The 144179-nt window shown below is 42.3% G+C and overlaps 1 protein-coding gene across 4 annotated transcripts; it reads right to left on the bottom strand.

Annotated features, from left to right (window-relative positions):
* Positions 1-31495: 31495 nt before the first annotated feature.
* LPAR1 (lysophosphatidic acid receptor 1) lies at positions 31496-130868 on the bottom strand. Of its 4 annotated transcripts, XM_084629576.1 has the most exons (5): positions 129682-130353; positions 128396-128462; positions 94894-95047; positions 79433-80180; positions 31496-33818 (listed from the first exon to the last, which is right to left on the bottom strand). In XM_084629576.1, the coding sequence occupies exons 3-5, from the start codon at positions 94951-94953 to the stop codon at positions 33517-33519; spliced, it is 1110 nt and encodes a 369-aa protein (XP_084485702.1). In that variant the 5' UTR covers positions 94954-95047; positions 128396-128462; positions 129682-130353; the 3' UTR covers positions 31496-33516. The 4 variants fall into 4 exon arrangements, with proteins under 4 accessions (XP_084485702.1, XP_084485700.1, XP_084485701.1 ...); XM_084629574.1 differs by lacking the exons at positions 128396-128462; positions 129682-130353 and adding an exon at positions 130632-130868; XM_084629575.1 differs by lacking the exon at positions 128396-128462.
* Positions 130869-144179: the final 13311 nt, after the last annotated feature.

Below are 144179 nucleotides of genomic sequence, written 5' to 3'. Positions count from 1 at the left end.
GTGAAATCCAGGACCCATTAGAGTCAATAAGCATTTTGCCATTGACTTCAGTGGGACCAGGATTTCACCCTTCATATTTTCACAGGCTACACTTTTACTTCCCACAGCCAGCAAGTTGTCCCAAAGCCCCAAACCAGAACAAAATAGAGTTTCCAATCACATTTTCTCCCCACAGTATATCAATAGTGTATAGGACTAGGATAGGTTTCAGAGTAGCAGCTGTGTTAGTCTGTATTCACAAAAAGAAAAGGAGTACTAGTGGCACCTTAGAGACTAACCAATTTATTTGAGCATAAGCTTTTGTGAGCTACAGCTCACTTCATCGGATGCATTCAGTGGAAAATACAGTGGGGAGATTTTATATACACGGAGAACATGAAACAATGGATGTTACCATACACACTGTAATTAGAGTGATCAGGTAAGATGAGCTATTACCAGCAGCAGAGAAAAAAAAAACTTTTGTAGTGATTATCAAGGTGGGCCATTTCCAGCAGTTGACAAGATCGTGTGAGGAACAGTAGGGGTGGTGGTGGGGGGAAATAAACATGGGGAAATAGTTTTACTTTGTGTAATGACACATCCACTCCCAGTCTTTTTTCAAGCCTAATGTAATGGTGTCCAGTTTGCGAATTAATTCCAATTCAGCAGTCTCTCGTTGGAGTCTGTTTTTGAAGTTTTTTTGTTGAAGAGTTGTGACTTTTAGGTCTGTAATCGAGTGACCAGAGAGATGGTAGTGTTCTCCGACTGGTTTTTGAATGTTATAATTCTTGACTTCTGATTTGTGTCCATTTATTCTTTTACGTAGAGACTGTCCAGTTTGGCCAATGTACATGGCAGAGGGGCATTGCTGGCACATGATGGCATATATCATGTTGGTAGATGTGCAGGTGAACGAGCCTCTGATGGTGTGACTGATGTGATTAGGCCCTATGATGGTGTCCCCTGAATAGATATGTGGACACAGTTGGCAACGGGCTTTGTTGCAAGGATACGTTCCTGGGTTAGTGGTTCTGTTGTGTGATGTGTGGGTGCTGGGGAGTATTTGCTTCAGGTTGGGGGGCTGTCTGTAAGCAAGGACTGGCCTGTCTCCCAAGATCTATGAGAGTGATGGGTCGTCCTTCAGAATAGGTTGTAGATCCTTGATGATGCGTTGGAGAGGTTTTAGTTGGGGGCTGAAGGTGACGGCTAGTGGCGTTCTGTTATTTTCATTGTTGGGCCTGTCCTGTAGTAAGTAACTTCTGGGTACTCTTCTGGCTCTTTCAATATGTTTCTTCACTTCAGCAGGTGGGTATTGTAGTTGTAAGAATGCTTGATAGAGATCTTGTAGGTGTTTGTCTCCGTCTGAGGGGTTGGAGCAAATGCGGTTGTATTGTAGAGCTTGGCTGTAGACAATGGATCGTGTGGTGTGGTCTGGATGAAAGCTGGAGGCATGTAGGTAGGAATAGCCGTCAGTAGGTTTCCGGTATAGGGTGGTGTTTATGTGACCATCACTTATTAGCACTGTAGTGTCCAGGAAGTGGATCTCTTGTGTGGATTGGTCTAGGCTGAGGTTGGTGGTGGGATGGAAATTGTTGAAATCATGGTGGAATTCCTCAAGGGCTTCTTTTCCATGGGTCCAGATGATGAAGATGTCATCAATGTAGCGCAAGTAGAGTAGGGACTAGGATAGTATCCCTTTAAATAGTTTGTGAGCCCTCCTTTGGTGCTCCCTGTATTCAGTGTTTCAGAAAACAGCCAGAGCAGGCATGTGTATATGTAGCTAGGCCTTGCATGTTGTGAGTATGTAGTAAATGTATTTGATCCCCTCTGTACCCAGATGGTTCCTGTACATTACGCTTGTTCTGTAAAAAACAAAAGACACACACAATTACTTCCATGACCCTAGCCGATTTGAAAGAGAGATCAAAACCAATCAATAGATTTAAATGCAAAAGGTCTCTTTACTTTACTTTACCCTTTACTTTCTTTGCTCTTTTCAGGGATGGGGTTAATTAAGATAAGTCAATAATCCTTTCAAAAGCCCTGTCATAGTATTTGTGCTCTACATTCACTTCGTATTATTATTATTAATTAAGACTATGCCTCATTCAAAATTGCACATGCAATTTCACACCTAATTTTTGCAGGCAACTATCATCACTGCATATTCAAGTGGGGCATTTACTCAGGTTAATAACCAGCTACTGCCATCATGCATGCAAATCCTCACTTAGATGATTGTGTGTGCAAATTAGATCCACAATTGCATGCATGTTTTTTACATTTGTACACATACAGTTGAGCCCTATGTTTTTGCTGGAGAAGGGAAAGGACATGATTTGCAGTTCTTTTTGTTTGTTAAACAAACAAATCAGGAGATTAAAATTTGAAATGTTCTAAGAGTTTCAAGACAACATCTAGTCCAGGCTCCATATAATGACTGTCCCTCCCTGACTTTTTCTAATAATCAGATCCTCTTAAGCCATAATGGCATCATGGAAAAAAGGAGAACTATCAATGTTATGGTCAGTTGAAAACAAAATAGGGCCCGATCCTTGGCAAGAGATGCTCAGCAAGAGAACTGAGCCCTTGCTGAGCCAAAACAAACCTCAAAAAAAAAAGCAATAATTCCACATCCTCCATATTAAACAAACATTCCATTCAGTTTATCGACTTACATTGTTTTATTGCTTTGGTGTCCAGATTCTAAATTAAGTCCTACATTTTATAGGAAACCAGAGGTCAAAAGCGATCCTTCAAAAGCAATAGACATCTCTTGGCCTCTGCATGGCCTTTTGGACCACCCACGATCTCCTTTATTGCATGTTGTGGGCATGCTTCCAAAAAGAGCGGAAGATCAACTTCAATAACAATGTTAAACGTAAATTTTAAAAAATCTTTGTTCTTAGAACAGACTTCCAAAAATAAAAATAATGTTGAAAGGCAGCAAGGTGAAACCTCCATAAACTAGTGTTTTATGAGGGACTTCTCTGCTGCTTTCACCGACATATTGCTACACTTTGAACCACATTGTGACTATCCTTCTCTGGCTGTACTAGATGTGTCACTGGCTCAGAGAAGCTTCTTCCTCCATTTGTGCACCCAAACAGGAATTAGGTGTAAAACTAGTTGTAGCCAGCTCTCCAGGTTCCCACCTGAAAACCAGCGACAGAAAAGTGGGTGCTGAACCATTTTTAAAGGAGTAGGTTGGGATTTTCAAAGCAGCATATGGGACTTAAGCACTTGACTCCTACTGGAATTCAGTGAGATTTGAGTAAGTGGTAAAATAGGTAGGTAAGGAGGTAAAATAACACAGCTCTCCCTCCTATGCTAAAAGTAGAGAGAAAACTCCCCACTTCTTTTCTTGGTTTGTGTAAATAGCACTCTTCCACGGCTCCCTATCCTGTTTCAATCTGACAGTGTTGCCAACTCTTGTAATTTTATACCAAGTCTTGTGATATTTAATGTTTTTCTTAAAGCTCCAGCTCCAGGAGTCATGTGATTAGTTGAGAATCTTAGCTTTCATTTGCAGTAAAAGGTTCTCTTCAAGTACAGTGAAGTCAAAGCATGCAGAGAGTAGGAATTGGTAATAAGAAGTACTGCCACCTAATGGTTAAACTTTTATCCTACATTCTAACAGACCATCTACAACTAAAAATTCAAATACACCACAAATATTCATCATTCTCTGATTTTATACTGATTGTCCTAGTGTCCACTCAACAACGAGGCACAACTTTTAAGGAGAGACATTCCAAACCACACTTGCAACTGACTAATTTTTTTTGTCATTTCCCTTTGATCTCCTCATTTCTGAATTATTTTGTCAAATCACTGTTCCTTACATGTATGTAACTCCTGTTGCAAAGAGGGGAGTTGAATGGATCACTTAAATTACTCTGTAAGTGCTACACTGCTGAGGGGAGGAGGTTCCATATCTATGTGCGGTTGATAACTCTGATATCAAATATCTTCAGTTTAGAAGTCAAGAGATGATTATTTTCTCATTGCTATGCCTGCAAAATCAGCTGGACTCTAGTAATCAAGCTGCTCTTTCTGTGTTTTACCTTTTCACCAGTAATATAGATTCTGCAGTCAGATCATAGCTGGAAATTTGGTGGGTGATGCAAGAGGCAGAAGAGCCTCCTGCTCTTTCATAGCTGCAGTAGGCCTGCTGTGCTAACAGGAGTCAATAAAGGAAGCAGATATGACTCCGAGACATTCAGGGAATCGAATAGCAGAGTAAGAAAAGGGATATTTTTTCCCTTGGTCATTTTCCTAATCATAACCACTCCTCAATTCTGATCATCATGACCTGCTGAGAGGAAAGTACATCCCACAAAAAGGCTGAAGAGTCCATCTTAATATCACATGTTCCTATGTTCCTAAAACTGAATCAATATCCTGCCAGTTTGTCTTCTGTTCATTGCCCTGCTTTTGTATAAATTAATTAAGAAATTATGCATCTTAAAGGTCTTTCTACTTTGATTTAATTAATCCAAATAGGAGGGGTTACTTTCTGCTTTGTGGGTTATGAGTTTGTCTAGCAGGCTAACATGATCACCAATTTAAAATAACCAGACACACCAAGAAGGAGGTTGTACAAGACGCAGACAAAGAACACAAGTACCCTGCAGTTAACTAGCAGAAGTCTAGAGACAGGCCTTGTTATCCTTACCACAGGATTTTGTGCACAAGATATAATAATAAAAACTCTGAGGTGCACTTTTAAACCATTTTAAATGACTTTACAGGATGTAGCAGATACAAAGCCAAGTGTTTGGAGCCAACTTGAAAGACTTGGGCTTATGCTGAATGTGTATAAAAAAAATCAGTGGATCTATAAAATATTGGTGATAGTGGAACCCCAAAAGGTTTGACGAGTTGGACCAGATGCTTTCCTGAAGCTTATCTAAGTCACCTGGATCAGGCTCTTGCATGAGATTTCTGCTTTCAGATGAGCTAGAAATACCACAAGAGACTCTCAAATATTTTGGTTCCTCTGTTTCTTTTGCCAGCCAAAAGCATAAGCACTAGAAAATGACTGAAAAAGGGGAAACCAAATATTTTCAACACTTAGAGACATTGGGGTCAGGACAGATGAAGACTTGGGTGAAGTATCAGTTCTTATTTTATCTAATGTGGTTGGCTCAGCCCTATTTTAAGCGTGTTTTCAGTGGGAACAAGATTGGGACTAACGATGACATGACACCTGTCAACTTCAATTGGAGCAGGATCAAACCCATGGTGGTAATGTTCATAGATTATCAGAGTTGGAAGGGACCTCAGGAGGTCATCTAGTCCAACCCCCAAAGCAGGACCAATCCCCAATTTTTGTCCCAGATCCCTAAATGGCCCCCTTAAGGATTGAACTCACAACCCTGGGTTTAGCAGGCCAATGCTCAAACCACTGAGCTATCCCTCCCCCCTTGATACATGTGCAACAATGTTAGGATACATTCTCGATCAGGGTATGTGAAAAGATTGGGGGTGCACACAAACAAACCCATTCTTGTATGGCTGAACTCCCTCCCATACCCCAACCCGCTGCCCCAGCCTGGAGTCCCCTCCCACACCCAAACTCCTTCCCGGAGCCTGCACCCCACTCCAAATACCCCACACCCTGCCCTGCCACATCCTTCACCCCAAACCCCTCATCTCCAGCCCCACCCCAAAGCCTACACCCCCCGCCGGAGCTCTTCCCCTTCCTCCCGCATCCCAACCCCCTACCCCAGCCCGGTGAAAGTGAGTGAGGGTGGGGGAGAGCAAGCGATGGACGGAAGCGGGATTGGGGCCTCAGAGAAGGGGTGGGGCAGGGGGCAGGGCAGGAGTGTATGGTTTTGTGCAATTAGAAAGTTGGCAACCTTATGTACCTTACCCATCCCCTGGTTCAGAGAACAGGCCAGAAGGCTCCCTTGTCCTGTTCCTATGGCCGCTTCTTTGTGCTCCTCCCTGCAGCCCCCGTGTGAGCCCAAGTTGCTATTAATTCCATAGTTGCATGCAGTGTAGATTGCCTCACCCACCTTCTCTCTTTTCCTATTAACTCCTCATTTATCAGGGCCAGAGAGGGCCTCTGTGCCAGGCCTTGCTCAAATGTTGTAGATTCCTGCTCATCCTGCTGCATTTATTGAAGTAGGCTTGTTGTTGAAATGGTTGTTAGGTGGGACTTGCTTTGTTAAAAGGATGGACATCTAGTTCCCCAGCAAAATTGGACCATTTTCAAAAAATCGAAAAGAAAGGCAAAAACCAGTTTTCCAATTTTATGTTGGCTTTTTCACATCCTTCTAAAGCAAACCAGTTGAACAAACCCTCGGAGCCTTCTTTTATACTTTCTCCTCGGGAAGATGGCCTGGCCTGTTTCTTACAGAGGAATAGGGACAAAGCAGCATATGTTTTATGGGCTAGCCATAAGGCATATGCATTTTCCAGTGGCCTCACAGGTGGTTTTGTAATCTGGAGTCCTACCTATCTCCACATACCTTGCTGCTTGGCAGTCACACATTTAAGGCCTTCTCAGTGAGCAGTTCCACATTGTTACTGGCTATAGGACTCTAGTATCATGCTATTTTTAAATTAATACACAGCCAGTTTTCCCTCCCTTATGGAAAAGTCATATAGAGTTTAATAGAGCTAGTGGACTAAATTTTGCCTGCCTTACTCATGGTGAGTAATGTCTTACCCTGTGAATAGTTCCATTGACAACAATGAGTTGTGGCACAAGGCACTCCTCAGGGTGAATAAAGATGGCAGAATCTGGCCCTAAAGCAATTTGATTTTGATTTTCTGCTGGTTGAACTGATAGAGGGTGGGACTGCAAAGGGTATAGGGTTATTTTTTTGCTTTAAATATTAAGATATTTCAGGCAGAAAAATATTCTTTTCCCTCCCTCTGGTTGTACTATGGCCTTTCCCTACATTTGTCCCACAAAAGCACTCCCCCACCAAAGTTACTGTATATCACTTCTTCACTTGTCTCATGTTTCCCCTCAGCAAATGTACATCTAACTCCAGTGTCTTTTAACTCATGCATCCGATGAAGTGGGCTGTAGCCCATGAAAGCTTATGCTCTAATAAATTTGTGAGTGTCTAAGGCGCCACAAGTCCTCCTGTTCTTTTTCCAATGTCCTTGTGACTGCCCAAAAATTCCTCCCAGACCAGTTTCCTGGAAACCAAGGGTCAGCTCCAAGATTTCTTCATTAATCATTAAGCTTACTGCAGCTAGCACCTACATGACATATGAGTTCTCTCAAACGAAACCCAGCACAAAGTGACCTCACACCTTTTCATATGCCACCCCCCTTTGCCTGCATTGCCCTCTCTGTACTCCAGGTGTCTCACTCTCTTCCTCCACGGCTTTATATCCATGATCCCTTGCATACAAATGAGCCTGATCCTGGAACTCTTAGTCAAATAGTCCCATTAAAACCAATATTAGAGAGAGAGAGAGAGAGAGAGGTTACACCTACATATACAGTCAAATCAAGTATGTTAATCTAAGTGTCTTATACATTCACTAGCTGAGGGAAGGACATTGTGAAAGTCAATGAGTGAACCAGGAAGGCCTTGCTGAATGGTGCAGTTGTATGTGGCCAACATCTTGCAACTGGCCACAGAGGCAAAGAGAGAAGTAAACAAAGGCCCCACTTATTGTCATTCTCAACACATCTGATCACTCTGCTTTTGAAGCGATTGAGCTTTAGAAGCAGAGTGATTAGATGTGCTGAGAATGACAGCATGGACAGTCAAAACCAGGGGGAGCTGTCCAGAGATAGCCATTGGCTATGTCTGATGCTTGTTCTTGCCACTCAGTATGCTGCCTGGAAGTCATATTGAGACTCCTTAGGGGAACTATCCAAGCGGGGTGCTTTGAGTTGAGACAATGGCTTGGACTACTTGCCTGAGAAAGGATTAGAGGATCAGGTTCATCCAATAAATAGGAAGACATTTATATTTCGATTTGAGCATGTCCATTTTTTCATGGCACAGCAGCAGAAGAGGAAAATATAACAACAGGATAGGGAAAACTCCTAGCACAGCAATAACATGAGCAGATGACTGGAAAAAAAGTCAAGTAAATGCACAATTAGCATGCAGCTTCTCACATTCATATTGATGGCTCCCCACAGTCCTGCTCATATTTTTTTCCAGCAAGATCATTTCAAGTGGTGGAATCCAGAGAGCAGCTAGCAGCATCTAGTCTGATTCACATGCCCTCAGATGCAACAGGCAGGTTTATAGCTAAACCAGTGTCCTTTGAAGCTTAAAGGTATTTGTCCAAAAGCATCTTGACAGGCTCAGCAGCTGAGTGAGATGGAACTTTCTGCTTGACAGTTCTCACCATCATCAAATATGTGGATCATGATTCTAACATATCATGTCTCAGACCACAGTCCGAGTTTCTTTCCTTTGACGTAGGTGGACAGGCATATTAAAATTTCCCACAAATTTCCTCCCGTACGTTGGATTTTTTAGACGTTTTAAAATCTAAATTTGCTCTCTTCATTAAACAAAACACAAAATTCTCCAAATCAATCTTTCTTTTGTTTTGGTTTTCTACTAGGGCAGCTATTGTGACAAATCATCCTACTCTTACCCGACATGACTGCTTTTACAAAACTAGTTAGGCATCGTTATTACCAGCATTTAGTTCTATTGCATTACAGCTCCTAGAGGCCCCCATCAAAGATCAGGGCCCTGTTGTTCTAGGGGTTGAACAAACATATAGTAAAGAGACATTCCCTGCCCACAATTAAGGACAAGACGCAACAGGTGGATGAAACAAATGGTAGGAGCAGAGCAGAGAGAATGAGGTCACAAGATGAGCACATTTTCACAGAGACTAGCTTTTGCCGGGGACAGAACAGGAATGGAGTCTTAGAATTTAGTAAGTAATCTAGCTAGGTATGTGTTAGATTATGATTCCTTTAAATGGCTGAGAAAATAGCTGTGCTGAATAGAATGAATATTCCTGTCTGTGTGTCTTTTTTGTAACTTAAGGTTTTGCCTAGAAGGATTCTCTATATTTTGAATCTAATTACCCTGTAAGGTATTCACCATCCTGATTTTACAGAGATGATTTTTTTTTTTACTTCTATTAAAAGTCTTCTTGTAAGGAAACTGAATACTTTTTCATTGTTCTAAGATCCAAGGGTTTGGGCCTGTGGTCACCTATGCAAATTGGTGAGGATTTTTACCAAACCTTCCCCAGGAAGTGGGGTGCAAGGGTTGGGAGGATTTTGGGGGGAAAGACGTGTCCAAACTATGTTTTCTCAGGAACCCAGATAAAGTTTGGTGGTGGCAGTGGAAGTCCAAGGGTAAAATAGTTTGTACCTTGGTGAAGTTTTAACCTAAACTGGTAAAAGTAAGCTTAGGGGGTTTTCATGCAGGTCCCCACATCTGTACCCTAGAGTTCAGAGTGGGGAAGGAACCTTGAAGTATTCCTTTTCTTTTTGCGAATACAGACTAACACGGCTGCTACTCTGAAACCTGTACATACCATGTAGATCACCTGCAGCCTCACTGTCCTCACATGACAATGTTCTGTAGGTATAACCCATGCTTGGTCGTCCTCTGATGACCAGACCACTTATAGAGATTTGTATTGATGCCCCAGGTTAGGCTGTCTACAGGGTTGACCCTGCGACTTCTGGATCTAAAAGCATGAACCTCTGTCACTTGAGTTAATCAACCAGGTCTCTTAGCCCAAAGGCAGTAGTGGACTCAGACAACCTCTAGAGGGGGGCTTAAGCCAGTAGAGGGAGATTAAGAGATACACTATATTAGCATAGGTTACACTAGCGTCATGGGAGAAGCCAGTCTTAAGGCAGGATTAGGAGGAGAGGAAGATAATGGCTCCACCATTCTTACAGGAACGTGTTCCACCCATAAGGGGTGGCCTGGAAGATAGCATGGAGGTTCTTGAGGGAGAAGTAGGCTAATAGGGGGTGACTATTGCAAGAGGCTGATAATGTGATAAGATGGGTACATTTGACCAGTAGGCTGGAGCCAAGCTGTGATGTTCCTTAATAGGGCGACCAAGAAGCTTGTATCTGATGAGGTGGAGCTAGGGGAACCCCTGGAAGGATTGAAAGAGGTGGTGATGTAATTGAAACTGTGAATAAATATCTCAGCATCCACAGGCTTGGGAAAATGTGGAACTCGTACATTGCTCACATCAGCCTGCAAAGAGCAGGTTTCATCTGTGGTGCTCAGGGTCCCCTTTCAGGTACAACAATAAAAAGGCCAAACAATGTTGATGACCCATTGAGGAACTGCACACACTCGCAAGGCTTACCCCTGGAACTGGGTACAATAGAAACCTCTCATCAATAGCATTAACAATGGGAACTGTTTGACCCAGGTCATAGCAAAAGAGCTTTCCAGCAAGTTGGAAAACAATATAAAAGGGGGGGGGGTGATGTCATGACTGGGCCCCACACCTGGAAACACCTGAGGAAAAAGACTGAACTGGGGGAAGTAGAAGGGATGTCTAGCCTGTGTATGGAAGCATGATGGACTGTTTGTACTATTTAAAAGTGAGTCACTGCTTGATTCAAATCCTATCTAGTATATAAGACTTAGACTGCGATTTTGTTTATTTCTTAGGTAACCATCTTTGATCTGTTTGCTATCACTTGTAATCACTTAAAATCTATCTTTCTGTAGTTAATAAATCTGTTATATATATTTTTACCTAAAACAGTGTGGTTCGAGTGAAGTGCTTGGGGAAAAATCTTAGCTCAGGAAGGAGAGTTGGTGCCCGTTCACTTTCCTTTATAGAAATGATGGACTGGGTAATAACTCATATATACTGATCAGGCTTTTGACCGGGGCAGGACGGTACAGCTCCGGGGTCCTGGGCTGGGGAGCTAGCTGGAGCCTCTCTATTGTTGCTTCATGAGTGGCTGGCAGAACATTCATGAACACAGCTGGGTGTGGCCCCTGCCAATGGATGTTTGTGTGAGGGCAAGCTTGGAGGGCTTTGCAGCCTGTCACAATGTCACAGTGTGAGAGGAAACCCAGACCGGTAAGACAGAGGGCTCAGTGATACCCCGGGTCCAGGTGGCACCCCGGGATGGGGGGGTATCACAGTCTGTCTGTACCAACACCAATATTCTGAGCCTTCCAGTTCCCCTTCGATTGCCATTTTAAACCATTCTTTTAAGTATAATAAAAACATATTGCAGGCTAAATCTTGACATGGCAAGTGCCAGACTGAGAGTGTTTTATCTTTAAACATTACAAACAATATCCTGAATGAGTGGAATGTAAAAAAACAAAAACAAACTGTCTGTCATACTCAGTGGGGTTTTTTGGTTTTGTGTTTCGCATTTGTCTAGTCGTATTTTTATATTTACAAAATACTAATTTTCCGTGCAAATTATTTCCTTTGGCTAAATTACAACACGGGATGCCTTAAATACATCGGGATTTAAATATTGCACCGTGTGCTGGTGCAGCACCATCGTTTTAATGAGGGTTATATGATCAGGAAAGGTCATTAAGAGCATGACTGTCAAAGCGCATGGCATCCAGCTACACACACAAAATATCAGATGAGGCTTGGTGCCTAATTGGCATGTGCATAAACCAGGACTGTGCAGGCAAACTGGGGATATGCACATGCAAACGATCAGTTAGACATATTTATGTATGCATGTCTCCAGTTTGCACATACAGCTGTGCTCCCAAGTTAGGTGCAGAATTGCGTGTGAATTTCGTGCCCAGTTGTGTTTTTCATCATTTGAAAACCAGGTTCCAGAGGTCATTAAGTGAATCATAGAGGTAAAAGATGGAAAAGCCCTTACAGTTCCTATGAACTGATACCCCTGCCCTCACAGGAATGTCCCTAACAATGCTTAGAACTGGCCACACTCTGGATCTGCTAGTTGGGTTGGGATTGGAGATTGAATAGCCACAGCATTGTCCAATCATTGTTTCCTGTGGTTTAAAGTTGGGGCCAGTTTCTCCTGTTGGGGATGAGAATCAGGACCACCTGGCGATGGGGAGGGGGTGGAAAAGGGGAAGTTTGCTCCAGGCTCCCAAAATGACAGAGAGGTGGGTAGGCCTAATTTGAGTGAGTCATTGCAACCTGGCTCATGGGTTCACAGCACCACTCAGATTTGCTAGTTCAGGGAGTGACTCACCTAATCTGGCAGGGCTCAGATCCCACCATCATCGCTGCTGGCATCATCTTGCTGGGCCCAAGGCAACCTGCCAAGCCAAGAGCTGGGAAGTAGGAGTGGGATTGCGGGCCAGGGATACCTCTCCCACTGGCAGTGGGGCTGGAGCTCAGGGAGAGGTTGGACTAGGAAAGGTCTCACAGCTGTACTCAGGGTGAAAACCCTCATCCTCTTGGGGATGACAGTGACCCTGCAAGCCTTGGCCTTCTCTGACCCCCCATTTCCTCCCATCTTCTTAACACTTTCATCTCCATGGTAATTTTTTTGGAAGGGTGGGGGCCTCCATTTCAGATTTTGTCCCAGGCCCCCCAAAACTTCTGTGCAGCTATGCTGGGGATCTGTTTGGGGCTGGGGATCTCATACAGCCCGAGTGCTCCCAGACTGCAGTTAGGATGAATAGCATGTGGCCAACAGGCCTATAATCTATCAATGGCTGAGCGCAACTTCATAATGATCTCTTGTCCTGGTAGCATGACCCACAGGCTCCCTTTTCCACAGCTTCATTCTCGCAGCCCACAGCAGCTTATGGATGGCCTGTAAAAGATACAGCTGGAGGGAAGGCAGGAGTGCTGGAGAGAGAAGCCTCCTGGGGAAGCTGAATGGTTGGTGGTCAGAAAGATTTTCACAAGTCCCTGACCTTGGAATTCATCTCCCATCTTAGTCCAGAACAGCCTGAATTGCTTTACCTTCTGGCTACTTGCAAAGCCCGTATCTCAGGGCAGGGTTTTGTGGCCAGCTGGGTGTCCTTTGGGAATTGGCACAGTGCAGTGATTTTCGTATAGCCTGGGGATGGTGATGCTATTTTAGTTTGCCCTGGTTTTAGTGAGCAAAGACAGCGGGTGAAATCCGGGCCCAACTGAAGTCAATGGGAGTTTATCCAGACTTCAAGGGGGTCAAGATTTCACCTTGTCTTCCTAATTGATTGCACAGTTGCAGAGTGTGGGATTTTCAAATGTCCTCAGCATGGACCTAACTCTGCTCCCAGTGATGTCAGTGGATGTTTGACCATTTAGCTTCAGGGGAGCAGAGTTAGTCTGAGCTGAGTGCTCGAGAGCCAATGGATGGACGTTTTGTGATTGTTTAAATCCAAATAAATACATTTTCTAATAGAATGTTTTAGCTGCTTTGAAATACTCAAAGCAACAGCACCTCCACCATTAATGTAGGGATATCACTCCACAGTTTAGCAGACCTGGCAGTCAGGAATGTTTTAATAATCAGCCTCAATGTTCCCTCTCTTAACTTCACCCTCCTATTTATAGCCTCCCCTTTCCACTCTCCAAATAACTCCTCCTGCCCTGGTATTTACACCCTTCAGTCATTGTGTACGCTGTCATGCATGTCCTCTCCAGAGTCATTCCACAGCAAAGCTTTACTTAATCCTATAATCTGCCATCATTATTCAATCCTTTCCGTTCACAAACGATAGGAAATGGTCAAATTATGCAGGTAATTGGAGACAGCACTCAAGTGTTTGTGCTGATATCTGATGGATCATGTTCTGAAGGGCCTTCAGAAAACCAGTTGGCAAGGTTTTTTCTATCCCCCATGGCAGAATGCAGTGTTTATTTCTTTAGAAGTCCAAAGAGGTGAAAGGTCAATGAGCAACTCTGGATTTTTAGCACTTCTACCTTAGCTGGAGATGGAGGAAGTGCTTTAAGAGCGGACCATGAGATGGGCTTTTTCCTGTGACTGACAAGCATTTGGTCAGGCAGGTCAGGAATGTTAGCTATTTGCAAAGGGCCTCCATGGCTGGAATTTTGAGAATTCTCCAGCGGAGGAAGAAAGTTACATTTGGCCAGCAACACACAAACCAAAAACATCCTTCATATTTTCAGAAGCATCGATAACCAAACTCCTATACGTTCCTGAAGCTTCCCTTCCTAAGGTCTCTATTTATCATAAACATGACAACACAGTGAAGATTTTTGCATGTGAGTGCATGGTAGACGAGTGAATCAGCACATCACCAGCTGTGCAAACTTTATCAAATGCCTTATGGGAAGAGTCCATCATAAAATTGCACCAGAGACTGTTTGGAAACAGGTGCTCTGCAACAACATTGCAAGGGCAACAAGGTTGTCTTACACAGGGTGGTCCTTAGGAGTAAACCACCAGGCAGTAGCGGACATGAAGGTAAAAGAAGGGGTGGGGAGGGAGAAAGAGTGGCAAGTTATTCCCTAATCTTTAAAGGGGTTAATGCTGTGGATTCAGTGTGAGTTGAGCACAATAAGCATCTTGCAAGATCAAGCCCTTAGACAACACTTACAAGGGGAAAAAAAAACTAATTCCAAGGACAGTTATACAAGGGCAGTACATAAAAGGCCAAATCCTACTCCTAAATCTGATTTAGGGCACAAAATTAAGAGAGGTAAATTCCAGATTTATAGTTTAAAATCAACTCTTATCTAAGTATAGTTGCCATCCAATAGTTGTGCATGTTGTAATACACCATACGTTCGATACTTTCCACTGCAGAGTGAGTTCAGAGAGTAAATGGCAGCCTTAACGCCAAGCGCCTTTGGGTAAAATCCTAGCCCCATTTCAGCCAATGGGAGTTTTACCATGGACTTCAAAAGGAGCAGAGTCAGGATTCTGGTTTTAGTTATGGAGGTGTAAATCTGGAGTGACCCCACTGGCTGCAGTGGGTTACTCTACATTTATACCTGTGTACATGAGCCAAGAATCTGGTCATTAATGTTATGACAACATAACTTTTTATATTTCATATTCTTGGTTTTTATGGCAGTGCAAATAAAATATCACAAAGAGACACAGCTCCTGGGATTAAAAGCCTTTGACGTTGGTCATTGATTTAAATCCAGCCCAGTGTAGAGCCATCTCAAGGCCTATGGGAAAAGAGTTGATGGCCCACTTAGTGGACACAAAACGGAATTACCACCTTAGCTGAGCACTAAATGGACCCCTATAGCAGTCGTGATGGAGACACGAAGGACAGCATGGACATAGGGAAGGAACTAACCTCGAAGTCAGAACATCTCTGCAGGTCAGGACAGAAGTGCATTGTGAAGAAGCTTGCCTTGCTGGTCCTGGGTTGAATTGGTCTGTGGATAATTAGTGGGAAGACCAAAATTCATGAAAGCACAAGCAGCAATCACTCTCCTAACAAAGGGCAGCACCCTCAGTTTGCCTTTCTTAAAGTGTCTGGTGCACTTAAAAAGCCTGAGAGCAAAATTCTGCTCTTGCCTCAGCATTTTGATTATTGATCCAGGTCATCTGATCTTTAACGGCTTGAAAATGCTCACTGCTGCTGAGCAGACGGGGTTTTTTTTTTTCTTTTTACAAGAGTGCAAAGAGAGATTTGGAAAAGGCCAAAATAAAATGGTTTCCTCTCATGTTGGAACGATTGGACTGACTCGGGGAAGGAGGCAGAGGGGTGGAAGGGTACGGCATTCTTTACCACCAATTCTAATTCAGCTCATGTTGGCCAACATTTGTTACCACTTGATGGCTGATCATAGGCCGGTACAAAGTGAGTTTGTTTGGTCTCGGTCCCATCGCCTGCTGAGAGGCATCAGTTAAATCATCACCACCACAACTGCCATTATTTGTGGATCCCCCTAGCCGAGGAGGCTAAGGACTGAGTGGGCACAGAGGCTGAACCATCCCTTCTCCCTCAGTGCCATGGAGGAGATATATTGCCCAGCAACATGGGGAAATGTGTGCTGCCACTCACTATGCTGCGTCTGACCTGTGCCTGACCAGATGATTCTAATCTCCAGTAACGTCAGAGAGACTAACACCTTTCCCCTACCATAGGGCCTCAATTCAAAGCCCTTTCAAGTCCTTGGGCATCTTTCCTCTGTCTTCAGGATTTTGAATCAGGCCTGCTGTCCCATTCAATTAAAAAAATCAAAATCTATTCAAAACTATGTAAATGAGAAGACTCACAGGTGGGCTGAGACCTGGTACTCCAGATTTTAGTCCCCTTGCATTAAAATGCCTGCTCTAGAAACAAAGCCCCTCAAACACCGAGTTTGCCACTCTGAGGCTTTTGATTATAGTAGCATGGCCAGGTGCTGTGATGCTAAGGCCCTTTTTATTGTTCCTAGGCTTGCCTGTGTTGCTTTGTGGCCTGTCCGTAAATAATGGCATGGGTGCACAGTAATGCTGCTGACTTCAGCGGTTGCACTCCAAATTTCTGGTCCCTCCAGTGCTGCTGTACTGTAGACTGATTGTCTTAATGAAATGCCTGCACTGTATGCCTTGCATACCAATCATACTCGCTTGGCTCCACAGAAGAAATGGGGAACACATTTCCATACAGCACAAAGAGGGAAAACAAAACAGGAAACACAGGGCTGGCAGCCTGACAGCTTAGGCTGCATCCTACACAATGCCCAATAGAAAACACCCCACAACAACTTGGCAGCTGGCTAGTGGAGGGCTGCTTTGATATGGTAACCAGAGTCCTTATCTTCCTCAAGGCTGAAGGTTTCATAGTGGAGTCTGTGAAGGCTCTCTCTTCCCATGTATGAAATGAACACGCCTGTTACAGAAAACCAGGGACCATAGCTTGGTGATGCTTTACACTAAATGGAAATGGATTAATAATCCCATCTGACAACCACGTGTCTAGGTAAAGAATTCACTGCACTAGATGCCAAAGAAAGGCCTCAATAATTCACTACTTGCAAAGTCCTTCGGGTCTACAGCACATGTTAGGGCTTTATTATACTGTTCCTTCCCTTACTGTTCTGTCAGGGCAAATTCCCTCCTCCCTGCTCTTGTATTTCTACAGCGATGGCACCAGGGAATCATAATGAAAACAGACCTCAGGTCTGGAGGCTGTTCTCAGACCTTCCATCTTCTTTCTCAGGAACTGAAATGAGAATGTGTCTGGCTGAATAACTAATACAAACCTTCTAAGCCCTTATGGAAAATACAGCACTCTTATTGCAGGGAACTGATTTAGGGCCCAATTTGCACAGGAGCTCAGCAACTGCAGCCTCTTTGACTTCAAGGGGAGTTTGAGTGCTCTACCCTTTCAAAAATCGAGCCCTCACGTGAGATCCTGCATGGTGCTGAGCAGTCTGGCCACTATCTAGCAAAACATCTGCTTAACTTGAAACACGTGCATAGTCCCATTGAAGTCAATGGGAGCACACGTGTTTCTAGTTGCTTTGCTGGATCAGGGGCCTAATGCTGGCGAATCTTCAGACATATCACAGTTAAAGCAGAAAGCCATTTACTTTTCATGTTTTTATTTTTTTCACCCTGACATCTGCCAACAGTGAAAGCTGTTTATGTTTCACCCTCTTCCTAGATCATCACATTTTGAGCCCTGACCAAATTCCAGTAGGTAATTTCATTCTGCTTTCCTATAAACACTGTCCTGTGTAGCTTCAGTTGCATATAGCATCTGTGTCTTTTTGCCATGTAGTGCTGCAGTGTGCAGTGAAGTGGTTGCTGTCTTACACCCCAGAGGTGGCTGCATTTTTGAGGTGGGTAGAGGGATCTTTAGGTTATTATCTGTATTACAGAGGCACATTAGAGATCACTTCCATAAGCAAGATTCATTCATCATTCTGAAGTCTCTACAAACACATAATAAAACACAGTCCCTGCCATGAAAAAATAATAATAATCCAGATAGACAAGATAGGCAAAGGGTGCGAGAACAGAAATACTACCTCCCCTTTCAAAGGGGGAAACACAGATAATGTGCTTTCAAGGACACACAGAAAGTCTGTAGCAGAGCCAGGAATAAAACCTATAGCTCCTGAGTCTTAGTCCAGTGGATTAACCATTCGAGCATCATTCCTCTCTACAGCTGAGCCCTAATGTTAGTTGAATGCAAATGGGTCTACGGGTTAAAAGCAGTATTATAAGTGACTGGTTAATTTTAGTGCTGCCGAACTCCCGTGTAAAAGTGCTATATTCTGTCTGTGCAAATTATTATTATTCCTAGTGCTATTATTACAGCATGTGAAGTCCAAATGTTTGTAACATCATGATCACTTCTATAGCATCAGAATGCAGTGCCAGAAAGGGCTGGTTAGTAGGGAGGGGGAATAGGCCCATGGAGGATCTGCATTGCAAAAGAGAGTATTTGGGAGGAATCTAAACTGGGGAGTAAGCGTCTTGGGGGTGCACTTGGGAGCAGTTTGCCTGAGGGTCTGGATGGGGAGAGACGCATGTCTTCTGTGGCCTATGCTTGTAACACACCAACCTGAACTGGGACCCTGCCAGCGAGCCCACCTCTGGCAAGGCTGTAAATCGTTCAGCAATCTAGGAGTACCAGAACTAGGAGGGCAGGGGGGCTTGGCACCCCCATAATGGAAATATTGTGAGGGCTCCAGACCCCGCAAACTTATGCAGTCCTGCGGGAGGGAGACAGAAATGAGAATGGGACCCAGAGGGGCTGGACCAGTTGCTGTCGGGCCCAGGATTGGGCCAGGGGGGAGGAAGACGGACCCAGAGTGGATTGAACAGGCCCAGGAACAGATAGGATCCCCTGGGACCTTCATTCTCAGCCAGGAGCCAGCTCTCCCCCGACAAGGCTGTCATAACTCCCCTTGCTATCTCTCTGTGTCACCATTCTCAGGGACCGTCTGCCCTCTCCTAGCAAACTTACAGCACAATTCTGGTCTGTAAAGCAGGACTGCCACTGGGCTGGGGGTAAATAAGATCAGGATCAGGTTAGGGCTGGTAAAGAAACCACAACTAGAGGGAAACCCACCTGGTTTTGGGTTTCATTACAAAGGCTCATTCAGCTTAACTGATGAATGATGGGACCTGCCTTGTTTTGCCCTCATATGCTTGAGTTGCACACAATATTAGCTAATGAAATCATGGTTTTCTTTATTAAAATCACACACACGTGTCATTATTAGTTCGTAGCAAACCACATGGGGCTTCACAGTAAATTTATGCTCAGTATGATTTTTTCCTCACTGCTAATGAAAAGCACACTCTTGTGTTTGGAACATTTCCATATTTTTGGACAATAGAGTTACTCACTGAAGGTGGAAATGGACAGCGAGGTTGCTTTAAACATTAATATTACTAGTAAAGCCACTTACTCCAAAGAGGTTTCAGAGTAGCAGCTGTGTTAGTCTGTATTCGCAAAAAGAAAAGGAGTACTTGTGGCACCTTAGAGACAGTGGCTGGATCTCTTGATGATTATCTGTTCTGTTCATTCCCTCTGGGGTACCTGGCATTGGCCAATGTCAGAAGACAGGATACTGGGCTAGACTGATCTTTGGTCTGACCGAGTATGGCCGTTCTTATGTTCTTAAGTCCTATATAGCCAAGGCAGTGTATACTTTTACCTTGTGCTCGTTGGCTGATGTAATCAAGGGTGAGGAGTCTAGGCTACAACTCACCACTTAACACATGTTAAAAGCATACACTGTCTTGACTTTTAGACCAGGCTAACTCACACCTTCTAACAACAGAACTTTACATCCTAGTCAAAACAAACCTGTAGGAACATACTGGGCCAGATCCTCAACTAGTATAAATATTTTAACTCCTTTAAAACCTCTGGAATTACATTGATTTACACCAGTGGATGAGCGAGTTCACAAGGTTTACAATTGCTTACAGAAAAGTAAGAGCAGGAAAATAAATTGTGTAACTCCACTCGGTTACACACCACTCTTAGCTCTGTCACAAAACTCCTGTGTCTTTAACAACCACAACTGCATTTGCAACAGGGGTCAAAGGCACCTTCCAAAGCACAAACAGTGGCTGCTGTTTTGCAATCTGCATTCCCTAATGATAGAAATGTAGCTCTATCTCTGTCTTCCCACATCCCAAGCAACATGCTTTAGCCTCCCCTTCCATGGCTGTTGCAACAGTGCAAATATGAGACATGTGAATGAAATCCGTCTAATTCTATTCCGTTATCTGACATCACTTTGGAAATCAAAGGTCAGATGCAGAAGCCAAGGGAGCCTATTCTCAACTCTGCAACCCTTCTAGAACAGTATGTCATTCACTAAAAGTTAGACCATCTTTTAAGGACAGCCATAAAATAAAGAACTTTGCTTTCTACTGAACCTTTTTGGGTTTCCAGAATCAAACCTTTTGTACAATTTCAGAGCACTTAATTACGTTCAGTGGGTGGTTCATTCAATGGCTGGTTTCAGCCCAGCTCCCATAAAAAATCATATATATTTTGAGATTTTTATATTTTGCCTATACATTGTTAAATGCTTATCCTGTGAACGTTCATGATGTTTTGCTGAGTGAAATGGGCATGGTTTTCTTTCCACCAAGGGCAGCCCGGTTGCACCAATATTTAATTTAATTACCTAGAAACAGTCAATAACTGGAGTAGTCATTTCCTGCTGGCCTCTACCAATCTCAAGTAGTAGGGTGGGTGCAACCAAGGCTCTCCTCATTCCAGGAGAAAGTAAGCAAGCATAGAGCACCCTGTTACACCCCGAGTACCCACAAAATCATAAAAAACTCTAAATGTTCTTACTCCCCTGCATGTGTGTCATCATCCAGTTTTTAGCCATCCTTTGAGCCTCATTTCTTCATCTATCAAAGGGAGATATTAATTCTTCTCTAGCTGACAGGAGAATAATGAGAATGAGCTGGATAGTACTTGTAAATGCTTTGAGATCTTCAGGTGAAAAGCATAAGAGAAGGACAAGCTGGATATGAAGAAATAGTCTATTGGGCCAGAAAGTTTGTATTCTATAGGTTATTTATTGGTCCAATAAAAGGGACCACATTATCTACCTTGTAGTATATAGATAGAGGGTCATATCCTTTTAAATGACTCATGAACCCTCTAACTGTGCTCACCATAGTCTGTGTTTTAGAAGCTGCCAGAAACCAGCCAGGGCTGCAGTGGGTTGTGTATAATTAATAAACACCACTATTTGGAACCCAGCTGTGGTGATCTGATTCCTTCAGTTTGCTGTTGCCATGAATACCACACCATAAACCCTTTTTCTCAAGGCCTGATGTTCATTGCAGAAGGTTCCTTTATTGAGGAGGCCTACAGTAGTCATGAAAGGGTGTGATATTTAAATAGTCACATTCCAAACCCTACTTTCTGCTGATAGAACTCTCTTGATTTTAATTTTGATTAATAAACAGGTTTACGCATTCATCCGTATGGCTTTAGACTGACAGCTATTTTTGCAAATCGCTTAAATACGAATTACGAAGCATACGAATGGCAGAGCCTGTTCCTTAAGTGCGTGCCAGCTAGCTAGTTGGGAATCTGTAAATCGTCGGGAAAAAAGTATGCAGGGTCACCAGATAGCTGAACCAAATATCACTTAATTCATGTAAACAATTCTGGCCACTTAAGATGAATTAAGTCTTGCCCTCTGGGGGTCACCCCATGAAAACAAGAGAGTATAAAGTAAACTGGATATGAACAGCATGATATTTATCAGCAGTAATGATCCTCTGGATTTTGCTGATATGGACTAGTTTATATCAAACCAGTGTTTTACATTCCTAGCTTCCCCCTTATCAGTCAAAGTAAATAATCCTCACTCAGTAACCTGTAAAAACCTTTATTTTAAAAAGGGATGATTTCCACAGATCCTTCCTTCATCTCCCAGCAGTGGAAGTAACACAACTCATTTTTCCCTGCCCACCCCCAAATCTCAGGTGTCTGGATCATGGCCTACTACACAGAGAATATTGCTACCCTTCTCCTCATATGCACACAGGAGTGCGAACACATGCCCCCCTCGCCAGTAGCTGGGTCGGTAAGTGTTGTTATATAGCAGCAGTGCCTAGTGGACGTAACTGTGCTAGGTGCTGTCCATACATGTACTGTACAAATAGAGGAGCTTGTAATCTGGATAGTTAAGAGAAGCAAAGGGTGGGAAGGAAAACAGAGGCACTGAGAGCTGAAGTGATTTGGCCAAGATTATAGCAGGTCAGTGGCAGAGGTGGGAATAAAATCCAGCATGAAAACCTTGCCTCCTTGAAGTCAATGGCAAAACTCCTACTGACTTCAGTAGGCCCAGGATTTTAGCCCAGATCTCTTAAATCCCAGTGCAGTAACCTATCCATTAGGTAATGCTGCCTCCCATCGGTATTTATTTAGACTGGGATTTTCAAACTGCCTAGCACTGGCCTAACTCAGCTCCCACTGAAGTCAGTGGGTAACTCTGTGCCCAGGGAAGTCAACCATTTAGCAGAGGTAGGCCATCACTTGGCCCTTTTGAAAACCTCACCCTCCGCCTTCCTCTGTGGCTCCTGCTTCTTAAGGCCCCCTTCAAACACTCCTTACCCAAGCCACATTCCAACTGACTTCGTAGTGGTGAGTCTCCCCACCCCAGGTCAGTCATTTTTAAGCCTTGAGCCACCCTTGAGTCAGGAAGCTGTATGTTTTCTTAATGTGCCTCTTTAAGAAATGCCATCTGAGGTAGGCTGCTTGCTCGCGGGATAGTGCATTAGCTGTAAGATCACGTATCTGATGCTGGCATCTCCCCCGACACAAGAATTTTTAAACAAATTAAGTGTCGTCTGCTAGCGTCCAGCAACAGCCCCAACTCAACCCTCATTGTTAACAAATGGCAGAGAGGTCTAGAAGGCAACAGCAGCTGGAATGGCTCAAACTCATGCACGTTTTTGAGCAACTTCCTTGAATTGCCAAGTGTGTATAGATATAAAAGATCCTGAGACGACACTTGAGGAGAAGAGAAAAAATTGCAAGCTTTTTAACAACAGGGAAGAACAAGCCATCCCAATACCCAGAAACCGGGACGCTGGGACAATCAGAGCAATGAAAAAGCACAGGGTTTCAAGCTTTTCAGCATCCTTCAATTAGTTAGTGGTAAAGTGCCACTTATTTAAAAGTAGTTGAACTCCATGTCAAATGTGGGTGGGAAAAGGGAAGGCTTCTCCTTGTTTAAATTGGCTCTTTGAGCTCTTAATAAATGAAATGCACCTAAAACAACACAAAGTCTTTTAGCCTCCATCTGGAAAAAGCCATACCATGCAACGCGCATTATTCCTTTTGAAAACAAAAAGCCTTCTCTGAACTTGTCAGAAACCCCCTGAAGAAATCACCATCGAAGCTCTGCGTGAAAGGGTTTCAGTCCTCTCTCTTTCTTTAATTTTTCCCTTCCCCGTCTCCTGATTTCTCAAATCACTCCATTTCATTGAGTGTTCCAGAGGGTCCCATGCAAGGCTTTAGGCAGCTCAATGTTCAGCTCTGAGCAGCTGACGATGAAGAATTATGTGGACAACATGGGGGGAGTTCAGAGAAGAGCAACAAAAACGATTAAAGGGCTGGAGGATTCTTATGAGGGAAAAGTAAAAGAGCTAGATCAGGGGTGGGCAAACTTTTTGGGCTGAGGGCCACATCGGGGTTCCAAAACTGTATGGAGGGCTGGGTAGGGAAGGCTGTGCCTCCCCAAACAGCCTGATCCCTGCCCCCTCCCACTTCCTGCCCCCCTCAGAATCTCTGACCCATCCAACCCTCCCGGCTCCTTGTCCCCGACCGTCCCCTCCTGGTACCCCCCCCCCCGCTACCCCAGCCCCTATCCAACCCCCCCTGCTCCCTGTCCCCTGACTGCCCCGACCCCTATCCACACCCCGACCCCCTGACAGGACCCCTGGAACTCCCACGCCTATCCAACCCTCATGTTCCCCATCCCCTGACCACCACCCCCCGAACCTCTGCCCCATCCAACTGCCCCCTGCTCCGTGTCCCCTGACTGCCCCCCAGAACTCCCCGCCCCCTTACGATGCTGCTCAGAGCAGTGCCAGCATCTGCGCCACCCGGCTGGAGCTCACAGCCCTGCCGCCCAGAGCGCTGGTGGCATGACAAGCTGAGCCTGCAGGGGAGGGGCCGGGGCTAGCCTCCGTGGCCGGGAGCTCAAGGGCCGGGCAGGATGGTCCCAAAGGCTGGATGTGGCCCGCGGGCCGCAGTTTGCCCACCTCTGAGCTACATAGATGGATTGCTTGGGCAAGCGATGAATAGAGAACATGCCAGCCATGTAGCACACAGATATTTGAAGGGCAAACACACCCAGGAAGGGGAAGAATTAGACAGGACAGTGCTATGCAGTATAATTAAGATCTCATCTACATGATGGTTAAAGCCCCGTGGTCATTTGTGAAATACTGTGTCCGCGCATAGGCCACAAGTGATCTGACAACCAGTTAGAACAGACTGATTTTCAACTGGTTTAACAACGGGTTAAACCTAAAAAGTTCAACTTGAACCAGTTTAGTGTCAGTGTCCATGCAGAGTACCAGGCGGCTGAAACAGTGCAACTAGTCCTCCCACTCCTGTCCCGCGGTGGGGCAATCTCCCAGCATGCTATGTACCCCTGCTCAATGGAATCCTCACCCAACTGCTGAGGGCAGGAGACAGAACTAACAAGGAACTGAACTCATTCCCACAAGAGAGAAAAATGGCCACAGGCATCATCACTTTCAGAACGAAATGTATGTGGACACAAACACCTCCCCCCGCACTTGGAGGGAGAGCTCATTGAGATGAGCCCTCCCTCCTATAGATTGGGAGAAGCTGAGATACTACAGAGCTGGGGGCCATGCATACCTCGACAGATAGATCTGTCTCTTTCCACGCAGGTGGTCTCCCTTCTCTCTCTCTCTCTCTTTCCTCTCAGTAGGGCCAGCCTTCAAGGAGCTTCCTCACAATGGTTTCTGTTGCTCACACAACCATGCTGTTGTCCAGAGCCAGGCTAAGGATTTTGGGGAGAGCTAGTAAGAGAATCCATGGGGGTATACGTCATAGGTAATGGACTCATTTTACAAAGAGCAGACATGAAGGTTGCCCTTAGCCACCTGCTGCAGAATCAGAATCAGCTGCATGTTCTTTTTTACACCTAGCGTAAGATTTACCTTTCCAAGGCTATCTGCGTATGCACTTATTTGCTCTAAAAGCTAAAAATCTTCATTCTGTTCCTCCAGGTCAGGGGCCTGTGGCCACAAGCTTCATGGGCCCTAAGAAGAGTTGTGCTCAAGATTCTCCCTGCCCTTGTCTTCTCCTTCCACCCTCTGCTTTCCCCATCTCTGTCTGGCTCCCCCTTAATTTCCCCCATCTGCTAGTCTCCTATTTAACCACCCGTCCCAGCTCCTAGGGGATTGGGACTCCAGGACTGATCATATAGCTGCTGCTTGGCACCTCTGGGCCACCTAAGAGACTTCCTCCACCCAGCACAAATCTGTCACCTCAACTTTTCCTGCTCTGAGACACACACAACGGGAGCTGGAGGGGAAGCCAAGCTGGGTGAGAGCTCTGGGTGACAGGCTGGCTGGCCAAGAGGAGGAGGAAAGGGAGCCTCAGCTGCTGGCCTCTCGCCTGCCAGTCTCCAGGAACCAAAAATTTACAAAAAAAATCATAAAATGTTGGCAGCCAGCCAAGAAAAGCCAGAACTATATGGGCAGCAGGCCAGGGAACAACAGGAATGAGAGGGTCTGGCCAAATGCCACAGGTTAGACAGGTCTTCCATAGGAAACCATCCTGCACCAACAAACAGATGGAGCAAATAGATGACCTAGTAAGTCTTTGCAGCCCTAACTTTATGATTCTCAGGTCCTTCTTCTCTTACATTAAATAGATGGCACAGCACCTCCCTGTTCTCCAGACTTGGGCCCTGCACCAAATGGGCAGACTTCTGAGAACCCATGAAGCTCATTGCAGAATCTGGGCCTTAGTATCTAAACTCTACACCAGTGGTTCTCAACCTATTTACCATTGTGGGCTGCATATGCGGCCCAGAATGTGTTATATGGACCGCATCCAATACTACCTGTATGGCCCTGGGGATGTCACATGGGCCGCAGCTCTGTGCTGACTGGGCAGCAGGTTGAGAACCACTGCTCTAACCTACTTCTCCAAATTATTGTTCAGTTTGGTGCCTAGTGCACGCCTAGCCCGTGTGCCCTGCATCACTGCACATGTTGTTTATTCAGTGTTAACAGACTTCAATATAAATACTCCGACTTCCCCGGAAAATGGTTATCCAGGTCTAAAAGAAATCCCAGAAGTACCACAATGTTTTCATGAGGCTTGATTTGTACAGTAATTGTTTATGTTGGCTTCCTGCTCGTTATGTCAAAGCAAGGCAAGCTTTATGAAGCCTCTTTACGTTGCACATGACATGTCATGGAGGCTCCGTCGTTAAACTTTAAATATTACATATAAAGGACTTTTGGGGAAAAAATTGAGATTGTGCCTATTTTGCATCTTTATGAGGTGTTAAAAAAGCGTGAGAGGATTTTTTTCCCAGGCATGTCAACTCTGGTTTTGCTGAAGGACTTACTCAGCTCACAGTATATAAAATGTTAGCTTTCTACCTTAATTGAAGGCCTTAGGTGGGTTGCTGATTCTTTAACAAAGACCTTTTTTTGCAAGAGTGTTAACTAGTCAAAGTTAAACAGAGGTTAAAAACAAACCAACAAGGGTTTTAAGCAGTCTGAGGGCTGAACTACCCACAAACGGGCACTAAAATAACTAAACCAGTTTTAGTCCACTCTCTTTCTTATTGTGGTGCAAGTCTGTGTGTAGACATGCTGATTTTGGAATCTAAGTGTCCTATTTCAGTTTAGTTTTAGCTGATATTTTATCTACTTCATCCAAATCAAAATGGGACACACATTCTGACATGGGAGTCTACACACAGACTTGCACCACAATAGGAGAAGATAACTGAAATTGATTTAGTAACTGTGTCTGTATAGAAGGCCCAAGTAAAAATCCCATCCCTTCTCAACTGCTTAACTTTCTCTACCAGCCGTTCTAATGCTATCATTTCACAAGCTCTTCTGTCATCATAGTGTGTCTTAGATTGTAAGCTTGTTGTGGGGTGTGTGTTTGTATAGGACCTAGCACAATGGGGTCCTTGTCCATGACTGGAAATGTTAGGTACTATGGTAATGCAAATAATAAACAAAAGGCTAAATTTCTATTGTGAATATCTAGCCGAAAAAATCCCAACCACTATCAGGCCGCCTTTACAAATGACAGAGCAGGAATAGAAAGCACAAGCCTAATTCTTTCCCCCATGCTTAAAAAACTCAACGCTATGTAACCAAGCCTACCATTATGCTCGTGTAACTCTCATTTACGCATTGTGGCTCTCTATCCCCCTTTCATGGCTGGACCACATAGTGAGATTTATGAGTCTGCTACTGGCAGTGAGCTAACAGAGCTGGGTTTTCTTAGCTCAGGCAGTAGAGGCCTGTGGTTTTAGAGCCACAGGTTCTGAGTTTTGATCCCCCCGTACCAACAAGCCACCTGGGGCATCACGATACACTTGCACCCAGGTAACCCCTTCAGAGGCATGAAGACCACCTGAGATTAAAATGCCACAATCATGGATTTAAGCAGCCCAGAATAAGGGCCAATGGGGGTTTGACAGTCTGGAAGAGGAAAGAGAATACAGAGCTACACTCAATGCCAAAAATGAAAACATTTAAACTGGCTTTGATTTTAATATGATTCACCAGAAATAAACATCCCACAATGCTGCTAAATCATCCCGGGGCTCCAAAAAGCAAGTGTGTTGCTCGCTGGAATGGAGCTGATTGCACCTATATGCAGACATATTTGTAACAAACTGTCCCCACAGGAGAGCTCCCCTAAAAGGTCTTCTCACATACTTCATATTATACATGCCAAACACTTCCCTATAGTAGGTATAATCTATAAACATGTATCTGAACTTGACATACCATTAATTTGCCAAGTAGTGTTGGCTCCATCCGTAGTTAAGAGTTATGAGAAAGTACTTTCATTTAATTAGGGGGAAAAATAACTAGATTCCCTAGTCTCCCACATATACCCCTCTCCTTACAAGGAGTTTATTACAGGCAGGGAGGGAACATGTTGTGGGAGCCTCTTGTTAAAGTGTTGGCAGCACTCTCACTGGTCTGGATTTACTTAGGACGATGTAGCAGACAATATGATGGTTTAAGATCACAATATATTTGTCCAGCTGTATTTTTATATTGTAGGGGTTTTTTCCTGGTAGCTTTAGAAATATTTATGAGGATGAGCAACTGTGTCTAAAAGCCCGTAAACGAAGAAAAGGAGAGGAAGGGATATATCGTATGACAAGGCATTGTCTCTGAACGTGAGGTAGCTGAGCACTTGAAAAGACTTTTGTGACGCTTTAGAAGGACTTTCTTCTAAAACTGGACAGCTGAATTAACTCGTAAAAACTGGATGCAGTGGTTGGAAATTGAGTAGATTGTAATGGTAGGTAGCCTCAATTACGTAGACTAATCCCTAACGGCAGGATTGGAAGACTAAAATGTGATGCTGGGAGGCTCCATTAGTATTTATATAAAGCTTTGACCGTCTCTTAGCTCTTGTCTACGCTGCAATGGATAATCGTGTTTTAACACATGGTAAACACCACTCTTGTCGATTTTACGTAGACAAGGAACAAACATGTGTCACTAGTTGTGTTTCACCTTAACAACACTTGGCATTTCTTCAGTGCCTTTATTAAGGACTTATCTACACTACAATTTGCAATCTCATTAGTTAATGTGCTAAAATATTATTACAAATTCTAGTGTAAACAATCCTTTAATAAAGACAATAAAAGGATGCAAAGTATTTCATTTATATAAATGTAATTCATTATGTCAATAATGCAACATGTAAAGAATGAAAATACTTTTAAGGCAACGTCACCACATTTTATGATTAGAATGGACAAAACAGAGTTCTAGGTACAAAGCACCTTCATGGCTTGGCTAAGTGTCCTAGGGTAATAAGTCTTTCCTAACTGTATCTTGTATTATTCTCATGTATTTCAATGAATTTGTGTGCGCGCGCGTTTAAACCTCTCAAAACCATGGTGTCCCCTTTAACATCACTCAAGAACTTTTATGCACATAATTTTATCGAAAAATTGTTTTAGGCGGCGTTCAGATAGGATGATGCTGGGAGCCCTACAAATATAGTCGAGAGAGATATCTGCTCCTTCTTGATAACTGTACATGCTTCAACAAACATTTAAAACACAGTGCTGGTCAATACTGTTTGAAGTTTATGCAAATATTTTAAGAATAAACTATTGGCTCTTTGATGTGCAAACTACCTTGCCTTTAAATCGGAGAACTTTTGATGGGGAAGAATTCCCTACAGCCTCTTTGCCTTTTGAAATGCCTTGTGCCTGCGCTTAGCTCTACTGACCAATAACTGGCTGGGATGCCTGTTTGTAGATGTGACCCCAGGCATTGAACTCTAGATCCAGATCTGAACTTTAAGTGTAATTTGGATTTGTGGTTTTAGTGATAGGAGCCAGTCGTAAAGTTCAGCTCTGTTCCAAACTTCATTACACTCTGCTCTGGGTTTTCAGGTTAGGCACATCTCTAGTTATTACAGAATCTGAGCTCTTCAATAGATATCGGAGGTCACTGATCAAGAGGCAGGGTTCACAACAAAAGAGATGCTGCAGCTAGAACACGATGTAGATTTGTGTTTTTACAAACTATAAATTTGTACAATTAATAGCTTCAGAAAAATTTCCCTGCCTCATCATGAAAGTATATATCAAGACAGCTGCAGCTATCCACTCCATCTAGAGTAAAAACAGGGAACATGGAACACGGAACACAATAGAGGTAAGGAAGCTAAACATTCAGTGAATGTTCTGTTTTTTTATCTTGCAAAGAAATCTGTGGCACCCCCAAGAATGCCCTAACTCAGGGGTTCTCAAACTTCATTGCACTGTGACCCCCTTCTAACAAAAATTACTACACGATCCCAAGGGCTTCAGCCCCAGGCAGAGGGCCTGTAACCTGAGCCCCGGGCACTGGGACTCAGGCTTCGGCTTCAGCCCCAGGCCCCAGCAAGTCTAACGCTAGCCCTGGCGACCCCATTAAAACAGGGTTGTGACCCACTTTGGGGTCCTGACCCACAGGTTGAGAACTGCTGCTAACTATTTCCATTTGTCCACAGAGAACTCTGACGCTAGGGCTGCTGCCAAATAACTGAACTGGGAAAAACATTTTGGTTATTGACATGCAAATGACCTCATCAAACATTTCACCTCATTAAAGAACTCCCATGCTTACAACTGTCTGAGCAAACACCACCACATTTGAACTTGGGAAATATTTGCTTGGGCGAGACATACAAATATGTTACTTATGTTGGGAGAAACTTTGGAATTTTAAAAAAAGTCTCCCAAAACCTTTTATAGGATTCCTAGAACCATTGTTGAAAAAAATTATTTAGCACTGTATTTTAACACAACTGGAGACAATTACACAACTGCCTAAAGAAACTGAGAAATCCAAATGACAGATTTCTTGGTTTCTCTGCCAAAATAAGTGACATGAGAACCATCAGAGACAGGAGGTTGAAAGAATCATTCTCTTCCAAACTCTTGTTTTCATTTCTTTGCTCATGGCAGCTGTGATTACATTAGCTTCCAAAAGAACTAGGCAGTTGGCAATTCAGAGTTCTCAAGGATATAGGACGGTAATTTCATTAACATACAGCACCAATTACATTTTTGAAAAACCACGTGCTCAGTTCCTCCAGTGGAATCTTATAAAATAAGTTTTGCACTCTATTAACTTTAAGCAAACCGCTGAAGTTCACCTTTACGTAGTGAAAAGCCACCTGCGTAACAAGTGCTCCTGGATTAATCTCTTTGATGCATGAGATGTAATTGCTGTTGCAAGTTCAAAAATTCTAGCTTCCAGCACTGGCTAGTGTCACTCTGGAAATGGACACTGGTTAGAGGACGTAGGTGGTGACTTCTGCCCATTGTACCAGCAATTAAAATCTACATAGGGACCATCACTTGACGAAGAAATAGAAACATCACAAAACATTCATCATGCACGCTAGGCTTGTCAACCCTTCTGTCTTTTGCAAATGATTCTTGCTGATTCAATCTTTCCCATACCTTTTCCAAAACTTTCAGTCACCCACATTTTAAAATATTTGGGGGGGATGAGAGGTGTTTGCTGCTGTCTTCTGGACCTCATTCCGGGACTAGAGTTGGCTGTTTCACCAATCGGCTGATCCCTTTTCCCTTCCTTCCATGACAACCCACCAACTTTGAATTTCCACCATCAGTCCTACCGACTCCCACATGTGACATCAGAAATGCCTGCAGGAAAGGAGGAAAACCACTATTATACCCAGATAGTGTAGTGCCCCCCATTTCGCTGCAGGAGACACTGGAAGCTGGGAAGACTCTTCAAGTGCTGAGTCCTCTATCATGCCTACCTCCTCACTAAAGCAACCAGCAGAAGGGAAAGCAGATCTGGGAGCCAGGAGAACAGAGATGACATCCTCCCCAAACCTATTCCCCTCTTTGGGGAATCACCCTTATTCTCTGAGCACTGACAGGCATGCACACCAAACATTGTACACTCATTGAGAAAACTTTATTAGTGGCTTAGCGTGGAGGGTCTTTTCCCCCCGTTAAGTTCAAACAGCCCATCTTCTAGTTCTCATTGTAGTTACATGCGTGAAAAATCTGAGTTCATTGGTTCTCAACCTCAGAAAAGAATATAGCTGTATGTGTTTTGTACAAAGTACGCATAAATATCCGTCCCTTGTTTAACTGATGCATGATCCCTGGACACCTTCTCTAAGCCCACCTGCCCGCTCTCATCTCCCCCACTTTCACATTGCCCCTGCATACCTGCTAAACATTACAGGTGAAAATCCTGGCTCCACTGAAGTCAATGGCAAAACTCCCATTGATTTCACACACACTGGCAACTTTACGCTCTCTCTGCCTCCTTGGTGCTGAATTCCCTTTTTCAGGAATCCTTCTTAAATCTACATACTCTATCCACCTCTGCACAATAGCCTCATGACAGTATTCCAACACCTGTTACGTAACATTCCAGAGCTTTACACTGACTGATAAACCTCAAGCAAGTTATTATTTAGGCATCTAACAACATGGAAAACCGCCTCTCATGAACTTTACTTATGGTCCATTACATTGTTATGCACACTTGGGCGCACACACACAAACAAGTAATTTGGCATACAAAGGTCCCAAGTTCTTTAATACAAAGATCTCTTCTTCACTAAAATTTATTTGATGGCAGACCATGGATTTTCATTAGTATTTAATAATTCATACGAGTTTATATTTGGACAGGTGGTATCTCTTCTTAAAAGTAGCCACGTATGAGATGTCCAGATATTTGGCTGGCTTATCCTAATGGAGGTTTCAGTTGTTTGGCAGATTATATATTTGGTCTCATTAAAAAAATTAAATTGTACCTTAGCTCCAAGTAACTACTGTTGATGAGATGAAGGGTAAATAATTGTTTAGATACCCTCAAAAATGTCTGTCTCTCAGTGCAAAAAAAAAAAAAAAGATTTCTTTTTTTAAAAAAATGTTTACAAAGTACGCTATATTATGCATTAAAAAAATCCCTTTGCATTCCACAATGAATGAGGAAAAACACTCCAACACCATAAATACATCTTACAAAACACACTTGTGCTTCAGTTTAGCCTCAGGACTGTGTCTCTTTTAGAGCATTAAAGACATATCCTACGTTAAGGAGCTGACCATGAATAAACTTTGGACCTCTTGTGTATGTTACCTATTTCAAGACCACACTTCAGAAAAGAAAGTTAACTACCTTGTGACTAGAGTACTGTTTATTTCATAATCTAAACAAACACTGTAATACAGTCTATGCTTTTCTACTTTCCTGTGGACATTACAATGAGCATCTTTTTCCTAATTAAAATAATCCACCAACACAGAGAACAAGTGTGCTCTCACACCAGTGAAGAAGGTAGGAAGAGTCAGAATTTCCATCATTTTCCTGTGGCCTGTATTAGAAAAATATTTTTGTTTTGCTGTAGTTATGGTATCGTAGCAAAGAATACAAAGACTACAGCATGTTTTTTTCTCCCTGCACAGTTAATGTCCATCACAAGCATGCGGATGGTGATAAATATTAAGTGTCTATTAAATGAAATGCGTTCTTTTTTTAAAAACAAGACTAAGGGTCTACATGTAAATGCAGTGAAGCAGGTATACGCTTAATTAATCGGAGTTGATTTCAACTGGCACCAAGACAAAGCATATTCTGACAGTCTAGTTAGTGTAGTCTAAATAAGACTTTCCTAGTGCTACTTATGAATTCCATTGCAAGGCATCTGCTTTCTACTTTCAGAAAGTATAAGAAAGGACGAGGGCTATAGCATGGCCAGTTCTGCATACGTGGTTGGTGTTGTGCGTGGGTGCGTTTTCTGGAAAAAAAAAAAGAGTTCTGTAGTCCATTAGTATTTAAAAATGTCTTGTGAGTTTGTTACTTTCCTTGTGCCCAGCCCTCTCTATGTGGTTTTCGAGCCTGTTATTGTTCGTCCATCAATAAAAATTCTCGGCGGTTCTTTTTGATCATTCAGTTCCTTTTTAAACCACGGAATGATCATTACTGTGTACTCCAGCCAAGATGGTGTGATTGAGCGACGAAGCAGAGCGGTCAGAACCTTCGGTGGGGCCGTTGGCATTCTCACTGCGCTGACAGCAGAGGATCTGTTTGAAGGTAGCACTCATCTCCTTGTCCCGGTAGGAGTAGATGATGGGGTTCATGGCAGAGTTGAATTCAGCAAGTAGCAGGAAGAATTTTTCATAGGCCAGGACATTACACTGAGGACAGCAAACATCAAGGAGCAACAAGACTAATCCTGGGGTCCAGCAGATTATAAAAGCACCTAGTGAGAAAGAAAAATCAAATATCAATGCTTTAATCACATAAAAGGCTGTGCAAATGATCTGACCAAAAGCAGCAATGTTTAATTTTATTTTTCTACAATAAATATACTCCCAGCAATGATTTCTTTGAGAGGTTTCTCTCTTAAAATCTGAAAATAACGTTTTCTGGCAGCACTTCAAACCAGAAGAAGAGCCACCCCCCCTTTTAAATATCCCCTCCTTGGCAAATATATTTCCATTTAAAGGTGATAATGAGGAGCATTTTTCCACTTCAGCTAGAGACCTTTGATTAAATCTTGCTCTGGGGAGACAATGCTGCAATTTACTTCTCAAGCTAACAACAACAAAGACAACCCTTCTGTTAGCACTGTGAATGAAGCAGCAGAAAGAGAGAAGCGATGCAGGGAGTAATTCTCAAGGAAAAGAATTTGTTTGGGTCCTGCTAATCCATTTCAGGCCCATTATGTAACAGAAAGTACTAAACATGCCCTCCGTGCACTGAAAGGTAGTTGGTCAAAGGGCTTTATTTCCTTTCTTAGAGCTCTCTTCAGCAGAAATTCAGAAGCTCCTAAGGCTTCAGTAGCACGATTGCCAAAGAATCTTGCATTGATTAAAACACTTTTTCTCCCCCCCTCCCCCACTTGCAGAACAGAGTGTGGGTAAAGCTCAGAACAAAATTCTGTATTTAAGTGCAGGGATGAAATCAAGTAGCTATTATTTTAATAGGGACAGTGAGTTTAGGTATGGTACTCTCTTACTGAGCACTTCAAGATGCTTCCAATATATACATAGAAGAGGAAGCTCTGACATGAAAATATTTGAGAGAGAAAATGGGGGGATTTCAATGCTCCTGAGATTTGCTGGATTGACATCAATGGAAAAATAAAGTCCCTGCGTATAGACATATTTAGCACAGCAATGACAATACAGGCCTCTGTATATTGCCCGGTACATTCTATTCTGTTTAGGTTCTTATACTGCAGCCATCACTATGGTATCTGTTAGCGTACCGCCATTGTGACTGGAGGGGTCAACTCAAGGGGGAAAATAGTTTACTATGCATGGCCCGTTCATCCCACAGCCTCTTTGCTGTGTCTGCCAAGAAGGTGTCAGTTATTCTCACCTATGGCAAATGGTGGTTTTGTGCAATTTGGACACCTTTCCATTGGGAAACAGATAGGCCATCAAACTCATTTCACACAGGCCATTGTTCAGCCACAGACCTTGCTCCAACAGAATGAAGGCCCCAGAACACTTATGCGAAGACTCAGGGTTGCACTGTTCTCTTGTTACCTACTTTTATAGACATGCTTGTATGCTCGGTGCCTCTGGGTGAAATCTCAATTATCTTTTTTCAAAATGGTTGAGTAAATAAATGCCATGCACTGACTGCACTATCCCCAGACCAATCCAAAGCAACACCACAATTTAAAGGAACTTTCAGACACCATTCCTCCTCAGGCACCTCCCATTCAAACTTCACCGAAAGACTGAGGCAAAGGCAACCTTCATAGCCCGAAGAATCACTGATGTCCGGGGTGACATGGAATGACTTCCAGGTCTGACAAATGAAGGGAGGACTGTAAAAGGAAGAAGGTCAGAATGGATATTCAAAGAGCATGGGTGAAAGGGCACTGCGTCCATCAAGAGGATTTTAGTGTTGGTTTTTTTTCAGGGAATGGGTGCTTTGCAAATATTGTGGCTATGCATAACAATAAAGTAGCCATGAGACCTTATTTCTCCACCTGTTGTAGCTCTTACATGATGCATCTGGTCTAGGATTCAAATGAAATATCTTTGTGGCAGAGACTGTCTCGCTCCATGTTTTGAAAATACCTAGCACATTTACAGGTTTCAGAGTAGCAGCCGTGTTAGTCTGTGTCCGCAAAAAGAAAAGGAGGACTTGTGGCACCTTAGAGACTTGTTAGAACATTTAGGGGGCTATCACAACAAGCAAAAATCATCATCATCATAAATCTGTCTTCTTAAAGAATAGGAAACAAAGGGTAGGAATAAATGGTCAGTTTTCAGCATGGTAAACAGCGGTGTCCCCCAGGGGTCTGTACTGGGACCAGTCCTATTCAACATATTCATAAATGATCTGGAAAAAGGGGTAAACAGTGAGGTGGCAAAATTTGCAGATGATACAAAACTACTCAAGATAGTTAAGTCCCAGGCAGACTGCGAAGAGCTACAAAAGGATCTCTCAAGACTAGTGACTGTGCGATAAAATGGCAGATGAAATTCAAGGTTGATAAAGTGCAACGTAACGCACATTGGAAAACATAATCCCAACTATACATATAAAATGATGGGGTCTAAATTAGCTGTTACCACTTAAAGAGATTTTGGAGTCACTGTGGACAGTTCTCTGAAAACATCCACTCAATGTGCAGCGGCAGTCAAAAAAGTGAACAGAACGTTGGGAATCATTAAGAAAGAGACAGATAAGAAGACGGATAATATCATACTGCCTCTATATAAATCCACAGTATGCCCACATCTTGAATACTGCGTGCAGATGTGGTCGCCCCATCTCAAAAAAGATCTATTGGAATTGGAAAAGGTTCAGAAAAGGGCAACAAAAATGATTAGTATTGAATGGCTGCCATATGAGGAGCGATTAATAAGACTGGGACTTTTCAGCTTTGAAAAGAGACTACTAAGGGAGGGGGATATGATAGAAGTCTATAAAATCATGACCGGTATGGAGAAAGTAAATAAGGAAATGTTATTTACTCCTTCTCATAACACAAGAACTAGGGGGCACCAAATGAAATTAATAGGCAACAAAGAAAAGGAAGTATTTTTTCACACAAAGGATGTTGTGAAGGCCAAGACTATAACAGGGTTCAAAAAAGAACTGGATAAGTTCATGGACGATAGCAGAAGCTGGGAATGGGCAACAGGGGATGGATCAGTTTAGGAGTACCTGTTCTGTTCATTCCCTCTGGGGCACTTGGCATTGGCCACTGTTAGAAGACAGGATACTGGGCTACATGGACCTTTGGTCTGACCCAGTATGTCCGTTCTTATGTATGTTCCACTATCTGTGTTGTTGTATGTTCCAAATTTGGAATGGCTTGGGTAAATATGACATAACTGATTTACAAACAGTGAACAATTATGCACAACAGATGAATGGTACCAAATATTTAACTGTGATAAATTTTTTTTTTCCAAAGACATGCCTCATGAGAATAAACCCTTTGAGAAGATGGCATACAACACTATTAGCTGCTTGGACTCAGAGGGAACATAGTCTCCTACTGTTAATGTTTGGAATATCAACAAGAAAAATGTATAATATGAGTAAGAACAAGATTATGTCATGGAGGTCAGAGATTCCATGACTTTCAGAGACCTCTGTGACATTTTCCACTTCAGCCCCGGCGCGGTGGGGCCCCCGCAGTTCTCAGCCACGGAGGGCAGCAGGGGGCCTGGAGCTCTCAACCACTGTGGTGGTGGGTGCTGGACCTCCCCCATTCAGCAGGGCTTAGGCTCTCATTCCCTTTCTCTGGCTGCAGTTGTCCCCCCGTCAATCCGTCCCCGCTATTATTTTTAGTAGAAGTCACAGATAGATTGCCGCCTTCCATGAATCTTGGTTTACTGCCTGCAACCTATCCGTTACTTTTACTAAAAATATCTGTGACAAAATATCAACCATAATTATGAGAAGATACTGCAGGAGTGAAGTACAGAACATAAAGGACCATCCTGAAACAAAGTGATGTTTATTTAGGTCTCTGCTTCAGTGCAAGATGTATAGTAGTCACATTCACACTTTACATCAACCAGTCACAATCTGTCAGTTTGGTCAATCATTGACGACAGTCTATTTTTCCTCTACCCGTATATGCGGTCTTCAACCAATGGCTTTGCTTATACAAACAACATGAGAGCCAATGAAAGAACAAGAGGCCCTCTTCTGAAGAAACAGAAATCGCTGGAAGTAGATCTGACAAGTGTGATTGAGAAAAGAGAACACATTTTCAGGTTGATGGATTTTGGGATTTGTTTGTTTTTGCAGATCCAAAACCAAATGAAGGTAAATGGACTTCAAGCCATTACCCCAGCATGCACAAGTCAGGCTTTCTGCAAGGGAAGAGAACTTGGTCTAGTTTTACTCGAGTTTCATAGATGTTTTTATTGCAGTTACAGAGTGAAAACAGAGCCCTGTTTTAGCTGGAAACCTATCCAGTACCAACTGCAATATAATGTTGTATTAAGCTTCACTTTCATGTGATTATTGGAAACTCAGAGACAACTTGTTCCCTTAGGGCTCAAGTGAGCCCAGCCCTGTAACAGACTATTACAAACCAGTCCCACCTGTGGCACTGGCTTCCCCGGACAAAGGAGGGGCAGGGCCAACGTAGCTGGCCCTGAGAGGGAGAGAACATATGACACCAAAGAGTGGTGCACGTGTCACATTCCTCCTCTGCTTGTAGACAACACACCCAAGAACTCCCAATGGGCTGCTGTGTCTCTCTGCTGCCCCCTACTGCTCCGGTTTTAAGCCACAAAACAGCCTCAAGCCTTCACATTGTCCCACAGTAACCCACACGCCAAAGAGTTACGTGCTAATTTTTAAGTTACCAGACTGAACGGCAACTCTTTTAAAAGTTCTCCGATTAGCAGATGATGCATTTCCTAATTAGCGCTCTTTGCCCTTTTGCGTAAAATGGGATAAGATTACATTTATTGCATGAACATTCATTTTCTCCTACTTTACAACTGCAACATAAAATAGAAGGTGTCTGATCCCTGCCAAGTCACGCACCACGGTGATTTGCCTATTCCCAGTTTTCCAAGCTCAACAATTCCCCTGCTCCTCCCCCCTAAACGGGAGAGGAATATCAGCACTTCTTGCGAATATAAAAATAAAGTGTGTTTCGCTTGGACAAGAAAACAACGAGGCAAAGCCTGAAGGAATGAAAGAGACCAAGGTAATAAAATCTGAAAGAAAGACAGGAGGAAGGAAAAGGAAGTTATTGCACAGCTCTGATAAGATGTGATGTATTCTGAAGCACTCACTTCCTCCTGTTTAACCGTATAATTCCCCCCCTACATACTCCCCTCTGTCCCAGGCCTGGCTGCAGCATTGCATTCACCATTTGCAAGCAATGCCTTTAACCTCGTCATGCCTGGTTCCTCATTTGAAAACTGGGGTGATTACTCCTCATATTGTAAAGTCTCACTTGGACTGGAAGCTGTCTGGGCAGGGAGGTCTTTTTGTTTTGTGTTTTCACAGCTCCTAGCACAATGGGATCCTGGTCCAGGATTAGGACTCCCTAGACACGACCCATAAAACAAACAAATAATAATAGTGATACTTACCCACCCAGGAAAAGTGCTTATTTACCTATAAACTGCTGTAAGTCCTCTGTATTATTAGTTACTCCACATTAGTCCTTCCATAAATATGTCCATCCAACTCTCCCATGCACAGGACTGTCCTCTCCCAGTACCCAAACTCCTCCCCACTTTTGTCCCCCTCCACTACGCTAGTCTCCGCTGCCCTGCTCTCCAGCCGGTCTCTCCTCCTGTTCCCATCAGAGGATTTGGCCTGGGCAGCTGCCTCTCTTGAGTCCACTCCCTACTCTGTTGGAGACACTGAGACCTAGGGCTAGGAGAAGAGGAGTGCTGCAGCTGTGAGGAGGATACTGGGTGTTGCAGCTGGTTACCTGCAGGGGAAGAAGTGTCGCAGCACTTGGTTGGTGGCGGAAAATGCAGGGTCGGGAGACTTTTGGGGTGGGAAGGGCAGGAGTGGAGAAACCCCTTAACTGAGCAAAATACAGGCAGAAACGAGGCTCTGAAAGATCAAATCCTAGAGGAGTCAAAGCGTGGTCAAACAGAGCAACAGGGATAGCGTCCATACTTCATGACAATTTCTAGGATTTTAGTCATGACAAATGCTAAATAGCTAAGTATGATTAATTTCTCCATAGGGAAAACTGTTAGCTCCAGTAACTTGGAATGTAGTTAATTAGCCACGAGACAGCCACATGGTTTTCATGCCTTTCATATCAGTAAGCTTCCTTAGGCTGCAATTCTCGTGTGTGTAGCATGAAGAGCTAAACTCCCAATTAATTACATTAGCATTTATTTACAGCTTATTGTCTTTTTCCATTAATACAAAATTCAGAAGGTTCATTCTAAGTTGAATACTATTATCTGTAACAAGTAATAGTGAATACAGTTAATGGTTCTGCAAATATACAGAATAGGAGTAATTTTTCTTCTATTTCTAGCCAGAAATGATGCTCCCTGATTTTCTCCAAAATGGCTAAGGTATCACCCAAAACTCTCAGCTCAAGAACAAATAGTTATTACTATGAGTTTGAAGCTTTGGTTGGAAATTTTGAGTCAGGTTTTTTCACACAGTTTTTATTTCAATTTCTAAAATGTGCCTGTCTGAAACTCAAGCTCCATGAAGATATTTTTTTAAAAAAGGCCAAGTTCTAACCAACCCAATTCAGCTCTCCACAACTCATCACAACAAAAGCTCTGCCCTTCCACTGACTCCCTCAGAAAATGTCTAGGGAAAAAGATGTTCCCTTACAAAATACACAGAAAGTCAACAAACTCAGGCTTCAGCAGAGCAAAGGGGAAGCAAGTTCCAGATTTGAAATCCCTCCTCTCAGAATGAGCTAGCTGATAAACATATGTAGAGACAGTGGCTTTGTTGAACACAGGGTAAAAGAATTTTACCTAGCAGTAAATGCCATCACAACATGCCAACAGTTTCTGCCACTTTCAGAGAGTTCATCTGAGCAAGCTGACCCTCTGGTATGCATTGCTGAACAAATATGGAATAAGAAATGTGTTTCTGCGTGAGCGTGACACTACTGTACACCAACACAGCAGTGTTTTGTGGAAAGCATGGTTGTGCTCTGACCTGTATACATTGTATTGTATGCTCTGCTGCAGTTCCCACCAGTTGTTTTTTTAATTAAATGCTTCGATTGTATGCAAGAGGCAAACGTGATCTGTAACCGTTACAATGAAATCAGAAAAACATGCCATATTCATCCCACCATAAAACAGCATGTACATATTGTAAGAGAATTCAGAGCAGGAGAACCAAAGCTAAGAGAGGAAGTGATGCACCACGGAATGAGGGAAAGATGGAGTTCAGAAGGTAGCATGCCAGACAGAATACCACAAAGAGCTAAGAATTGGTCATCCTACCGCATCATTGTTTCCAGCAACATTTCACCAGGCCAGCCATTGGAACTCCCTATAGACATCACCATTCCAGAGTCACCTGTAAAATCCTGGTTCCATTCAAGTCAATAGCAAAACTCCCATTGCCTTCCATAAGGCCAGAATTTCACCTCAAATATCACCACATTTGCTGCATTTTTCGGTCCATTTGCGAAAAGGATTTTCAATAAATTGTGTCTACCAAGATTACATCCCTCTCCTTCCTGAACCCCTATCTCTTTTTGATTCTTTCTTGAGATTGTTGGGATGTTGAGTTTGGTTCATTTTCACACAATGTAATACCCAGATTACCTATTATGCAGACATCCCAACTTTTCCCAGTATTTCTTTCCCCTCCCTTAGGGAATAAAGCACGTCTGCTTTGATATCTGTTGCCATCTGACGCTGATCATTTAGGCATAGAATTTGTTCAGACTTAAGCAATGTGTGTGTGTCTCTCTCTCTCCTGTAAACAAATTACCCTCTCTCCTAGGACCGTGGCTGTTCTCCTCTTGAGCCACTTACACACTTCAACATTCTAATGACTTAGTATCTTGTGAAAACATCCTTCATGCTCCGCCTTTGCTCTGTTTGTGCTGGGAACCAGTGCAAACATCTACTGACCTCACAGGGCTGACTTCATCCCTGGGCTTACTATTTAATATCTCACCTTTGTCTTCCTTACCCTTTAGTTGTTTTTTTTTAAAAAAATCACTCCATCTTTCCACATTATTGATGTTTCTAGCATGCTGTTACAGTAGATATTTCTAGGGGGCATGCAGGATTCTTTGGAATATGTTAATCTTTGAACTCTTTTTCTGTTCTCTACCTACATCAATGTTATCACATGTTCTAAACCATTTATAATTCATAATATATGTGTACGTGATTTTCACTTCCTCACTATATTCTTTAGGCTGAGTGCATAATTTTAAAATCTTAAAAAATTAAAATAAAAAAATTTAAAAAGTGTATATGTTGCTAGTTCTTTTTGCTTTTGGTTATGCTTCCTACAGTTCTACACTTTAGAAAGTGACTTTTTCTGAAGTATTATTCTCATTCCTTAACTTCCTCCATCCTCTTAGTATCTCCTCTGCTGGTTCCTCATCACCATCCAATTACCTGCTTAACTGCTCAATAGAAGTGTGACGCTGTCCTGCGGTAGCTCAAGAGCCTGGGTACCACTCATAGGGCAGACTGTTAGGAAACATGACAAAAGCCCCAAACTGGTTGAGAGTTCTATTTGCACCAACCAATCATCAAGAGTAAACTCCGCAGGTACTATAACAGCCTTAACATGGAGTCACAGACAGTCCCCTTGGGTACTCCCCAGTCTCGCCATCCAGATAAGCATACCTTTGTGACAGATGGTCCCTTACATCAAAGGCCACAGCAATATTCAGGTTACTCCCAGTCCCAAAAGTAGCAGTCGCTCACCCCAGGTAAATTACACCTTTGATATCATACCAAAGACAGTGCTTGTAGCCAACCCTATAATAAACTATTTAAAATTTATTACTAGGAAAAGGAAATAAGACAGTTATTTACAAGCAGGTACACAAATGAGCTACAAGGTAAGCAGATACACAAATGAGCTACAATCTTAAGTTTGAAAAGGTAATAGACGCTTCTATAATAAGTAAGCTCTAGATTTCTTTTAGGGCCAACTCAGAGTCCAAGCAGCATAGAGATACAGTTCCTTCTTGTTAAGGTTTTTATTCGTTCCCTCCCATGTACTCTGAACTGTGAACTCAGCAGATGGGAGGAATTCACTTGCATGACTCTTTCATGGGGTGTGTGGAGGGAATAGCTGAAACACAAAGCCTTCTATCCTTTTTAATGTCTCACTCTAGTCCATCTGGTGCTGATGGCCTTTTCCTGTTGGGAAGGACGTAACATCTTCTGCTGGAGATCAGCATTTCACACTAGTTAATCTCTCTCTCCTGTCTGGTGATAGTTACAGAGGCTTACGATACAAATGATTAAATATTACCTTACAATACGGAATACAGATGTTGATGAATGCATGAAGCAACTCACAAGCATTCAATGAACACTAAATGCATTCTTATAATCTTAGTGCCTATTTGAAGAATACTAACACACAGGTGGGCAAGACTGATTCCAACTATGTATTTGCCAGCTTTCAGCTGAGACCTGGGGACCTTGGCATGAGCCGACATCTAGTTTGCCAGCAGCACAAGATTTACCACTCTAGCCAGCCACTTCGGCTGCTTTGTCCACCACTATCTACCCAGAACTAAACATGTCACTGACAGTATTTCTGAAAAACAAAAAAACTCTTCACAGTTAAGCCTTCATCTTATTTAATGTTTCCATCTCTATTGCAGGTCACGGCACATGCAGTTTATTGACACTAATGTCACTGGCTTTAACATGAATCAAAACAACTTTTTCCTTCCTGGCTCTTGTTAGAGGTTTGTGCACCCCGGGAGCAATGTCTCCTACACTGGCATCCAGAAAGCTCCAACTTCTAGAGACAACTGTTAAGTTGCAACGTTCCCGATGGAAAGGAATTCTATCCTAAACTAGTGAGGAAAAACCTATTGAAATCTGTTATATTCCTTCACATTTAGTGCACTGTAATGGAAGACCATCAGAATGTTCCAGAGAAAAGACTGCATTTGCCCATGATCGCTAGTGAGTATGAGTCACAACTGCACAGTGTGCTAATTAACTTCACAGGGCACATCTTGAACAGGACGTAGCATGCAGGATTCATCACCTAAATTCTTCACCACAGTCCTTTTCTCTCCTCTTCAAAGGAGCAGCAAAATCTCTGTGTCCTCTTCAGATTTTTCGTGCTAAACTCTTTTTGGGCAACTACACTGCTGGGTTTGCTATGCCAACCTGCTTGGTCACCACATTGTTGTTCTACCCACAGCTGAGCTCCAGTTTTCCACTACATTATAGACTGCATATTTGTCATGTTCTTGGCATGGTTGCTTCACTTTTTAAGAGAAAGAAAGGAAGAGAAAGAGAAAGAAATAAATGGCAGTTTTCCCCCCAATAAGATTGGCAAGTGACAATTCATACTGTGAGAAAACCAATCCTAGTTTGTTAGCAGCACATGAGGTCTAGGAAAAACACAACATATACATAGTGAGTCTGCTATAGTCTCAGACTAATACACAAGCAAGTTTGCTCTGGAAGACTTGGCTTGATGGCAATCTTTCCACTGACAGTTGGATAAAGCCCTAGAACAGTCCTATTGTTTAAACAGTAGTTATATGCACGTGTTGTCTGTGGCTTGCTTATATCTAATGCTTGCAAATTACCAAATGCCCCTTCGTTTTCGATTTAGATTTAAGAGCTCTTAAAACATCTCATAGCAACAGCTAAAACCCAGGAAAATATGAAGAGAAAAAAGAAAACGGGAGGCAGTGGAGATGCAAAGAGCAAGACTGATCACCTTATCTCTAAGTTGTGGGTTCAATTCCAGCACCAGTGCCGACTGAGAGCCGCTGCTGTCTGCTAGCTGTTTAGTAGCCACGTGAAATAAATTTGAGGGTCTCTGTCCCAATTGTAAGGGACCATCTCCTCCATCAGACTTGACTGACTGACTGAGACACACCTACAAGAGAAGCCAAAGACTGAAGGGACATGGAAGTAAGCCATACAGGTTTCCAATTATAATACCTTTTTTTAAATTAAGGAGCACACAAAAGTCCTGCGTTTCACATATACAGTGTAAGTTATTTATTAAAAGGCATTCTTTGGGATTGGTGCATGAAATCTCCTTTCCTTGAACAACTGTAAAATCTTGGGCTGAAACAATTTAGCAACATGCATTTAACATCTCTTAAATTAAAGATCTGAAGGGAAAAAAATAATTCACCATTAATCCAATAACTGAATTTAGTGAGATTCATGAATAAGTGAGTTCATTTTTTCCCTAAAGGAAGACAGTAAACTGTTTATCTATAGAAAAGCATTTTAAACAAAACAGGAAATCATTAAGTGACAATGGTCAAGATTTTGGCTGGTTTCTAAACCAGAAAGTTATGGGAAGCTAATGTATGAATGAGGTCCAGCTGTTCCCAAGGAAATTTAAATATTTTTCCCCTCCATAAAATAAAATGACAGTTCCCGAGCCTCATCCTTGCCAAAAACCTGACACAAACAGGAAGTTTTGGTGTCTATCATCATCTTGCAAAGTTAAATAATGGCCTTAGCGCTCCTAAGGGGCACAACGGGTGACACAACCTCGCCTGTAATAGCAACTTGGCTGGAATGGGTGCATAAAATATCGTCGATGACAGGGTCTTGCAGAGTCCGACCTTTGCGGTACTTGTGCCATTGGCACAGACCTATGTAATACTGTGTTACACATTGGACAAGGGTCAAGGAAAAGCAGATGATGATTAAAAGAATTCAGATTTGGGGAGAGCTGGAAGGAGAAAATATTTTCAGTGCATATATCCCCTCCCACCTGCAGCTTTTTAGGCTGGATTTGACTATTTGTTGGCAGCTGGACTACACAAATTTATAGCTTATGGCTATCACTGGATGTTATTTGCTTTAATTTTTTGAAAGAAACTGGCCCCCCAAAAAGTGAAGTAATTAATATTAGTTGGTCTGAAGCAGATGCTTAGAAGACTATGTAATCCCCCCCTTTCCTCCCTGGGTTACTTGGGAGCCAGCAACACTCACCTGCATGACCAGGCGCCTGATGCTGTTGACATTAAAAGAGATCCTGAATATACCAGTGGTGATGTTGGATAGGTGAGAATCCTTTATCTACTCCTCTGCTGCAGTCCCTTTACTCCTAAAGGAATTTACAATTGGCGGTGCCTCCCTCTGGCTGATCCCTGTACACACTCAAGGGTGTGCCTCGGGAACCTCCAGGAATAAACCTATACTAACAACCACCACCTGTGGCATGGGTCTAACTCAAATACCAATTATAAATAATATACATCCCATATACTTAAATTAGAGTTAACACACCTTTACCTAACAACAAAGTCATGGGTATAACCGACTAAGATTAAATGTCACTATTAATTTAAATCCACAGAGGGCAGTTGAATAAAACCAATTAACAAATATACTATACAGTAATAAATGAAACTTATCTAACTGGCATTTACACAGCCACTCTTTACCCCACCCCGGAGTGTAAATTTCTCTGGATTTCAAGTCCTAGGCGCTTGCGTGGGCATGCTGGAAGATCTGCAGCTGGAGACAGCACTCAGTTAGTTAGTTCTGTGGATCAGTCCAGCCAAGGCAACAAGCTGCACAACCCCACTGACGATTGGAGCCAGCCCCACCAAATGTCAGCAGCTCTGGGTCCTGGTTCGGTGTGGTGATCACTCTGCCTCTCCTCAGACTCAGTCTCTTTGCTGTGCCCCTCCCCTTGCAAGTACTTGCCCAAACCAGAGTGGGGGTTACTCCCAGCCCTTCACTCAGTCAGCTCAAGGCACAGCAATAGTCTCTGCCCTGGCTCCAGGGAAGCCACCAACCACCTATGAAGCTCCCTGCTCAATCAAGGCCCCTACAGGCTCTCGACAGCAGCTTCTGGCTTCCTAACAGCAGCTCCTGGTATGGACAGAGCTCCACACCAGCAATCTGGCTCCTTTCCCAAAATTGAGCCCATTGCCTGCTCTCCTTGCACTCCTTGGAAAAGCAAGCATCTCACTTTTTCCCCAAGGCATCATGGGAGTTGTGGTCTCTAAGTCTAGATTGCAGCACACAGGATCTTCCCAACTGGAACACTCCCAATAAAGTTCAGAGGCCCCTCTAGTAAAGAGGGCCTAGAACTACTATGTCCAAGATTTTTTAAAATGACTAATGAGTTTGAGGTGCCAACCTGAGAGACCTTAAAAGGACCGCCTTTTCCAAAAGTGCTGAGCATCCACTCTATGAGAATCCGGCCTCTTTAGAGATACCTCTTGTCGGACATTCAAAAACGTAGGTACACAAAATCACTAGGCAAGTTTGAAGATCTGGCCATATTTTTCTAATCAGAAGCACTTAGCCAAGTAGGTCTTTTTTATGTAAGGCATTAAGCGCACCTGAACTTATACTGGGAATTTTAGAAGTAATTTCGCTGTTACGAATTTCTTTGACACTTGGTGCCCCTTTAATTTTTAAAAAAAGCCATTCTGAACCTTGCTACAGCAGTAGACATGCTTATGCAAACACGAGGGCTCACCACAAGAGGTCATCTGAGGCACAGAGTGGACAATTGGCACGCTGAATGAAGCCGCTTACAAACCAGACTTCGTGAGCACCTGAGTCTGCAATGTATATTTAACACATTGAAGACTTTGGTGTTTCCTTACTACCACACATATTGCAGTTTTTAATCACAGAAAATTATTTCATGCTGAAGTTGAAAGAACTTTCTTTTAAAAATGTCCTCCCCCTCCCTCTCCCCGCTTCTAGTATTTTGGTACTTCTCCAAGTTCAATCACAATGCTACATTTAAGCAATATGGTTTGTTTAATATCTTTTCAATGTGATTTCTTTTGTTGTTAAAGTCTTTAAGCATTACTTGTATTATGATTGGATCAGCTCCAACTGCAACGTAAGTTTCTGACAAAATGATGTGTGTATGAAGTTTAAATGTTAGGAGCTGATGTGATCCCACTATACGTAGGATGAAATTACTAGTGATAGCAGAAATAGAGTTATTAGAAACTCTTGGTTTTCTTAAGAGAGCTAAATTTGCTTCTAACTTAACACACTTCTGGAAGTCACTCAGACATTATAGCCATGAGGATAGTATAAAATCTGAACAGAACAGAATAAGAATCTAAGACAGATAATTGCAATGATCAGATTCAATTCAAATTCCAAATCAACTCTGAGCAATGCAGATGTGTTTTCTCCCATCTAGTTATAGTTTAATGCTATCCAATTATGGCTAGGTAGTTAAGGAACAATCATAATCTTTTAAAGTAATTAACAGATCAACCCCAACTACATTAAAGACTGAATTTTGATCTATAAAACACTGACAGCTGCACTCCCCTGGGGCAATATAGATCAATACACCCAGAATGAAACACACAAGAGCTGGGGACAAAGCACTCTCAGCCAAGGGGATCTGGTTATGGAACAAACTTCCAGGGGAGATCAGGAAAATCCTGAGTCTGACTGTCTTTTTTGCAGGAAACACTGCAATACCTTCCTGTCTGAAAAGGCCTTTTCCACTATAAGAATGAGACTCAGCTATCAAACCCCCGTCTGCCTCTAAAGGTACGTCTACACTGGCAAGTTTCTGTGCCAAAAGTTATACCACTTCTATTAAAATGCTGGAATTAAACTGCTGTTGCGTGTCCATACTGTGCTTCTCGTGACGCTGGAGGTGCATACAGATTAGCAGCTCTTGCAACGGCAAAGACAGCAGTGCATGATGGTAGGCACCCCACTGTACAACTGGCCGCAGGGTGCTTTGGGAAGGGTTTGCAATGCCTCATGGGACAGGCACAGTGTCACATTATGCAGGTTTCCCAGTCCCATTGTTCCATGGGCATCCTACTACATTATCAGCAGCTTTTCAACTGAAGGTGGGGGGTGGGAAGGAAGAGTTTGTGACAGGGAGTGCGTGTGCGTGTGGAGGGGGGGAGAGAGACAGTGTGTTTTGAGGGGACAGAGTGTGTCAGCATGCTGTCTTGTAAGTTCAGACAGCGGCAGGAAGCAACCAGTCCTCAGGCAGGGGGAAGGGGAACCACACACACACACACCCTGCCTCTGTGTTCAGCAGCACCAGCATTCCACATTAATGGTTTGCTTTGTGTCCCGGAGCAGATCAGCACAGCACACAAGGGCTGTCAGAAATGGTGCTTTGAAAGGAGAGGGGCGTGTGTCTCCAGGGCAGCCGAGTTCCAAACAATGAGCAGAGCGGTCACTTGAGGCATTATGGGACAGCTCCAGAGGCCAAGTACAGCCCAGAAAGCAATCAAGCATCTACACTGGCAATAGAGCACTGGAGCCTCGTCGAGGTGGGTTCTGCAGCGCTGCAACTGAGGAGTTGCTGAGCACCAAGTGGCTTGGCAGTGTGTACATGTCTGCAGTTTGAGCGCAAAAAGCTGCTTTACTGTGCAGGAACTTGCCAGCGTAGACCAGCCCTGAGCCCCTATCAACCAAAAAACAAAGTTATCCTGAAACCAATAAACCTTCAATGAAAAAGATAATTAATGAAAACTAATTAACTAAACAAACACACACCCTGCAAACCTTACCTCCTAAGACAGAATTTTTACCCTGAATAGGGAGAGGTGCCAGAGACTCCTTGAAGTCTGCCAGGGACCTCACTATTGCTATCAACTTTATGTTGAAGACTGTCAGATACTATGGTAATTGGCAGGAGTATAAAACCCTCAGACAAAAGGCAGATAGTTATAACTCCATTTAGTCACAGAAGAAAGTCATTGGAAAGGGCACCCAAACTTTGCTCAAATGAGCGCTATACTGGCAACTTGTCTGAAGTCCAAAGGCGAAGTACAAATATGCATGAAATGGAGCAGAGCAAGTTTAAATTCTACATACATTGGATCTAGGTGGCCTAGATCAGGTTGAACCATAATATGCTGGAAAATGTAGCCTCCAGCCTGGACTTCCGTATTCAAGATGACATGATAAAGCATAGAACTTTGGGGACTGTATTTAGCTTATACCTAACATTTCGACTGTCTCTGCTTCATAGTTTCCATAGCTCCTTCAAGTTTTCCTGGGATTCAGCTAACTGGCAGCGTCCGGACAAGCTCCCTTCACTACCAGGGAAATTAAAAGCAACAGAAACAGCCAGATGACATGCACTGGAGATGCTATACCACTAGATATCAGTTAACAGAGGTTTAATTCATTTAAACTTCTATCTGTTGTAGATAATTCTCGGCTTTCACTGGTGTAGACATGTAACAAATCCACTGAATCTAACAGAGTTCCTTCAGATTCACAACGTGTAAGATATGAACACCTGCCTCAAGGAGTTGAATTCCTTTTCATGTTGCTAATCAATCTGCATGCACAATATACATACACCTAGGCCTCTCTTGGGTCACTCGGCAATGTGTTCTCATATTCTAAATCCACCGATCAGTAAAAAACAAATACTCTCACCCTCAGAATAGCATTTGCCTTTCAGCTGTGGACATTACCACAGTCTTCAAGTCATCATGATACTGCTAAAAACCTATATATAAATAGGTGTGATAAATGAAGGGGGGAGGGGTAAGCTCCCTTTTATGGACACCCAGCCGGCCAGTAGCTATAAAATCCCTCTTAGTAGCTGTTCTCTAATTGCTCAACCTGTAAAGGGTTAAAAAGTCTCACTGCTATGCATAGGTTAGGAGGAAGGGAGTGGGCACCTGGTCAAAAGAGTCAATGGGAAGGCTAGAATTTTTTAATGGAGAAAAGACTCTCCTTTTGTCTGTCTGTTGTTGTTCTCCCAGGAAGAGGCGGACAGGGCAGCAGTTATGCTGTGAGAAGCTTGGTGCCAGGTATGAAAAATCATCAGTATCAGATGAAACTACAAGAAACTACTCATTTAAAACCCCAGATGTGTAAGTAAATCAGAAAATGTCTAGGAAGACATGATTAGGTTTCTCTCTTATTTCTTTATGGCTTGAGGATTCCTCTGTGCTAACCCCAGGTGCCTTTGTTTTGCTTGTAACCATTAAGTGGACCTCAAGGAAGTTATTCTTGGTGCTTAATCCTTGTAGTTACTCTTTTAAAATCTAGCAATAGCCTGAGTTCCCAAATGTATTTTCTCCTTTTAAAAAAATAAAAATATAATTTACCTTTTAAAAGAACATAACTGGATTTTTGGGTCTTAAGAGGTCTGGGCACGTTGTTTAATTAGCTGGTGGCAACAGCTGATTTCCTTTTTTCTTCCCCCTTTCTCAGCTCTTCCCGGGGTGGGGGAAGGGAGGGGGCTTGAGGGTACCCCACAGGAAGGAATTCCCAAGTGCGCCTTCCTGGGCTCTCAAAGGGGTTCTGCGCTTGGATGGTAGCAGCATCTACCCATCCAAGGTCAGAGAAAAGCTGTAACCTTGGGAGTTTAATATAAGCCTGGAGTGGCCAGTATTAATTTTTAAAATCCTTGCAGGCCCCCACCTTCTGCACTCGAAGTGCCAGAGTGGGGAATCCACCTTGACAATAGCCTTTTGATAATCATGACGAAGGGCAGTGGTGTTAATATTTGGAAGGCTGCTCGGTCTGCATATTTTTGACAATATGACTATTTTAACCTTTGATTCCCTGTTTGCCGCAGGCACGATGAAAAACTAGGGTTGGGCTGTGGTAGAAAGGAATCAAAAACTAGTGCTGACTCAGCCTTCTTTCTCAGTACAACAGTCATTCTAATCTAGTAGTAAAAACACAGTAGTACAGCAGATGATTGAAACACTAGCAGGGCAATACTGGGTTTATTCCCCACCAAGAGTGTTCCTGACAACCTAGAGGACACTGAAAACTGCAGTCCACTATCCATAGAACAGGCAAGGAAGGGAGCAGCAATGCTGCAACCTTTCCTACAGAGCTCTGTCACTTGTCTCAGCTTTGTTCTGGAGGTTCCTTTGCTCGGGATGAAAAGGGACTGCTGCCTCCATGCCCACTGGATTCTCCACTAAGATCAGTTATTGGCACGAAGGTGCCAATTATTGTCCACTGGGATTCAGACTAGACTGAGATCACTTATTTTGCATAGGTCACTCAGGAACTCTCAGATGGTAATAATTTATGGTTACTACTAACTTCCAACGCCCTTATTCACCCTAGGAGTTCTGTGATCCTGCTTTCTCATGAGGATAACTCAAAAGCTGCTTATTTTGCTGACTTCCCACTTGCCATGGATTTTAGTCCTCAATGGAGGACACGTGCCTTTGACATGTGTATAAGAAATGTACTTCAAAAATTTTAATTTCAAGTGTTTTCTAACATTCTCTGCTGTGTTTGGATATCAAGGTGTTGAGACATATTTTACACAATGTACTGAGATGTAAACTCTAGAAGGATTGAGCTGGTATGGTAAATCCCATGTCCTAATAATTCATTCCCTTTATAAATATGCGACAATAATATTTTACCATTTCCTAGTGACATGAATGATGATCATGCAGATGTGTCAGATTTTACATTAAGGCCCCCCCAGTCCAAACACGCTAAGGGCGGGCACACACACACACACACCTATGAAACACCAGGAATGCCAGTGAGTGCATAGGGGATGGCAAAATACTGGCAACCAACAAACCCTTAATTTCTGCTGCATGGTTCCTGCATTTTTCAAATCAGCTCTTATTGATTCTGCACACTATACCCACCAGCTGAAGTCTAAAACTATTTGCATGACCTACCACTGTGATAATCCACACTGATCATCCTCTTCTAACTAGATTATATCTGATCCATGGAAGGGTGCTTTGGCGATACCCACGGAATTGCCAACCCCATTAAGTTGCAGAAGTAATTGCAGAATTTAACTGTTCTGATAGGCACAACGGCATTACAAGAGAAACCACCCTCAAAGTTATTTCAGTACTAGTAGCAGAAAGCTCATGCTGTCTCACAACTATAATTCACAAAATCATGTGTGTAAAAAATGGCTGAGAACTTAAAAAGTGGAAGATAACAGAACACAAATCCCAGCGATGATTCAACCTGGTGATATTCTAGACAAAGAGCTCTCAAATATGCGTCTACCTTTTCCCAGTTACTCCACAGTGACTGAAGAAGAGCTCTGGGTAAGCTCAAAAGCGTCTCTCTCTCACCAACAGAAGTTGGTCCAATAAAAGATATTACCTCACCCACCTTGTCTCAGATATTTGAGGCATTCAATTCTAAAATTATTCTAGCATTTTTCAGGGCTTCAGCATGTCTGATGGGGCCACGCTTTGTTGGGGTGTTGGGGCAGATAATACAACCTGGTCAGGGGAGGTATTTGCTTTCCCTATTAGCTCCAGCCATATTTGGTTGTTCTCATCAGCAAAGCACGCGCTGACAGCTCTTCACAGTGGTTGATGGGTCTGATGTCTGGGCTATGCAACTGGGGTTGACTAGCTGGTTGGTTTGTTATGCAAAACAGCTCTGCTGCACTGAGTGAGGAGGAGAAAGCTCACTGTGTATCCTGTACTGTAGTGACAGCCTTATAACAATTGCTTGTGAAGCTGGTGGATGGATTCAGAAGTTTTTTTGTGGCACTGGAGCTGTATCTTTCTGCCTGTTCACCTTAGGGGGTCACGGTGCAAGGAAGCGGATGGTTTAACATCCCTGCTGGACTTGTGTCTGCTCTCATACAGCCAGACAGGAATAGTGGTCACACACACTATTTCCTGCTCAACTCAGAAGAGTGCCTCATCCGTCAGTTGCCGCTCTAGCCACTGGATCTATCTGCTTGTCAGCTCCAGGCTAGACTATTGTAATCCACTACATTTGCGCAGATCACAGAGGCCACCTGGATGTTAAAGCACCCGGCACCCCACCTACTAACTTTCACAAAGCCGTGGCATGGTCTTAGCAGTGCTTCATGCTCTACGCTGGCTGACTATTGACTGAGTCAGTCAATTTAAAGATCCTGTTCATTTATAAATCCTTAAGTGGCCTGAGGCCTGGTTACCTCAACAGCTGCCTCTTGTTCTGCATCATGGAATGGTCCCTGTATTCATCAGGGACATTGTGTTAAGAGCTCTCATAGTATGGGAGGAGAGCTTTTCCGGTGCGCGACCTGCAGCTGTGGAACTGACTTCTGAACCTGAGTTTTACTACCTTTCAGACATGTTGCAAGATATCCTTCTTCCTGCAAATGTTTGCCCAACGGATAGGCAGGGCCCATGATTGCACTTGGGTCCTGATTCTTTGAATAAGAGAACATGATGGAGGATAGGAGGCATGAGAGTGACGCTCCCACAGAGGGACGTCTCTTGCTTAAGAATAAACGTAGGAAGGGAATGCCCAGGGTTACTGCAGTGATGGGGACCTTAGAAATGCGTTCAGTACAACCAGTGAAAAACAAAACAAGAAAGTATTAGACACACCACAGTTGTGAAAAATAAATGAACAAATTATGTGCTGATATATATATATTTTAAGTTGTGCTTGCAGTTATGACAAGTTCAGTAATTCACAGAAGGTCTGGAAGACTTTTATTCAGTAGATACTCACTTGCACTAAGGGATCAAAACAAGAAAAGAAATGGCTTTGTCTGCAAAGCTGGTATATACTAAGATTATACCATGAACAACAAATACACGGATGGATTGCCATATGTGCTATCAATTTATATAAGCAACCAATGGGCTTCTCTCTTCTGAGTATACAGGGGAGCATGCACCAAACTCTTGCAGCATTCGTATTGCTAGAACAGATCTGGCTAAATGTCTAGAGAAGGTACTTAAACAATAAATCTCAAGATTTATGAAAAAAATGAGTGAAGCATCAAATACATCTGTAACAAAGGAGGTAAAAAGTCATTACCCAAACAGAAGTTATATGATCGTCTCTGAAAAGCTAGTTAAGAGCTGCTACCTGCTTAGCATTTTTCCTGGCTGTACATCATGCATTTTCTGATGAGTACCAATACGAAAAAGGTCCGTCCTATGCAGGTATTGTCACAAGAGGATGAGCTGTCTTCCTGTGCTGAGTATATATATAACCACAGTTTACAAAGCTGAGAAAGCACAGTGTCAGGTAACATCTGCTGACAAACTGATTCCTGATCAAAACAGCACTTTAACAGTGTTTCTGGGACGCTCCCATGCACAGTTAAAGGGACTAGCAACGTGTTAACTCAGGGGAAGGGGAAGAGTATGGGTTAAGGAATCAGAATCCCCAAGCATTTTGTATCCTTGTCTATGGCTCATTTAACAAATGTTACTTTTGACATCTATTTGATCATAGCATTGGTAATTAATTAGTGACAGAGGATTTATTTTTTGAATTGAAGACTTTGTAGCTGTTTTTCAGTGGTGCAAAAACTCTCTTTATTAACACCAAGAAACATGCTGGCACTCCCTGAGCATCGTACTGAAATACCACCCAGGCAAAACTCCAGCATGTGTGAGTGGAGGTGAAAGACAGGAAACCTCCTCCGCTTAAAGCACACTCAAGAGAAGACAGGAAGTGAGGTAAGCATCCCACTGGGTTCTAGAAGAGGAGCCAGGCTAGCCAATCCTGCATCTCTTCATGGCATCTTGTTGTTCTTTCGGGGTACTTTCAGCTACATGTGACTAGTCCAGAAGGAATCTAATAAAACCAAGACCGTCTAATCCGAAAACTCATTCAGCTTGGAGATAGCTATTATAAACAGAGGCCGTAAAGATGACCAGTTCTCTGCAGTGGACTCAGGTTTGTTTCAACAACAACAACAACAAAATAATCATTAATTCTATGCAAGTTTGAAAATAAAAAAATATGTTTTAATAACCCCAGAGCAAAATGACAAAAGATCTAACCTGCAGCAACACTAAACCTACATTGTATTTTCTTTTTTATACAGATTGCCATTCTCTCACCATGTTTCATTTGTTTTGAATAACCCACCCTTCCCTGTCCATGCTAGACTAGATTGTTATACAAAGGTCCCCTCTACATTGTACAAAATACTACATGCAATGCCCTTGCTACAACATGCTAATCCCCTGACAGGGTTAAAAATCACAGGTTTGTTTTGTGGTGTGGACAGGAACTTAATTTACATAGTTTTCCTGAGCCTTTCTTCAGCCTTGAGCTACAACAGGGAAGTAGTTCAGCAGAGGAACAGAGCATGCAAGGTTGAACTGGATTTCAACCACGTTGTAACTAGATCTCCACACATGGTAATTTCTACAGTGTAACTGCGTCCAAAATCTTGTCAAATTATCTTATATTTCCTATGCTTCTACTAGTTACTGGAGTGAGCTCCAGTCCATAAGCCTATTTATCTTGTGGAGTCTTTTTCCAACCCAAAGGAAAGGCAATAAAAGAGCAGGGAGACAACAGCCCTTCCATCTCAGAACCCCGTAATGCCGCTACTTTTCAATATGATTAATTTGTACTATCCTGGAAGCCCAACCAGACAATAAAAACACAATTACCAGAGGTACCACAGAAGTACAAGGCCACTGTTTCACAATATTTGTCTTTAAACTTGTCTAGTTCCCATGAATCTGCTTCCCAAGCTCTTCCTGCGATTGAAGAATGCTAGAATGGTCTATCAAAATAACCCACCTAAATGCAGATGGCAAAATTCCAGTTGGGGAGGAGTTGGGTCTGGACCAAGGATAAGGCCAGTATGCAATAACCACCTCTTGAAGGCAGTGCTGATGACATTACCACTAAGTCTGTCGCTGTGGAATGTTGGATGTGGCAGTGACTGTCCCCTCACTTCCCGCACAAGACCACAAGACCACTGTGAGGGATGCAAGTTTCACCAAGTTTTTTTTAAAAAAAATCTTCAGTGGTCCAATCTAGCCCACATAAGTCTTCAGCATCTGCAGCTGACTATAACTAAATGTTTGCAATAAACTATGCTAGGAAATGTTTGAGGTGTCTGTTATTGATAGCTATCATATTAGTACATGATAATGTTTCTGAACCCAAATATTAGCCTGGAAACGCCTCTCTCATTCTGGCAGTTCTTTCAACCACTGGCAACTGCCTATCTTTGCAACTAAGTTTTTCATTTGTTTTTTCCACCTCTATTTTTAATGCACTGATTAAAAGTTTATTTCCCAGAGACTTGGAGAGAGAAAATTCCTTTTGAGATTTATTTGAAACTGGTATGTACATGAAGTGGAGGAGTAAGGCTTGAAGCTTTGGGGTTGTAAGAACACAGAACGATACCATGGATTTACTAAGGTAAGCAAATGAATCCTTTGTACTCAGGACAATATATGCTGCATGCCCAACTCTGCATTCTGTGCTTTACTGATAAATTCAATGTCCACTCTTTCAAAAGGTGTTTCTATTAAAGACAAATGGGATTGAACCAAATATGGATCTACCCAAAAGCTTTGGGGGTGTTTGGCTCCAGGGTTTTAGTTACAGTAAAAGCCAGTCAATTTCTGGTCCACCTCTAGAGCCAAATTTCACCAAGATTCAGGGGGAGAAATCCTGGTGTGAACAAAGTCAATAATTAAACTCCCATTGACATCAATGGGATAGGATTTAATCCAAGGTGTCCAGATCCTGGGTTCAGGCTCATCTGTACTCCTAAAAGGAGGGGGAAATGTTAATATGTTTTAGAGTATCCTGTACATCTTAGGAAACTAGCTAGTCCTCAGGTGATGGATGGAGTGTTACAGTAGTCAGAATTCTTACCTGGAGTGAGTCCTGACTGGTCAGTGTCCCTGGTCTGAGTTTTAGCATGACTAACTTCCCCTGTTGTTGGTGCCTGATTAGTTCCTTGGATTGGGAGCAATCAGGGAGAGGCAGATAACATTGCTCAGACAAATGAAGATTTTAAATGTAGGAAATAAAAAAGTTAATTGGGGTAAAAATTTCAGAAGTGCCCAAGTCACGAGGAGCCTAAGATTCATTAAAACACAATGGGACATTGGCACTTCTGAAAATTTTATCTTATGTGCATGCCTATAATGTTAAAGTCATGGAGCCTGATCTTTCCACTGACTTCAATGGGCTTTGGATCAAGTTCATAGCACACTGTTACTACACACTAATGAGAGAGAGAGCAGGTGGGTTGTTAAGTACCATTTGAAAGGAAAACCAAATGACTCATAAATCATGGTACTGACTGTAAAAAAACAATTACTGTTGATAAGTGCCATTACTTACTAAGGATAAGTAAAGATTTTATCACAGATTTACCTGTACTTCACAAACAGGGGCATTTCTCAGTGCTCTGTTGACACAGATTAGTTCAAACTGTGAAGCAATAACTTCATAGTAACAGGCCTTCTTTTGCAATGTCATGGTCTCTTTCACATTTCAGACATCATCAGCAAGTTTATGATTCATTTTTAAGAAAAAACATTTTGCAGACTGAGAAAAGATGGATCCAGTTATGTTGCCATAACAGTAAGCCCCAAGGAATGATCTGATATGAAAAGTGGCTCTTCGTACAATTGAGAGCTTTTCAAATATATTGAGGCTATTAAACTACTTTCTTAGCCTGCCAGATTGTATAATTTGATACCACAGTTCATCTTGCACACTCTCCATAGCACTGATAGCTACAGATGGCTGAATAGTTATCACTTGATTAGTGAATATTTTCACGAATAAAAGAACTAAGAACAGTTCATTACGATGCATATATTGTTCATTATTCACACATACTTAGAGACCAACTAAGGCTTAGTGAAAATTTTTGAATCTGCAAAGTTTAACACGAATTTTTACTATTTCAAAATGTGTCACAGACAAAATATTCTTCAATATTCTCCCCATTTAAAAAGTTTAACTCATCCAGTCAGTGAGCGGAAGCAATACCATGTAACTTAAGTGTCTGACCAAACATCACACATAATCAATAGCAAGGAATTAAGAGTTAAATTTTCAAAAGTCCCTAAATCTCATTTCCAAAAGAGACATCAGAACCTAAGTGCCGACCTCACTTCTGAAAAAGACGCTTCAGCTTCTAAATCATTTAGGTGCTTTGAAAATTGTATCCAAAATTAACAGTTTGCAAATAGCCTAGTGGCTGAAAATTATGTATCCAAACTATTCAGCAAATACTTACAAGTAACTAATTAACAGTTAAATTGGTTATTTATATCAGAGACAAGGTGGGTGAGGTAATATCTTTTACTGGACCAACTTCTGTTGGTGAGACCAACAAGCTTTCGAGTTTACACAGAGCTCTTCTTCCGGTCTGGGAATTAGGCCCTTAGATTAGAATTAGTTCATGAACCATTTGTTAAAAGGGCTGAATCCATAATGGCTATTATTGATATCTATCAGCTCTACTGTTATCTTAAACTTCATTTGTTTTATGGACAGTGAACAAAATAGGTTATCAAAAGCAGTTACAATATAGCAAATACTGTCAAAGAGCCAGCCCTTCTTCCAGCAGTCACACTCCATGCTTATTCAATCTTGAATGTGAAGAAAAAAATGCAGGGATATTTATGTCCATAATAAAGTTTTGCAACAAGTCAGCTATGTTTCATTTTACAAAACAGGCCCAGAATTATTGTGCACTACCAGGATAAAAACCCAGGTAAAATTTGGCATCCAAGTCCGGCTCCTAGGCTCTGAGACCCTTGAGATTGGGCCCACTGAAACAGGAGAATGCAGAATCTGAGCTGAAAGGTGCTGACTGTAATGCTCTTGCAGTATCTCCTGATAATCAGTTCTTCCACTTACCATCCAGCATCTGTGCAAGGTCCAAAAAGTGTAACTCTTGCCCGCCGTCTGAATGGGAGCAAGGTCATGAAGATAAGGTTAAAAATAAACAAGGGAGTGGAGATGAGAACAAGGAAAAAAACGGTAGAGAATAAAACCAAAGAAAGAAAAGTCACGTGGGACAAAACATGAATCACGGCTGTATTCTCTGGAATGTGTTTAAGAGGTCACATTTTCCTAAGTACACACAGCTTTACATACACCACTTATGCTTATGTGGCAGGTCAGGAAAAGCGATATTGAACTTGTGAACGCCTGCTGCTCATTAAAAATTGCATCACAACAAGATGGTGTGAATTTAGTGTTGGTGAATTTGCTGGATTTACAGTAATGGAGGCTGAAGTCCTCTAGCTACAGAACAACAAACTAATAAACTGGGAGTGATCAATTTATTTTTATACATTTTTAAATGGACATATCTACCACTACAAACTGCTCTGACCACACCATATAGCCATCAATGGTAAAAACTTTCAGTCATTACTAACTGGGATTGAAGCTAAGAAATCTTATTTCATGCAGACCACCAAATAGCCAGCAGCAGATAAATTTCTGGTCACCATTAACTCAGTCATTCTTATTTAGAGAAACAAGGCCCTATAGCCCAATAACCAACATGCAGAGCTATCTAGTCTGCTGTGATTGCTGTCTGGCTTGTAGCATCAATTTAAAAGGACACTTTCAGAAATGAATTTATGTGTTAAGTCATTTTTAAACGGAAAGTGGTGTAACTCTACACTCAATTAGAAAGTAATAGTTGGTCTGTCAGGCTGGCCATTTACATCACAAAGGGAACAGGAAAGTCCTCCATGGCCTGTGCTTTTAGCCTATGACTCAGCAGTCCACCTCTGATTCTGAAATAAGCACACTTGTTTCTTACAAGTTCATTAATTGGAACAAAGGCCTTCCAGTCTTTGGAAGCGGGGAGGAGATGGGAGGGTAACACTGCACAACATTCAAAGAAGCTGCCCACTCAGAACTAACTAGGATATTTTCATTCTATTCAATTAGTTTCATACAATGATCATTTTCAAAATAATTTACACGCTATTTATCTTTATAGTGTGGATTAATTCCCTGAGCTGGTATACACAGACCAAGTTAAGTCCTGCAGAAGAAGGCAGACAATGACACTTGAATGAAAGAGCTACAACTCCAGAAGCACATGTCCATTACCATCTGTTTAGATGTGTTACATGCAGAGTATCTATACTGAACAACACTATCTCCTCAATAATGAGCCAAGATTACATTCTATAGTTATATATAGTAAGATTTAACTCTGACTGGCTGTTTTACAGACATAAAAGTGCAGAGTTCTTCATGGAATAATCACATAAGCTCCAGAAGCTATGTACTGTACTGTGAACAAATGCTGATCTCTTGCATATTGTACAAAGTACATACTGTACCAGTATCAATGACGTAGGAAAGCACTTTCTGCCCCTCATTTAACAATATATTTCCTCCTCTGATTAGGAACTAGACTTTTAAGCAAGATGTTTGATTGCTGAGATGTAATTTGGCAGTTTACTGATACACCTTAGTCAGCAGAAATAAAAAAATTTGTTTCAGATCATAGAATCTCAGGAGGTCATCTAGTCCAACCCCCTGCTCAAAGCAGGATCAATCCCCAATTTTTGCGCCAGATCCCTAAATGGCTCCCTACAAGGATTGAACTCACAACCCTGGGTTTAGCAGGCCAATACTCAAACCACTGAGCTATTGTTTCTCAGTTAACATTTAAGACCGTCAGCTTTTAAAAAACATCACTGGACTTTGGTTATTTTTGTTTATGCCTCCCTTTAGAACCATGAAAATAAAATGTCTTCCTTTATGGTCTTGACTACATTGCAGATTTTGATGTGTTTGGGGTATTAACCACTGTTTCTCTCTTTCTCTCCCCCCTCCCGCCCCCAGCTTGCCTGTTGAGATGTAATGGGGAGATAGGTGACCCTGGTTCTATTCCTAGCTCTGTTGTGAACTGCCTGTGTGACTTGGCGCAAGTCACTTGAAATCAGATTTTGAAAGCCATTTTCTATGCCCATAACATGCTGGTGGAACTCTTTGCAGGCATAATTTTGCCCTCACAATAGCATGCACCTGCAAGTTAGGTCAGATGGAAGTTTCATGTGTTATCTGCACAGTGGCCATATGGAGGCTGAGGCCCTATCATGCTAGATGTTGTACAGCACATGGTAAAAAACAATCCCTGAACAAACAAGCGTTTTATTTTATGGCTGCAATTATTTACTCGGATATCAAAATCACCAACATTGCAAAGTAACTGCTTCAACCCACTAAATAGACACCCACATGAGCTAACCTGCAGGTGCAACATGGAAGCCTAATCACGAGCAGGATAAAGGTTTGGCCCTTCATCCCTGGGCTTCAAGTCTCCCATTCTGGATAAGGAGATCGTACTTTGCTGGATATAGGAGTTGCCAAACTAGACTCTCTAGGGCTAAATTCTTGGCTCTGAATCTGCCAGTTTTGTGCAATGGGACTGGTGTAGGGGGTGTAATGTAAAGCACTTCTAAACTGTTCCTACCCCAACCTGGGCTCAACTCATCTGTATAAAGTTTGACTCCCTCTCCCTCCAATTTTCAAAGTTGTAAACTTTGGAAAACTCAAAGCGTATTTCACACAGCAATGAAAATCTCCAACAAATGTACAGTGTCTTCTTCTGGGAGCAATTGCATGTGAATAAAATATGCATTTGGAATGCGGAAGCTGAGTTGGGATTGTCTGGGGCTCTGTCATAGGAAAATAATAAGTGGAAATTTTACCCTGTAATCTCTGAATTAAAACATCTCTCCCTGCATTGTTGCTACTTCAGAAGAGACCCACCAAGAATCAGTGATACACTGGCCCTCCTCAGTATGAAAGGGCAAAGGCCCAAGTCATAAAAACATAGCCTGGCCCATTTCCAGGCAATTCTTACATACTTTACTTGGGGAAGTGTGGAATGCACCTCTTGCCATGTAAATTAGGATGTTTGGCAACCCCTTCAAAGTATTGTTTCCATTTTAAACCAATACCCTGCATTGCACACCCAGTGGGTGGAGAGCTTCAAAGGGGGCAGGTGCAGACAGGAACTGGAGTGGATTAGACTAAAATAGGTCCATGCATACTATCCCTCCATTTTGGAATCTCTCTACTGAATAAAATGCTTGTGAGTATGGCATTGCCTCTGCCATACCAGAGAAACCCGCAGCTGAGAGGACGAGTTACCAAACCAGAATTAAAGGGCTTGGAACAAAATTTGTATTTCTTTCTACATGTCCCAACCCTCCTGCCTGTCCAACAAAACAAAACACACACGTCAGCTTAACAATAGAACAAAACAGTAACACACACACACACACACACACATATCCCACCACAAAAAAAACCCCAAGATAAAAACCAAAAACAAATCCCAGACTCAAAATAAATACTTGCAGGGCACTCCATGTCTTAGCAGCCCAACAGAATCCTAGGTCTGGCCTTCACCTGCCATTTTTACCAGTAAAATTATGTTGGTTAGGGTGTGATTTTTACCTAATACTGGAAAAAGTCATAGCATGGACACAATTATACTAGAGTAAAGGCGCCCTATATACTGGTATAGCTTATTCCCCTTCCCTTGCAGCAATAAGATATATCAGTATAGAAGTGCTTCGACTGGTGTAACTATGTCCACATTAGGGAGGTTTTGCCATTGTATGGGGGTTTATAAAGTGGTACAACTTTCTAAATTGGATAGGCCTACACTTTTAGCCTGTGCCCTGTTCTCCCTCACCATCCTCTCTGCAGAGGCTAGAATTAAGCTCCTTCTTTATAACCCTTTCACCAGTTAAATTAGAGCAACAAGGTGAAGAAGATACCATTAATATTGAAATGTTCTCATTGTACAGTGAAAGGAAAGAAACATTTCACCATATGTTTATCATACTTCTATGGTCAACTGCCTCATCACCTAATCACTTGCCCAAATGCAGGTATGCATGTCAGTACATTTTCAACTTTTTTAAAAAAAAAAAAACAACCAAAAGCAGACTCTTCAGCACTCCTTGTATATTAATGGGGACAACACAACTTACTTTGTACTTTAGTAATGAGCCAGTCCTTAAATTTTTCACACTGCATGTCAGTGGAAGAGATAAAATGTTTCAAAACACAATTTCTGTTTCTCATTTTTAGGTTCACATGATTTATAAATCACTGGCTTTTTGTTGTAAATATGTAGCTATCATTCCTAAAATATTATAGTTTCCTGAAATATGTACAGTTATATCCATATTAAAACGTACATATTTTGACCTCTGTGTTACTTACAAGACTGGCAATGAGCAGTGATCCTGACTCTACATATAAATCTGTTTCTTGGAATGTTAGCACAGCTGCACACCATTTAAGATGACTGTTCCATAGAATTTTCTTCACTTTTTGTTACTTAATTAGGTCCCAGTATTCCAGGACAAATATTAGTGAAAAAAATATGTGCACAATGTCAGTATTCCTGACGTTGCTTTGCTTGGCTACAAAGTGAAAATGCATTCAACTAATTCAGGTTCATACCTAGACCAAGATAGCTATTTGCTATTTGACTGAATGTTTCTTTTAGATATAGAATTTTTTCAAGTTACCTAATTTAGCTGTGCAAAGTAGTAGCTTCTTATGCGGACATGGCAATAGACTTATATAAAACATTCATTTTAAAGGTCTGATAAGAGAACTAATCTTTATTCATTAGATAGCTAAAGAAAGAGTAAAATGCATGAGTTCCAGAAAAAAACATCAAATGAAGAAAAAATAACAAACCTGTATATAAGAGCAGAGTGGGTGCTGAGACCACATCAAAATCTTAAACGCACAAGCAAAAGAGTGAGTAACAGAAAAAGGAAACTACCAGATCAGAGGAGAGAGGGGGAAAAGCTATTTTTGCGCCAGGAGATAAAAAGCTGGAGGCCAGTAGCCTTTACTACTTCTGAAGGCTGTGATTTCTTTTCTTTAAAAGATCTCTTTCAAAAGAAAGGAGGAAATTACCTCACAAACTTTAATGTATCTTTGCAATTATTCCTGTGTTGTTAATCACATTAATACACACACTGCATACAAGACAGTATCTTTATATAATAAAACAGGGTTGTAGGTTTTTACTCAAATGCAAAGCCTATAATGAAACAGTGGAAGCTGTTCCTTTACCCTCCCACCCCCCCCCACCCCCCGAACTCAATTCTTAGAGTATGTCTACACAGCAACTAGACACCCACTGCTGGCCCACGCCAGCTAACTTAGGCTTGCGGGGCTTGGGCTGCGGGGCTTTTCATTCCTGACTTCTAGGCTCGGGCTGGAAGATGGGAGGATCCCAGAGCCCGGGCTCCAAATGTGGGGTTTTTCTTTGCTGTACAGATACACCTTTAGAGACCCATTTTCAGTCAGGCTTATTATTACATCTTATGATTTTACACTAAAAATACTGATTTCATTTAAAAACAATAGTAATTTACAAAGAATAGATCCTCTCCTCCATTCTGGTTCCCAGAAATTATTTCAACCTACTCCAATACTCAGCTGTTTCCCTGATAGTACAGTAGTCTGCAGCAGCAAACTGCCCTCTGGATACAAATGGCACATGCCAATTTATGTAGCAAGTTTATATTTTACCTGTCCTAGTTGCAGAACGTAGCTGTTGCTCTGTGAGAGTATTTCTAAGGCACCTATCACCACGGTACTTAAATTTCTCCTTTTCACAGTCACGTCCAATTTCCTGGAATTGATTTTTTTAAATTAATTTCAACTAAATATGCCTTCATTAACTTCCACAGACTCAATATTGCCAACCCTAAGCATTCCAAAATCATGGTTCAGGCCTCAAAAATCATACCATTATCTTTAAAATCATGAGATTTTAAAAAAATAATAGATTTGGGATTCTTTTCATTTGCCTTCTGGTTTTTGAATCCTTAGGGTTCATACTTTCAAGTTTCATACTGCAACCATGAGGGATAAAAACTTCCTTTTTTTTTTTTTTAAATGAAAGGTGAGATTTTGATGTATTCATGACTCCAAGAGCTGACCCTTGAAAAAAACCACCAGATCTCACAAGACTCGCAATAAAATTCAGACACAGGAACACTGATTTTGTTGTAATGGTTGCAATGCTAGAATTTGCATTGTTTGAGGTAGTTTTTAAACTTCATAGCAGCAGTAGGACATTACTAGAATCATAGAATCTCAGGGCTGGAAGGGACCTCAGGAGGTCATCTAGTCCAACCCCCTGCTCAAAGCAGGACCAATCCCCAATTTTTGCCCCAGATCCCTAAATGGTCCCCTCAAGGATTGAGCTCACAACCCTGGGTTTAGCAGGCCAATGCTCAAACCACTGAGCTGTCCCTCCCCCTAAACAAGTTAGATTTCAGAGAGAATACACCATTCTCAAAAATGATAAGATATCTAGTGGCTATACGGAACAGCCAATGGTCTACTAGTTATTTAAATAGGCCAATTTGTAAACTAACATGTCATGTATTTTGTGGCAGACACATGGGGATGTAAGGTGGGTTTGGCAACCTTTATGCATGTAGGTAATCCTGCAAGTTGTCCTGACTGACAGCTGGCGGACAACTCACATGAACGAAGACTATTTAGATGAATAGAAGGGTCGTAGGCTCAGCCTCATATTGTTACTAATTATTTGCAATTCAGTAGTGCTGAGGTGCCTTAACTGGGGATCAGGGCCCCAAAGTTCTAGGCAAAACATGTAACAAAAATATGGTCCCTGCCACTAATTGCTTTCAAGCCAAGCATAAGACAAGAGGATAACAGATGGATACAAACAGGTAGGCAGAGCACAGGGGAACAATGAGACCCACCATTATGAACAGTGGGATAAGCAGTATATTAATGACATCATCTCAGAGGTATTTTTAAGGAGGGATTTGAAGCAGGAAAGCTGACCTATCTGAAAACCCATTTGATATGCCTATAAGAAACATGACTGCACAGAACTGTGAATGTTTCCTAACACTGCTCTGCTGGACTGCAAAGAAAATGTACCTCAGACTGATGACCTGCCACATCCCAAACAAATGCTATCAATTGGAATTAGTTTTACAATGACTCTGAAGCTTTATTTGGAGGACTGTAGGTGTGCTTATTTATTTAGGAAAGAGATCAGTCCAGCAGAGAGGTCTGCCTGAATGCCATCACTGCTTACTATGTTTTCTTTGCAATTTTCTCCAGTCTATGGTAGATTGCACTTTCTAGAGTAGCAGCAGACTCCTGGTCTGACTGACTGACTAACCACACACACACATATATATATATATATACACACATGGTTCATAATTTTTCAGTGAAAGAAAAGCTGTTAAATCAAACATAGGCTGTCAGCTAAGACATAAAGGCATTACTGAGAGATTACTATGTGTTCATAGTGATTTGTGGATAAAAACCATGGAAGTGTTCCTGTTACCATAAGGGAGTGCCAACACGTCAGTCTTTGCATTAACAACCTGCTTTCTCCATCAGCTACTGTATAGTGTTAGGCATACACTCCTTAGTGTTTCCTTTAGCAAATTTTTACCTGTACAAATAGCGTGAATGTCTTGAAAGGGCCTTAAAAAGGGATTACTTGCATAAGTAAGGACTATTGGCAAGAAGATTTGCAGAATAAGGACATGCGTTGCGAGGTTTCCTTGGACTTTTTGTTCTATGTTATTTTTAAGCACATCAAATTTGCAAATATGTTGATGGAAATTTATTTCCGTAGCAAGGTTGAAAAATCAGACATTCACTGATCGTTATCAGTTTCTGCTTAAGTCACGTTTGCAGATTTAAGTTATAGAGTTCACTATCATAGAAACAAAACAATGGTTCCAAAAATTCCAAACACAGATGCTAAAGCCAACATTTTCAAACATGGGTGAATTTAAATCCATATTCTATCTCCTCTTGTGAGAGCAGAAAAAAACCAGCCACAGACATCAACATCAAATAAGTCTCTCCAACACATTCCTAATTTTAAGTTTAATACTGTACGTACAATGGCCTGTATTCGAAAGCTAACATTTACTGACAATTTCCTATTCTATATGTAGGGAAATACAAAACTGGTATCTGATACCATTCTGTGTACTTCTGCTGACAAATGTTAACTTTAATAGCCACCACTGTACTAAGGCTATAATGAAAGGAAAAGTTATTTTTGGGTGCATCTACATATGAAAGTATTTTCTTGCTTTGCTGGAAGATCCTACATAAATTACACCTGGAACAGCTGCAAGTACTGTTTAATGTAATGTTTTATTATTAATAAAAATGAAACTCTCAGAAGTACACTACTAGAATAAAAAAATTCTCTCTGTTTGTGACACTTTGGGCAATACATTTAGAACAAGCCAATTTTCATGACTCGTTTAGCACAAGAATTACACAATTTGACAAAAGTTAATAGCTGACATTTTTATCTAACTTTTTCCCCAGTGTTCTAGTTTTCAGTAAGGTCCAGTGGTTTTAGTTCTGTTTTCTAGTTAAGTTCTTTGAGGTACATGAAGGTCAAATGATTTGTGCAAGTTACAGTATGAGTCAGATTTGGCCTGGACAAGAAACCAAGATCCTCCAAGCTCCCAAACCCTTTGCTTTCAAACCACACAGCGACATGGGAACAAGTTTTCCAAAAATACAGTAGTTTGGATGAAACCATATTGAAACCACGAAAGAAAAGTGGTATGGGCATCTTTCCTATAGTGTGAATGTCCCCCTTCTGTTTTAACAGATCCTATTGCACTGGAACATTGAGCGTGGGTCATTCTAAGGCCTGAGGTCTAAATCAAAGAATTTTACTTGCGTTCTGAAATAATCACATGTAGATCTTCTTATACCCACTGAATTTCTAGTTATGAAGTTACATACTTGGCCACCCCTTCACAGCATCACAGATCTTCCCATTGCTCACTAAGATCTTTGGGGTAGACAGATTCTCTCACAAAAAGGTCTCAACCTCTAGTATTGTGGAGGTGTCAAGACTGACAAGTACATCTTTGTATGCAGTATTGTCATAGACCTGATGGTCCTAGGATATTAAAGAGACAAAGAGGGTGAGGATCTTTTCTTGAACCAACTTCCGTTGGGGAGAGAGACAAGTTTTCGAGCTTACAAGAGCAGCTCTGTGTAAGCACAAAAGCGTGTCTCTCTCACAACAGAAGTTGGTTCAATAAAAGATATTCCCTCACCCGCCTTGTCTCTCTAAGTACATCCTTGACTGTAATGCCGTTGAAGGAGAGTAGTTTTCTCAGAACTATTTCATTTCCTTTAGGTGGGGCTTTCAGCAGCTACATTTCACTACTCAGCCAACTGTTCATTATTTCAACTTTGGCCAGCAGAAAACATTATTTTCTGTATTCCAGGTACAAGGATATGTCCAATACTTTTGTTAATGCATATGTCATAAATATAAAGGGAAGGGTAAACACCTTTAAAATCCCTCCTGGCCAGAGGAAAAACCCTTTCACCTGTAAAGGGTTAAGAAGCTAGGATAACCTCGCTGGCACCTGACCTAAATGACCAATGGGGAGACAAGATACGTTAAAGCTGGAGGGGGGGAGAAACAAAGTCTCTCTCTGTCTGTGTGTGTGATGCATTTGCTGGGAACAGAAAGGAATGGAGTCTTAGAACTTAGTAAGTAATCTAGCTAGATATGCGTTAGATTCTGTTTGTTTAAATGGCTGAGAAAATAAGCTGTGCCGAATGGAATGTATATTCCTGTTTTTGTGTCTTTTTGTAACTTAAGGTTTTGCCTAGAGGGATGTTTTGAATCTGATTACCCTGTAAGGTATTTACCATCCTGATTTTACAGAGGTGATTCTTTTACTTTTTCTGCAATTAAAATTCTTCTTTTAAGAACCTGATTGCTTTTTTCATTGGTCTTAAGATCCAAGGGTTTGGGTCTGTGTTCACCTATGCAAACTGGTGAGGATTTTTAGCAAGCCTTCCCCAGGAAAGGGGGTGTAGGGTTTGGGGAGGGAAAGACGTTTCCAAGCAGGCTCTTTCCTGGTTATATATCTGTTAGATGCTTGGTGGTGGCAGCAATAAAGTCCAAGGGCAAAAAGTAAAATAGTTTGTACCTTGGGGAAGTTTTAACCTAAGCTGGTAAAAATAAGCTTAGGAGGTTTTCATGCAGGTCCCCACATCTGTACCCTAGAGTTCAGAGTGGGGAAGGAACCTTGACAGCATGTTAATTATGCGCACCAGAATAGGGCCAAAGCCTCAATTTTGCTATTTAAAGAAACCCATTGAAAGAGATCCTAAAAAGTACTTTTAAACTGAGAGTCTCTACAAGTCACTATTCCAAGACTCTTTACCAAGAACTGAACTTGGAGAAAGAGTACAGAACAAGAAGGATTACTCAAGATTCATCTTTATCCCACGCATTGCTGAATGCGTCAGAGTTTCCATTTCCCCTCCAATATGTGCCTCCCTACAAAAGGTGTTAATCTGAACTGAATTTAGGAAAAGGTCTTTTACAAATGAGGCATCATTTCCTCCCACTGTAAGGTATTGGCCCTCCCACAGGGATTCCTCCCTCCCCCCAAACGTAAGACCACATGCCTCCTTTAGGCCTCCACAGAAGTTCTTCAAACCATAGTCTCAAAGGAACCCAAAAGGAAAATAAATGTCCTATTAAGTCAAAGGAGCCAAACTTCCAGATGGTTTCTCCCAGGGCGAAGCCATGAATTCAACAAGGAAATTTAAAATATTGTAGAGAAAAGCTATTTACTGAAGATGCATCAGTGTTACTTGTGGATGTAGTAGATTTCACTGGGAGGGGCAGTAGGGAAAGAAAGAAATATCTTTAGTTTTAAACTGTCCGAACATCAAACCAGAAGTAGAGTTCACAGAAAGGACTTACCACAGTATTTTCTAAACTCGAAGTTCAAATTACAGTCACTTCAGCTATGTGCGCGAGCATTGGTTTGTTTTTGGAAAACAAAACTGTTGAGAAGCCTCGAGTCAGACATATGCCAATAGTGTCCAATATGTCAATCTCCATTATTCTGAGGAGCAAGTAGACCAGTAGAATTCATTTTTATTAAAGTATCATCCTTGACAACCAAACAAGTATTAAATTAGTTATGATAAAGCTGATTTCATGGCAAATAAGAGATAAACGATAATGAGTTGCAAGAAAATAAATTCCATTAGGAGTGCCAGTTGAGTCAAATTCAGAGAGATTCTTTATGAAAAGAGTGCATGCAAAAACAGTGTTTTTTCTCAAACCAAAACCAAATCACTAAATGACTTTCAAAACTAAGGTTATTTTTCTGGTAATGATTTACAGATTTTGGGCCAGATTCTCAGGTCATGCAAGTCTGAATAACTTCACTGACTTGAATGCAGCTATCTAGATTTACAGATGAGAATCTGGACCTATAGTTTGCTGATGCAAGAACTAACTTATCAATTGCATAACACATTTTTTAAATTTCCTATGTATTATAACTGGGTCTAAATCAGTTAGTACAATAGTCAAGACAGATTAAACAGGAAAAAAAAATCAGAAAAGATTTTATGCCTGGGCTGGTAAATTATCTGCCTCCTCTTTCCATGATGACAGTAATGACAAAAATTCAAGACATGTATGGCAAACTACATGGCAAAGGTATAGCGTAGCTGGATTTTCCTCGTCTATCATCCTCACAAACTGATTGTACTCAACCTTTTATCTAACAATACCCAACATTTTACGCAGGGGACATGCGAAAAAGGGCTGCATTATAAAATTAGCAGTACAGATCATCTTTAATAAAAAAAAAAAGAACTATAGCAGCTATTTCCTTCAATCAGAGCTTTGGACGTGTGTTAGTATTAAGTCACAATTGCTCTGAAAGTCCTTACGTGAAATCATCAAAAAACCCCAACGCAAATGACATCGAACACAAAAACACAAAGTAAAAACAAAAATCAGACCTCTCTCAAACATATTTAAAATGCAGAAATCCTTAAGGTATCAAATTTGATTTCACTTTTTCATTCAAATCGTATCTTTGATGGTATAATATAATAGTTATCAGACATGTACCATATCCATCATTAATAACTAATGATTTTACAGTATGTTACAAACTCATTGTTTCTTCATGTATAAATACCTTCAGTGTAGTAAGAGAATTTAATCCTATGAAATACATTAGATATGATCAATTTCGTCTATAGATCATCAGCTGCAACTTCCCAGTTTACTCAACCGTGGGCTAAATTCACAGTCTATGCGCTTTTAAAATATACCTATCTAAAAACACCAGGAGACCAAATACTGCTTCTCCTGTTTTAGAACAGAAAGTCATTGATGGCCAGACTCTGATTCCTGATGCCAATTCCTGAGTTTACAGAACTTGTTTTCCCTTTAGGCCTGAATCAACACACAAACAGCATTACTGTGCAGGGTTGGCGAAGGATGAACAAGCCCCTCACATTGAAGAGATTCTACTGTGCTTCCCAATTCCAGGAGCACCCCGGTTCTTAAAGGTGCCCTTTGCAGAGTGGTTGTGGGAAGCAGAGCCCCCCACCAACACCACAACTGCCTTCTCTGTCAATATTAAAAGAAAACCCCTAACAACCCTCCAAATCAGGCCATGCCTGCTAAACAGAACAGTGCTTTAAAGTTAAGAAGAGATACGCATTTTCAATGTTCTCCTGGGGGACACAGATCAGCACCCAGGTCGCACCCTCCAGCAGCACCTGGCTTAGGCCGGGGAAGCTAATGATCCAACTAGTGGACAATATTCAATGATGAATCCTGGTCACGCGCCACCTGAGGCAGAAGAATGATCTCAGGGAAAATGATATTAAGGCTTCAATGCACTTTGTGTTGACAAACTACAGGAACAGGATGAACAGATGAAACCATGAGTTTCCAGTCAACAGGGTGCCACAATTAACCACAGATGCCAAGTTAAATCCTTGCTCTACTAAAAGATCCTGATACTGACATGTCGCACCACTACAATGTAGTGTTTGCTTTCAATCATAGAAATAATGGTCTATTGGCAGGGAAGGTCTGCCAGAGTTTAAGTAAAGCCACATCCAAGCTCTGCCTAGACAATCTTGCCTTCACCTCAGTCCCTGAGTCCACTCACCTGAGAGCTTATGAAATCCAGCTAATAAAAAGTTAGGTCAGCGGCCTTAAGATTTGAGGAAGTAATAGACATTCATGAAATGTAAGCATTCACCATCATATGAGCTGTGTCTATATGCCAGTATGGGGAATTAGCTCATTAAAACTGCTAAATGATATGGGGGTTGCTTTATATTTAAACAAACTTCTCTAATGCATGACAAAGATGGGCGGACACACTTGTGAGGTGCACTGTCTGTCAGTTACAACAGACAGACAACAGACATATTGAAAACATCTTTTAAACAAGTCAGTCTCCACAGTATTGGCTGGTTTTCATCCTACCATGTAACAACTGCATGTCAAAAATCAATCAATCACCTGGTTAGGGGACAAGTTACTGATAACACAGTGGAATTTGCTGTAACCAACTGCATATGTCGAGAAGTAGGTGACTTCCTGCTACATTCCTTTAACCAAGCAAAATGAAAATTACCCCCAGCCCGGAAGATTAATTCGGTTCATAAGAGCTCACTATATTACCTTAGTTATTGTCTGCCACATTTCATTTCAGTTTGGTACCCTGCTTGTGAAAGAGTTTCAGAGTCAGTAAAAAGAATTAAAGTCTCTTGTGCAAATCATAACTGTGGCAGGAAAAACACTCCCGTCAACAAGCAGTTCTACCCTTCCAGAAGTTTACCGTGAACTTTCAGATGTTTCCATCACATTTATCTCTCCGTGGCAATGGTGGGGGTGGCCTTTAAAGAAAGTGACACTCTTTTATGGCAAAATGGTTAACAACTAAAATTCATTATAATCCTGCGTCCACCTCTATTTCCAAGTCTTGCAGGTTAAACTAAACTGATCACTCTCACACACTGCCAGTGCCCTTACATTTCAGGGAAAACAAATTGTGCGGGTTTTCCAGTTCCCAAGGAAGTCTAGGTGCAAGCAATCAGGAATTCATTGCTTGCTCCACCTAGGTCACAGAAGGCAGCTACGGAGTTAAAGTCAATATACATAACTAATTCTGGTAAAATAATATTGACAATGTGCAGGGAGGGAGGCTAAAAAAAGGAAGGAATAAACCTGTGGCTCTGTTATATGCAACTTTGTCACATTTCTATCATTTAATTGGGAAGAGTTGTTACTATAATTTCAATGACAGACACAAGAGCCAATTCTGCAAACTCTGACTACTGGCTGTAGTGTTTGCTCTTTTGAGTAGCCCCACTGACTCCCTCCTATGGAAGCACAGTAACAATACCACACTGCATTATGGATAGCCTCTAATGAGGCTGCACACTATAATGTGCGCCATGAATGACCCTCACTATTTGTTCATTTGTATTACCATAGAGCAGCGGTTCTCAAACTGTGGGTTGGGACCCCAAAGCGGGTAGTGACTCCGTTTTAATGGGGTTGCCAACGCTGGCATTATATTTGCTGGGGCCCAGGGCCCAAGCCCCCCTGCCTGTGCCCAAAGCCAAATCCCAAGCCCTACCACCCGGGACCGAAGTCCAAGGGCTTAGGCCCTGGGCAGCGCGTATCAGGCTTCAGCCCTGGGCAATGGGGCTCACATTCCAGGCCCCCTGCCTGAGGCTGAAACCCTCGGGCTTCAACTTCACACCCCCTGCCCCGGGGTGGCAAGGCTCAGCCTTCATTTCTTCCTCCCCGACCAGGACAGCGGGGCTTGGGCAGGCTCAGGCTTTGGTCCCACCTCCTGGGGTCATGCAGTGATTTTTGTTGTCAAAAGGGGGTCGCGTTGAGATGAAGTTTGAGAACCCCTGCCATAGAGGCTCTGAGAGATAGACTGTCCCTGCTATGGACAGCTAAAATTTGAAATAGATAAGACACTTTTTTGCTTACCCTGTGTGTATCCCCATGTTACAGATAGGAAACTGAGAAACAGAGATTAAGGACCAGATTTTTAGCCATCTAAATATGCAGATATATCCCAAGTGCTTTTAGGAATTCCACTCGCAACCTATCTGTGTACCTAGACACCTAAATAGCATTAAAAAAAATCTGGCGGTAAGTACTTTTTCCAAGGTCACACAAGTACTGTAGTCTAAGATGATGCTCGGATTTGAACTTAGATCTCTAGAGTCCTGGTTCAGAGCTTTAATACCCGTCTTCCTCATATAGCAGTGAATGTTTCCAGCCCTGCATCTGGCTAGCGAAGAAGATTCAGATAACAACTTAACTAAAAACCCAATAGGAAAACTGGTTTAACTTCATCCTCAAAGAGCGTTCAAAGATAAGCAACAAAGGGGAAAAGCTGCATGTTTTAAGCTTATTGTATCAGTTCGGTTCTTTCTGCAAATTCCCTTTTCTACTTTAATATAACACTGCAATTATGAAATGCTGTCGGTATGGTTTGAGTCTCAGCCTAACCGAGACCCTGCTTTACGTCTGTGTTTGTTATACGAATCAATTCTGCATAAGCAGAGCAAAAAGGCATGTTATGGAGAAAGAGCTTTATGTTCTTGTTATATTACAGATTTCCAAAGAGGCCTTGTTAAAAGAAAGGCTTCAACTATGAAATCACTTCCTTCTGTTTAAAATATTTTACTCAAGGGGAAAACATAAACGGGCATGAAAAGCAAAAAAAGAAAAAAAAATCTAGTTTCTGCTTTGACTCAGTCCCAGGATTCAACACGCTAGCAGCTCTGTGGGATGACGCAGTGTGCCGGCTCCCGACCGCTCCAGCCAGAGCTTCAAGCCCTCTTAGTCATTGGGGAAACAATGAGTCCTCTTATGCAACTCAATTGGATTCCACCCCACACATGTTGACAGCATAGCCATCAGAAGAGGATTCTTTTCCCTCTTGGGTGGCTGTCCGCTTGGAGCAAGGCAATGAGATGTGGCGATGGCAGACACTGTTAGGCATTTACTGGGGCTGATAAACAAGAAGTTCTTTTGTTTATCCGCCTCCCCTTGAAACTGCAGTAAGGATGGACGGAAAAGAATTCTACGCTCATGGGCTAACTTCAGAAAGACCAGTTTATGTAAGTTTAGAAATCAATTGAAAGAATCCCTTGTTGACTGACTTATGGGGAGGATATTTATGGATTCAGAGGACTATAAAATAAGATCAACATTACATCTCTTTGCAGTGTTTGTTGATTTATATTTGAGGATTCCTCTAGAGCCCCTTTCCCCCACTCATTTTTCATTCTGATCCTCACCTTACCCTCCCCACACTGCACCAAAGCAGCTCTGTGCTGAGCAAACCCGGTCTTCCAGTTCTAGAGGACTAGCACGCACTAACTGCATTCTTGAGTCAGCTGCAGGGAATTTCAGGGGAGAAGATTTTGTGAGAATAAAACCAAGGCACTTCCTTTCCCCTCTCTCTGTAGAGGGGCTGAGCTTTGCCTCAGACTTTAATGCACTACATTGCATTGACGGCTAGACCACCAAGAAAGCCCAACTTCTACTCTTCTGGGTAATGTACTGAGGCAGAAAGAGAAAGCTGATTTGGAAAGAGCCAAGTAGAATAGAGATAAACATTCCATGAGCTTTTCCACACGGGTCTGAAAATATATCTTATCCCATGGCTGGGAAACCAATCCCAGCACAGTTTCCCTACAGTGTACTTGTGCGGTCAGTTTGCTATACAGAAAGACATTTAGAAGCTGCTATAACTGAAATCAAGCTCATTTTGCTCACCATGAACATTTTCAACCAGACCCAAAAGCAGGCCTCTAGAAGTCAAGATTATGTTACCCCCCGCACCTTCTCTGGCTCCCCTCCTCCCCGACAGTCTGATTTCTTACTGAGATCCATACTGGCGAATAATATAGTGTGGATATAGAAAGCTATGCTTTGAAAGTCTCACTGGAAAGCCCAGCTAGAAACTTCCACCTCTATTCATTGTGCCGTGATTGCATGAAAGGCATCACTCACTGGCTGATGGATCACCATTAAACCAACAAACTGTTGTCCTTAATACTGAGGAATAACTCATACGAGAATTAGAGGAAATTAAACCTGAAGGCCAGAGTCCAAATGCATCTGGAGGCCAAAGTGGGAAAGCTAAGTCCATGTTTCATACATAGGCAAGTGCGCTGATTTTCCGAGGGGTTCAGCACCGGTGACTGTACAGGTGGTCAAAGGCTATAAAAACCATGCAACCTATTCAAGGCCTTCATTCAGTAAAGCACTTACATATGTGCTTAAGACCCAATGGGATTTAAGCCCATGCTTAAGTTCTTTGCTGAACTGGGGCCTTGATGGTAACTTTAGAGACCCAAGTTTGAATATGTTGGCCTCAAATACTAATTTTTACTTTTTTCGGTAATCCTTACAGTGGTCATCACTATGAAATCAGCATTTGCAAATCACAGCCACAAAGGCGACAGCTATAACAACTGTGTGGCTATGGTTGCTGAATGTTGACTTTTAATTGGCTTCTACAGATAAGGAAAATTACTGGAACAGACTGGTAGTCTACCTACTTCAGTCCCTTGGTCCCCACAGCCACCAATGTCCGATACTCCAGAAGAAGCCCCCCAAACATATAGCTAATGGCAATAATACACCCAGTAGAGTGGTACAGTGAGTTCCTTCTTGACCCCAGCTAGCAGTCAGCCCAATACCCTGGATCATGAGGATTCACAGCCCTTGTAGATTGTCCTAGCAAGTGTAACTACAGCTTCTATTTTTCGTGTCAGCATCTAATCTATTTTTAAAAGGCTACTTCAAGTGCCCTATACTTAATATCCTGTTACGCCATTTCATAGAAGAGTTGGCCACACAGTAAAACAAACACAGTAAAGTGCTGGAACCTGCGCATTCATTCTTGTTTTTTAAGGAAAGCAATTTTATAAGACTTCTCAAGAAGTGTTTTATGGGACTACAGCCACGTCTACACTAGCACTTATGTCAGCAAAACTTTTGTTGCTCAGGGGTGTGAAAAAAACACTCCCCTGAGCAACACAAGTTTTGCTGGCGTAAGCGCTCAGATGAGCATCTGTCACCAACATAGCTACCATTGCTTGTTGGCCCTGCTTTTATTATGCCAACGGGAGAGCTCCCTCCTGTCAGTATGCTGCAGGAACACAAGCGCTCTTACAGTGGCACATCTGTATTGGTACAGCTGTGCCACTGTAAGCTTGCGAGTGTAGACATGGCCTAAGATTTAGTGCATACAGAGAATATGAGCATCACTGAATGGATGTCAGCACTATTACAGAATCAGTAATGTCAAGTGCAATGAGCCTGTTAAAATTATGTAGCAATCTGCATATGCTAACAATTATTATTCAGAATAACATACCAAGGAGCCATGGTGGTTGTTATTTAAAGATACTAGCAGTGACATTAAATTAGTGTGATTTATGCTAATTAACCTTCTGAGTTTTTTCTACTGTTTTCAGCAATGCCCCAGGAGAGAAGGTCTCTCAGTTTAAGTTCTCAGCTCAGCCTTACTATTAAGGAAAGGCTGTATCTGATACTCAACTCTTCAGCATAAACTTCTGGTTGAACTGCGAGGAGAAAGGAGAAGAGTGGAGAGAGATTTCCCCTCACTTTTACCTGCACAGACAATCTTAGTCCCAAGCATAATTGGCATTAACTACCACATGAGATTTACTCAGTATTTTTTACTATTTCAAAGCACGGATAGAAATGCTTACTATTTGCCTGGTTTACGGGATTTAACCAGCCAGCTACGTGACAGGAAGTACTTTACTGCTACACAGTTGGAAAGAGTGGCAGTTTATCCAAAAGGGAAAACGTAGATTTGCTTTCAGAAGATATGCTCAGAGCTGAAGCTTTCTTCTGAACCTCATCTGCCTGCCTGAATTTGGCGAAAGGGAGGTAGGATGGGTTGGGTTTAAAAACAGTGCTGAGTGGAGCAGGGCAGTCCATGAATCAAGGGAAAAGTTTACCCATTTTATCTTACCCACCTCAAAACAATTTTTTCTACCCTAGAGAGAAAAGCAAAACATGATAATGATGCAAGTAAAGAGACAATACAGTAACATGGATTGTTGGTAAATTTCCAGCTTGTTCTTGCTATGGCACACAGACATTTGCTCCTCTACCGAAGCGTGAGCTAAGTCAGCACACCAACACTTACCTGCTTGTATTGATGAAACTAAAGCACAGATGCTTGCCTCTTGCTCCAAGATTAATCATTAGGCAGTTAAATATAAACTTCCACCAATTCATGTTAATGTAACTAATAATATAACAAAGATGTCCATGCATTTGAACATTATATAATAGAGATCTGAACCTAGCGAGACATACTTTCACTTCACTTGGTGAGATATAATAGTTTTTGACATCATCAGTCACTGAACAGAAGGAACGGTTTTGTGCCACAAAAGCAAGTCAAGCATTTGTTACCTGGACTATCTCCAAATATGGGAACAGACACCTGTGAGAGTGCGCCACTTCTTGAGCAATGAGAGGGGGAAAACACAGCGGGTACTTACCTGGGAGATGAAAAGCATGCAGCAAGTAGCAGCTACCTCTGTGCCACTTCTGCGCTGCAGCTGCTTAGCTCTGCCAAATACACAGGCCTAGCACCAGGAAGACTCTCGGGGGATAAAGTTTCTATGAAAGAGGGTATATGTCTGCATTGGGCAGGTTTATAATGGACCACGAAATGTAAGTGAAGCTCCCCCTGGGGAAGGGACTGTTTCTGCCTTTTGCATATCAGCATTATAATCCATGTCCTGTTTTCCATCACTCCCTGAAGTGTTCCCCTTAAAAAATTATATTACCAGGACAGATGTTGAATTATAGAATGATTGAGGTTCAGATATCACTGCCATAAATACGGTAATTGCAAGACTGATATGAACACTTGGTGTTCGCTCGCTCATCACTCCCTTTCCCATCCCCCACAAATTTATGATGTGCCAATGGGAAGGTTGAGCATGCATGTTCCAGTTCTCCTCTAGCACTAATGAAATGTTTTATTAACTTACGCTATGGGAAACAGAGAGGAACATTTTTGCTGAAGCAGACACTCACCAAGCACAATGACCACGGTCTTCAGAAGACTCATCATGGTGTCCCGATTTCTGCGGGGCCCAGAACTATGTCTGGACATTCTCATAGTCCTTTGGCGGACATACCCAAAGATATGAGCATATAGGACCACCATGACCAAAAAAGTGACCAGGTTGAAAACTGCCCAGAAGACCAAATAAGAGTCACTATAGAGTGGCGCCATATTGGAGCAGTGAGTGATATCACAGATACAGTTCCAGCCGACACTTGGTATGGCACCCATGACAATGGCCATAGTCCAGATGACAACAATTACTACCACCACTCGTCGGTTGCTCATCCGAGTATGCAGCTGCATTCGGAAGACTGTAATGTGCCTCTCAATAGCAATGGCCAGCAAATTGGCTACAGAGGCAGTCAGGCTAGTGTCAATGAGACCCTGGCGAAGAAGCCAGGTGCTTACAGTCAATCTTCTAGTGTTGGGTCCCGTGTTAAACATTAGGTAAAAGTAGGCCAGCCCTGCAAAGAAGTCCGCAGCAGCTAAGTTGGCCATTAAGTAATAAATAGGAAAGTGGAAGCGGCGGTTGACATAAATAGCCACCATAACCAAGAGGTTGGCCAGCATTATGAAGATACAGACGGTAATACCCAGTCCCATCACAAGCTTGCTGACAGTGTTCCATTCAGTGGCTAAGTATTTTCCACTCCGGTTATAAAAGAAGGCAATGTTTTCATTGTAGTAGCACTGGGGTTCACTCATGACTGTGGACTGAAACGAAAAAAAAAAGAGAGAAAACAGACATCAGAACTTAAAGCAGCATTCCAGGGACTGCAAACCTGCCTCTGCAAGTAAGGCACATGCTTAAGCAAGGAAACATGAATAATTCTGCAGACAACATATTTAAATTCATATCCAAGATGACAATACAATTGTTGTTACAATGCTAGAACTGGCAGTCAGACTACAGGGAACCAAAGGTGCTTATATCCTGCTTGTATCCAGTCTTCGGAGGTAGAATTTTTTCCTGTGGTAGCTGTAAGCTGCCTAGTAATTCTGACAGCCTGCTACACATACAATCCCTCTAAAAAATAAATCAAGTTTAATACAGACAATGCTGCCCATGATATGTAATGTGAGAGCTTTAAACAGTATTAAAAGAACCATTAAGTATGTTACTGATACATAAAAATAGATTAGACTGCCTTGGGTAACTGTTACCATTCCTCTTCTTTCAGGGCACCTCCTTTTTAGCATGCATCTCAGCAAGCTCATAACTCAAGTTTTCCAATGGTGACATTCAGTAAAGGCATTCCCCTACCATTCCTTCTGTTCTCTCCAGCATGGAATGCATGAGCTTACTGTAATAGCTGATCTCTGATTGTAAATGTCTTGGTGCAAGGGCTTGTCTACTCCATATCCTTCGTAGTACTCAGTACACTGCCCAAGAAATAAATAAAAACACCACAAACAAAAGCAACAGGCCTGTTATTTTCACTATTTTCCCTCCCTCAATTTTAGTCTAATCAAGTCCCTCAACACCTGAGATTAAATAGCTTAAGCATCACTCCTTGCTCAGGTCTGTGCCTTAAATCAAAGTATCACCCAAGATGGCTTTTTTAGTTTGGGGTGAGGTGAAGGAGGCAGGGAATATTCAGAAAGTTTTAGCCATACTAATATTAACAGCATCAAACTTTATTTCTTGATTTCCTGACATTACAGCTGTATCAGGAACCAACTTAGAGATGAATGGTTTTTATCTATTCATTCTCCTTTCAGGATTGCCTTTTGAATGCTTATATGGGCTCAACAAACCAACCCTACACCCTACCAGTATCTTAAAACTTTTCTTAAAACATAAAAAAGGGCACTCTCTCATTAACTAAATTATTTCCTTCCCAAATCATTATGCAGGATGGAATTCCCAAAAGGCGAACTCCAGGGTACATACACTTATATTATTGTTGCGGCACTATGTAGCACAACTTAAAGACGGTTTTAAAAAATCTTCTATTTATTCACGGTGTCTGACTCTCCATTCTATTACACTAGTTTTATGCCTGTGGAACTCAACTGACTGCACTGGAATTTCACCTGTGTAAGAATGGGTGGGAATCATGGAGTGGAGAACAAGGCCCACTATTAGAACTGGTCAAAATAAAATAATAATAATAAAAAATTTAATGACAAAATTGTTTATCCTCCTCAAAATAATTCGGAATTTTTCAGCCAGCTCTACTCATTGTGTATAAACCTGTACTTTTAGTATTACTAACCCGTTAGAACTAAGTATGCACACAACTGGGAAACAGAATTGGGGGGTGGAGCGGAGTAAAAACAGCCCCAGAAAGATTTCTTTGGAATTATTAAAAGTTATTTGCACTAATTTTTATTTGTGAAAGTCAACACTATTAGGGCAATTCCTGTAAACCAACATGGCAAAACTTTCCATGTATACACAAAACGTGTTGCAGAACAGGTAAAACTTAAGGAATAAAAATGTCCTTTCAGTTACAATAGTTTTATCCTCCAACCTAAACACTTCTTAGCAGGCTGAGCTTAACTTTTATAACTCTTTAAATAAAGCCCTTTCCTAGACGTTTGGCCTTTAAGTCCTAATTATTTATCAATTAAAATCTCTTATAGAACCCCTCAATTGAATAGGACAACTCATGTACAGTGGATACCTTCAGTAGGACAGACTTAAGGACATAACACATATGGCTTTAAATTCTTTGTTTAAAGATTGTGAGAGAATAATAGGTCAAGTATAAAAACACTTGGGAGAGGGGAAGTCATATAGGATTTAATTAGTGAACATTATAAAAAGCTTTGCCAGAATCAGATTATCTGAAAACCAGACTTTTTGCAAATTTTACAGGAGTAAACTGGATGAAGTTCTCTGGCCTGTGTTACGCAGGGGGTTGGACTAGATGATCTAATGGTGCCTTCTGGTCTTAAATCTATCAATGGATGTTCTCTGTTACATTCATGCACTAAGTTTAGTGGCTGGAATTTCTTTTTCACAGATAGTTAATCCCCATATTTATGGTCTAGCTTCAGTGTCTCTGCAACCGATTAGAGAAGCCAGTTTATCCTTGCAAATACAGTTTTGAGGACTGCATTTTTGTAGTAGTTCTGCAAAATAGAGCTAGCTTAAAAAATGCAGTTCATATAACAGTTGAGTATATAGCATTGTCCCCTTCCTGTCAGAACCCCCACCACGCCATACACCCATAAGCAAGCTATGATAAAATCAATGCATTACAGGTAGCAATGTTAAGTGTAATGTATCTCAGTTATGTATAAAAAGCCAATCACCAAGCCAGCAGGAAATATATATGCATACAATGCATATATGAATATAGGGTATGCTTAAACTAGGATTGGTTAAATTCAGGAATGCTATAGAACTTGAGTATCCTAAAAAGTACCTGACTGTAGACAATACTGAAGACAGTGGGGCACAGTGCTCTACAAACTGCTCTTTCGAGGAGTTTCAAAAAGAAAGAGCTTTGCTTAGTCTAAAGTCTGTAATTGCTGGTAAGAGTCATCTCTATTCCCAAGGGAAAGAAAGGCATTTCTACATTTCAGACATGCAGGTGTTTGCTCTTGAGAAGGAAAAGGGCAATTGATTCATGGTCACTACTGGAGTTTTAAGAGACCTCAAGAGGCACATCTGGGATAGTAATCAGGTGTGGTTTGCTGACATAGTTCAAATGGGGAGCTTACAGCTGATCAGCTCTCCTAATTCCAGCACACATCTTTATAGAAGAGTTAACCACCCAACTACTGACGCTGAGATTCCAAGGCAATTCATTTATATACTGAATGGTTCTACATGACAGCTTATGGCCAAGCAATAAAAGAATCGGGGATGTCTTTGGACATCCAAAGTGTTAACCTAACATAATGGCATAAGCATACAGGCCTGTCCCCAGCTCCTGCCCCTTCAGGAAAGAGGCAGGGAAGTTTATATTTTAATTTCCTGAAGTTTTACTCTCAGCATTTCATAGCCCAGTTAAAAACAGATGTTCAAGGTCCTAAACTTTACCTTATCCATGTAATAGATGATTTTTGCAGAAGTTGATTTAAACTGAATTGCAAATGTTCATCTTAAATACATCTTTATAATGTTCAGGAAATAAGTCTATTATGAAGCACAGATGAGACAAATGAAAGGCAGAAGAGAAGGAAGCCAGTCTCAGAGTACCTAGTTAATCACATCAGGCTGAGCTTACTTCTCAAAGAGCCAATTCCTCCCGAAAAAATAAAATAAAAGTTTGTTAAGAGACGGTCACATTTGTAAAACTGTATTTATTAAAACATTATTAGAAATAGTTCTAACCAAAGCAAGACAGGGCCAGGAGATTCAGCACTCAGATTTAATGAATAAAATTCACTCTGCCCCTCTAACCAATGCCCAATCTTCACTCTTGCAGGAAAGCCAACTTTGCACAGGGCTCAAAGATGGCTATTTCCTATCTTTTTTCCTTTAGGCTCATAACTTCCCTTTTTTAAAAACCCCACTAGGGCCAAATCATTGATATTGTCTTGTGACCACCCTGCAGGATATAGTGGGATGGGGAAAGAACATCCTGCCTCAGCTACTCTCCCTCCTCTGTCAGGTGTGTGAAAGACCTGGTATTAAGAGAATTGCAAGAACATCCACTCCATCGCTCTGGGGAATGGCACGGGAACAGCTCAGGGGCTAGCAAAGAGGAGCCAGTGAGTCAAGAGGACCAGGATATCGGAGGTTGGTGAAGATTCCATCACCACCTTTTCTCTTATGGTAGAGAATGTGAGTGAGAGGGGGGTGCTGGCTGGCTGAAGCAGGAACTCGAGAGAAGAGCTCTGGGAATTCACTGCAGCAAGACCGGGTTTTCAGGGTGAAAAACAAATACTGACAAGTTTTCAGACCACTAGCAATTTACTGATATTTTCTAAATGGAGCATACGTTAGCACTGGGAGGGTCTGAAGGGTTAATGGTCATGGTATATAAAGCCTGCTGGGACCTGACAGTTTTCAAAGCTCATTAGTGAACAGCTCTAAAATTAGCTACCCAGCCTACCTAAAAAAGAACACTCAAGTGCGTTATCATTGTGTAATCTTCAGACCTGGAAAATGGCTCATTCTGGAATTTCCAAATGTTTATTCAATGGTACCTGACGTTTTAAAAGCTGAAAGAATAAAAAAAAAGTTTTAAAATCCCCCCAATAAGTTTTTATCAAAAAAGCAAAAAGCTCATCTACAATTAAAATTAAAAATTCTGCCACATTTTTCTTATGTTGTTAGAAAACATGCAGAAGGGATGAAGGCTTTTTGGTTTTTTTTAAATGTTGAGGGAGGGATCAAAATCATGCGTATACCAAACATCAAATAAAACTCAATGCCTGAAATTTTGCAAAGGGATTCAAGTTGTATGCAGCCTTCCCGAAGCCAACGAAACTCAGAGCAGACTGATTGCTTTTGCAAGATGAGATCTTGACTACCTTGCTTCCTAATTAACAAAGATCCCGGAGAGAAGCAGTAATCTGAGTGCCCTCAGAGAGATCCAGAAGACAGTTTCTTCAGCAGAAATTTAGAGTCAGGAAGGATGTGGGATTCTGTACTGAGAGAGACTTGGATTCACATAGAGTATTTACTACAGGAGTTGTCAGGAAAAAAGCACGGCTGCTTTGAATTTAACTACATGACTTTAAATCTACCAACGTACCCGGAAGGCTAGACTTGAGAGACAAACCAGCAATCCCAGCCAGGGGCCCAGAATAAAGGGTAAAAGGTTAGTCAGCATATGAATAATTCCCCACCCATGCCATAATTACAAAACCGTATTTCAGAAAAGTAACATTGCAAGTTGAAAAGGGTCTGGTTAGTGGTAAACGTAGTTAGAGCACAGACTAAAATGACTCGGCTGCAGAGTGCAAGATAAAAAGGAGGTACAAAAACCAAATGTAACAAATACTTTTTTTCCTACTTTTTTTTACACACAAATGTATTCATCAAAATGTATTTTTGAGTAAAGATATTAACCCTTATTTTCAAGTTCCTAAACTTAGAAGAAAGTAAATGCCTTGCTGTGAAGTTCACAAAAGAGGGAACGTGGGCACAGACAGCCTGATTCTCCACTGCCTCACATCATGTGTAGCTATTTACATCTTATAATAGGAGTGTAAAACATTATCTGGTAGCACTTTACATACATTTTGAACAGTCATTTTAGTTTGTGCTCTAAATCTGCATGAGAATCATGCCCAGAATGTCCACAGCCCATGACTGCTAAGACCACCACAAAAACCCAAAAGAACTGTAGGCATCAAGAGATGTACTGAAGGAAAGTCAACACCTTCTTTGGTTTTATAGGTAACCTGCCATATCATGGGGCAGCAATGAACAAGTTTGGCTGCTCACATACATGAATGGGCAGTGCTAATAACCATACTGCTCCTCTCTAAGGGCATGTCCACACGTACCGGTAGATTGGCACTGCAATCGATGCAGCGAGTGTCGATTTAGCAGGTCTGGTGAAGACACACTAAATCAATGGGAGAGCACTCTCCCGTCGATTTGTGTATTCCACACCTCCCTGAGAAGCATGAGGGAAGTCGATAGGAGACACTCTCCCATCGACACAGCGCAGTGTAGCCACCACGATAAGTGGATCTAACTACGTCGAATTCAGGGACGTTATTCATGTAACTGAAGTTATGTAACTTAGATCAATTTAGTGCGGTCGTGTAGACCAGCTCTTTGGTACATCTACAATGAAAGTAAAGATGTGATTGTTGCACAGATGGGGATACCTGTGCTAACTTTAACCTAGCTAGCACAGGTAACGATTGTAGTGCAAATGTGGCAGAACGGGCTTCAGTACAGGCTAGTAAGCCCTCTGGGTTGCCTGAGTATGTACAGAGATAATACCTTGTTCCCAGTGAAGTTAACTAGCTCATCTTCCTCTACCAGTCACACAGGTTCTCAGGGAAAGGACTATGCATTACCTGCTTGAGACACACAAGAGGGAGAATGTTTCAGTTACGGCAGGGGTCTGGAACCAGTTCACACGTCTGGATTGAACCCCAGCTCAGGGGAGTTTTCTGTTACTCCATTTTTTACTTATGTTACATGACTGGTTTTCTGGTTATAAACATTATCCTTTGAAGAAAACCCTGGCTGACTACCTTGGTGCTTTTGTTTCTCCCAAGCCAACCCAACTAATAGTGCAGCAAGTGAAACCTTATACCTTCTTCTGAGGCTCAAAATTCGTATTTCCAAAGTCATATATTTTTGATACACCTTCAAGATGTAAGCTGCGAGTTCTATTAACAATGGTTCTGCCTCTCATTTATACTGCAGTCCTTTTAAAACCCCTCCAACCATGTAAAGAGGTCTCAAAGGGGTGGCAATTCTTATATTTACACCCATTTTAAGGTCCTTTCACATGGTTCTGGCAATAGGAATCAAGCCCAATATCTTTAGTATGCTTTTTGAACAAGTTGTGTTATGGCCCAGTGAAAGCTTGAATGACTATGGAGTGTAGCATCTGTCCTCAATATTGAGTGGTTTATGTGAAAGCGTACCAAAAGGAATGAACAGCCACTGGGGACTCTGCAGAAAGGAACAGTTTTACTACAAGAAAGCATAATTCATTGGAGACACAGATCCTGTTGGAAGCCATGATTACGACCTCCACAGGTTGCCTGTAAAACCAAAGAGGGTATTGACCTTCTTTAATGGTTATTCACTGTAAAGTTATTATGAAGAAAAATTCAAAAATAGTTCCCCTGGAATGAAAAAAGAACAGGCAGCAGGAAGTTTGGCTCTCTGACTCTCAAAATCCTTTTCTTACCAAGGGACGGTTAAGCAGTCTGCCAAAGGGTCCAACAGACCTAGACTCAGATAAATGGAGTACTGGCAATTTTACTGAAGTTTTGTTTTGAATAGTAAAAGGAATTATGTTTCAGTCAGGTCCAGTTAGCCCTTTAAAACGTTACTACCGCATGCTCCCAGTCCCCCTGCAGATACCCTCGCTATCACTGCCAAAAGCATTTCCCTGCCGCCAGGCCAGCAAACAACAAACAACAACAACACAAAAAACCCAACTACATATTTGGAATTTGTTGTCCAAGGCAGTTGAGGGAAATGAGAAGCCAAAAAAAGTTTAGAAAGATTTCAAAAAGTGACATTTAAAAACAAGCAAACAAGAACACGCTATCAATAAAGCAAGTTCCTTTTCTGATATTTCCAGGCTTCTCAGAAGAATTCTACCCTGGAATGAGGAAAATGTAAAGTTTCTGGTGGTGCTTTCCTTTTGGGAAGTAAAGAGGACTGACTGAGAATGAGAAGCTACCTTCTGTCTTAGGTCTGTCTACCAAATGGCTACGACTGGCTCCTTAACATGCAAGTGGTTTTAGATGAGAACTTAAAATGGAAACCGACATCTTCCAAAAACATGTAATCAGGCTTAGGTAAGGGAGAGGGGATGCTATTCTTCCAAGCTCTACTTGCAAAAAGAAGCTCTACTCCCCTAGGATGTCACTCACAGTAAATCATGCAGATGTTCAAAATATGATCACCCCCTTTCTCTGGAATCCTTGAGCTTGTCGCCTCCTTGGAGGGGGTTGAGATATCCCTGGGCTTTGACTCCTTCTTGCACTGGGGGTGAAGAGAGGGGTTTGAGGAGTGAGACAGGGCAGGTGTGGTACTCTTCCAAGACCACTCTTGTGCTACAATACCACTGTCACTCAGTAGGTTGTGCAGCTCTTCATAATATGGCCCTTTATCTTTACATGCTTCGATGAGCAGAGAAACAGTTAACAATGGTAACATTAAAAGTATTGCATTAGGCATCTGAGTTAGTATCTACTGAGATTACTAGTCCAGTCCACGCACAGCTTGAGTCTCAGATTCTGCAAATGAAGGTACACCTCACTGCACCAGCCAGCCTTGAAAATGTGGACCAAATGTACTTCAGCAACCATAACAGCCAGAGACTGACCGACTGTAATGAAAAAACTATATTCTGAAACAAGAAAGCATCATGAAAGAGGTGCCAGCTCACCATTTTCAGATAATGCTGAGCACCCAACCTAAAATGATCAGGCTCCTTTAAAAGGCGTCAAGCCAGGCAGCCATAAAATCACTCATTACCACCTTTGGAAATCTAGGCCAGAAAATCTCTGATGTCATTGGACTGAATTGCACAGTAAGTTGGGATGTTCACTTGGCAACTGCAGGTTTACTGCTCTTATTAAAATATTTGTAATTGCACCAGTTCCCAGAGGCCTCAATCAAGTTCTAGGCCTGATTGTGTTAATTGCTGTACAAACACAGTCTCTGCACTGATGTACTTTGGGATGAAAGAAGCTATCAAAATGCATTTAGAGCTTTCAGTCCATAGTGAACTGTAACGCCTAGACTTTGTGCCCAATCCTATTTATATCAAAATACTGATTGGCTTCAATGGGTGCAAGATTGGTTCTCTACAATAGGATGCTTGGATCACTCTCTACCTCCAAATAAGATACACCTTCCAGCTTTTCCATGCAGTGTACAAGCAAGGTAAGCATATGGGAAAACCTACCCAGTAAGGAAAATGTTTATTTAGAATTATGTTTACTAGTATAGGACATTTAGCTTGGGGTAGAAAAACAAGTTTTTAAATGGAAATAGTAAGACTACTCAGTATTTACCTCTTGAAATACTTTTTCCTGGCAATATACTGGACCTTTGAGTACACAGACAGCATTGATCAGTCTCTCAGTTTACTTTGCTTTGATGGACTCTTTCATGAAACACGTTTAAACGGAATATATGAAGATGTACATAACAGAACCCCTCTTTTTGGGACACTGGCAACAATGGGCTCTCTATCAGTGACACATTCAAGCCCGACCAACCAGAAGTCCATAAAACACAATGCTATTCTACTCTGTAACCATGAATACATACATTTTGAACACTGACCATTTCATTTGGTGCAATGAGAAAGCCACACAGTATTTTAGTTTCCCCTTATGAAATGCCTCTAATTGGGTGGATTCATGTTTATCACTAGTTATTCATTTCCTGGCCTGTCTGACCACTGCGGATTTGCTCTCTCATTCGAAGTACTCAGCACCACCAGAGATCTGGTTTGGTAATGTCTTTAATCTGTTTACTCACCTGGAGGGGGAAAAATGCTACATACTTCACTCTGCTCAGTCCTGCAATTGGGAGCCAACCCCAAACCACAGACAATGCTGTTTTGTCTAAGTGGAAGGGACAGTAATAGCTTTGCTGCTCTTTTCTATATTAAGGCTGTCCTCAGGAGTCAATAGTTATGAGCATTAAAACTAAGTCTATTATCAAAACAGACTTCAGCGGGGACACTGAGAGCTACAGTTTAACAGCCTATCAGGAATAGCCACTGTGGAGGCAGAAGAACCCAAATCATCCTACGACAATCTAGACTGGGGAGATACTAGTAAGATAGTCTCATTAGTTTAAATTACAGCAACACTTTCTGCTGGAATGAAAAACATATCAACATTTCTCCCCTCTAATGTTTGTTGTTCATTTTATTCCAACACTGTCAGTGTAATTCCACTGATTGTACTGCAATTAAAGAGTTCAATTAATCACCTTTTCAAAGCTGCTGGCACTACCAGTATTTAGCCACATGTCAGTGACTGGAGTTTTCTACTATGCCACATTTGGAAGAAGCAAACCCCAATGCTGTGCATTTCCCCCTTTTCTGAAGCAAACAGTCATTTCACATCACCTACATTAAAGGTCATGATAACTTGACCAAGGATTTCACCTTCACAATGGGCATAAGGAATGTAAGGAGGAGGTCGGCATGTCAGCATGTCTTATAGGATTATTCAGTATAATGAGACAGGGAAAAGAGCTCAGATTAAGCACATGGAAGAATAAAGCAACAGTGCCAATAGAGGGCTGCTAGAAATGGGATTGAAAATACACAGGTCCAATATCAGCTACCATTGCATTCTCCCTGCCCTTTTCCCCTCCTACTCACTGCCACACTTTTAAAAAGGTACAGCATTAGTACATGGGAATCCAAGTCTCCTCCATGAAGAAGCAGGAACACATGGAGAGGAGGGGGGAACAGAAACTTATTCCGTTTCAAAAAGAGGAGAATTGCTTTCTGACGACTGGTTTGGCAAGCGCGGAGAGGACAATGAAAGCTGTCTTCTGTACTCCCTTTAGAGCCATTCCAGCTATTTATTTGTGTGTCTCCATTTCCATCTAGCACTAGGTAGCTCTTGCTGGCAAAAATCCTCTGCTGGCAAAATCAAAAATCAAAACAAACAAAAACACAAGAGAACGACAGCCTTCCTAGCGTGTTTGAAGTGCTCGAAGAGCTCTTAGTTCATAAGAGCAAATAATTTCTTCTTGAAGCTGTGAAGTGTAAACAGTATGGATCAACTGTTTCTGGCTTCTAATTTCCCACTGTGGGAAAAAAATATAGTAATCTTTCCCTTACCCACCACCTCATCTTTAAAGGCAACCTTCTAATCACTCTATGCAGTAAATTATCTTATCTAGAACATCATTAGTTATCGTTTCCCCTTGCAAACAATATACAGCCTTCCAGGCATCCTGAAATGCTTCCTCAAGATTCCTGCTGGCCACTCAGTAAAGCTTTCTACCTACTACACTATGAGACTCCTACAACGTCTCTCTCTCTCTGTAGCATTTTAGCCTCGATGAAGGTGAGGGGGAAAGATTGGCTGAAAGGAAGGAGGAAAAAGGCGTAGGAGGAAGTCACACTTTAAAAAATTAGTCCAAGACTCTGAAGATGAAGAATCATGTTTGTCAAGTCCTGGTTACGTTGAGTCTTTACTACTACTTCAGTGAAGGGGGGTGATTTTTTTACTATTATTATTTGTATTGCAGTAATGCCTCTGAGCCCTAAGCATGAATCAGGATCCCAGTGTGCTAGATGCTGTACAAACACAAAACGAAAAGATGGCCCCCTGCCCCAAAGAACTTACAACCTACGGCTATCCATTTCTGTATGTGGGAAAAGTAACCAACACCTGAGAGATTTATTCTTAGACTCTTTCATCGTTCCAGTGCCTTTCCTTGAAGGATTTGAGAGGCGTTGGTACGTACAGAGAGCAGCTTTAACAGAAGTTATTCGTATTTCCTAGTCACCTCCTTCTCCTAAACTTCATAATCTTCACAGACTTCTAAGAAATAATCTGCATAGCCATCAGGATGTGCACACATCTTCACGTACAATGCGAGCACAAACTTGAGATGGAGAACATTTTAAGTTACATGCAAGTTTTAACAAAAGGAAGTTAAATTATATTGAACACTGTACTACATACAGTGACAAACCATAACTGTCCTTCCTGATCCACACATAATTTCACATTAAACAAAAGAAAGATTAAAATGGGGCAAAGATTTTAGGCACTGAAGGCAGAGAGGGACATTACTTATTTTGCAAGTTAGTGGTGAATTGATCATAGAATCATAGAATATCAGGGTTGGAAGGGACCTCAGGAGGTCATCTAGTCCAACCCCCTGCTCAAAGCAGGACCAATCCCCAACTAAATCATCCCAGCCAGGGCTTTGTCAAGCCTGACCTTAAAAACATCTAAGGAAGGAGATTCCACCACCTCCCTAGGTAACGCATTCCAGTGCTTCACCACCCTCCTGGTGAAAAAGTTTTTCCTAATATCCAACCTAAACCTGCCCACTGCAACTTGAGACCATTACTCCTTGTTCTGTCATCTGCTACCACTGAGAACAGTCTAGATCCATCCCCTTTGGAACCCCATTTCAGGTAGTTGAAAGCAGCTATCAAATCCCCCCTCATTCTTCTTTTCCGCATACTGAATATAAAAAAAGAGGAGCTAACAGCCATACCAAATTGAATTGCAAAATTAATGTACAGTATGGACAGATTATGGATAATCTATCCTTGTACCAAAGAAAAGTTACGGAAAAACAGTGATCTTTTATACTAGTTAAATCTTGACTAACTCTTTAAGTCCCATGTTAAAAGATGTGATAGACCCAAAGAACCTTGTTTGAGGTTAATGTAGGATAATCTTCAGTAAAAAGACACCACTCGAGGATTTCTACTGTTATTCATTATTAATTAACTCCAGCAAAAGTGGCCAATAAGAATATTACAAATTCTTACAATAAGACTTTTAGAAATAAAATGGCCTAACCATTTGGAAATTAGAAAGACAAGTCCCTACCGTGGAATGTGACAATATCTTTTTAAAATGTATTGGGAAAATAAAAATGCCTAAAACATCTGAACACTTTATGAGTTAGTGGAATGAAAAACAAATGAATTCGTTTAATGTGTAGAACAGCCTCCTGGAGCAGAGATTGCTTATACTAGGTTTCAATTCTGGATGAGCAAACTGCCCTGAACGTTCACCACTCTTCAGCTATAAATTTTACTAAGATCCCTTAAGCCATGCACCCAAGTACCTAATCATTTTTTATCTGTGGTAACAGTATGCTGGAAGGGGGAAAAGGGTGGTGTACCGAGAACCTGAGACAGCTCAGCAGGGTGAGAGGGCTTATGAAGGGACTCTAGTGAGGAGGTTTTGATCATTCAGAAGACTTCACCAAAGCATCAGAACCTTTGACGGTGCTGAAATTAGTGATGGGCAATTCTCAAAAAGATTAGACAGCCTAGTACCACCAAACAACTTTTGGAAGCTCATCTGAATTTTCAAAACTTTCAAAAAGCACCTGTTACCCACTCCAGAAAATGTTCAGGAAGGAGATCACCTTACCAACCTTAGTTTTTGGGGCGACACTGAAAGAATTTTACCTCTGGAAGTGCCAACAGGTGCAATTGTAGGCCCCACTCCTGGACAAGGATCTACAAGTGTGGACTCTTGTTCCTACACAGAGACCTACTGAGGTCAGTGGGAATCCATCCATGATTAAGGGACCATGGACCTCCCCGTGCAGGATCAGGGCCATAATGAAAGGATGAGGGTGGGGCAGAGAAAAATTAGATTTGCTCTTTCTAAAATAAATATATCCAGTGTTCTCAATGTATTTCCTAGATAACTGTCCACTGAACCTGAGGAAATCCAATTACATCCATAAATTGAGTTTTCAAAAAGAGGATCAGTATTTTTTTATGTAAATTAAATGTAATCCAGCTCCCGCAGGAGGTATGCAACCTTACTTCCAAACACAAAAGAAGAAAAAAATCCCTGAAAACGTTGTCTCAATCGCCTCTGCAGCAAAAATGATGTCACCTCTGCTGACTAGACAGAATAATATACGCCACAAAAACTATATTTTACTGAAGCATTGGGACTTCCTAGGTAGCCTAGAAGACATTTTAGGTTTATTAAGTTTTAAAGATTTAAAGTGCTTACAGAGAATACAAACAAAATAACAAACAAAGAAAAATCTCTGTGTTTAGTTTGCATTAATTGACTTGGTTCCAACATAATCATCATTCCCATAAGCCATTTTGGTTCCTTATGTTCATACCGGCTGTAAAAAATAAAATAAAATAAAATAAAAACCACACACACCTTACGTTAGCCTACTAATAGCAGCAATTCAAAATCTCACGTAGTAATTTTTTTTCACTTGTAGTGATCCTGGATGACATAGCGTATTAAAAGCTATATGCCAGTTGGTTTACAGTCATTACACATTTTAAATTGACTAGCACCACAGTCCTAAAGTCAGATTCATGCAGGTGCACTGATCACAATGGGAATTCATTCAGACACACAAGTCTACCTATCTGGATCTTAAAGAAGAATCAGAGTCTAGTTTTGTAATAGTGCTGTGATAAGACAGACATATAAAAAGAGATGAACTCACAAGTGTTTAGAGATTATATCTACACTGTGTGTACACTGCAAAAAAAAAAAACGTGTGTTAACTCGTGTTAACTAACCTGTGGTTTTTTTTGTTTGAGGGGTTTTTTTTTGTTGGTTTGTTTTTGCAGTTTAGACATACCCTACATGTGGCTGAATTGTTCTTTTTCTAATGTAGGGGTAGTACAGTCCCTGCTAGCTCATGCAATATTTGGTCAACGTATGTGAATTTAGTTCCAATATTTTGGCCAATAGAGACTTCCTACGTTTTCTGATTAACAAAAACAAATGGAGAGTAATTGTGTGAGTGAGAGAGAGAGAGAGAATGAGCATGCACATGACTGCGCCTAGAACAATTAGGCCCTGATCCCAGTTGGGACCTCAAGGTGTGACCAAAACACAAATAACAGTAGACTGTGAACTAGCTTCCATTAATAAAGTACTGTAGCTACTAACAGAATAGCGTCCCTTCACAAAAAGGACAACATTATGCAATGAATGCCGAGTATATCCAGAGTACAAAACATTAGGAGGAATTCTATCAATGACTGGAAACCAAGCTAGCCAATGATTAGGAATCCAATCTTCACATCTTTCTGTATACAAGTTTGATCAACTCTACTCTACCAGAATTTTGTATTAGTCTACTCACCTCAATTATCTGTGGTAGAGACATCATTGAGGAGGGCACCAAAGCAGACGGCGCTGCCATGGTAGCTCAGCAGATGTTAACTATGTTAGGCCCTTCCTCCACACCTGAAGTATTGACACAGTTGGTCAGATCTCAATCATGCTGGCATCCACTCCTAGAAGGAAGGAAAAAAACCTTCAGATCATCAAGAAAGCCATGTAAGCATAACCACCCAAATACCAAACTGCCTCCATACCAATCTCAGAGTAATTTAATTGCATGGCACAGTTTGCCTATTGGATACATGACCATTTACAAAAGACTTCCAAGAGAAGTTTCAAAGGGCACCTTTGAAAGTTTGGTTCAGGACAATAAAATATTTAACCCAGCCATGTAAAACTAAATTTAAACATACTGAATCCAGCAACATGTTAACAAAAAAATTCCAGTGTATGTTTTAAAAGAAGTGAGATATCGTGACATACATAGTACCAGCATTATGTGCATGCATTTCTTCACCAGGAAAATTGTTTCAGAAAAAATCAGTTTTCAGCTTGAATGATATTAACGATTTCTAAAGTACCAACATGATAAACCAACATTTTATTTTTTATTTGAAACAAAGATAATGTAACTACTCTCAGATCTCTAATTGTAAACCAGAGATAGATCTCCCCTCCCCTCCCAACTGTCTAAATACTGCAGCATGATACAGTATGATCACATTAACTGCATAATTTTTCCCCATCAAAACAGACTAACTACTAGTAGCTTGAGTCTCAACATAACTGATACTCAGTTTTAAAAGCAAAATATGCTTATTCAAGAATGCAATTCAATACTTGAAAATTCCCCAAACTTCTTCAGAAACATCCCAGTGTTATATTTAAAAAAAAATACAGACATTACTGCTCATTACCCGTCTCTAAAGGAGACAGGCATTTGTAGTTAAAGGTAATATAATGATCTCAGCTTTCCCAAGACATGTTGAAATAATTTGGAGGATGAACAGAAGTCCCGCAGCCCTTGATAATTTTTAGTTTGCATTCATTCTTTTTTGTTTGTGCTACTTACACCACTCGAACGGTTTTTTGTGAAGTATGATAAATGTATTCCCTTAGGTCACTTATTGGTTTAAGGTTCAATTGTTTACTGATTTTTGTTTTATGGGGGGAGAATTTATTCAAACATTTTAACTTTGTCTTCCATTGCCATAGATATATTCTTTCTAACATCCTCATTTTGTCAGGTATCTCTTATACAGTTTTAGATAATTTATCTGGATAGTTTAATTGAGTGCGTAAAATGATATTTTAAACGAGTCCGCCACTTCAGTAAGTATGCTAAACCATTTCAGAAAACAGCAATGACCCTTTTTCTGAAAAATTTTATGTCTGGCCTTTTGCTGCCCGTGTCTAGTGTAGACTTGTTGTGTTGTTGATCTTCCAGCCTTGTATTACCACTGGTGCATTCCAGAAGCAGTAACAATGGTGGGGGCATGAGTGTAGACAAGGCACTGTCATTTATAGCCCTATGTCATCTCACCCTTACCAGCGCTAGTCCAGGTGTCATTCTGGCAAAAATGCCAGCAGCTGCCTGATCCCACCAGTATAGCTAGTAATGCAACAGTAGAGGTTTAAGAAAAAGAAGGGGAACAGACAACACCATTGTGTCTTGGTAATGAATACGCATGCACGCAATACAGTTGCAACATTCTATGCATCTGGTACTCTGTGTGAAAGGAATATACTTCGAATGGTCTCTCACTTCAGTTGCGGGTATTTAAAGGTGTACTCAAATGTAGTTTGAGCTACTGGTCTCAGGCAGAGATACACACATTTGTGAACTCTGGGCATGATTATTGCAACTCATCTATAGAAATGAAGACATGCTCTGAAAAAGCTCCCAATGATACAAAACAGAGCGGCCTGTGCGCTTCGGAATAGCACATTGCACCTCCTCAAGCTGTACTGGCTCCCCACTGAACATGAAGTACAGTTCGAAGTCTCAGTCCCGATTAAAGTCCTTCGTAGGATCAACACTAGGTGCCTAAGAGATGTTTTCTTCCTTGGTAACCATGACAACCTCCCACAATGGCTACATGCCACAACTCTTGAACAACACGGGGAGATTCATGGAGTGCCGGAGACAGACCTTTCAGAGGAGCTGGGCCTACACTACGGAACTCACACTCACGGACAGAATGATGGTGCTCAGGACTAAATGCAAAACACACCGACAGCCAATATCTTGGTAAACAACTCAAGACATTGCTCCTACACGTTTTGAAGGAGGTAAGGGGAGCGATTGCCTTTACCGCTATTTCAGTCCTTGCAACATGCTCCGATACTAGAATAATGGTTCAAGACAAATTTGATTACATTAGACATGCCATCGTTAAAGTTTTTCCCACAAACCAAGAACAAAGGTGCAGTAGGAAGACAGATTTGTTAGTCAAATGCAAAAGAGTTCCCTATTCGGGTTGCTTTGGCTGAGGTTATACCAACTTCTTTGTGTATTTCCCTTCATTATATGTGCAAAAAATGAAATAAAGAACGGTGAAAAGAAATTAAGTTAGTGTGTTCTCTGAAACTAGTTTCAAGATGATCAAATTCCAGTATCTCAACTTTGAAAATGGAATTTAGCAGTTTCATTCACAAACAAAACAAAAATCCCCAGCATCCCTGTATACTGATATATATTAATGGCCATGGAAAAGATTTAATTGTTTTGTAGGCAAATTTAATGCTGTCCCTACCTAACATTGCCTTTCCTGGAAGATGTTGTGGGAAACTGCTCCCACTGACTGTACTGAACATCCAACAGATATACAAAAAAAAAAAAGAGTTAATTGGTATTTATCAGACTGAGGCCACAGTGTAGTCATCTAGATCAACCCTGCCAGTAAAAAAAAAAAAAAAAAAGGAGCACTTGTGGCACCTTAGAAACTAACAAATTTATTTGAGCATAAGCTTTCGTGAGCTACAGCTCACTTCATCGGATGCATGCAGTGGAAAATACAGTGGGGAGATTTTATATACACAGAGAACACGAAACAATGGGTGTTACCATACACACTGTAATGAGAGTGATCAGGTAAGGTGAGCTATTACCAGCAGGAGAGGGGGGAAAAAAACAAAAAACCCACAACTTTTTGTAGTGATAGTCAAGGTGGGCCATTTCTAGCAGTTGACAAGAATGTGTGAGGAATGGGGGGGAGGGGGGGTGAATAAACATTGGGAAATAGTTTTACTTTGTGTAATGACCCATCCACTCCCAGTCTCTATTCAAGCCTCATCCACTCCCAGTCTCTATTCAAGCCTAAGTTAATGGTGTCCAGTTTGCAAATTAATTCCAATTCAGCAGTCTCTCGTTGGAGTCTGTTTTTGAAGTTTTTTTGTTGAAGAATTGCCACTTTTAGGTCTGTAATCGAGTGACCAGAGAGACTGAAGTGTTCTCCGACTGGTTTTTGAATGTTATGCTCAAATAAATTGGTTAGTCTCTAAGGTGCCACAAGTACTCCTTTTCTTTTTGCGCATACAGACTAACACGGCTGTTACTCTGAAACCTTTTTGAATGTTATAATTATTGACATCTGATTTGTGTCCATTAATTCTTTTACGTAGAGACTGTCTAGTTTGGCCAATGTACATGGCAGAGGGGCATTGCTGGCACATGATGGCATATATCACACTGGTAGATGTGCAGGTGAACGAGCCTCTGATAGTGTGGCTGATGTGATTAGGCCCTGTGACGGTGTCCCCTGAATAGATATGTGGACACAGTTGGCAACGGGCTTTGTTGCAAGGATAGGTTCCTGGGTTAGTGGTTCTGTGGTATGTGGTTGCTGGTGAGTATTTGCTTCAGGTTGGAGGGCTGTCTGTAAGAAAGGACTGGCCTGTTTCCCAAGATCTGTGAGAGTGATGGGTCGTCCTTCAGGATAGGTTGTAGATCCTTGATGATGCGTGGGAGAGGTTTCAGTTGGGGGCTGAAGGTGATGGCTAGTGGCGTTCTGTTATTTTCTTTGTTAGGCCTGTCCTGTAGTAGGTAACTTCTGGGAACTCTTCTGGCTCTGTCAATCTGTTTCCTCACTTCCGCAGGTGGGTACTGGAGTTGTAAGAAGGCTTGACGGAGATCTTGTAGGTGTTTGTCTCCGTCTGAGGGGTTGGAGCCAATGCGGTTGCATCGCAGAGCTTGGGTCTAGACGATGGATCGTGTGCCAGTAAGTTTCCTGTTCTTAATTCACTTTCCTCAAAGCCAACATATATTTACCATGCCCAGTAAGAGCAGACAGTAATGTAGGAAAGCTGTGTTCCACATGCTTTTCTGAGTCAGTCATGTCTTTTTTCGTTTAAGCCCAGTCTCTGCCTGCCATTGTGTAAGGCATTCCTCCCTCTCAAATAGGGTCATCCTAGAAAGCTTGCTTCAGTTTCATACATAGCCCAGCGTGCTTACATCACATGTAACTGAAACCGACCATCTTCCATGCACTAGGGTCAGTTTTTCCATCTTCTTTATATAGCTCTCCACTGAGCCCTCTTCTCCCCAGCTTAGCTCCTGCAAGAAATCTTTTCATTCTTTCCACACGGCATTCTGCTCCAGATCTCTGCTACTGTCCTCACACTGAGGAAAAAACACGGGGACCTAGCCTCCCCCAAAAGGCCTTCAGAGGAAACTAAATAACCAAGACAGAGCACTTTAAAACTCCCAAATCCTTTGCAAAACACAGTTTTGGCTATTTTATAACTCTCTGATATATAGACTAAACAATGATGCCCTCTGACAAACACAGAAAGCAGATTAACACTGTGGGAATATTAGTGTGCGCTTATTTTATTTTTTACTAAAAGAAACTTCATTATTTGATTAAACACGAATACGTCAGTAAAGATCTTTTCTAGTCCTTGGCCACTAGCTTCCCCGCCGCTGGTTTCATAGATTTTATCACTTTCTCTCTAGCCTTGGTAAGCCTCGCGTAAATGCCTCATGAGGTCTTACTACCTTCTCCAAAGACAGCTGGGGATAATGGTCCACACACACTATATTTTTCCCATTGCTTCTTCTCTTCTCTTTTTTTATTCCCCAAATGTTGTACTGTTGGAAAACAGTGGTCAGGCTTCTAATGAGAAAAAAGGGGAGGCTCCGGGGCTGGGCCAAGGGGTTTGGCGTGTGGGAGGGGACTCCCGGCTGAGGCAGGGGGTTGGGAGTGGGTATGGGCTCTGGGGTGGGGCCAGAAATGAGGGGTTCAGGGTGCAGGAGGGGGATTCAGGCTGGGACAGGGGTGCGGGCTCTGGGGTGGGGATGAGGGGGTAGGAGGGGTTCTGAGCTTGGTCAGGGGGTTGGGGTGCAGGCTCCAGCAGCAAGTTTGGGTGCTGAAGGGGACTCAGGCTTGGGGCAGGGATGTGGGAGGGTGTGTGTGGTCTGGGAGGGAGTTTGGGGGTGGGGGTGGGCAAGGGGTTGGGGAGCAGGGTGGGGTTCAGGCTCCAGGAGGGAGTTTGGGTGTGGGAGGGGGCATGGACTCGACTCACCTTGGGTGGCGCCCCACAAGTAGCAACATGGTTCCCGGCCAATGGGAGCTGCACAGCTGGCACTCGGGGCGGGGGCAGTGTGCAGAGCCCCCCTGGCCGGCCCTTCGCCTAGGAGCCAAGGGACACTTTGCTGCTTGCGGGGAGCCGTGTGAAGCCAGCTTGGGAGCCTGCCAGACTCACACCAACCAGACTTTTAATGGCCCAGTCAGCAGTGCTGACCAGAGCTGCCAGAGTCCCCTTTCAACTGGGCATTTCAGTTGAAAACTGGACACCTGACAACCCTATCTCCTTATACCCACCAGACAGCATCAAAAGACGAAAAAGATTCTGAATCCATTCATCCTTAAATTGATTATGTTCACTATATCATGTACCAAAGTGAGAGATACAACACAAAAAGCGTAAAACCTATTAAATGCTATCTTAATTTGATTTTATTTAGAAGTTTAATGCATCTTGGCTCATAACTTCTCGAATGGGGAGAAAGTGGTTATATCTGTTTCCATAAAACTAACTATTTGTTTTAAGGTTTCTCCAAACAAATATAAACTAGAGTTAATTCAAAATTCCTAAACATACTCTGAGGACACGTCTATTTATTCATTCACTTTGCCATATTTAATCGCTTCTACAAACATATAAATTATTTCTTTTAGCAGCTACGTTTAACAGCCAAATAAAGAGAAGTATTTTAAGACTCTTTTGGGAATCACTCGCTTAAGCAGCAGAGGGTGCCACCAGATACAACGAGGGCTGTACTAGAATGTGTGTCCCATGGCGTGAGCTTCTTCATTTGTTACATACCATAGATACTTTGACTAGATGCATCAGAGATATTTTAAAATGTTGAGCACAGCACCAGAGAGGCTACAGGCCTGACCTGCAAGATGCCACGTGTCTAGGGCAGGGGTGGGCAAACTGTTTGGCCCGAGGGTCACATCAGTGTTGCAAAACTGTATGGAGGGCCGGGTAGGGAAGGCTGGGCCTCCTCAAACAGCCTGGCCCCGCCCCATATTCGCCCCCTACCACTCCCCCTCAGAACCCCTGACCCATCCAACCCCACTGCTCCTTGTCCCCTGACTGCCCCCTCCTGGGACCCCCTGCCCCAAACCACCCTCCCGCTCCCTGTCCCCTGACTGACCCCTATCCTCACCCCCACCCCCTGACAGGCCCCCCAGGACTCCCACACGCTATCCAAGCCCCCCTGTTCCCTGACCCTTGACTGCCCCAGAACCTCCACCCCATTCAACTGCACCCTGCTCCCTGTCCACTGACTGCCCCCCAGGACCTCCGCCCCAATCGCCCGCTGTCTACCCCCCGGGACCCCACACCAAACCCCCCCAACCGCCTCGTGTGTGCACCCCCCCCACCATGCTGCTCAGAGCGTCAGGAGCTTGTAGCCCCGCCTTCCGCACAGCGGCATAACAGCAGGGGAGGGGTTGGGGCTGAGCCGGCTGGGCCAGGGGCTCAGGGGCTGGGCAGGGTGGTCCCACGGGCCGAAGTCTGCCCACCTCTCGTCTAGGGTGACCAGACAGCAAATATGAAAAATTGGGACTGGGGATGAGGGGTAATAGGAACCTATAAAAGAAAAAGACCCAAAAATCGGGACTGTCTCTATAAAACCAGGACATCTGGTCACCCTACAAGTGTCTCCTGACAGATACTCTCTCATTCACTGCATTGGCAGTTGAAAGTGCTCAGTAATATGCAGGAACTAGCCAGGAAAGAGGAGAAGGCAGACCATAAAGAGAACCAAAGAATCAGAGACTTTCTCTGGAAGTGAAAATGGCAAGCGATATGGCTAATTTTTTACCACCTAGTGACCTATTTGCAGTGAGCTGTTCAAACATAATATTAAGAGTTGAGAAGTAAAACTGAGACCACAGGCCTCTATACGGGTTACACTATTATTTTATGGGTTTTTTTTGGCAAACAAGAGTCACTCTAATGCTATGGTCACAGGTACCACATACAATCTCCTCATTCTGAAAGTTTACTTTGCATATGAGACTGAAGAACTAACCAGCACTGTTTTTTATTTGAATTGTAGGTCCGTATATTAGGGAAACCAAATACATAACCTCATCTTTGAGGACTGAGTTCATTCTACACAAAAGGCACATTTCCAGCTCCCAAAATTTTCTTTTAGAAAATGAAAACTGGAGATGGGTTTTCGAGGCAACAAAATGGACCAAACAGATTTAAATTAGCTTGTAATTTAAAGATAGGTTACAGTGGTTATTTGTATGAGGCATTTAAGGTCTTTTGCAGTTCATACGGACATGGGAATTTGTCCTATATAAAAAGCAGAGAGTATATAGATTTTAAGTATTTTAAGTAATCACCAAAACAAATAATGAAACAGTTAAATTAAGTACTATCAATAATTGTATATTACTAATATACTGTAGTATACCACTAAAAATAAGGAAGCGTGAGACACCACTACAGCTCTCTGGTATTCAATTTTGGAGAAGTGAGAAGAGATCGAAAATGTTGAGCTTATACAGCATGAAGATTGGTGAAGAACAGGGTGGTGGTGTTCTGTCGACAGGCAGAATTCTGTTACAATAACTGACGGAAGTATCAGAAGTTATGAAGAGGTTCACATGCCCTGCAGGGGCATCTCCTTGTAGCTAGGTCTGGGAATTAGCTCTGGCCCCATCTGGCGCCTCCTTCCATCGGTTGGTTACTCACGCTGCAGCCCCGTTCTCCCTTTGTAACTCTGCCCTCCGACCAGGTCACTAGATTGTTTATCTGGACAGGTAGGACTAAGTCCCATCGGACAAGCTGTCCATATGCTATTTCAAGCAGTCTTCCATTCCAATTCCACGTCCTGTGCCACTCTCTCAGTGACTGGTAGGGGAACCCAGGCCTGCCTTCTATTCTGGGTTCCAGCCTTGAGGCCCTATGACTAGCAGTTTAATCCCAGACCCTGTTATTTCCCTGGGCTCCTTTCTACCCCTCCTCTCTCTCCTTGCCTATCTCGGAGTTTACCACTGGAGCTTCCTCCACACCCTGCGGCTACTTCACCCCTCTAGGCCTCTTGTAAGACTGCCTAGTCCAGGCAGGATCCAGGGCTTATTCTCCCCTGGCCAACTCCCTTCTCTCTAGGGAATGACTACAGACTTCTTACCTGCATCCCCTCTCCTGCTCTCACTTCCTAGCTTTATGGTTCTATCCCAGCTGGGCTTCATCTGTCCTAGGACCTATCAATCCCTGGTTCCCCTCCAGGTGCAGCATTTAAGATTAACTGGCCCCACCTGGCCCACATTAACCTGCTCAGGTCTTGGATGTGGCGTACATCCCATCACAGAAGTATTGCCGTTTACTTCCAGTGTGGTTGTAGCCATTTGGCTCTAGTATAGAAGAGAGACAAGGTGGGTGAGGTAATATCTTTTAGTGGACCAACTTCTGTTGGTGAGAGAACAACAAGGAGTCTGATGGCACCTTAAAGACTAACAGATTAATTTGAGCATAAGCTTTTGTGGGTAAAAACCTCACTTCTTCAGATGCATGTGTGGATACAGACTAACACGGCTACCCCCTGATACTTGTTGGTGAAAGAGAGGTTTTTGAGCTTACACACACTGAGAAGTTGTTCCAATCAAAATAAAAAGTAGCCTAGAGCACAGTAGCCTGCTGATTCAATGAACCTCGCCCCAGTCCTCCACTTTCTTCACTGTCTTGCCACTGAATACCATGTTTCAGAACTCATCTTTTAAGTCCACCATGGGAACAGCACGAGTTACTGGAGGGACTGCCTACCTCTGCGTGACCACGGCCTCCCACAACAGCTGCATTCCACTGGAGCAATCTAATTGTCAACCTCAGGAGTGAGGCTTGTGTGAGCAGAAGTCAACTTTTAAGAAGATCTGCTTCTTGAAGAGATCAGAATGACCACAAACCTCAATGAATGTGAAGTTAAAAATACCTCCATGTTTCAGAACACGCAGACACCATGTACAAGAAACCAACAGATCAAGGTTCATTCAAAAGTACAAAATACTGAAAATTGATGGGGACAATGTATTAACCAAAATCACTGATGCATGGAACTCTCTCTTCTCTTAATGTATATATGCACACACACACAAATAGTGCACATCCACAGAAAATCCCTGTAATAGAAGGGGAAACAGGATATGAGAAACGGGGTCACATCACTCACAAACATATGTATAGTTTCTGCTGAGTATTTTTTTCATAAAATGCTTATCTGAATTCCTCAACTAGCCTATCACGTGCAGTAAAGGAGAAGTCACTAAAGTAGTAGTAATTAAGCAGCGCATCTGGACTTAACAGCCAAAACCAGTAGAGAACATGTCAGAGCAGCACTAAAACACTGAAATCCCTGTCACAGTCAGATACACATGCACAGATTAACCTAAACCAACAGCCCAAAGCTAGTATCATGTGTGTTGCTGCAGCAACCTGCACTATTCTGAGTAACTAATTTTTATGTATTATATATAGAATCCTGGTTGGAATCCAGCTGGTGGCCGGATAGGTGGATTTCCCACCGGAGCATTCGCCTAGAACCACACTGCTGTGAGCCCCACCCCTTCATCTTTCATAACATCTTCTAGCTTATGGCATCTGGTAAATTTTTAAAGTGCTGGCTGACAAGAAAAATCTTAAAATCTGTCCAAGTAAAGGTTAAGACAGTTTCTAAGAGCTCTCCAGATTTAACATAAAATAATAGAGCATAAAACCTGAAAATACATAGGAAAACCATTGCACAGGCAAATTATAGAGGTCAGATCACAAACTAAGCAGGGGGGAAAAGTCAATACTGCCTGCTTGTACTGTGTCTGACTACTTGACCTGCTTAACAGAACTATTACGGTGAGAAGCTTCTGATAGATTATCAGGTTCTTGAAACTGCTCCATCTGGAAATTAATAGGTCCATATTAAAAATACTCCACAACTCTGGCTGGATGATATACAATAGGCACTGCTGTAGAAACACACATACACGCACACAAAGTTGATTATGGTCTTGCATCAGTATAAAAATCAGGAATAATTCCATTTAAGTCAATGAAATTACATGGATATAAAGTTAGTGAGTTCAGAATCAGACCCTGAGCCCCTGGGGGAAAAATAAAGGAAATAGAATCCTCAGACAAAATTTAGTAGAGCAAAAAGGCACAGTGCCAGAAAATGCAATCGCTTATTAAAGAGGAACAAGTCTGAACCACAAAAGGACAAGGGCAGCTTCTTACTAATGAGGTTTTGACAGCTTGCTGTATTACAAGGCATTGAAAGAGTGCCAAGAATTAGTGAGCAGATTCAAACACATCATAACCAAACTATGAAATGGCAGGTGTTTAATACAAATATTGCTCTAATTACGCCTACTGTTTATAGACACAGTTATCTTTACAGTAAACACATCCAGCAAACAGACAACTATATATGGGGAAGTACATAGGTGCCATACATTTAATGATGAAACTGCAGATTATGGAATTTCTTCTGCTTTATGAACATGACTAATCTCTACCAGATGCTATTTGGCCACAAGACAGTATTCAGCATCTAGAAAGCTTCATTTATTTTAAAACGCCAAGCATTGGGTTCGCTAAGATAATTGACACCGTAGTACAGATCTGACATACACAACACACAAATATCCCTAATGAATAAAGTGCACATCTCTCAAAAAATGTTGTACTTGATCATGTTAATCTCTGGATCATCTGTCCCAGACTCAACACGAAGAGGAACAAAAGTGTCATTTTTAAAGTTATTTTTAAAAGGTAGAAGAATAGATCTCTGTATAGGAGTAAAGGTGAGGTTGGAAGTACATGGGCAGTGGGACAGCATATTGTTTGAACTCCACAACTAATTTGTTTGAGCCCCTAAGTATATATTTACTTCATTGGAAAGAAGTCGAAGCTGTTATAAGCAGACTCATTAGGCCGAAGGGTAAACTGGGATTTTAGAATTAGTAACTTTTCACTATGCCAGATTCTCTCTTTGATGATCTGCTTCAACCTTACAGTTTTAAACACTGAACCCAAATCAGAGCTAGGTAAGGAGTACTTGTGGCACCTTAGAGACTAACAAATTTATTAGAGCATAAGCTTTCATGAGCTACAGCTCACTTCATCGGATGCATACAGTGGGAAATATAGTGGGGAGAATTTATATACACAGAGAACATGAAACAGTGGGTGTTACCATACACCCTGTAACAAGAGTGACCAGGAAAGGGGAGCTATTACCAGCAGGAGAGCAGGGGGGAAAAAACCTTTTGTAGTGATAATCGAACTGCTGGAAATGGCCCACCTTGATTATCACTATGAAAAGTGAGATCTTTCCAAGGGACAATGGCACATAGACAGACCCTCAGACATGCACCCATGAGCCCTGGATTGTCCTACAACTCCCTTCCTTAGCTTCTGGTACAGAGGGCCAGGATAGCAGCAACTCACCTCTGCATCTTCTTCCAGACACAATTTCTTCTGGTGGGCACCCATTGGCTGAAACTATATCCCTTAACCACTCTGTGACTCACTTTCTCCATATCAAAAGTGAGGGGGAGGGTAACAGTACTGCCTGCTATACCGGGGAGTTCTGAAACTTAAATCCTTATTTTTTGGAAAGTTCTTCGAGGAACTTGGATGGAAGGCACAACAGACTTACCAACAACTATGTGCCCCACCTGAAACTGGGTGCATACCCTAATTATTCTTTGTCATTGTGATCCATTTTTTACAAAATATCTAAAACCAAAAGTACATGAGAAGTAAGTCATATTGCTCCCCATATTTAACAGTATGTGTCACCTTTATTGCACGCTAACTAAATGCACTGTTTCGTGTTTGTGTTTTTATATATGCACACACAAAGTGAATGTTTTCACTGTTCACTTTAACAATTTTACTGTTTTAATATTACATCTAGGCACCAATGTAATAAAAATTAACACAAAAATACTCAAAAGAGTGTTTGTTAAAGATATTTATTTTATACACATAAATGTACATTTGTGGTTGTTTTGTGGGGAGAGGGAAGGAAGAAAGGGTCGCAGTGGTTCCTGGTAGTTTTCTCGAGAATTTTATTGTAGCATCATTTGGTCAATGCAGGCGCTATTATGTGCTAGCAAACGTCACCATAAAGTATGTAAATACGAAAGAGAGAAAATGGATCTAATTCTGCTCTGTTACAAAAGAGAATCTAGTTTAGTATTATTATACTACAGTCGTGCTACGCACTACTAAAAATTTTAAGCACCTCAAACTACAACCACAAATGTTGTCCTCTAGCTTCATCATCACAGCATAGACCATGTTACACCAAATTTATGGACAACTAGGTTAAAGTAGCTATAAGAAATTTAACAATATTTCTATTAGACAAGAACACCAAATTGAAACCATTCTTGAAAAAAATGCTTAAGCAATTACTACGTTTTGTTTTTTGCAAGCGACCAAGGGCAATATTTTTATTAAGGCCACAAGGCCTTTGAAAACAGTGTTTTATTTTCAGGCCAAAAGTCAAACCTGGCAAATGCAGGTGAGAGAATCTATCGACTTCACCGTGACTTGACCCAGGTCTAAATTTGACCAATTGTGCAACAGGCATTTGTTACTCTCGTTTTCTATGCAATAATTTACTCCAGTAGTTTACTTCAAACAAACCACTGTATAAATATGGCAACTATTTTTGGTTTTTATGGCTGCACCAGTATTTTAAAAAATGTGGACGCACAATTAGTTTTTATGCCAAAGTAATGTTTTATTAGGAGACATTGTCTTATTTTGTAGCAGTGAGCAGACTGTCGAATCTTGACCTTGAGTTCAGTACATGCTGTACTAAGACAAATAAATTTGCAGAAGCTAAACTCATGTGAAACTTTACCAAAATGACCTAGCTAAGCACACTGACTCAACTCAAATTGATTAAACTGTTATGATCCCAAAGATGCATGTTTGTTTATTCCCCCCCCCCCAACCAATTACTCATTCCAGAATGTATTTTGCCTGAAGCTGCAATCTAAGATAAACTCCTGCACTCTGCATTCAACTGCGAGGCGATTACAAGGATTACAATACATAATGCCTTTGTTTCAATAATTGGGGGTCTGGATAGCGATAGGAGAAGAGAATGACAAAGAGGAGGGATGCATATACAAAGATATTGATGTGACCAGTTACTATACAACATCAAATTACTTAGATCTTTTGAGCAAGAGAAAATGTTTGCTGACAACACACATATTTAATGGGAAAATAATCTTTTCAGTTAGTGGAAAAGTTCAAAGCTCTTGCAAAGCTATCAAAATGTCCAGAACTGATGTCTTGCATAAATAGAATTTATAACAATTAAACAATGAGAATTCAAGTAAATAAAATACATGGCCCCAATCCTGAAAAAAAGTATGAAAGTACTTAATTTAAAGTACACAGACTTCAGTGGGACAACTCACTTGTGTTTGCAGGATTGGGTCTCATTTGTTAACACACTCGGATGTGTCAATCTACCAAGCCAGTATCAGCCAGTGTTTAGAGACATTTGTTTATAGACAGTTATCTACATTCTCATTTCAGCAAATCACTCTATCATCACTGATCAACTACGTGTCTAACAAAAATCAAATTAGTACTTCCTTAATATTAATATCTGTGGCCAGCTCTATGGATGACAGAAGTTCTGTAATTTTACCTGATATTCCAGAAATTTGGTTTAGACAACTCCTACAAAATTCTATTCTCCCACAATTCCCAACAAAAAAGGAAAAAATTCATAACGAACTTGGGAGGGCTTCTGAGGACATGAAGTGTCACCTCAGAATAAGAACTTAAACAAATAAACATTTTTTAAAAAAAAAGACCAGGTATCCCTACAATGTACTTTGAAATAGGGAAATCTGTAATATGCCATTTAGAGAAAAAAGGTTTTCAAATCGAATGACAAATCAATATAGACACATTTGAAAGCAGCAAAAAGCAGATTTCACGGAACCTTTGCCAGTTCAAGACAGTGTTAGGGTGGTGTATCAATTCAGGATCAGTGAACAGAGAATTTATTAATTAAAGAGGCCCATTTCTTTCAACTATCTATTCAAGTCTCTTCTGAAACCCTACTTCTGCCATGATACCTAAACAAAACTTGCTGACGCACAATGGCAAATTTGAGGGGTAATTAGAAATAAACAATTTAGTAGGCTGTATAAATTAACAACCCTGCCTTACCAAGATGTGGCCAGTCACCAACTGGATCACTTTACTTACACTGTGCACCCCTTGCTCCTCTCCTCTTCAGCTTGTGAGCTTCTCTGAGCAGGGACTGTACCTCCTTTTCTATTTAGGATGTGCCTAGAACAGTGTGGTGCTACCAAGTAGAGTTAATAATCCCATGAGAGCTTATTAATGTAGACTGTATTTCAGTACAGTCAAGAATGAATGAATTTTATTCTATGAACTTTGTTATTCAATTAACTTTGGCTTGAGGGGAAATATTAGCTTGACTCCTTTACCGGACTTCATTATACTGAACATGATAAAGGGATTTTGGCAACCATTGCTATTTCTCTATTAATCACTATTTGAATACATTTTATAGTATTGTAATTAAACCAGTTTAAACAGCAGCAAATCTTCAATTACAGTGCGTAACGCAAAAGAAATTCCCTCAATAGCAACGAAGGTAAGAATCTCTTTCAGACATCCACAAGACAGAAGAAACAGGAGTTCTTCTTAGGTTTCAACATTGTGCTGCAACTTTCCGTAAAAGGAAGAGGCAGCTATTAACTGTTCACATGGTTTTGGACACAGCAAATGACACAAGTAACACCACCCTTGCAAGATATGCAATATTACCAGACTTCTCAGATGAAAACCAGCTATATTCTCCCACATAAAATATGTATCCCAGAGCCCTAACTGCCCTCAATTCTACTGACTGGAAGCATTTTTTATTGGAGTGAACAGAGAGAGAGGGGTGGAAAACAAGAGCTGGCCACAGAGGTGCGCATTCTGTTCCCCACTGAGCTTTTACAGATGAATATGGATTCCTGAAGTTTTAATACAAGTTGTCAAAAGTCTGAGCAGGCAGTCCCAGAAAACTGAAAGACAACTCCTTCATCTCCCCTAAAGCAACATGTAATGGAACAGAACTCAGCTGTATGTTGCACATTGAAGAACACCAACACACAACTCCATGATCGCCAGAGTATTCACAACACACTAGCACATCCACCTCTCTCTCACACGCTCCTTTTCTTTCTTTGTTAGCAGCACATCTCAAACACTGAGAGAAAATCATCGGAGGCAAAATACACCGTTTAAACTGGGTTCATATCATATCCCTAAAAATATAAATGGCATTCGAGTATCTTAAATTAAAGAAGGAGGGGAAGGAGCCAATCTATACAGTGAAACCTCCTATAAATGTATTCAGTAAAAAACAAAACAAAACCTTTGGCAGTGGTCTCTGTCCATTTTCCAGAGGACAAATGTCCACATCACAAAATACCACCAACACCATAACTGGCTCGAAGGAACTGGCAACCTTTATCAAGTCTCAGCAGAGAGGTCAAAGACTGATTGAATAGGCACAGAAACCGAACTACTATCTCACTTCTCCAGGAGTTTCCTCCATGTCATTAAGGCATACTGACAAGGAATGGGAGGAAGTTTGCTGCATCTCTATTCTAGTTTTGAGGGCTGTCAGTATAGCACTTTTCACAGGAGCGAACTTTACAGAGACAAAATTAAAGGCAGCTCCTAATCAAGATCGCATAATCTGAACGTTGTGGCAGAATTTGAAATCCAAACCAATATCCAGCTCCATATTTTGCAAAAAGGCCTCTCTTCCTCTCCTTATAGTGGGATGGAGCAGTTATTTCTTAGCATATAGTCAATTGCATATTTCTTAGTACATAGTTAATTGCCACTTTTCATTTGGTATTAAATAATTACATCTCTTTTCAGCTCATTTTATTTAAAAGACAACTTCTCTTGTAAGTGGCATTTTCTCCAACAAAATCAGTCTCTACCCAGATGGGGTTTTGCTTACAAAACTCCTGAGCGGGCACTAGTGAAAGTGGAGAATTTCTGAGAACCAAAACAGATTGTGTCTCAGGTCTCTGACTGGTTTTCCCAGTGTGAATTCCATCATGCTTTACTTAGTAAAAGACAGGCTTTGAGCTCAGATCAGAGATAAACAATGGGATGGAATGAAAGGGACGTAAGGGACATCCCCCTTCAAGAGTGACTTCAATTTTACTTGGTTTACTTACTAAAGCACTAGACATTTGACCTCAAAAGTTTTCTTGAAGTCTAAACTGAGGGCCTTCCTTCAATAAAAGTTCTGTGTGTTCAAACTCTAGTTAATTAAGGTAAAAGGTCAAAAGCATGTTATTAAAAAAAGAAAATCAGATCAACCTCCTTCACTTCCACGAACTTGCTGCCCCCATACCGTTCACTCTCAAGGCTCAGAGACAGTTATTAAAAAGGGGCTCTGGTCAAGCTTCCAACTTTCTGTGGATATAAAGGATTTTCAAACCTTTCATTTTCACAAGCATTGTACAAATATTCACCTTCTTAATATAAAAGACAGAGTACTTGTCAAAGCGGATTACCCAGGGTATAACTGCTCTGTGAAGAGACCATCTTCTGTGCCAACCAATTTACCGTTTCTGTACAAATTAACCCCTACATTTAATTTTGTACCATTCACTTTCTTCCCCCTTCTGCATCCCATCACTTGTTCTTTCTTGCTACAAAAGCAGCTTTCCCTAGTTATTTTGTAAACAAAATTTATCCTCACATGCCGTAATATTTTTCCACAACATGACAATTAACAGATGATCTCAGACTGAGGGATGATTTACATCAGTTGCATTCACAGCTCAGCTTTTGCTCAAAAATGACATCAGACAAACCTCTTGAAAAGGACCTTTGTGGCTAATCAAGGAAAGAGCATTCTCCCAGCAATACTGTGCATACTATAAAACAGCATCTTTTCCTGACCAAATACATTCAGCAACAAGTTTACTACAAACTGGAGAGACTTGTATTTTGAGCAGCCTCCACATATAAGCCGAATAGTTTCACTGACTCTGCAAGGATATTGCTTTGTCTGAACACAGGCACAATTGACTGTTCCTTCTTTATTGCTGTTGTTCAATTGGTTCTTTAAATAATCATCTGCCATTTATCTGCCAACTTCAACAATGCACCATAGTACAAACCAGGGGGCCACTGCTAGGAATAAGCTCATTAAAGCCAGTGGGACTACTCATATAAATAAGGGTATGCAGGACCAGGAATCAGGTTCTCAGAACAATCTCATGTAAGGAGAACACTCTGAAGCAACAGTGAAGAGGTCATTGTATTATGAGAAGAAAACACTATGAAATATCATCTGAGCTATAATTCAACTATTGTAACGAAGTCCAAGAGCCCTCAACATTTTACTCTCTCTTATACAGAAGTCTTTTCCATGTGTCTAATCATTCCGTTCACTAGAGTTACCAATTTTGGTTGGACACGTTCCTGGAGATTTCCCTCACATGACATAATCCTTAATTAAAGATTAATCTTTAATTCCTGGACGGTTGGCAACCCTACCATTCACCTGTCTTTGGACCCCCTTTATTTTGTTTGTATCTTTTTAGATAGAGTGACCGCAACTGAATACAGTATTACTTCAGGTGTGGGCATACAGCTAATTTATATAATGGCATTGTATTTTGAGCGTGCCTTTTTATCCCCTCTTTTATGTAACTTAATGTTTGTTTTGACTGCTTCTGTACATAAAGAGCCTTTCAAAGAGCTATGCATGACGACACCTAGACCCTTCTCCTGAATAGTTTATTTAAAACAATGTTGATTATGAGTAGTTCAAATTACTCCTTTGCATTTGTCATTGACTTCAATGGGGGCAAAATTAGGTTAACACAGATCACTTTGGAATACCATCCAAGATTTCTGAATTAGATATTTACTGTTTATTAGGACTCTCTGAATGCTTGAAATGAATGTTATTCTTCCTGCAACATGTAAGCATACAATGGTTTGTTTTTGCGGATGATTCATAAGTAAGAGAACACTGGCTCTGCTTTTAAAAAAAAAAAAAAATCACAGCAGCATTTGGGCAAGGGGATTTACCCTCCCCCAAGAAAAGAATTAGATAGCAAGTGGTATTAAGAAAACAAATCAGAATAGATTTCCTCTTTACATGCCTTGACAATGTTCCTTTAAGATACATGGAAAGTACAAAGAGCACCTTAGAAAAAGGCTATAAATCTTAGTGCTAGCGTGAAATTATCTTAAAAGTCTCTTCCGTATTATAAAAACATCCCATCATGCATGCAATAAGATAAACAATAGCATATCTGATTAAAGAAAATTATTTTCTTGACTGTGCTTTCTGTGTACAAAACAATTATTTCCCTTCCCTTAGGGTATTAAACCAGATTTTTATCTCTAAGAAGTCTATTTCCTCAGTAACAGAAATTCAGACCTGAACAGCACATTTTACCAAGCTCTATGTAGCCTGAGGATACATTTTGAAAGGACAAACCCAGGGTACTTGATTTGATAAATGACATGAACTCAGAACACAGTTTAGAAAAATGCACTAAACTGCAGCGTCGGACTGAAGACTGAAATCCACTAACCGCTGAATAGGTGCAAAATAGGCAACAGCAATTCAAGTTTCTCCACACTGTCCCAGCATGCCTGAGCCCTGGCCTTCAGAAATAAAAGGGTCCAAAACAGTCCAATCTCTTTTCCTATTCAGATCTGGATTCTTCAGTTGAAAGAGCCAACATTCAGCTGTCCACAATGACGACCAGGTTCCTATCTCAAGCTGAGTTTCCAGAGTTCAAGTTTTTCCCTCCATTACGCATCTATGAACACTGAACTTTATATATCATTATGTCAGTCATTCATCTAGCTTGGTTAAATCGCTCGTAAGTTCTTCACAGTCTTCTCTGGACTTCACTAATCTAAATAACTGTCATCTCAAATTTTGTTACCTCACTGCTCAACCCTTTTTGCAGATCATTAACAAATACATTAAAAACATGGGAGCTATCACAAAACCTCAAGGCACCTGGCTGTTAACCTTTTGCTATGATAGAATTGGCCATTTATCCCTATTTCTTTTTTCCTATGCCTTAGCCAGTTTTTGATTATTTACACACAGAGAATGCAAATTTCGGAGAAGCTTATTCCGTGACACTGAAGCGTTTGATTCTGAGCTTCTTAAAAAGGTACTGATGGGCTGTAGTTTACAGGCTTTCTGGACACATAAAAGAGTGTCCAGGTTACAGTATGTTTGGCAATGGGATCTAAAAAGGGGCTAGATCTTGTTGCATCCGATGAAGTGAAGTGTAGCTCACGAAAGCTTATGCTCAAATAAATTTGTTAGTCCCTAAGGTGCCACAAATCCTCCTTTTCTTTTTGTAGTTCTTGTTGGTAACTCTAGTATTGTGGTAGCACTTAGGAGCCCCAGTTATGGACGAAGGACCCCCAGTGTGGTCAGCGATGTACAATTATTGTTCAGGCAAACCTTGGATTCAGTTAAGGGAGAATGTCAGATGTCTTAACATCATATGATGGGTGGCCCTTTCTTCATTTGGGGAGTTTACTTTATCCATCATGTGTTAAGTTCAGGATGGGAAGAATGAGATCAAAATCCCCTTGCTCATTTAGCAGTGGAGAATAGGAGACTTTCTTTGAATGTCCAGAATATCTTCAGCTTTCATTTTAAAAAATTAGTATTGCACTTGTTCATATGTATAAAGTGGTCTTCAAAGTCTGCACGCTGCTCGAGTGCATTTGCTAATGCTTGGAGCTCTTCCCAAGCAGCTTCAGAAATGCTGGATCTGTATGTTGCCACAGAAGACAGTGCTGCACTAGTTCATGCCTGGAGACTAAAAAATGTGTTTGCAGTGTTGTAGTCATGTTGGTCCCAAGAGGTTAGAGAAACCAGATGGATGAGGTAGTAAAACTTCTGTGTTGCTCTAAAGTTTGTCTCTTTCAACCACAGAAGTTGGCCCAGCAAAAAATCTCACCTTGCCCACCTTGTCTCTCTAACAAACATTTGGTCAGTTTCAATGTTGCTGTTGAGGACTCTGAGGGATGCTGTGAAACAGACAGCGGGCATGTTGGTTGCATTCTGCAGCTTAGGAAATCTTTGAGCTGAGCTCATGTAAATATCAGTTTGGAAGTTAATTTGTCTGAGCGTTTTCTTTCCTCTTGTGAACAGTCCATAAACTGGATGTGACTTTTTTCTTAAAATTAGCTTTTCACTGTATTATGTTTCTGAGCTTCTTGGTGCACAGGCTGTCTCTTGCTATTTGGAGTGCTCAGCATGACCAACCATGAGTCCTGGATTCTGTCCTCTGGATGCTACTGCAATAGAAATACTGGTAAATGGTGAATAGTCTTTCCAAGCCCTATTTTGAGCCTATTGGTTTTCGCAAACTGTTCACAGAAATATCTCCATTTACTGTTTGGTCATTTTAATGACATAGTCTGGTTTTTGTCCTGTGCCTGGGTGATCCAGCCACTGCAATTAGTAGGGCCACTGAATCTCCCCTGGGAGGTGCAGTTTAGTGGAAGAGATATAGTAGGAATGAAGAGGCTTGTGACTTCTTTAGGACAATTAAATATTGTACCGGCTCTATTATGTATAATATAGCCAAATATAATCTATGTACGTCCACTCCAAATTTAAAAGTAGCTAGGCTCCTTAAGTGAAGGAGTGAGAGAAACAGTATAAACCAGACTTATTGGTTGCCTCTCTAGGAAACTTTACAATCAATTTTCTCTTGTCACATGCACAGAAAGTTATTGTGTGAATGTTATTTATATCTCTAACAGTAAACAACTGGTTTTAAAATAAGGTGTTGGAATGAGGACTTCTGATAGGAATATGCCTATTTGTACACATATTTTTGCATGCCTAAAATCTTCTCCCCAAATTTTCATGTGAACAAAAATTTGTCAACGAGATGTTCACAGGAAAAACAAGCAAAGAAGGGTCTGAACATGGTTGGCAGAATTGTGAGTCAGTTTTAGTGAAGGTGCCTGTGAATAGCTCTGAAGAAGCAGTCAGTGAAGGGGAATGGATGGACAGAAAGGTCCCACTTCCCTTCCAGCAGCTAAAAGGAAGGAGGTTAGTTGTGGGACTTGAATTTGATCAGATCCATACCTATTGTGGACTGATCTGGAAGTCTGCACCCCTAACTTTTGGTGGTAGGCTGGTTTGCAGGTATAGATAATTGTGCACATGTGACGGAAGAGGAGAGGGCTTTACTTAGTTACAGTGCTAGTCTTTTCCTACTTGGTAGAACATGTTACTAAGTTGGCTGTAAGCAACTGTAGAATCCAAGTTATTGTGGAACTACAGCCAAGTGGGATGCAGCACTAACTTTGTTTAGGGCATGTCATGCAATAAGTACCAGGCGACTATGGCTATTGTCTGATAAGCCTGAATGCAATGGCATGTGTGTATGTTCCTTTCTGAACACCTCAAAGCAAACAAACAAAAAGCTTGTTTCAGGAAGATGAGGTACTTGGTAATTTAGACCCCAGTATCCTGTGCAGTGCCCTACTGAAGTCACAGAGGGGATCAGCCTGGGTGCAGTGGGTCAGGCACATAGGTTCATTTTGGGGCCACCTGTGAGTTCCAAAACCAACCGTATGAGGAGATTTTAATTTTCCTTTTGTTCTCTGGATCCCTAGGACGCCTTTGCACTCTGACTGTATCTTTACAATAAAAAAATATGTTTTACTGGTTTCCATATAGCGCTTTACATTTACGCTTTTGTTGAGAACTATCATGACACCATTCTGAAGTGTGCGCCCATGTCTATCTCCATCCATGCAAATGTTCACTGAATCCCATGGGGAGAGTTTGAGGTAACTGCCATTTTAAATATTTGTAGAGAGTTAAAAACAGTTACGGTAGTTGCCACTGATGTTTTTTTTAAAACCGTTTTACACTTTCTTACCTTTTAAAACGTTTTCCCCTCCTCTCTTGCTGTGTGAAGGACCCAAGCAAACAAGCAGGAACTTATTGACTATACTAGGAAAGAGTGAAATCGAATACACAGGCAGTGCTGTCAACTAAAGAGTTCGTGTTACAAGTAGAGTTGATTTTAAAGATGGCTGTATCCCTCCAATTTACTTTTCTGTCATACTCATCTTTTCTGAATTCCAGGGAGAGCATCTTCTAAACTTTCTGATCAGAATGCTTGCCAATTCTGTCTATTCTATGGGCTAGGGAATTTTAAAGTTGGTTTATCTAAGAACTAAGATTGCTCAGTTGGGTGTATGCTAAAAAAATAAAGTTGTCTTTTTGTTGTTGTTGCATCCTAAATAATTGCACGATTGTGCAAAGTCTTCAGCATGTGGTAACTTGTTTTCACACATCAATCACTTGCTAAATTGAGAACTAAAATTAAAGAAATACATGTTCCTCTTTCCAGGACAAGCTTTCGAACTGATCCACATTTAAAAATCCTGAACGACCAGCATGACCTTCCTGACGATAAAAATGAAAACTGGCCTCCTGCTTCAGCTTTCTAGTAAACGTTGTTGGCAAATGAAAGGTGGGGCACAACTGGCTGAGTCGTGGCATTGAAGAGATTGAGGAAAGCAAAGTATGTGGCAGAGGGGTGGGGGATGGGAAATCATCCCTTTAGACTGCTTTTGATCTTTAAAAAGAAAGCAATGTCAGCAACCAGTCTTGATTTTAAGTCTGGTACTATAGCCAGGACTTATTAGTGCCCATCAGGAGCATGTGAGATGAACAGAAAGCAATGAAAATTTTAATTTGCAAGCCTTGGGATTTTGGTTGTTCTGGGCCACTTGGTTTGCTGGCCTTGTATTGTGCCAAAGATCAAAGGTATGATCTTCTTTCTGGGTTGCTGCTGTTCATCAGATAAGTTTGTTTGCGGCCTTGGGTGGAGGGAGGGACATGAGAATAGAGAATTTAAACCAGGCTATTAAGATAATTCTTCTTTATTGTCAATTGTTAATTGTTGCCAAACTTTAGCCAGCCTAACTACACAGAATACAGTACTGCAGAGTTACTTAAATGAGCAATTAACTGGACCAAAGCAAATGTTAAAGTAATATTGCACCAGAAAATATTTTCATATTTCCAGTTTGTTTTGAGAGGCTGATAAAGTTACTGTGTCTGCAATAATGTGAGCCTGAAACCCATTAAACAAAGGTCTTGACAGTCTTCAATGTACAGCTATAGCAGGGAGAGATTGGCAAATGTCTATTTAAGATAACACGAATTAAACTCCCATGTGCACACCATGGTCAGGGTCCATGTAAATCTATATTCAGATGTTACATTTGGGATTTGGCTTGTTTTAATTCTGGACCTCCTTGACTTCAGCAATTCCGATTATTGTATTTTGTGGTAGTTCATTCTGCCTGAAGATTGAACAGCTGTTTTGTGGATGTGGAAGGAGAATGGTGTATTTGCTTTAGCTGTGCCCCCCTCAAGGCTGTTTAGAGAATTGTGATATTCTGTTATCATGCAGATGTAGATATCTAATGAAAAGGATATAATCTGAATGTTTAAATGCAAATTGGCTTCAAAAGAATGTCAGTGAATTGTTCAATTAAGAAAAAGGGCCTCTAACCTATGAAAGAAGCATGATTTTTTTTCACTTTCTCTTTTTCTTTGAAAGGTTAGATTAAGAGTGAGTTTGCAAACTTCATATAAACTACTATACATGTCAGATCTTGCTGCTTTTTCATACTGAAAAATGTTGGAGAAGGGAAAAAACTCCCTGATCTCTTCCCATTCTCCCTATGTGTGAACATTTTACACCTGGGAGTAGGGGATTTGTTTGCCTTCTGTTGTCTTAACTCTGCATAGAAATAAATACTGCTAATGGTAATAATTCTCGAGTGCACTTAGACTCAAAAACTGTAGCTAAAAGTTTGACGTTTTTTCAGTGAATTCTACAGGATTACTATGTTGTGAATAGTATTATTTCATTTATTCTAAATGTACTATTCTTTAAATTGCATTGCATGACTTCTTGTTTTCAGATTATCAGTCAGGATAAAAAGTAGTAACTGATCGATTTTTCCATGGCCTTGCAAACACTTAAGCACATTATTTACTTTATTCTCACAGATATTCACATTGAAGTCAATCAGAAGGAGCAAGAGTGTTACCTGTATGCACAAAGTTGCACACTTGTTTGAGGTTATGGCTACACTGGCAACAGAACAACAAAACTTTTGTCTTTCAGATGTGTTAAAAAACACTCTCCCGAAAGACAAAAGTTTTGTCGATGATCAGCGCCGGTGTGAACAGCGCTTTGTCGGCAGGAGCGCTCTCCTGCCGACAAAGCCAACACTGCTTGCTGGGGGTGGAAGATTTTGTCAGCAGGAGACCCGACAAACAGCAGCTAACCTGTGCGCCTTTTAGCGGCACGGCTGTATCGACACAGGCGTGTCGCTAAAAGCTGCATAGTGTAGACATAGCTTCAGAGTTTGCAAGACTGGGGCTTTAACTTATGCTGCAGACCTATCTTCAATGAGCTATCCATGGTGACTATGATGAGAATTTCCATCCCTCCCCATCCTCTCCATGTTCCTTCAAATCCAGAGTCCATCAGCTGATACCCGGAGTTCTGATGTGTTTTCAGCGGTTTATTTTGGAAGTATGAGCAGCTTTCGAAAAGTGCCAGAAACTGTTGCAGATTCTGGAAGCAGCATAACACGGTGCTGCATTTTTCTGTTTTTATTGGCTTTTATACAAAAACTACCCTTTTTATTTTAAGTTACTAGGCAACCACGGACAAAAGTGACTCCCTTCAATCAGACTGAAGGAAAGATACTTAGTTTCCGGTAATGAAATGCAGTCTATGCATTTTGTAAAAAATTCTTAATTGGAGTTCCATCTATGCTGGCAAAACTGTACAGTCTGGTATCAGTCAAAACCGGTAAACAAACCTTTAAGTGATCCAAAAGATCAATGTAGATGTTAGTTATACTACGTCTTTCAGGGCAGAGTCCCTGTAGTTAAATCACAATCTCATGGGCTGAGCAGTTTGTGTTGCCTTCTTCCAGTATGGTTGGTTTTTTCTTTCCCCCCTCCCCCTCTTGTTTTCCTGGCGGTTCTTTTTCTTCACATTTATATCTCACTAGCAGTACAACATCAAACAAAAACGTTCATCTCATCTGACTGAATCAGCAATATTTGCACCTCCAATAATGAAATTTAATTTTGTTTTGTTTAAATGATAGTACATTAATCGACAGTGAAAAGGACTAGTTTGAAGAACAAGTTAATCTTTCATTGAGTGTCAGTGAAATATGGGGGAGCATACACTAGAAAAAATCTAGTCCAGGTTAATTATAGCTGAAAATTGTTCTGAACTGGTAACTTGAGTGATAGCTACTCACACAAGAAGAGAGACTAACACGGCTGCTACTCTGAAACAAGAGAGGTAATTCTCAAATTAGTCTTACGTTATTTTGATTTCTGATGCTATTCTGACTGGTTATTTCCCCCCCACCCCCCGCAACCTGTCATGCAAAATCTTTTATACTCTAGTGATTAACATGAAGTGTAGAACTATCAAGTAAACCCTGAAAAATGCTATTAAGTTTAAAGCAATAAACATTACCCCAGGCAATGTAACCAAATTGTCCATTTACATCCTGCATTACAGCTTCCTTACCACATCAAAGCAATACCCCTACCATTTAACACAGCTCATCTCACAACTACTTACACATTGTAAAAACCACACCTAATCTCTCTAATGAATCACTCAACTCCTACCTGTTCCAATGCCTGTGTTGTATGAGAACCACAAACCATCCAAGAAAAACCCAGCTCATATAATTTACCTCTCTGTTCTACTACCCAGACTGTCAAAAGAAGAGTCCCACTGGTCTAGGAAGATACAAATAAAAAAAAACACGTTGACTGCCCCTGACCTGAATAACAGACAGATATCATTGGGAAAATAGAATCACAATTTTAAAAAGTTATGTCCCAAGAAAACTTAGCTGATGCAAACTGAAATGCTGTTTTGCTTTTCGTTACCCACAAAGGGCAACCATGAGACAATTTGTTAATGCGCAGGCACTGCTGGCTGAATGTAGCAGTAACCGATATATGTACGGAGATTTAACTGCCAAGATCAATCCCTCAGCCCTTCTAGAATTCCCAACTATGCAGCTAGACCTGAAATTTGCAGGCCTTTGCATTCTTCTGCACCATTGATTTAAATAATTAATATTTGTAGTCTAATAGAACACTCATTCTGGAGGGAAAGGAAAAAATGGACATAACTTGAAACAGTGTAACAACATTAAGTCACCAGTGTCACCACTAAGCCTGCAACGACGGCTCAAAACCAAACTTCAGCAAGGCAATTCAATGATTATTATGCCAGCACCAGTGACAGAATACCTTGCAGCTGAATCTACACATGATAGATCAACTGAAATTCATGTGGAACCTTTACGGATACCTAGGGCCCTACCAAATTCACGGTCCTAGGATTTTAAAAATAGCAAATGTCATGATTTCAGCTATTTAAATCTGAGATTTCACGGTGTTGTAATTGTAGGGGTCCTGACCCAAAAAGGAGTTGTGGGGGGGAGGGTTGCAATACTGCTACCCTTATGTCTGCGCTGCTTTCAGAGCTGGGCACCCCGCTAACAGCCGCCACTTTCTGGCAGCCCAGCTCTGAAGGCAGTGCAGAAGTAAGAGTGGCAGTATCCCCTAAAATAACCTTGCGACCCCCCTGCAATTCCCTTTTGGGAAACCCTGCAACCCCCCCAATTTGAGAACCTCTGGTCTCCCTGTGAAATTGGTATAGTGTAGGGTAAAAGCACACAAAAGACCAGGTTTCACAGGGGGAAACCAGATTTCACAGTCAGTGACGCATTTTTCACAGCCATGAATTTGGTAGGGCCCTAGCGATACCCCATAATAACAGACAGAACAACTTCAAACAAAGAAGCAAGACATGTTATGCCCATATCTTTGTGCAACAGGAGGATGAGCATATTGGTTCTCTTTCATCCCACATGCACACCCCCAAATAAAAGGAGTAGTCGGAGTGAGCTATGCAGTATCAACCAGGCACTTCAGGTATTGGTTACTTATTACTGCAGCTGATATATGTGTTAAGCTCAGTAATATTAAATAGCCACCAATATCTAGTAAGAAGTTATAATACATAGGTCTATATTAGGGCTGTCGAGCGATTAAAAGAATTAATCGCACGATTAATCGTGCGGTTAAACAATAATAGAATACCATTTATTTAAATATTTTGGATATTTTCTACATTTTCAAATATTTTGATTTCAATTACAATACAGAATACAAAGTGTACAGTGCTCACTTTATATTTATTTTTATTACAAATATTTGCACTGTAAAAAACAAAGGAAATAGTATTTTTCAATTCACCTAATTCAAATACTGTAGTGCAATCTCGGTCATGAAAGTTGAACTTACAAATGGAGAATTATGTACAAAAAAAATAACTCTATTCAAAAATAAAACAAATGTAAAACATTAGAGCCTACAAGTCCACTCAGTCCTACTTCTTGTTCATACCTTGCAATGCGGGCTACAAAAGTGCCATTCAAACGTCTGTTCTCACTTTCTGGTGACACTGTAAATAAGAAGAAGGCCGCATTATCTCCCGTAAATGTAAACAAACTTGTTTGTCTTAGCGATTGGCTGAACAAGAAGTAGGACTGAGTGGACTCGTAGGCGCTGAAGTTTTACATTGTTTTGTTTTTGAGTGCAGTTATGTAACAAAAAAAATCTACATTTGTAAATTGCACTCTCACGATAAAGAGATTGCACTACAGTACTTGTATGAGGTGAATTGAAAAATGCTATTTCTTTTGTTTGTCATTTTTACAATGCAAATATTTGTAATCAAAAGTAACATAAAGTGAGCACTATACACTTTATATTCTGTGTTGTAATTGAAATCAATATATTTGAAAATGTAGAAAAATATTTAATAAATTTCAATTGGTATTCTATTGTTTAACAGTGTGATTAAAACTGTGATTAATCGTGATTTTTTTTTGAGTTAATCGCATGAGTTAACTGCGATTAATCGACAGCCCTAGTCTACATATAAAGTGAGGACTGAATCTCTAAGTGCAAAACTCACTTAACTTGATCTTACAACCAACATCTCCATAATAAAAACATATAGCCATAGTCTTTTTTTTAATCCAAACAAGAGCCAGCCATCTTTAAATGGCCAATAACGTCCAAGAACAGTCTTTGCTTACTGCTGACATAGGACAGGTTGCCAACACATCATTTTACATGTCCTCCCTAAAAGAAAGAAAGAAAAATACTTAAAAATGGAAGATAGCATGGGTTCCCTTTGCCAAATTTTACCATTCTCTTAAATCTCCAACGTGTTATGCAGAATAGCCTCGACTTTGATTTCAATCCCATTTTTTTGTTGTTTTCTCCTCTGCATATTATAGGATGAGATTTTTTTTCTAGCACACAAAGAAACTAACATATTCATTAAACCATGTCTGAAATTCACCCTGTGCAGAGACGACAGGTTTCAGAGTAGCAGCCATGTTAGTCTGTATCCGCAAAAAGAAAAGGAGGACTTGTGGCACCATAGAGACGAACAAATTTATTTGAGCATAAGCTGCTGTATAGCTCACGAAAGCTTATGGTCAAATAAATTTGCTCGTCTCTAAGGTGCCACAAATACGCCTTTTCTTCCTGTGCAGAGAGGTTCATACAGCACTTCAGTCCCTTAAATAAGGACTGAGTAGGATTTAAGTGGTGCATAGACCTCCTCCTAGCTGTATTTCACTCCACATGATTACCAAGATCATCAGCACCCTTTTCAGTAAGCTTTAAAAAAAACCACACCAACAACAAAAAAAAACCATTTCAGAGAACTTTGCCTGTTAGTCAGAAATGGAAGCAGAAAGAAGATACTGGACTTGCAAACTTTGTACCAACACATTTTTAATAACAGGTAAGATAGCCTCCAGTTTGTATGTAGCATGCCAAATTCAAGCTTAAATTTTTTTCCCCCCAAATGCTTGGTTCTATGATGTTTAAAAATCTTAACATTGGTACAAAACTTTAGTGTACCACTCAATTCTCATTGCTACAGACAGCCCAAACAGCGTTCCCTCTAATATCATTTATAGTCTAATTTTTTGATGTAACTGCAAACTGCTTTCTTGTTCTCTGCTCATAATATTTCCACCAAACAGATCACCTGTATAGCTGCTTGCGTGAGAATCACAGGCTATGAAACTGCAAGGAACAATGCTTAGCCCTGCTTTGCCCTGTATTTCCCCATTAGAAATGGGGTAACTTTAGTCATCCAACTTCCCTGATAATATTTTTAAAAATAAGTGTCTGCACATTTGCCAGTGCAGGATTCTGTCCAGGCCATTCATCCCAAAATTGACCTAAACAGAGTCAGAGGCAACATGGATATCATATCCGCAACAGATGTCTACGCATACTGTCAGAAAGAGGTAAAGTGTGCCAACCAACCAGGATCTTTTAACCTGAGCAGACAAGTCTAAGGGTAATGTTTTCTTCTGTCAGAAGTAGAAGAAGAACATTTGTTTTCTTTTTAACAAGAAATTCTTCTTTCCTCTAGAGTAAACACCACTTGAACTAAACTACTCACAGTTTTATACCCACTAATCTAATTGCCTGCATTGTGGACGTAAAAATGAAGGTGGACTTTCTAAGAGGAGGATGCAGGACATACAACATGATTAGCAAGTTGGTCCATGCACAGCAAACTATCTCTACAGAAACTCCGAATAGGTCATATTGACTTTAGAAAGAATATTGTTCCACCATACAGAAAAGCAGAGCCATCCTGGTCTGAAAATGGAGAAGCCAATTAAGAAAGGAGCACCTATAGACAAATTGTTGTCATACAAAGTAGACTTTTCATGGTTACAAATTTGTAAAGTAATATTCGCATAAATATTCTCAGAAATATTAGAACATATTTTAATTCTAGAGCATATTCTTCCGCCCACCAAAACCCAAGAATCTGGAATTCAGGGATATAGTTAATCAGCTCGGGGCTACTGGTGGGGAGGGTGGGAACAGAAAGGGAGGAGGAAGCGGGCTGGAGATATTAGAGCAGACGTTTCTCAGACTTTTCCCCGTTTCTTCACTAAAAAAAACCAAACACACACAAAATACTGGACTGTTTCGTATGTTAACATTTTGTTATAGCACAGGTGCTGAAACAGCAAGAATGTACTGGCAATATTTGCACTTCTTTTAAAGCAGTTATACCACAAAGATTAACCTAAACAAAACCCAAATCCCTCGAAACACAAACAGCAGTCTTTTTCCTGTGGAGTACTACTTTCTTTTCTGGAAGCAATCTTGCCTTCCTCACCTAAATCCTAACTTGGGGCTTAATCCAAAATCCACTGAAGTCAAGGAGGGTGTTGTCATTGACATTCATGGCCTTTGGATCAAGCCCTTTAAAGTTTCTTTTAAAATATATATATGAAAGTTCCCCAGTTACTTGAAAATTTCCAGGACAGTTCTTACACTGCAATACTGTAGAATGTAATGTTTATATAGCATTGCCTAATAGCATATGCAGACACACTGTTGTAAGACACACATGGTGAAAGTTGTATTTTGACTATTACTTAAAATAGCTCATGAGCAAATTTCTTGGGAAATAATACGGATTTTTTTTATATCATTTAATTCCGACAGCTAAAATGGGTGTGTCAGCCCAGACCTCTTCCATTCAAAAGGTAAATTATAACAACCTGATATTAAAGGGGCCCTTTCAGTTCAAAATCTAGTCAATTAAAAGAAGAGTTTCTGCTAATATCTACAACCACATTTTCCTATTTTTAGAAGTCTTTTTCTCTCCTTTGCTGCTGTTTAAAAGATCCTCACAAACAAGAGCAGAACCTGTGATGGGGCGGGGAGGGGGAGAACAATGAAACTGACTATGGACAAGATGTTAATCCACAAAGTAAACACACTGAAAAGACCAGACTTTTTGTTCAGTTACATGTTTCTTATTTGGGTATTATTTGTCACAACTGCAGTTAAAAATGGCACTTCTGTCTGAAGTTTTTGAATTGACAGTGTCCTTTAAAAATACATACAGCTTTCATTCCCTAAAGAGAAACAGCTGAAGTTGACAAACTCAAATTATATTCTTATTGCCATTTTTCAAAGATACCAGTCCCACTGTGTAACTATTTCATTCCTTAGGCTTCTTTTAGGTGTTCCTGACCCATAGAATCAAGTATGTATGCAAAGTGGACACATGCTTTCTTAAGATCCAAAATACCTTGTGTAGTTTTGTAAAATTATATATATATATATTTATATATAATCAGTCACCATATAGGACTTCTGCATTTACTGTTTGGGCACTGTAATATGGTTTATAAAAAGTTAGCATGGTGACAGGACACCACGTAACATTGCCCAACCCCCAGCACTTAAGATTTCTGATGGAAATATCTCACATCTGGAAGTTAATGAACAAAACATCTGGGAACTGAAAGAGACAAAATGGTGGAACAATCCCAAGGAGGAAAGCTGCTTAAAGAAATATTATTCTATTGGTTTAAACGAGAGACTTCTATTTAACTTTGGCCACATTAAATTCAATGAAAGATTTCACAAAACCCCTGTTACCTTATGATCAGGCCCTTCTGAAGCAATTCACTCCTCATTAAGATACTCTGAGCTGTTCATCACAATTGTGTTACTGTCTGCCCTATTTAAACCCTATGTACATTTACAGGTTCCAAACAATTTCTCCTTCAACTCTGCATTATAGATTTTCTAACAAGCTTCATCCCTGTGCTAAGAATGCTTTAATAGTTGTCCAATTTTCTCTTTGCATATCTTAGGATGAAAATTATTTTTTATATTTATAATGCACTGCAAAACTTCCCAGTGACAAATATTTCATCTTGACTAGATCTCTTAGCACCTCTTAACATGAGTTAGTTGTTGCCTACTTGCACAGATCACTGGTTCAGTTACTAACCGGACTCAAAAGCTGTTCTTCATTTTTAAGTCATGTGTTTTGAAGTAGAGGGGAAAGGAAATATCACTAGTCACTTTTCTCCTGAAGTTTTTCGTCTGTAACTCTCTCTGTATAGCTGATAATATAAAATGATTCCAAGGAGTCTGTGACTAAGAGTTAAGCACCCAATTTCCACTACCCCACCAATGAAAAAATGAATACAAGGGAACAACATCAAATGGCAGAATTCAAGAAGAGGGCTCTCTGAAGTACATTTAAATGTATTTTCTTAATTATTTTGGTTAAATGCTAAACAAAACAAAAACCACACACATACCACCCAAGATCACCAGATCCCTTGAGTCATTAACATGATTTACAGGTTTGTATTACAGTAGAACCTCAGAGTTACAAATACCTGGGGAATGGAGGTTGTTTGTAACTCTGAACAAAACGTTACGGTGGTTCTTTCAAAAGTTTACAACAGAACATGGACTTAATGCAGTTCTGAAAATTTACTATGCAGAAGAAAAATACTGCTTTCCCTTTATTTTTTAGTAGTTTACATTTAACACTGTACTGTAGTTGCCTTTTCGGAGGGGAGGGAGGTCTCTGCAGCTGTCTCATTGTGTACTTCTTGTTCCAAATGAGCTGTGTGGTTGACTGGTCAGTTCGTAACTCTGAGGTTCTACTGTAAATACAAATCTTAAGTATGGACCTATCAAAGGGATTATATAATTGTGTATTTATAAATAAAATCACAGTGAACCAGTTCTGTATTGAGATTCCAACTAATGTCAGTACCTAATCAGTTGCTGAAACCGCTGGAATATTTCATTTTAATGATACAGTACACTCATGCTAGTAGAAGGCTGCATGGCATGCAATTTTGACTGCCAAATTGAAACATGATTCTCAGACCTTAGTAACTCATTTTAAACCAAATGGGACAACGTAACAAACCTGACTTGGCATGAGAGAGTCTCTTTCTTTCTAAAGATCCGCTCGTTTTCTTTTCCAGTAGTTTCGTCTAGGCGAAGTCAAGTCACAGCCAGCCAAAATTTAGACAAAAAGTTACAGAAAGTATGTCATCTACTGAAGCTCAGAAGCCATATTTTCTCAAACTTTTAAAAGATTATAGCAGTGAGGGAAAAATATCAAGACAGTTTCTACTTCTCAATCAACAGAAACCATGGATCTTTGTAGGAAAAGTCAGGGGATGTAAGAAAACTAGGAGAAAGACTCCATGATTAAAGGCTGGAGCTTGCATATGAGAAAGACAGCTCATATCAATGGGAGTTTGGGGAGGAGAAATATTGATAGAAGAGCTATCAAAAGAATCTTCTATTGAATTTCCAGGCAGAGAAGTTTCCAAGTCACCACAAAAAGCAGGAGAAAAGTAGAAAGGGGGAAAATAATGGGAGGGAAAGGAACAGAAGAGGTCTCTCCATCTCCTGTTTCACTCTGGTTCTACTCTCTTTCTTCTCCTTTCGTTTAACTTCAACCCTTTTGTCCTCAAACTTTCCTACAGCTCTCTGTTCTCTCTAACTTGTTCATACGTCTGCATTCCCATCTGCTCTTCATTCACTGAACTATAGTTCCTCCTCTTGTCCTTTTACAAGTTCCACTAGAACATTCAGACTGTAGTTGATAATGTTGGCAATAGGGTCTCTGTCTCTATTGAGCCAGCTTTTCTTTTAAGTGACTGATAGGAAAAAAGAGGTGGCAACCACTGAAGTAGGACTTTTCAGTGTGTGTCTGGTATAAAGAAATCCAGGGACATTGCATGGAAAAGCTGGATTGGTCCTAAGTAAATCAATGCTGGCAGCACTATTAATGTCCATTAGTCAAAGAAACCACCATTCCAGGCAGATTTTTAACTGTTTTGATCATTATGTTAGTAGAGAAGACACAAGACTGGTATAGCAAGATTGCCCATTAAACATGATTAGTGGCAAGCTATTTACAAGACAACACACTATATAACACACACAGAGAGTAATAGGTGATAGGCACAAACACCATGCTGTCTATATTCATACAGACATGCACCAATAAATTAAGCAGATCAAAGACTGAGATACCAAAATAGAAAACACGCACATCTGTTTTAAGAGTGTATGAATCAAGAACCATGCCGGGAGAATCTGGTCTGTCAAGGTCTCAGCAACATGGGTCACAGCCCTGCCCGGGGACGGGAGAGATCCAGGCAGTGAAAGGGTCAACCATTAAGAGCTGGAGCGCCTCACCTGAGTCGACCACCTCAGCCAGGATGGAAGTACTAAGTCTAGGGCAGCTTCACTCTTGGGCATCACAGGCCATATGGCACCGAGGAAAAGACACAAAACAAACTCTGAGCCATATCCCTCCAGCGCAGCAAGCCTCTACCAATTCCAGCCTCCAACTCAAGCCTAGGTCCCGCCCCTCCCTTGGATCTCCCCCGGCCGCTCGGAGCTCAGAGCCCAGCTGCGGCTGGGATTACGAAAAGGGGGAATAACGCAGTGAAGAAAAAAAAAAAAAAAGAATTAAGCTCAACCCTTAGGACCCGCTCGGGGACGCGAGGCAGCGGCCAAACCACCGCGGGGGGGGGGAAGCCCCGTTCCCAGACGGAACCCAGCGGCCGAGAACCCGCCAAGCGCCACCCGCCTGGAAACCAGCACGCGAGCGGGCGGATTTCCACAGCCCGCCGGCGGCGTGGGGCGAGCCCCTCTTCCCCCGTTACCCTCGGCCCCGGCGGCGAGACCCGCCCGCGTGGAGCCCAGGCGCGCGAAAGCCGCCGGCGCGCTCAGAGCGGCAGCGGTGGGAGGCTGGCGGGCTCTGGGCAGCCGCGGCTGCTCATTCCCCAGCCCGGAGGGGCCGGGCGACCCGAGGGTGACCAGAGGTCCCGATGTTATAGGGACAGTCCCGCTGACATCCGGGGCTTTGTCTTATTTAGGCGCCTATTCCGCCCCCGCCCGCTGTCCGGTCACCCGAGGGGAACCCCCACCGCCCCCAAAAGCCATCGCTGGCTTGCACAGCTGCCGGGGCGGGGGGTTAGGATCAGACCCTGGAGCGGGGTTTGCTCCGAGCTGAGGCGAAGAGGAGCGGCTGGCGAGGCGGGCGGGGGACGGAGATTAAAAGCAGCGGCTGCCCAGGGCGCAGAAAGGCGCATTACGGATGGACAGACAGAGGCAAACCCGGACGGGCTCCCCGCGGTTACCTGGGCTGGCCGAGCTCGCCTCCTCCCGCAGACGGCCGGCCGGACCCCGTCCCCCGCGGGGCAGAGAGACCCAGCGGGCGCCGCTCCGCCTGCAGCCCGCCCGGTGCCGGAGTCCCGCTGCAGCGCCCGGCCCGCTCACTCTGCGGCGGGAGAGCCGCGCGGGGGGCGCGCCCAGCCGGGCTGCAGCGCCAGCGCCATCCTCCGCCTCCTCCCACCCCGCCGGGCGCCGCGAGTGGGGCAGCGGCTCCGAGCGCGCGGGGCTGCGCCGCGCCGGGGCAGTGGGGCGCCGCCTGCTGCAGGGCCGCGGGGGGGGGGGTGCAGGGAGAGCGCCCCCCTCCTCCGCCCTCGGGCCGCCGCAGGCGTCACCTTGCCCGCCCCCGCTATCAGCCCTGCCCCGCCTGACCGCCTCCGCCTGCCCCCGCGATCAGCCCTGCCCCGCACGCCCCCGCGATCTGCTCTGCCCCGCCTGACCCCCTCCGCCTGCCCCGCCTGCCCCCGCGATCAGCCCTGCCCCGCCTGACCGCCTCCGCCTGCCCCCGCGATCAGCTCTGCCCCGCACGCCCCCGCGATCAGCCCTGCCCCGCCTGACCGCCTCCGCCTGCCCCCGCGATCAGCCCTGCCCCGCACGCCCCCGCGATCTGCTCTGCCCCGCCTGACCCCCTCCGCCTGCCCCGCCTGCCCCAGCGATCAGCCCTGCCCCGCTTGACCCCCTCAGCCTCCGCGATCAGCCCTGCCCCATCTGCCCCCGCGATCTGCCCTGCCCCGCCTGACCCCCTCCGCCTCCGCGATCTGCCCTGCCCCGCCTGACCCCCTCCGCCTGCCCCCGCGATCAGCCCTGCCCCGCCTGACCCCCTCCGACTGCCCCGCCTGACCGCCTCCGCGATCAGCCCTGCCCCGCCTGCCCCCCTCCGCCTACCCCCGCGATCTGCCCTGCCCCGCCTGACCCCCTCCGCCCCCGCGATCAGCCCTGCCCCGCACGCCCCCTTCCGCCTGCCCCCGCGATCTGCCCTGCCCCGCCTGACCCCCTCCGCCTCCGCGATCTGCCCTGCCCCGCACGCCCCCCTCCGCCTGCCCCCGCGATCAGCCCTGCCCCGCCTGACCCCCTCCGCCTGCCCCGCCTGACCCCCTCCGCCTCCGCGATCTGCCCTGCCCCGCCTGCCCCCCTCCGCCTACCCCCGCGATCAGCCCTGCCCCGCCTGACCCCCTCCGACTGCCCCGCCTGACCGCCTCCGCGATCAGCCCTGCCCCCCTCCGCCTACCCCCGCGATCTGCCCTGCTCCGCCTGACCGCCTCCGCCTCCGCGATCTGCCCTGCCCCCCTCCGCCTACCCCCGCGATCTGCCCTGCTCCGCCTGACCGCCTCCGCCTCCGCGATCTGCCCTGCCCCGCACGCCCCCTCCCCCTGCCCCCGCGATTTGCCCTGCCCCGCACGCCCCCCTCCGCCTGCCCCCGCGATCTGCCCTGCCCCGCCTGCCCCCCTCCGCCTACCCCCGCGATCTGCCCTGCCCCGCCTGACCCCCTCCGCCTCCGCGATCAGCCCTGCCCCGCACGCCCCCTTCCGCCTGCCCCCGCGATCTGCCCTGCTCCGCCTGACCGCCTCCGCCTCCGCGATCTGCCCTGCCCCGCACGCCCCCTCCCCCTGCCCCCGCGATCTGCCCTGCCCCGCACGCCCCCCTCCGCCTGCCCCCGCGATTTACCCTGCCCCGCACGCCCCCCTCCGCCTGCCCCCGCGATCAGCCCTGGCCCGCCTGCCCCCGCGATCTGCCCTGCCCCGCACGGCCCCCTCCGCCCCCTCCGCCTGCCCCCGCGATCTGCCCTGCCCCGCACGGCCCTCTCCGCCTGCCCCCGCGATCTGCCCTGCCCCACCTGCCGCGCACGCCCCCCTCCGGCTCCCCCCGAGATCTGCCCTGCCCGGGCTGCCCCATCTCCCCACGTACCCCCTCCATCTGCCCCCTCTATCCCGCACCTACCCCACCTGCCCCCGCGCTCCTGCCTTGCTCCGCACCCACCTCCAGCCGCTCCCGCACTCGGGCCCTGCCCCCACGTGACCCGCACCCCCCCACACACACTTGTCCCTGTGCTCCTATCCTCCCCCACTTATCCCGCACACCCCATCTCCCCACGTATCCCGTCCATCTGCCCTGCCCCCCGCCGTGGTCATGCCCTTCCCCCAACCTGGCCCCCACATCCGACCCCCTCATGCCACTTCCACACACCCCTCCAGCTGCCCTCCTGCTCATGCCCCTCCCCCATCTGCCTCCCACATCCCACCCCCATGCCCCACCTCCTCTCCACCTGCCTCACACACCCCTACAGCTGCCCCCTTGCTCATGCCCCTCCTTTCTCCTCCCCCACACACCCACCCCCAAGCTCATTCCCCTCCTGCACCCACACCCCTCCAGCTGCCCCTGTCCCCATGCCCCACACACCCCTCCCTCTGCCCAGTCCCTCTTCCCCACCGGCCTCCACCCCACCCCCATGTTCATACCCCTTCTCCCCACCGGTCCCCCAGCCCCCGTGGTATTTCCTTCTCCTGGCTCCATCCCCACCCCTGTTTTGTCTCCCTGATTGTCCCATTCAGCAAATCTCTGTGCCCTGTGTCTGGCCGTCTCTCCTTTCATTCACTGGCCAGTTCTCCCTTTTCCTATTTAGCACCTGTATTTATTAAACCCAGCGTTGTGCTCTGTCCAGATCCCATTCATCCCCCCACTCTCCTATACACGGTGCATATAGTTTCCCAGGACTCAGGGTTTCATTCAGTTCTTCCAGGTCTCTTTCTTCCCCCGCCCGTCATTGCAGCCTTCATGGATAGCAAACACTATAGCTAAGAAAAGGAGTACTTGTGGCACCTTAGAGACTAACCAATTTATTTGAGCATGAGCTTTCCTGAGCTACAGCTCACTTCACGATGAAGTGAGCTGTAGCTCACGAAAGCTCATGCTCAAATAAATGAAGTGAGCTGTAGTTCAGGAAAGCTCATGCTCAAATAAATTGGTTAGTCTCTAAGGTGCCACAAGTACTCCTTTTCTTTTTGTGAATACAGACTAACACGGCTGTTACTCTGAAACCTGTCACTATAACTAAGGCTGAGTCACCCCGGGATTGGTGAGGGGAAGAGTTTCCTGAAATCCATGCAAAAGCTGCTGGTTTCATGATCATTACATTGTAGGTGGGGGAGCACTTGCTTTATAAATCCCATTGCTTATGATGTCCTCCTGTCCTCTGATTATTAATAAAGACTTCAGTTTTTCTCCACAGACTTTTCTGCCATTTATCTCCTTGCCTTTCCCCTTCTTCACAACATGAAAGCCTCCTCTGCTTCCCTCCCTTTCCATTCATTCCTCTGCCTTATTTCATGTAGCTCAGCAGTCTCCTCCTGTCTGTAACTCTCCCCTGCTTTTCACAAACATGCTACCTATTTGGTCTTATAATAACCACATTCTCTTTCTCCATCCTGGCATTCCTGGGCTTCATGAATCCCTAAATCCCTTTCCTTGCGAGTGGATTCCAGTTCCTTACCCAGCCACAAAAAAGTCAAGTTTTCAAATCAAGTGTAGTTCAATCTGGATGTATGATATCAACAGATTAAACCTTTAGGTGCATTATGTGTATACATCTTACAAGGATCTCTTGCAAGGACCAGTTGCAATTGAGCCCACTGCCTATTGTCTTCTAGATACAGCTTTTTCCATGTACCCTTGAGAGGTACATGCTATGAAATAATGAATCCTGCTTGCCGATTGTATTCAAAAATGTATTAGAGCAACACCCAATCATTAGGAGTTCTGTCAGCATATCCTTACAAACTCCAGGCCTGAGTCTCCTGGCAGTTACATCAGTGTAAAGGAAGAGTAACGACATTATTACAAAGTTTCAATCGTTCATACAACTGGTGTTAATCAAAGAAGAATTACATTCTTTGTTTTTAGTTGCGGGGGGGGGGGGAACCTAAGTTATTTTAAACTGATACAAGCTGATTTTTTCTCTCAATATTAGCATTCATGTACTATCTACATGATAGATAAGGCTAAGAGTTTAAGAGTTTACACCTCACCCCATTTTCGGCATGTGTGACTTTGTAGAGTGGGTGTTGTGGCCATTGGGGGCCAGGGGTTGATGGGGGTAAAACCGCCCACTTCACAGAGTGGCTGCATACATGAAACGGGGCGTCAGGGCTGCTACTGTAGTTAAGAGCTAATAGAGATTCTACTATCCTTCTAAAGCTACAGGGTACCACATTATTTGTGATCCATATGAAGAGAGCATATGAGGATAATGTATCTTCAGTGCACCAATAGGATTATCAATTTGCCAAAGTCAGGAAACTCAGCGTTCAAGTTTTCAGGTGGACCTCAGCGACAATTGTAAATGTTCGTGTGTGAAAGGCAGGTGCAGGGTGTGATCCATCCACCTTCTGTCAAAGCATGGCCCAAGGTATGTGTTTGTGGGGGGTTGAGCCATGATGGAACTGGTTTAGCAGTCGAGAGTGGAAGGTAAAGAGGAGATATTCAGCAAAGTTGTGTTTCCAGTTTGTATTTCAGAGTGTGTAGGTTTGCATGCATCTGAAATTCAAAGCAGAATTTGGAGTTGCTAAACCTGTATACAAATGCAGACCTTAACCCGGGCAATCAAAAATGGATCAGGTTTTGCACAGCTCTGTTTATTTGCACAATGGATCATTTGAAATTAGAGCCTTTTTATGACTTGACAGAAACATGCTATTATTTCAGCTCTGTATGCTACATAAAAGAGGTTAAACGTTTCCACTGTGCAGACTTTTTTACCATAAGCTTTTACTATCAAATAACTTATTTGTATTGCAGTGGCATCTAGGGGCCCCAGTCATGGACCAGGGCTCTACTGTGCTATATAATGGAAAGAGAGCCCCTGCCCCAGAATTTATAATCTAGTGGCTGCAATGATGTAGTTCTCTTTGGAAAGATTCTATAGCTTTAAGAGATATTCCTTACACTTGAAAGAAGGAATACAGACAAAATCAAACATACACTATAAAGTATATCAAAGCCTTGTCATGAAGAAAATATTTCTTATTGTGTTTCCAAAGGAAGCGGAAGACAATACCACTATCCTTAAATTACATCCCTGTTTGTGCACCATCAATATAATAGTACCCACTAGACTCAGTGGATACTGATGACTGTCATGTAACAGGGTATTGCTGTTACAAAGATCATCAATATCAACATGAGCAGATCTCTGAATGTAATATCTGGTTAACTCTTTGTTGTTAGGCATTAGGAAGAACTCAGCATTGTTGGTGTATCAAAAATAGCAATTTAAATTTTTAAACAAAATTGCACATCTAATTCGCAGACTGATATACTGCTACTGAGCATGCACATTGGGTATCTCCATGGTGAAAGGACCAGTTACATGTTTACCTGGCTGTTTGCGTGCAGAAATACCTGATTTGCACATGCAGTCATGCTAACTCCTGTGCATAAAATCAGAATTCAATGACACACCGTGACAGACTGTACCCCTATGTCCATCCTTTTTACAAGACTATGATATATTTTGTACAAAATTTGTCTTATGAGGTATCATTTAAAACTCATAATCTGCTGAACATTATTGTCCCAGTAAAATATGTGTAGCAACCCTGCATGTAAAGTTATAAGATTCTACTGCATAACGTTGCTGTGATATTGTCCAAAGTTAGAGAAGCAGGCCCAAACCAGTTTTTCAGAGACAAAATACCCCCACCAGGTATCAGCATAATCAAATGGAATATCATGGACTATCACCCAGATAAGCGTCCATTCTTTGGCAAGAAGAAGGGGGTGAGCAAGAACTTTACATATTGGCAATGGAACAGCTGGGGTTTTCCATGTAAACATTCTGGCTGTCACCTGAACCCCAGCTGGAGGTAATCCTCAAAGAGGCGAGAAGGGTATAAGAATGAGAAACAGATGCTCCCAAATCACCTCTATTCCCTCATCTCTACTCACGACATCAACAATATTTGAAAGACAAAGGAAGCATTCCTGAACTGTGTGTGTGTGCACGTATGTGTGTGTGTTGGTGTGTCCTGTCTGAAGCAATCCAGCCAGACTGCTGTAAGCTTATGGTGAGAAAAAACTTTTTTGCTTTAAGTTCACTTAGCTTGTTAAGTTACCTGTTGGTTACAAAGAAAATAAAAGGTAAAAGGCAAACTAATTCTGATTTTTATACCTCATTACTTGCAATCACTTAAAAACTATCTTTCTGTAGTTAATAAACTTGTTTTATTATTTTGTCTAAACCAGCGTGTGTTTGGATTGTAGAAGTGTTTTTGAACCTCCGCTTGAGATAACATGATTTGTGCATATTGTTTTCCATTGATGAAATGACAGATTTTCTATGATCTTGTATTGGCCAGAGGGGGGGAGCTGGGCAATACAAGATGCACATTTCTGGGAACTAGTCTGGGACTGGAAGTTTTCTGGTGTCATCCTGTATGTAATTCATGAATGACTGGCCAGAGCATTCATCTAATTCAGCTGGGAGTGATTTTGCATGCTAGAGGCTACGTGTAAACTGGCAAGGAGTGATTGTACTCACTGCGAAGCAGTGTAAAAGGCACCCCAGATTGGGGAATTGAGGGGACACAGCTGTTCAGCAGTCCAGATTGTACCCTGGGTGGGGTAATATCACACATGCACATGCTTTTTTTGTGTGTGACCTTAGGGGTCCTGCCCTGAAAATCCAAAAATGATTTCCTCAACATTATAATATTTTAAAACCCCTTAATAGTAAAGATGATCTTGTGTCGGGGGTAACACAAAGGATGAGATAGCACAGCTACTTTCTGTCATGTGAGGGATCTGGAGCCTTGATTCTGCAGTCAGAGTTGGATGGGACTCTTTGCAGGGGTATAGTTGCTTGGCCTATGTTTGCAAGCAAGCCAGCCTGGAGCTGCCACTTCTTAACAATCATGAAGATGATCACATGGAGTGGGAGGGATGTGCTAGTCTAATTTGTTCTTCAGCTCTCTGGCAGCTGTCTCTAAGAGTTTGTCTTCATGGCAAAAAAAAAAAACAAAAAAACGGGGGGCATGCATTCTTAATTTGGGTTAGCTAATTAGAGTTAAAACAGTGAAGAAAGACACAGCAGCTCTTCTTTTAACTCAAGTTAGCAGCTGGAAATAACATCCATAGAGGACCCGAGGATGAATTTGAGCTAGTAACCCGAGTTAAAAGTCAACGTACTGTGTCTTCATTGATATTTTAACCCCAATCAGCTAACCTGGGTTACCTAACCCAAGTGAAGGTTAACTCTTTTTTTCCCTCCCAGTTAAGACATACCTTAAGTGACAGTCTCATGGGAGCCTGGCTGACCTTGCTGTACTTCCAGGCAAGTACAACAAAACTGCAAAGGATGGAGCTATATAAAGAAAACGACACATATTGAAAGTAAGGTGGTCACTGCCACATCCCCAGAATTTCAGACATTCCAGTACTTCCGGGAACAGATGGGGGCAGATCTACATGCTCTTCAAAATGGTGTTCACTGTCCACAATTCTGGACAAAAACACATCTGGTTTTGTCTCAGTACCACACAGGGGACAAAACTATAGAAAAAGAGGACTGTCCAGCTTACAATGGGACAAATGGCTTGCCTAATTGAAAGGATAGAAGTTCAAATCCTTTTCTTGGGAAAGGTGATGGCCTCTGTGGTTAAACCACCAGTAATCTTTCAATTACCATTAAATCTACTATAAATTTCAGACATACTTACTCGGTATTGTAACAGTAACTTGTTATTTATCCATATATCAGATAATCAGATAACAATTGTTCACGCTGGCTGTAACCATGAAAGAAATGAGATCTTCACCGAGTCTTAGGAACAGGCAGATATTTAATACCAAGAGAACACCAGACGTCTGGAGCATATTTACAAAATCATGTACAGATGTATTGAATATGATTAAATATGGAAGCAGTTTCTCACATCTAAAAGCCTGGAAAAATGCATATTTCAATAATATGTTATCTAAATTCTATGCTCCTATTTTTGTAAGCAGATTTAAATCATAAGTACCCTTTACCTGTACACACATACAAACATATTTATATTTAATTCTTAGAACTGATACACTTTCAGCACTTCTGGAAAATTAGTCATGAAAATCTAATAGAGGCTAGGCAGCTAATCCCCCTTCATCATGAGCTTGAAAAATTATTCTAATGCTTTTGATTTAAACTGAACAAACAAATCCAGGAAATTCAGAATTAAGATAGAAAGTCTGGTGTCTGCCCATTCATTTGTTTATGTATAATAATAAAGAGTTCTTTTAACAGTGGATGATTTCACATAGGATTTGCGATGTGCTATCTCCAGGTGCAACAGGTCTTGTTAAGGAAAAAAATTCAGCCTTAATTGGGTTTTTTATGCTTCAGGTCAGACCACAAATATTTTTTCTTTAATAAAGCAATAAGAAAATCCCAAACCTCAAGAAATGTCTGAGGTGAGCACCACCACAATTAACTGCACTACAAAAATATTTTAAGTGGACATTGTTTAGTTGAACAAATGAAAGGGCCTTAAAAATAAACAACTCTGAAAATATTGTAATTTCTCAAACCAAGGCATCTCAGCATTGTCACAGCATGTGTTATGCAGCGTAGCTATGACTCATGCAGAATACTGTAAATGCTTTTCAGGGCTTGATATTTTATCCACTATATATATTTAAGACCAGAATGTTAGTTACCAATTGTAAGTTCGGTAAGGTCTGTAAGTTAAGACAGATCTGAGTAAATAACAATGGTAGCTGATATCCTGTGAATACTTACTCCTAGAAGAAGCTTTCCGCAGATGGGAAGTGCCACTGAAGGAAAGCCAGGGTTTCAATGCAGAGTATTTGCCTAGTACCTTTTCCCAGTTGCTGACTTTCACGTGGTAAATAACCACCCCGACTTTCACAATAAGCGAAAAAACAAGCTAATCCCATTTTAAAACAAGGCCAGAACAAGCCAGTCCCAAAGAACCCCAACAACTCTATGTGACTAGATCCCCCTGGCCTGCAGTCTGGGACTGTGGTGGGCCCAATGTGCACTCCTGACTCTCTCCTCCCCTTGCCCCTGCTTGCTGGGAGCTGATCAAAAAAAAAAAAAAAAGAAGCAACAAGCTTCAAACCAGACAAGCTATGAGCCAACAAGCAACTCACCAGCCAATTAAGCCAAAAACAAGCCCATTTTCTCCTTTTTTTTCATGGGTTTGGCATGTTTGTACCTTTCCCAGCTGACTCGGTATGGCTTCCTGCAACAGTTTTAAAGAAACAGTACAACACAGCCTCACAGTTCAGCAGATCCTCCAAAAATCTATAAAGATTTCAAGGCAAGAAACAGTTTTCTATGCAGGGTCCCTCTCTGGCATGGAGCCTCACCTTCTCCCTGGTCAGGTCTATCAAAGTTGGTTTCCTTCTGTAGAGTATTCATACCCTAGATAGTTAACCAGTATTGTATTGCAAGTGTTGACCTAGTGAGTATTATATAGCAGACCTGAAGAAGAGCTCTGTCTTCCAAAATCTTCTCTCTTTCACCAATAGCTGTTGGTCCAATAACAGATATTACCTCACCCACCTTGGGTCTCTCTAGGGTATGTCTATACTACGAAAGTAGGTCGAATTTATAGAAGTTGATTTTTTAGAAGGTGATTTTATACAGTCAATTGTGTGTCCCCCCCACACTAATGCACTAAGCACATTAAGTCAGCGGAGTGCATCCACAGTACCGAGGCTAGCGTCAAGTTTTGGAGCATTGCACTGTGGGTAGCCATCCCACAGTTCCCGCAGTCTCTGCTGCCCATTGGAATTCTGGGTTAAGCTCCCAATGCCTGATGGGGCAAAAACATAGTCGCGGGTGGTTTTGGGTACATGTTGTCAGTTGCCCCTCCCTCCGTGAAAGCAACGGCAGACAATCGTTTCGCGTCTTTTTTCCGTGCGGGCGCCATACTGCTTTCAGCAGACGGTGCAGCAGGACTGCTAACCGTCATCATCATCCACCGCTTCGCTGCCACTGTGCTCTCCAGATGCTATGAATCCACCTCGCAGGTCCTCTGTATGACCGTCATCCTCCACCGCTTCCTCTGGCACTCTGCTCTCCTGCTCTCCTGGTGGTCTCGCAGGGCCGCTTCCGCTGCAACTCTGCTTAGCTGTTCTTGTCTCGCCACAGCATGGCAAGCGTGTAGCCAGCTCAGCTGTTGTGTCCTGGCAGTAGACGGTGCAGTAGGTCTGCAAAACTGGTCATCCAACCACTGCTTCCCCTGCAACCCTGCTCTCCTGCAGACACCATACCACGGCAAGCATGGAGCCCGCTCAGATCACCGCAGCAGCTAGGAGCATTGTAAACACCTCGTGCATTATCATGCAGTATATGCAGAACCAGAACCTGCAAAAGCAGGCGAAGAGGAATGGCAGCCCAGGGACGAGAGTGATGAGGACATGGACACAGACTTCTCTCAAAGCACGGGCCCCAGAAATTTGGCCATCCTGGTGGCAATAGGGCAGGCTCATGCTGTGGAATGCTGATTCTGGGCTCGGGAAACAAGCTCAGACTGGTGGGACAGCATAGTGTTGCAAGTCTGGGATGATTCCCAGTGGCTGCAAAACTTTTGCATGCATAAGGGCACTTTCATGGAACTTTGTGACTTGCTTTCCCCGTCCTAAAGCGCAAGAATACCAAGATGAGAGCAGCCCTCCCAGTTCACAAGCGAGTGGCAATAGCCCTCTGGAAGCTTGCAACGCCAGACAGCTATGGGTCAGTCGGGAATCAATTTGGAGTGGGCAAATCTACCCTGGGGCTGCTGTGATCCAAGTAGCCAATGCAATCACTGAGCTGCTGCTATCAAGAGTAGTGACTCTGAGAAATGTGCAGGTCACAGTGGATGGCTTTGCTGCAATAGGATTCCCTAACTGTGGTGGGGCGATAGACAGAACCCATATCCCTATCTTGGGATCGGAGCACCAAGGCAGCCAGTACATAAACCACAAGGGGTACTTTTCAATGGTGCTGCAAGCACTGGTGGATCACAAGGGACGTTTCACCAACATCAGTGTGGGATGGCCGGGAAAGGTACATGACACTCGCATCTTCAGGAACACTGGTCTGTTTCAACAGCTGCAGCAAGGGACTTATTTTCCAGACCAGAAAATAACCATTGGAGATGTTGAAATGCCTATACTTATCTGTGGGGACCCAGCCTACCCATTAATGCCATGGCTTATGAAGCCATACACAGGCAGCCTGGACAGTCGTCAGGAGCTGTTCAACTATAGGCTGAGCAAGTGCAGAATGGTGGTAGAATGTGCATTTGGGTGTTTAAAAGTGCGCTGGTGCAGTTTACTGACTCGGTTAGACCTCAGCGAAACCAATATTTCCATTGTTATTACTGCTTGCTGTGTGCTCCACAATATCTGTGAGAGTAAGGGGGAGACGTTTATGGTGGGGTGGGAAGTTGAGGCAAATTGCCTGGCCGCTGATTGCGCACAGCCAGACACCAGGGCGGTTAGAAGAGCACAGCAGGGTGCGCTGCACATCAGAGAAGCTTTGAAAACCAGTTTCATGGCTGACCAGGCTATGGTGTGACATTTCTGTTTGTTTCTCCTTGATGAAAACCTGCCCCCTTGGTTCACTCTACTTCCCTGTAAGCCAACTGCCCTCCCCTCCCCCCTTTGATCACCACTTGCAGAGGCAATAAAGTCATTGTTGTTTGAAATCCATGCATTCTTTATTAATTCATCACACTAATAGGGGGATAACTGCCAAGGTAGCCCAGGAGGGATAGGGGAGGAGGGAAGCACTGGGTGGTGTGGTGGATAAGGGGAGGAGGGAAGGACAAGGCCACACTGCACTTCAAAACTTATTGAATGCCAGCCTTCTGCTGCTTGGGCAGTCCTCTGGGGTGGAGTTGTTGGGTGCCTGGAGCTCCCCTGCCCTGCGTTCTTGGGCATCTGGATGAGCAGGCTATGGAACTTGGGGAGGATGGTGGTTGGTTACACAGGGACTGGAGTGGTGGTCTGTGCCTTTCCTGCAGCTCAAACATATGCCAGAGCATATCAGTTTGATCCTCCAGTAGCCTCAGCATTTCATCCTGCCTCCTCTCATCACACTGCCACCACCTCTCCTGTTGCTCCAGCCATCTATCCTCTTGCGCGTCCCTCCTGTCCTCACATTCATATTGTGCTTTCCTGGACTCTTCCGTTGTCTGCCTACATGCATTCTGCTGGGCTCTTTCAGTGCGGGAGGACTGCATGAACTCAGAGAACATTTAATCGCGAGTGCGTTTTTTTTCGCCTTCTTATCTGCGCTAGCCTCTGGGACGGAGATGCTAGTCACAGCGTTGAAACATTTGCAGCTGCGGGAGGAAAAAAAAGGGAGATTAAAATTGAAAAACATTGGCCATTTAAAAAGAGGGGCTAATGTTTTTGGGTTAACGTGCAGCACAAACCCAACTAAACCTGCCCCATACCCAATTCTCTGAGATGATCGCTTCACCCCTCCCCCCACCGCGTGGCGAGCAGTGGGGATGATTTCTTTTCAGCCACAGGCAAACAGCCCAGCAGGAACGGCCCCCTCTGATGTCCCCTTAATAAAATTGCCCTATTTCAACCAGGTGACCATGAATGATATCACTCTCCTGAGGATAACACAGAGAGATAAAGAATGGATGTTGCTTGAATGCCAGCAAACACTGGGACCACACCCTGCCATGCTTTCTTATGCAATGATTTCAGACTATGTGCTACTGGCCTGCCATGGTAAAGTGTCCTACCAAGGAAGATGCAATAAGGCTGCCCTCCCCAGAAACCTTTTGCAAAGGCTTTGGGAGTGCCTCCAGGACAGCTTCATTGAGATATTCCTGTAGGATTTCCGCCCCATCCCCGGACACATTAACAGACTTTTCCAGTAGCTGTACTGGCCGTGAATGCATCCCAAGTCTTCAGGGCAAATTAGTCACTAAACACGCTTGTTTGTAAACTGTGTATTATATTTACAAAGGTACACTCACCAGAGGTGCCTTCTCCACCTTCAAGGTCCGGCAGCCCGGATTGGGAGGGTATTGGATCCAGGGTGATAAATAGTTCCTGGCTGTTGGGGAGAACGGTTTCTCCGCTTGCCTGGTGTGCGCGATCTTCAACTTCCCCCTCCTCATCATCTTCCTCATCCCCAAAATCCTCATGCCTGTTGCATGAGACTCCCCCCTTACAGAAGTCCACGTACAGGGGTAGGGCAGTGGTAGGGGCACCTCCTAGAATTGCATGCAGCTCATCATAGAAGCGGCATGTCTGGGGCTCTGACCCTGAGTGGGTGTTTGCCTCTTGGGTTTTTTGGTAGGCTTGCCTAAGCTCCTTACGTTTCATGCGGCACTGCTGCGGGTCCCTGTGATAGCCTCTGTCCTTCATGCCCTTGGAGATTTTTTCAAATATTTTGGCATTTCGTCTTTTGGAATGGAGTTCTGATAGCATGGATTCATCTCCCCGTACAGCGATCAGATCCAGTGCCTCCCGTTTGGTCCATGCTGGAGCTCTTTTGAGATTCT

The sequence above is a fragment of the Lepidochelys olivacea genome (assembly GCF_965140295.1).
Source record: "Lepidochelys olivacea isolate rLepOli2 genome assembly, chromosome: 5".
Lineage (NCBI taxonomy): Eukaryota > Metazoa > Chordata > Testudines > Cheloniidae > Lepidochelys > Lepidochelys olivacea.
This window is presented reverse-complemented; position numbering and strand designations above follow the sequence as displayed.

Excerpts from the sequence above, each read along its gene's own strand:
- LPAR1 (XM_084629574.1), bottom strand. The coding sequence starts at position 94,953 with ATGGCAGCGCCGTCTGCTTTGGTGCCCTCCTCAATGATGTCTCTACCA. Across the intron at positions 80,181-94,893 it reads CTCTACCACAGATAATTGAG|TCCACAGTCATGAGTGAACC; the intron begins GTGAGTAGACTA and ends TTTTCGTTTCAG. Across the intron at positions 33,819-79,432 it reads GACCGTGGTCATTGTGCTTG|GTGCTTTTATAATCTGCTGG; the intron begins GTGAGTGTCTGC and ends CTTTCTCACTAG.